Genomic DNA, 144,179 nt, shown 5'->3' with positions numbered 1-144,179 from the left:
CCCTCGCAGGGTCCTAGAGCCAGGACTGCAGCCCAAGCCTGAACATCTATATCAAAACTGCTCCTTAGCCCGAGCCCCAGTAAACTGGCACGGGCTGCGGGTTTTTAATGGTAGTGTAAACAAAACCCTACAAGTTCACTTGGGGTTAGTCCCCTGTAAATGGACACTGCAGAGTTTGCAGATGCTTAAACAGATTTGTAACACACTCGCATTGTTGAATCACCTTATGCAAGTCTGAGAAGCTTTTATTAAAGTTGCTGCTCTCATGGTAGCACCATTAGGTAGCTGGATTTGAAATTTAGTCTATCTTTTTTTTCTTTTTATCTCACTGCACTGTACACACAGAAAGTGATGATGTGATGTTGCCTCGGAGATGGAGAGTGTAAGCCTAAGACTATCTATCATGCTACTGAAATGTTACAGGCAGTGTAACTTCGGATGTTTAAACAAATAATTGAGTAAAGTGAAATGGCAAAAAGTATATGACGCTGTCACAAGGGAATCATGTAAACTGTGGTCAATGTGCAGTTCAAGGCTGTTGCTTGACCTAGAAGCCTTGCAGCTGGTTGACAAAAGGAAATGGGAGGTCAGTCAGCTGGTCTCTGGTTGTTATAACAACAACCTGTTATGTTTTTCAGACAACTGTGATGCCCAGAGCATGTTGGCAGTTGCAACCAGAGGTTTGGTTTTTGGGAGCGGGGGTGTGTGTGTGTGTTTTTTTGCCTTTCTCCTTACAAAACTTACAAAACTTTTTCAGTCAGTTGAAGCATGGACTTCCCTTAGAAGCCATGAATTCCCACCCTCCATTGTTACAATACTGTGCAAATAGCTTCTGGGGAGGGTTAGCAAGATGATTTTTGCTATGCACCCTAGACTTAGCTGACTTATAGCCAAACTGCGTGTGTGTGTTTGTGTGTGTACACCGATACTGCTGCAGCGCGTGTGGTGAAGATGTTCTATGCTGATGGGAGGGGAGAGAACTCACTGACATAGTGCTATGCACCCGAGCACTTATGCTGGCATAATTTATGTCGCTCGGATGGGGTGGTTTATTCACACCCCTGAGGAACATAAAAATGCTGGCATAAACTGTAGTGTAGACATAGCCTCAAAGAGGGAGAACCCTTAGGTTTCCTGCAGTCTCCTGCTGCAGAAGTAGACCCAATTCATTCTTTTCAATCCTCAATATTGGCTTACACTTACACTTTCAAGATAGTTTTGGCAAGTGATCAGTTATAAATAACCTACACATATGGGGAGTTTCTTCCTAGGCCCAAGCAACTAGTGTTTGGCTCGTGGATGGCTGGGTGGTGCTGGCTGTCTAACAAAGATAACCCTTCAGTTTACATTAAAAAATGCTACAATGGAATCGGGAATGGAATACAACATTAACCCTGCATCTACATTGACATCTCTAGGATAGTAAAAATCTGGAGGCAAATTCGTCTCTCTCATCCCTCCCAGTAATTGCACCCATGCATCCTTTATCCAAAATATTCATTTGGCACTGATGTTAAATTGAGGTTAACAAAATCAGACAAAACAGAATTTTTCAAAGTGTGATTTAAAATCCCTTCCCCTCTCCATTGCTCAATTTTCTGTCTCTTGAGCTGTCATCATTTCACTAGTTCTCCTGTTATCATAGGCTTTGTCTAGACTAGTGTTTGTCCTCCTGTTATAATTGATTGCCAATTGCTTGTTAAATGGTTGTAAATGCTAATCTAGACACTCTGCAAATGTTTGTATCAGAACATGGGGGCTCAGCCTCAGGCAAACCACAAAACTTTGTGCTCCAGAACAAACATTTGTGGAAAGCCTCAGTTATCAACATAATTAGCATTTACGATCAATTAGCTCAAATTATAACAGGACCAACAACTCTAGTCTAGACAAAGACAAAGCATAAATCCCTAAGGCTAGACAGAACATGGATTTTTAATATAAAAAGAGGCCACATAAATGTATCTTCCCTCCCCAAAAAAACCCAGACAAACAAACACAAGAACAATAGTCAAGATTTTTGAAATCGTTTGAGTGAGATACAGTCCCACTAAAAAAAAAAAATCACATGTCATCCAAACTTAACACTGATAGCTCTTTTTTTAATATATATATATATATATATATATATATATATATATATATATACACTTGGGGCTCAAACTATGGCTCTGATTCTGATATTAGTCTCTCAGGATCAATCCTGGATAATCTTTGCCACCCCCTTCCCTTTTGGGGAAGCAATAATTCAAAAGCTATTCAGGGGCTGGGGTAGAATGTATGGTGCAAATTTAGGTCATTTGATCAAGAGGTTCCCAATATATGTCCTCCCCCTGCATTATGAGCATCTTTTAATTTTCAAAGTACTCTAAAATCCACATGCATAATGAGATTATCTAGGACATTGGTATGCCACAACAGGGGCAATGGTGCAAGTTTGGAGTAATTTGGTTCAGGCATTGCTCAGATACTGTCCCCCCGCCCCAATAAGAAGAAGATTTTAATATTCCAGTTGCTCTAAAACCAGCGTGCATAGTGAGATTACCTTGAACAATGGTATTCCACAACTGAAACTGAGGTAGAAGGGAACTCCAATTGAGATGATTGGGTCATTTCACACCACTCGGAGCTATTGTGTTAGTCTGTTAATCTCTTTGGGGTATCCGAATTCATCTGAGCACACCCCACTGAGGTGAATGGGCCATTCCACACATCTACAGTACTCCTGTACTGCAGAGGACTGTGTAGAGCCCTTTCCTTGGCAGTAGCTCCCTGAACTGGATAAGACACCTGTGACTCCCTGCTATTCCCCTTGCTGCCTCCAGCTGGTAGATGTACTCCTCACAGCCTATCAGTTACCATCTTCCTTTCTTCCCATGGCCCTTCCAGCCCTACCAGGCATATGTGCCGACTTCCCTGCTTTCCCCTGGGTGCTCAACCCACACTCTGCCCCGGCCCCGCCTGTTCCCACCCCTGCCCCGCCCCCATTCCAACCCCTTCCCCAAAGTCCCTGCCCCAGCCCCGCCTCTTCCCTGCCTCCTTCCCTGAGCTCCATGTTCCCGTTCCTCCTGCTCCCTTCCAGCACCGGCCGGGGGAAAGCGCTGGGAGGTAGGTGGAAGAGCGGGGACGCAGCATGCTTGAGGGTGGAAGAGGAGGAGGAAGAGGTGGGGCGGCGGGTGAGGGGAGCTTGGCTGCCAGTGGGTGCAGAGCACCCACTAATTTTTCCCCATGGGTGCTCGAACCCCGGAGCACCCACGGAGTTGACACCTATGCTACCAGGGGCATGGTGGGGCCAGGAGGAGGGCAGAGCTGGTAGCTAAAGTGGCAGATCATTCTCCTCCCACAGGTGCCCTCCAATCATGCCCCCTCACTAACACCTCTTCCTCAAGAAACAAGGGAAATTAACTGCTCAAAAACATGGTTAACGCAGGCCTTGTTTACACTAAAGCGCCTTTGCCAGAGCCCCCTAGTGAGACATAGGGTAAAGTGACAGGATTTTAGGTGGAAAAACTCCCAAATGTCCCTACAGCCAATTTGCATTTAGAAGGAAGCATTTGAAACCAAAGGACCAAATCCTGACCATACAATAGTCCCTTAATGCTGTATAACTCTGCTCTACATTCAGTTTAGAAAATGACTAAGCATGGTGTAAGCCTCTGGGCCAGAGGTGGGCAAACTACGGCCTGCGGGCCACATCCGTCCTGTGGGCCTGTCCTGCCTAGCCCTTGAGCTCCTGGCCGGGGAGGCTACCCCCAGCCCATCCCCTGCTGTCCCCCCTCCCCCGAAGCCTCAGCACACCGTGCTGCCAGTGTTCTGGCCAGCTGCTCCTCCTGGGCAGCGCAGGCAGCATGGCTGGCTCCAGCCGGGCAACGGGGCTGCGAGCTCCTGCTGCTCTGAGCAGCATGGTACGGGGGCGGGGAGTGGAGGATTGGATAAGGAGCAGGAGGTCCCGGGGGCAGTCAAGAGACAGGGATCAGGGGGCGGTTGGATAAGTGTGGGAGTCCCGGGGGGCTTGTCGGGGGCAGGGGTGTGGCTAGGAGTCAGGGTACAGGGAGGCAGTTAGGGTACAGGGAGCGGTGGGGTTGGATAGGGGGTGGGGTCCTGGGGGGCGGTTAGGGGCGGGGGTTCTGGGAGGGGGCAATCAGGGGACAAGGAGCATGGGGCGTTGGATGGGTCGGGAGTTCTGAGGGGGGCAGTCAGGGGCGGGAAGTGGGAGGGGCAGATAGGGGGCGAGGGCCAGGCTGTTTGGGGAGGCACAGTCTTCCCTATCTGGCCCTCTATATAGTTTCGCAACGCCGATGTGGCCCTCGAGCCAAAAAGTTTGCCCACCCCGCTCTGGTCAGAGGACACCTGCAATTGCTCCATGATCTGGAGCTGCTCAGGGGGCAGAGATCTCAGCCAAATTATAGTGCAGAATTGTTGCACTAGTGAGTACTGACTACACCTTCCTAAAGGTGTAGCAAAGATGGCTTTCACTATGCTCCTCATAGAGCTTCTAGAGACTTTGGCCTCAATCCTCAGCTTCAGGGCTGCTCTCACTTATGCTGGTTTGCAACATACCCCAGGGACCGTTACCACACTGGGGATTGTCTGTGAACTTAAAATACTGCAGCTGTTCCACTCTAATGCTTTAGTGAAGACACTACCTACACCAACATGAGGGGTTCTCCCGTCAGCATAGGTACTCCACCTCCCTGAGTGGTGGTACCTAAGTCAATGGGAGAATTCTTCTATTGACCTAGCGTTGTCTGCACCAGGGGTTAGGTAAGTTTAACTGCATTGCTCAGGGGTATGGATTTTTCACACCCTTGAGCGATGTAGTTATACCAACCAAATTTCCTAGTGTAGACCAGGCCTGAATGCAGCATGCTCCAGTCAAATCTCCTCCTTCCACAGACATGCCCCTATGCTGGGGAGAACAGAAGAAGGTGTAGAGCTGGCTATGCAGGTTCTTTGCTGGCTGGGGATTCCCCCACACCAGGGAAATCCTAACTGCTCATTTAAGGCAGCTTGGTGGCTTATTCCAGCACAGGAATAGCACAAGGAGGGCATAGCATGGCCCAGGATCTGACCTCTTGACATAAGGCAGCGCATCTGCCCTCCCTACAGCTACACCTACTGCTTCTCAGCCATTATGTTTCAAATCAATGCACCGGTAGCATGTCCTCTCTCTCTGGGCATTTCTCAGACATTATGTCTCAGGTGGACATTCAGGCAGTGCGTGCCCTCACACGCCCTAGCTCAGCTCTTCTTAAGTGGGATAAATGAGTCCTTAATATTGCTAAACTAGATATTTAATGTCACTTAGTATAAAGGTTGAGAATTTAAATATTCTGTGACAATTGAGAATTATCTCATGATACTGATATTTCACAAGTTTATGCAGCAAATTTGCTGCACACAAGGTTTGACCTTTGTTATATAATGGGTGTTGAAATGGACATCCTTTGTAATCAATAGCATGAGTGTCTTTCTTGGGAAGATTTGCATTACATGATGAACAGCAACATTAGTCTAAACCAACTTGATGGAAGGGACAGTTAATCCCAAAGAACTAAGCGACTGGCATGTGGTCAGTTCCATGGATGGATCATTTAGCAGCCAGCGTGCAGCTGGATATATCTGTCATATAGTGATTTAGCTGAAGTTGGTACCTAGCCAGATTTTGCTTTAAATAAAGCCAACACAGTTGTTCCATAGAAAAAGAACAAGTAATCTACCCATGTGGAATAAATGTGATCAGCTTTACTTCCTCCTTTGTTGGCTTCACCCTTTATTAATGTAAAGAGAGTAATGGGATTTTCAAAATGCATAACTAGACACTTGTTTGGAGTATAGTTGCCAACCCTCCAGGAGTGTCCTGGAGTCTCCATGAATTAAAGATTAATCTTTAATTAAAGATTATGTCATGTGATGAAACCTCCAGGAATATGTCCAATCAAAATTGCCAACCCTAGTTCTGAGGAGAGGGTAATTACGGCATGTGAAGATTTCTAACAGCGGTGGGCAGTGTTCCCTCTAATTTTTTACGTCCATGTGCGGAATGAATTTTGTTATGTGCACCAATATGGAGGTGATGTATGGTGGGGGTGGGGCTGAGGGGTTTGGAGTGTGGGAGGGGGCTCAGTGCTGGGGTGCGGGGGCTGGGGGTGCGGGCTCTGGGGTGGGGCCGGGGATGAGGGGTGTGGGACGGGGCTCAGGGCTAGAGCATGGAGTGAGGGCTCCGGATGCGGGTGCAGACTCTGTGGTGGGGCTGGGGATAAGGGGTTCAGGGTGCAGGAGGGGGCTCAGGGCTGGGGCAGAGGGTTGGGTGCAGGGGGTGAGGGCTCTGGCTAGGGGTGAAGGCTCTGGGGATGAGGGGTTTGGGGTGTAGGCTGCCCCGGGGCTGCAGCGGGGAGAGAGGACTCTCCCCAACGCTCTCTCGCTGCAGCGGCTTGGGGCCGGTTGAGAGGCACCTCTCCTGGGCCACAGCAGTTCCAGCAGGGCTGGGCTGGGCCTGGTTGGGGGTGGGGCGCCTCTCCCCAGCAGCTCTCATGGGGTGGGGTTGGGCTGGCCCGGGGGAGGGGCACCTCTCCCCAGCCATGACAGCTCCGGTGGGCCTGGGCCGGGCTGTGGGAGGGGCTCCTCTCCCCAGCAGCCCCAGTGGGACGGGGCTGGGACGGGAGAGGGGCACCTCTCCCCGCCTCTGTGGCCCTTGATAGCCTGCTGCACAGCCACACAACTTACAGGGAACTTAGGTGGTGGGTAATGTGTGCATGGGGCAGGGTTCTGATTCCGGTAGGCCTTGCACTATTTTGCAGCAGTAGACTACATTTGCCTGAATAGCCCTATTCCATCATGGTAGGGTAACGAAAAAGGTTTGATCCTCCACTGCACTGTGCTCTGTAGCGTAGTTGTAACCATGTCAGTCCCAGGATATTAGAGAGACGAGGTAGGTGAGGTAATATCCTTTATTGAACCAGCTTCTGCTGGTGAGAGATACAAGCTTTTCAGCTACACAGACCTGAAGAAGAGCTCTGTGTGGCTTGAAAGCTTGTCTCTCACACCAACAGAAGTTGGTCCAATAAAAGATAATACCTCCCCAGCCTTGTGCTATGTGTAGTCATTTATTCCTATGCAGACTGAGAGCAAATAGGAATGGTGCAAGTGAATACAGGTGCAAACAACTACATGAGTTGCAAGGCAGTTAGGAATTGTGGGTGTCCTAGCCATTTTCAGTACAGTGTCACGTAAACTGGCTCAGAGCAGGTTCAAGCAATACAATATCCAAAATGCCTGTAGCAACCCTTCAGCACAAGGGTTCTCCGTGTTGCTGACATTGTGGAACTGAACCAGTGCTAGCAATGGTGAGAATTTTTAGAAAAAGTCCCTAGTATAGACAAACCGCAGCAAAAAGGGGAGATTAGGTGTTCAATTAGAAATTATGTATTTTGTTTGCAAAGGTAGAAAAGGTGCCCATTTTTTCCAAGTGCCACTCAACAGTACACAAAGAAAGTTGCAGCTTTTGGGCACACCATTAGGTCAATCAGGGTATGTCTACACTACGAAATCAGGTCGAATTTATAGAAGTCTTTTTTTTAGAAATCGGTTTTATATATTCGAGTGTGTGTGTCCCCACAGAAAATGCTCTAAGTGCATTAAGTGCATTAACTCGGTGGAGTGCTTCCACAGTACCGGGGCTAGCGTCGACTTCCGGAGTGTCGCACCGTGGGTGGCTATCCCACAGTTCCCACAGTCTCCGCTGCCCATTGGAATTCTGGGTTGAGATCCTAATGCCTGATGGGGCTAAAACATTGTCGCGGGTGGTTCTGGATACATATCGTCAGGCCCCCGTTCCCTCCCTCCCTCCGTGAAAGCAAGGGCAGACAATTGTTTCGCGCTTTTTTTCCTGAGTTACCTGTGCAGACGCCATACCACGGCAAGCATGGAGCCCGCTCAGGGAACCGTCACAGTATGTCTCCTGGGTGCTGGCAGACATGGTACTGCATTGCTACACAGTAGCAGCAACCCATTGCCTTCTGGCAGCAGACGGTGCAATATGACTGGTAGCCGTCATCGTCATGTCCGAGGTGCTCCTGGCCACGTTGGCCAGGAGCGCCTGGACAGACATGGGCGCAGGGACTAAGTTTGGAGTGACTTGACCAGGTCATTCTCTTTAGTCCTGCAGTCAGTCCTATTGAACCGTCTTATGGTGAGTAGGCAGGCAATACGGATTTCTAGCAGTCGTACTGTACCATCTTCTGCCAGGCAGGCAAGAGATGGGGATGGCTAGCAGTCATATTGCACCATCTTCTGCCAGGCAGACAAGGGATGAGGATGGCTAGCAGTCGTATTGCACCGTCTTCTGCCGAGCAGCCATGAGATGTGGATGGCTTGCAGTCCTTCTGCACCGTCTGCTGCCAGCCAAAGATGTAAAAGATAGATGGAGTGGATCAAAACAAGAAATAGACCAGATTTGTTTTGTACTCATTTGCTTCCCCCCTCCCCTGTCTAGGGGACTCATTCCTCTAGGTCACACTGCAGTCACTCATAGAGAAGGTGCAGCAAGGTAAATCTAGCCATGTATCAATCAGAGGCCAGACTAACCTCATTGTTCCAATAAGAACAATAACTTAGATGCACCATTTCGTATTGGAACCCTCCGTGAAGTCCTGCCTGAAATACTCCTTGATGTAAAGCCACCCCCTTTGTTGATTTTAGCTCCCTGAAGCCAACCCTGTAAGCCATGTCGTCAGTCGCCCCTCCCTCCGTCAGAGCAACGGCAGACAATCGTTCCGCGCCTTTTTTCTGTGCGGAGGCCATACCAAAGCAAGCATGGAGGCCGCTCAGCTCACTTTGGCAATTAGGAGCACATTAAACACCACGTGCATTATCCAGCAGTATATGCAGCATCAGAACCTGGCAAAGCGATACCGGGCGAGGAGGCGACGTCAGCGCAGTCACGTGAGTGATCAGGACATGGACACAGATTTCTCTGAAAGCATGGGCCCTGCCAATGCATGCATCATGGTGCTAATGGGGCAGGTACATGCTGTGGAACGCCGATTCTGGGCTCGGGAAACAAGCACAGACTGGTGGGACCGCATAGTGTTGCAGGTCTGGGACGATTCCCAGTGGCTGCGAAACTTTCGCATGCGTAAGGGCACTTTCATGGAACTTTGTGACTTGCTTTCCCCTGCCCTGAAGCGCATGAATACCAAGATGAGAGCAGCCCTCACAGTTGAGAAGCGAGTGGCGATAGCCCTGTGGAAGCTTGCAACGCCAGACAGCTACCGGTCAGCTGGGAATCAATTTGGAGTGGGCAAATCTACTGTTGGAGCTGCTGTGATGCAAGTAGCCCACACAATCAAAGATCTGCTGATATCAAGGGTAGTGACCCTGGGAAATGTGCAGGTCATAGTGGATGGCTTTGCTGCAATGGGATTCCCTAACTGTGGTGGGGCCATAGACGGAACCCATATCCCTATCTTGGCACCGGAGCACCAAGCCGCCGAGTACATAAACCGCAAGGGGTACTTTTCGATAGTGCTGCAAGCTCTGGTGGATCACAAGGGACGTTTCACCAACACCAACGTGGGATGGCCGGGAAAGGTACATGACGCTCGCATCTTCAGGAACTCTGGTCTGTTTCAAAAGCTGCAGGAAGGGACTTTATTCCCAGACCAGAAAATAACTGTTGGGGACGTTGAAATGCCTATATGGATCCTCGGGGACCCAGCCTACCCCTTAATGCCATGGCTCATGAAGCCGTACACAGGCAGCCTGGACAGTAGTCAGGAGCTGTTCAGCTACAGGCTGAGCAAGTGCAGAATGGTGGTAGAATGTGCATTTGGACATTTAAAGGCACGTTGGCGCAGTTTACTGACTCGCTTAGACCTCAGCGAAACCAATATTCCCACTGTTATTACTGCTTGCTGTGTGCTCCACAATATCTGTGAGAGTAAGGGGGAGACGTTTATGGCAGGGTGGGAGGTTGAGGCAAATCGCCTGGCTGCTGGTTACGTGCAGCCAGACACCAGGGCAGTTAGAAGAGCACAGGAGGGCACGGTACGCATCAGAGAAGCTTTGAAAACTACTTTTATGACTGGCCAGGCTACGGTGTGAAAGTTCTCTTTGTTTCTCCTTGATGAAACCCCCTGCCCCTTGGTTCACTCTACTTCCCTGCAAGCTAACCACCCTCCCATCCTCCCTTTAATCATTGCTTGCAGAGGCAATAAAGTCATTGTTGCTTCACATTCATGCATTCTTTATTCATTCATCACACAAATAGGGGGATGACTACCAAGGTAGCCCAGGAGGGGTGGTGGAGGAGGGAAGGAAAATGCCACACAGCACTTTAAAAGTTTACAACTTTAAAATTTATTGAATGCCAGCCTTCTTTTTTTTGGGGAATCCTCTGTGGCGGAGTGGCTGGTTGGCCGGTGGCCCCCACACCGCGTTCTTGGGTGTCTGGGTGTGGAGGCTATGGAACTTGGGGAGGAGGGCAGTTGGTTACCCAGGGGCTGTAGTGGTAGTCTGTGCTCCAGTTGCCTTTGCTGCAGCTCAACCATACACTGGAGCATACTGGTTTGGTCCTCCAGCAGCCTCAGCATTGAATCCTGCCTCCTCTCATCACGCTGCCGCCACATTTGAGCTTCAGCCCTGTCTTCAGCCCGCCACTTACTCTCTTCAGCCCGCCACCTCTCCTCCCGGTCATTTTGTGCTTTCCTGCACTCTGACATTATTTGCCTCCACGCATTCGTCTGTGCTCTGTCAGTGTGGGAGGACAGCATGAGCTCAGAGAACATTTCATCACGAGTGCGTTTTTTTTTCTTTCTAATCTTCACTAGCCTCTGGGAAGGAGAAGATCCTGTGATCTTTGAAACACATGCAGCTGGTGGAGAAAAAAAAAGGGACAGCGGTATTTAAAAAGACACATTTTATAAAACAGTGGCTACACTCTTTCAGGGTAAACCTTGCTGTTAACATTACATACATAGCACATGTGCTTTCGTTACAAGGTCACATTTTGCCTCCCCCCACCACGTGGCTACCCCCTCAACCTTCCCCCCCCCCGTGGCTAACAGCGGGGAACATTTCTGTTCAGCCACAGGCAAACAGCCCAGCAGGAACGGGCTCCTCTGAGTGTCCCCTGAAGAAAAGAATCCTATTTCAACCAGGTGACCATGAATGATATCTCACCCTCCTGAGGATAACACAGAGAGATAAAGAACGGATGTTGTTTGAACGCCAGCAAACATACACTGCAATGCTTTGTTGTACAATGATTCCCGAGTACGTGTTACTGGCCTGGAGTGGTAAAGTGTCCTACCATGAAGGATACAATAAGGCTGCCCTCCCCAGAAACCTTTTGCAAAGGCTTTGGGAGTACACCCAGGAGAGCCGTGAATGCCAGGGCAAAGTAATCCTTTCACATGCTTGCTTTTAAACCATGTATAATATTTTAAAAGGTACACTCACCGGAGGTCCTTTATCCGCCTGCTGGGTCCAGGAAGAAGCCTTGGGTGGGTTCGGGGGTACTGGCTCCAGGTCCAGGGTGAGAAACAGTTCCTGGCTGTCGGGAAAACCGGTTTCTCTGCTTGCTTGCTGTGAGCTATCTACAACCTCATCATCATCATCATCATCTTCTTCGTCCCCAAAACCTGCTTCCGTGTTGCCTCCATCTCCATTGAAGGAGTCAAACAACACGGCTGGGGTAGTGGTGGCTGAACCCCCTAAAATGGCATGCAGCTCATCATAAAAGCGGCATGTTTGGGGCTCTGACCCGGAGCGGCCGTTCGCCTCTCTGGTTTTCTGGTAGGCTTGCCTCAGCTTCTTAAGTTTCACGCGGCACTGCTTCGGGTCCCTGTTATGGCCTCTCTCCTTCATGCCCTGGGAGATTTTGATAAAGGTTTTGGCATTTCAAAAACTGGAACGGAGTTCTGATAGCACGGATTCCTCTCCCCATACAGCTATCAGATCCCGTACCTCCTGTTCAGTCCATGCTGGAGCTCTTTTGCAATTCTGAGACTCCATCATGGTCACCTCTGCTGATGAGCTATGCATGGTCACCTGCAGCTTGCCACGCTGGCCAAACAGGAAATGAGATTCAAAAGTTCACGGTTCTTTTCGTGTCTACCTGGCCAGTGCATCTGAGTTGAGAGTGCTGTCCAGAGCGGTCACAATGGAGCACTCTGGGATAGCTCCTGGAGGCCAATACTGTCGAACTGTGTCCACAGTACCCCAAATTCGACCCGGCAAGGCAGATTTAAGCGCTAATCCACTTGTCAGGGGTGGAGTAAGGAAATCGATTTTAAGAGCCCTTTAAGTCGAAATAAAGGGCTTCATCATGTGGACGGGTGCAGGTTTACATCGATTTAACGCTGCTAAATTCGACCTAAAGTCCTAGTGTAGACCAGGGCTCAGGTTATAATTGCCTCTGCCATAGCACTGTAATGCCTGAAAGAGTTCTAGCCTTCCAACTCATTGCCTTTGAGGTTTTGTTTATTTAAAGGCACAGTCAGCCAAACTCTGAATTTGTTATTTAACTGTTTAGAGACTGACAGAGCTTATGGCTCGGGCCAACTTGCTTCAGGGAGGCAGCTCAAAACTTGCAGACTAAGGCAGGGACCCCTGCAGTACTGAGTGTGGTCCCGGAAGGGTGCTACAGAGCACAGGTGTATTGTTGAGAAATTGTCTCTCCATCCTGACAGGTTTCAGAGTAGCAGCCGTGTTAGTCTGTATCCGCAAAAAGAAAAGGAGTACTTGTGGCACCTTAGAGACTAACAAATTTATTTGAGCATCCTGCAGCACTTGATTAGAAGTACCCTTATCCTGCCAAAACATACAGCTGTCTGCATGCCCTCTGCTACCAGAGTCAGGTCATGGATCCAGCACCGTGGGAAGACCTCCTACTTATAGTTTCACTGCTATTTCTGGATTTCTGGAAGCTGGTTTCCTGAGGCTGCTTCTGGTCTGTGGCAAACCAGTTTGATGTTGGCAAGTCAACTATGGGAGTTGTGGTTGGGGAGATATGCAAAGTGATCAGGATGGTTGTTTAGCCAAAGGTTGTTAGCATAAACTATGTAGCGAAATAATTGCCAGCTTTGAGCAAATGGGCTTCCCAAATGGTGCTGGGGCTATCAATGGGACTCGTGCCCATAATTTGTCCTCCATGAAGAGAAAATGAGTAAATAAACAGCAAGGGCTACTACTCCATCATTACACAGGCCTTGGTGGACCACAGAGGTGGGTTCATGGACACCAACATTGGATGTATTGGCAGGATGCATGATGCCAGGGTTTTCTGGAGATCAGGACTTTACTTTCATGGACAAGCAGGGACCTTATTCCCTCCAAATTACATTATTATAAATGGATTCTCTGTCCCCACATGCATCTGATGAAGTGAGCTGTAGCTCACGAAAGCTCATGCTCAAATAAATTGGTTAGTCTCTAAGGTGCCACAAGTACTCCTTTTCTTTTTGCGAATACAGACTAACACGGCTGTTCCTCTGAAATCTGTCCCCACTGTTATTCTAGGGGACTCTGCACACCTCCTTTTGCCATAGCTGATTAAACTATATCTTGACCTCAGAGGGCCTGGCAAAAGAAAGTTCAGTTACAGACTCAGTGGCTGTAGGATGATAGTGGAATATGCATTTGGCAGGTTGAAATCCAGATGGCACTGCCTTCAGAACCATTTGGATTCCAGTGTTGTCAGTTCTGCCTTCATTATTGTGTTCAGCCCCGCCCCAGTTGATTGCAACCAGAGAACTCAGGAGACATTACATCAACGTTGAAAGAAAAGGAGTACTTGTGGCACCTTAGAGACTAACCAATTTATTTGAGCATGAGCTTTCGTGAGCTACTCATGTTCCACACATTTGGTCAGGAGAAGAATTTTGTTGGAATTGGTCTGGCCCATTCCTTCCCTTCTGATCGTACCATTACAAAGCCCAAGTCACATCCAACTCTTGCAAAATTGCCAAGGAGTATGAATTTATCCTCTTTGGGGATGGCAGAGAGAATTTGGTCAAGGTTGGCATAAAGTCTTCTTTGGTTTCCTCATCAGCATCAAGGTTTTGGAGAATATGCACTGATGAGTGTCTCATGCTGATTCTTGGCAAGTTTAAGGCAGCGGGTCAGGAGTCATTCACTGATGCTAACTGGTAATTCACAGATTGGCTGATGATTTCATTTTTGATAGTGACACCAACACTGTAGATTTGTCGTTCATCGTCACCTGCTCCTTTCCAGAAACAGTGTCACTGCCACCTTGTTCTCTGAGCTGTGTCTTTCTCCAGCACATCGGGTCTCACTCAGTGTAACAACGTTGATGTATTTCAGAGTAACAGCCGTGTTAGTCTGTATTCGCAAAAAGAAAAGGAGTACTTGTGGCACCTTAGAGACTAACCAATTTATTTGAGCATGAGCTTTCGTGAGCTACAGCTCACTTCATCAGATGCATACCGTGGAAACTGCAGCAGACTTTATATACACACAGAGAATATGAAACAATACCTCCTCCCACCCCACTGTCCTGCTGGTAATAGCTTATCTAAAGTGATCATCAAGTTGGGCCATTTCCAGCACAAATCCAGGTTTTCTCACCCTCCACCCCCCCACACGAAACAGCAGACTGGACTTCTACATAGAGTGCTTCCGCCGACGTGCACGGGCTGAAATTGTGGAAAAGCAGCATCACTTGCCCCATAACCTCAGCCATGCGGAACGCAATGCCATCCACAGCCTCAGAAACAACTCTGACATCATAATCAAAAAGGCTGACAAAGGAGGTGCTGTTGTCATCATGAATAGGTCGGAATATGAACAAGAGGCTGCTCGGCAGCTCTCCAACACGAGTTTCTACAAGCCATTACCCTATGATCCCACTGAGAGTTACCAAAAGCAACTACAGCATTTGCTCAAGAAACTTCCTGAAAAAGCACAAGATCAAATCCGCACAGACACACCCCTGGAACCCCGACCTGGGATATTCTATCTACTACCCAAGATCCATAAACTTGGAAATCCTGGGCGCCCCATCATCTCAGGCATTGGCACCCTGACAGCAGGATTGTCTGGCTATGTAGACTCCCTCCTCAGGCCCTACGCTACCAGCACTCCCAGCTACCTTCGAGACACCACTGACTTCCTGAGGAAACTTCAATCCATCGGTGATCTTCCTGATAACACCATCCTGGCCACTATGGATGTAGAAGCCCTCTACACCAACATTCCACACAAAGATGGACTACAAGCCGTCAAGAACACTATCCCCGATAATGTCACGGCTAACCTGGTGGCTGAACTTTGTGACTTTGTCCTTACCCATAACTATTTTACATTTGGGGACAATGTATACCTTCAGATCAGCGGCACTGCTATGGGTACCCGCATGGCCCCACAGTATGCCAACATTTATATGGCTGATTTAGAACAACGCTTCCTCAGCTCTTGTCCCCTAAAGCCCCTACTCTACTTGCGCTATATTGATGACATCTTCCTCATCTGGACCCATGGAAAAGAAGCCCTTGAGGAATTCCACCATGATTTCAACAACTTCCATCCCACCATCAACCTCAGCCTGGTCCAGTCCACACAAGAGATCCACTTCCTGGACACTACAGTGCTAATAAACAATGGTCACATAAACACCACCCTATACCGGAAACCTACTGACCGCTATTCCTACCTGCATGCCTCCAGCTTTCACCCTGACCACACCACACGATCCATCGTCTACAGCCAAGCTCTGCGATACAACCGCATTTGCTCCAACCCCTCAGACAGAGACAAACACCTACAAGATCTCTGTCAAGCTTTCTTACAACTACAATACCCACCTGCGGAAGTAAAGAAACAGATTGATAGAGCCAGAAGAGTTCCCAGAAGTTACCTACTTCAGGACAGGCCTAACAAAGAAAATAACAGAACGCCACTAGCCGTCACCTTCAGCCCCCAACTAAAACCCCTCCAACGCATTATTAAGGATCTACAACCTATCCTAAAGGATGACCCAACACTCTCACAAATCTTGGGAGACAGGTCAGTCCTTGCCTACAGACAGCCCCCCAACCTGAAGCAAATACTCACCAACAACCACATACCACACAACAAAACCACTAACCCAGGAACTTATCCTTGCAACAAAGCCTGTTGCCAACTGTGCCCACATATCTATTCAGGGGACACCATCACAGGGCCTAATAACATCAGCCACACTATCAGAGGCTCGTTCACCTGCACATCCACCAATGTGATATATGCCATCATGTGCCAGCAATGCCCCTTTGCCATGTACATTGGTCAAACTGGACAGTCTCTACGTAAAAGAATAAATGGACACAAATCAGATGTCAAGAATTATAACATTCATAAACCAGTCGGTTTGGTTATGACCAATCTCTCTGGTCACGCAATCACAGACATGAAGGTCGCTATCTTAAAACAAAAAAATTTCAAATCCAGACTCCAGCGAGAAACTGCTGAATTGGAATTCATTTGCAAATTGGATACTATTAATTTAGGCTTAAATAGAGACTGGGAGTGGCTAAGTCATTATGCAAGGTAGCCTATTTCCCCTTGTTTTTTCCTACCCTCCCCCCTCCAGACGTTCTGGTTTAACTTGGATTTAAACTTGGAGAGTGGTCAGTTTGGATGAGCTATTGCCAGCAGGAGAGTGAGTTTGTGTGTGTGTGTGTGTCCCTGGGGAAAAAAAAAGGGGGGGGGGGGAGATGAGAAAGCCTGGATTTGTGCTGGACATGGCCCACCTTGATTACCATGCACATTGTAGGGAGAGTGGTCACTTTGGATGAGCTATTACCAGCAGGAGAGTGAGTTTGTGTGTGTATGGGGGTGGGAGGGTGAGAAAACCTGAATTTGTGCTGGAAATGGCCCACCTTGATTATCATGCACATTGTAGGGAGAGTGGTCACTTTGGATGAGCTATTACCAGCAGGATAGTGAGTTTGTGTGTGTGTTTTTTGGAGGGGTTGAGGGGGTGAGAGAACCTGGATTTGTGCAGGAAATGGCCCAACTTGATTATCATGCACATTGTGTAGAGAGTTGTCACTTTGGATGGGCTATTACCAGCAGGAGAGTGAATTTGTGTGTGGGGGGGGGGGTGGAGGGTGAGAAAACCTGGATTTGTGCTGGAAATGGCCCAACTTGATGATCACTTTAGATAAGCTATTACCAGCAGGACAGTGGGGTGGGAGGAGGTATTGTTTCATATTCTCTGTGTGTATATAAAGTCTGCTGCAGTTTCCACGGTATGCATCCGATGAAGTGAGCTGTAGCTCACGAAAGCTCATGCTCAGATAAATTGGTTAGTCTCTAAGGTGCCACAAGTACTCCTTTTCTTTTCTAGAAGCTAGGAATGGGTGACAGGAGATGGATCACTTGATGATTACCTGTTCTGTTCATTCTCTCTGAAGCACCTAGCATTGGCAACTGTCGGAAGACAGGATACTGGGCTAGATGGATGTTTGGTCTGACCCAGTATGGTTTATGACTCAACAACCCAGATCCTCCCCCTCCATTGGGAAATGTCTGCCCCAATTGTGACAAGATCTGTGGATCCTGGATTGGTCTCATTAGTCACCTGTCGATCCACCAGTGATAACTGGCTATCATTTTATGGAGGACAATCATCCTCAAACTCCAAGGGATCATGACAATTGTGGTCAGACTGCACAATGTTTGCGAAGTGAAAGGAGAGCCATTTCACCAGGAGTAGATGCAAGACACTGCTGGATTACAGGAAAGTTACATGAAACCAGAAAGTGCACCTATCCTTACTGGGGTGGGATCCCCACCCACAATGGAAATCCAGGATCCTTGTGTGTCTGCACGAGGTGTTTACTGGGTGCTGTGGATGAGAAGGAATGAAGTAGTGTAGTATAGTACAGCTTTCTCACACTTAAATTATCCCACAAATGTAGGGGCCAATGCATCTTATGAAATTTAATAAAAATTGTTCATGAAGCTCCATATATACAGCTTATATAGTGCTGTGCTGGTGTTTTACTTTTTATGAAGTGAATAACATTTATTCATGTAACCTTGGGACTTGTTCTTGTTTGCAGACAAAACACTTGATTTTAAACATGTATTTAAATAACAGCTAACAAACTTTATAGGCAGACCAGCTTCAAACAAGGGACAAAAGCCATTAAAACAACAAAAAAAGTGCAGAATGAACCACCTAAGCAACAAAAGTTCAAAATTTCCAAACTATGTACTGGGCAACCACTACAGTCTCACAAGTACTGGAACTGTATGTCCTCTGTTTCCCCTTGCCCCTTCTGGAGAGCTTTGCACTTGTGGGCCTTGGCTGCACAGGGGTGAATTTACAGAGGGTACATTTGACTATTCTATAAATTGTTCATTGCCTGGGTCATGGGTCAGCCAGCCCCATAATTGTCTGTTGGTTGCGTAGACTGCAGGACGTGATAACATGGTGGGGACTGAGCTCACGGAGGTTGGACAGTAGCTGGAATTTGGACCTTTGGAATTTGGAGCTGTTGGTGGTGGACCTTTGATGTGGGAGTAGATCAAAGCACACTAGGGAACTGTTTGTGCTTGTGGACCCAGCTGCTGCACACTCTTACGCCTGGTCTATACTACAAAGTTAGGTTGACATGGGCTGCCTTGCGTCGACCTAGTTCTGCATGTGTCTACACTTAAATTTGTCTCCCACAGATATAAGTGCTCCATTACAGTAATGTAGTAAAATCAGCTGAATAGTGTTGAGACATGGTCGACGTCCTGAGTTTGATGCAGCACAAGTGTAGACACTGCATTACTTTTGTCAACCCTAACAGTTGTCCAGCAGCTGTCCCACAATGCCTGACCCTGACTGCCCTGGTCACAATTGTGAACTCCACTTCCCAGGGATCAAGTACACCGGAAGCCAATTCCCTCCTTTAAAAAGCCCACATATTTTTGAAATGCTTTTTCTTGATTGTCCAGCTTGGCATGCACACCTAGCAGCTCTCCATTGTAATGTACAACTGCCCAGCCGACCATACTAGCTACACAGTCCAGACATGCTCCGTCTTGGAGTAGGCAGGAGATATTGGATCTCTTGGACTTGCGGGGAGAAGAAGCTATGCAAGTACAGATATGGACCAGCGGTAGAAACATGGATATCTCCAAGCAGATTGCACTGGAATTCAGGAGAAGGAGTATGACAGGAATCAGCAGCAGTGCCATGAGAAAGCCAAGGAACTGTGTCAGGCACACTAGAAGGCCAGGGAAGCCGACAGTCAATCTAGTGCCAAGTCGCAGACCTGCCGCTTTTACAAAAAGCTGCATACCATACTTGGCGGAGACCCTACCACCCCCCCCCAGAAAACTGTGGATACCTCTGAGAAGCCCAAGTCCTAGGCCCAGGCACGAACAGTTAGGACAAGGAGGAGGAAGAGGATGGGGGACATGGGACCAGGGGATCCAGCTATGCTGCAAGCCGGGACCTGTTTGAGACTCCTCTGCAGTCCCGTGAGTCCCAGCATTCAAGCACAGGTGAGCCTGATGCAGGGGAAGAAACTCGGGGAAGTGTGAATTGTATTTCCCATTACAATGATGTCCTGAGGGCACTCCCAACTTAACAGGACACAGATGTCGACTTTTCATTAATTTACTTGTACTAGAAGAGGTAGAGGTACAACAGAGAAAGGTAGTGTTGTTATCTGGTTTTCATTGCACTGTACCATTAGGCAGGATGGGCCATGCAGAGAAGTTTGTTTATGGACACTGGGATGTCCCTTGAATCTTCCTGACAGATCTTGATAAAACTTTCATGGAAGTACTCTGCAATCCCCTCCCGAAGGTTTCTAAGGATGACAGCCTCATTTCTTCCTCCACAGTAGGACACTTTTCCATGCCAGTTGGTGATAACTTCGGCAGGGACTATTGAAACACACAGCCTAGCTGCATACAGGCCTGGGTGGCTTTGGGACGCCAACAGCAGCTGTGCTCTGTGCCTTTGTTATCATCAGGAGTGAGATATCAGCTAAAATCACTCTCCCCCCTCCCCCCGTGGAAAATAGTGCAAGTATTCAGTGTCATTGCCCTATGCTCATAGTTCTTGCAACCGAGCAATTCCCTCCTCATTTCCCTCACCCTGATGGGCCCTACTCACCATGGCTGGCACAGACGCCAGCTTCCTCTGGGCCCAAGGTGCTCAAACGCCCGCTCTGCCCCAGGCCCTACCCCCACCCCACCCCACCCCTTTTCCCAAGCCCCTGCCCTGCCTCTTCCCACCCAGTTCTGCCCCCTCCCTCGAGTACGCCGTATCCTCACACCTCTCCCTCCCTCCTCCAGCATCTCCTGCACACTACGGAACAGCTGATCACAGCAGGTGGGAGATTCTGGGAGGGAGGAGGAGGAGTTGATCAGTGAGGCCACCGGCAGACGGGAGGTGCTGGATGGGAGGAGGGAGCTGGCTGCTGGTGGGTGCTCAGCACCCACTAATTTTTTTCTGTGGGTGCTCCAGGGCTTGAGCACCCATGGAGTTGGCACCTATGATTGGTTGGTGCTGTGAGTGGCACCATGCACAAGCACCGTGACACAAAAGGGTCAATAAACATGTCTTGCTTAAATCTGTAGGGGAACAAGGGAAGGGAGTTCTGAACCTTTCCATTGTGACTACACTGACAAGGATACCTCACTGTGTTTTATTTGTAGCTGCTACTGTCATGACCTTGAGGGGTTCCATCTCCACATCCATAGACTGTCTAAACCAGTTATGTAGGAGAAAGAAGAGAACATGAGATGAAATGTTCAATGAGATCCTGCAAGTCAGGGCTGCATCAGACTGTGAGCAAAGGACCTGGAGGGTGAACATAGCAGACATCCTATAGAATAAAAGAGAGGACAGGAGAAAAGCCTAGGAGTCCCAGCAGGAAAAGGAGATGGAGATGCCCCAGGACATCATGGGGCTTCTCTGGCAGCAAACACAGATGCTGCAGGCTCTTGTGGACATACGGGTTCAACAATCACAGACTCGACTCCCTTTGCAGTCCATGGAGAACTCCATTACAGCACCTCTCTACACTTCCACCCTCAACATTTTATGTGGCATCAGGGACCACATCCCTAACCCTACCACTCCACCCCGAGGGACATAAAGGACAATCAGCTTCACATATACTATGAAAGCCACAGTTGCTGTCTGTCTTCCCCCGGTTAAGTTCTATTCCATTAATTTACTAAGTTTTTAATATATTTACTTTTAAATTGTATAGATTTTTCTTTGCACTGATTTTGTTACTGAATGAAATTCTAGTATTTGGAAAATAATTCATATTTATTAGTTTGCAACATATGCTGCAGAGTGCCTAGCAGTTCTGAAAGCAGCCACTTACTTGTTACTGTACAGTGTGATACAACCCATAAGCTCAGTGACAAACAGTGTATCAGTCATAAATGCCCAGCAAGTATCGCAAAATCAATAGGTGCACTGACAGTGTTATATTCATAGATGTGCACCAAGCACCACACAATTCCTAACCAGCCTCAAAACAGCAGGGCCACCCACATAGAACATAGTATACCACAACACATTACTGTGGCTCCCTGTTAAAATGCTCTTTCAAAGTCTCCCTGAGCTGTATAGCTCCACACTGAGCTCTTCTAATACCTCTTGTGTCTGGCCATTCAAAGTCATCAGACAGCTGCTGCACCTCTGCCCTTCACCCCGGCAGCAACTTTCCTCCCCATTTGCTCCTGGGTATTATACAAGACACAGCAGGCAGCTATAACCATTGGGGTATTTTTTTCACTGAGATCCAATCTTGTGAATAAACTATGCCAGCATCCATTCAATCTACCAAAAGTGCATTCAACTCATTCTACATCTGCTGAGCTGAATCTTTCCTTGGTGCTTGGTGTATGGCTCCATGAGCCAGGGAAGCAAGGGGTAGGCTGGGTCCCCCAGGATCATTATTGGGATTTCAACATCACCAATGGCAATCTGCTGGTTATGAAGGAAAGTCCCTGACTTGTGGCATTCTGAACAGTCCTGTGTTCTTTAAGCTGCAAGCATCATGCATCTTCCCTGACCAGCTAACACTGATGTCAGTGAAGCATCCCCAGTGATCCACCAACGCTTGCATAACCACAGAAAAGCCGCCTATTCTGTTGATGTGCTCTGTGGCAAGGTGAGCAGGTGCTAAAATAGGGTTGTGTGTGTGATCTATTGTTCCACCACAGTTCAGGAACCCCATTGCTGCAAATCCATCCACTATGTGCTGCACATTTCCAAGAGTCCACATTTCCTGTGTAGCAGTAGACGATTCTTGGCTCTGTGTACTTGCATGGCAACGGCCCCCGCAGTGGATTTTCCAACTCCAAAATGATTTCCCACTAATTGGTAGCAATCCAGCATTGCAAGTGCTGGGATAATCCTCCTTGCGCCCCAGGCCCCACCCCACTCCGCCCCTTCCCCCCAAGCCCTCACCCCACCTCTTCCCGCCCATGTTCTGTCCCCACCCCCACTCCACCCCTTTCCCCCAAGCCGCCACCCTGCCCTGCCTCTTCCTGCCCCAGCCCCCCGACTCCACTGCTTCCTCCAAGCTCCCACCCTGCCTTTTTCTGGTTTCCGCCTCCTCCCCTGAACAACGCCAGGAGCCAGCGGGGTGGGGCAGAGCGGGGTGGGCTTGGGCCAGGTCACTTGCTGCTACCAGTGCCAGGCCCTCTGCTAAACTCCCAGCGGGGCGCCCCAGAGCGTGGGGCCCAGGGCAGTTGCCAGTTCGTCCTATGGACGGGACGGCTCTGCTTGTTTCTCAGGCTCAGAAACAATGCTCCATCATCTGCATCAGTTCCGTGAACACCAACAACAACCTTAAACTGGTTCTCATTATGTCCCACAGCAATGTGTCCTCCAAGAAATTGTCATGTTCCTTGCTGATTTAGTTCTTCTTACAGCTCTGCGAATGCCATAGGATTGCTTGTAATGTTTATGACAACAGTGCAGAGCTGTGCAGGCTCCATGCTTCTGTCACAGATGGTGGACAGCAAGAAGGGCTGCAGAGGTTCGTGGGATTTTTAAAAAAGGCATGAAAATTATGAGATATAGATGATATTACAGGCTGGAGAAAGTTTCGTGCTGGGAAATTGACCCCTTGTTCCCAGTGACCCCTGAATGACTCGTTTCCACCCCACTATGCATTGCCAAAAACTCCTAAAAGGCAGTGCCCGGGATGGTGGTGGGTTTCACACTGGAATACCTCCCCATGATGCACCACACTGCAGGAGCGGATTTACCATGAAACAATACATGCACGGGGCCCCCAATGACAGGGGACCCCCCAAAATGCAGGACAAATCTCATCTGACAACCTGCCCCCGAGTCCTGGCCTGCGGTGCAGCAGGGCTCAGGCAGACAGGCTCCCTGCATGCCGGGCCAGTGACCCCATGCCCCTCCCAGAAGCGGCTGGCTGCTGGCATGTCTCTGCACGCCCCTGGTGGGGCGGGAGGTGGCTCCACATGCTGCCCCCACCTCGAGCAGCCCACGGAGACCCGCTGCCCCTCTCCTCTCAAGGGGCGCGCAGAAATGTGCCAGCAACAAGGCTAAGGTGGCTCGCTGCCCGCACTGCCTGCCTCCCTCCCTCCGCGCTGCTCCCGGAAGCGACTAGCATGCCACCGCGGCGTGTGTCTCCACCCGCTACCCTTGCCCCGAGTGCGGACTCTGCAGCTCCCATTGGCCAGGAACTGTGGGGGTGGCACCTGCAGGCAGCAGTGTGTGGAGACCCCCTGGCCCTTCCTGGCTAGAAGCCACTGCCAGAGGGGGGAGGGGTGCAGTCACTTTGGGAGTCATGCCACCCGAGATAAGCACCACCCCCTGACCTCCTCCTGTACCCCATCCCCTGCCCCAGCTCAGAGCCCACACCCAGCACCCAAACTCCCTCCCAGAGCCCTACCCCCACACTCTCTCCTGCATCCCAACCCCCTGTCCCAATCAAGGTACCCCACTTTATTTTCATTTACTTCCCATTACTTATAATATAGGAGGAGTATGAAGAAAAAAGAATGAAAAATGGGGGGGCGATAAGCGAGAATGTTCTTTTTCTTGGCTGGGTCCCAAGGGGGGGGCCCGAAAATGAAGCTGCACACAGGGCCCCACTAACTCTACATCTGCTACTGCTACATTGTGCATCAAAACAACTCCTGGTGAGTACGTGCAGTGTCGATGCAAGGAGCCAAGTATGTACATGCACAAGTGATATACTAACTGTGGTGGCTTTCTGCCACTGTGACTTGCGTCAGCCAAACACTGATGCGTCAACCAAAGACTAATAAGCAAACACTGACAGAGGCAGATTTTTCTCAAATGTTTACAGTTCATTCTCAGATTTCAACCGAGGTGGGTTTCAAACTTCAAAGTTGCAGGCTTATATTCCAACATGACCTGCCTCAACCAAACACTGACTGACATATCAATAAAACACTAATAAACAGTGCAGATGTGGCCTTAGTGTGCAGCAGAACATAAGCATGGCCATACTGGGTCAGACCAAAGGTCCATCTAGCCCAGTATCCTGTCTTCTGACAGTGGCCAATGACAGGTGCCCCAGAGGGAATGAACAGAACAGGTAATCATTAAGTGATCCATCGTGTCGCCCATTCCCAGCTTCTGGCAAACAGGCTAGGAACACCATCTGTGTCCATCCTGGCTAATAGTGCAGGGCTAATGAGGGGTAGATTTACACACCAGCTTGCTGTGAACTAAATGTTTGTATAGACAAGCCATAAGGGACTTACCGAAAGTACCACAGGAAGTCTGTGGCAGAGCAAGGAATTGAACCCCAGAGCAGAATATTTACATAACAAAATATTAAACACAGATGATGCTACATGAGATTAGGCTACGTCAAATTGACTAGGTTTCGCTTTCAGTATTCTGAACCAGAGTAAGTGTCTGGTCAGATTTCCCATTTGTTGGTAACGCTGGCCTGGACAGTTTCCCTTGGATGCACACATTGAAGGGACTCTATGCGTGGAAGCTTGTGTTGGAGTTGGAGATAGAGTGCTACATTCATGATACCAGCCTCTCTCACACACCCCAGCGCCTCATGCCCATGAGGGGCTGGGCACAAGCTGGCCCAGAATGTTCTGGGAGAAAGATCAGAACGTTGGGGCCAGAAGGTTCCGCGGAGGTTGGGAATGACAGTTGGAGCTGGCCAGTTGGATGGGGGTGGGAAGTGCAGCGGCAGCAGCAGAACCTTCTAGAGGCATGGAGGAAGGAACAGGCAACAAGGGAGGGGTGGGGATGAATCGGCGCCTGCTCTATATACTCTACACCCTCCCTGTTCCAGGTCTAGGCAGTGACCGAGAGCCACAATGTAATTAATACACAGGCTGACCTGGGAGGCAGGGCAGAGCCACTCCACACTGTGGCAGCTCCAGTCAGAGACGTAACTCCCCATCCCCCCCATAGGAGTAGGAAATAAGGTTCCTAAAGGCTGGTCCAGTGTTGTTGCCCCCTGTCCATGACTGGTGCAGAGTGGGGCTGGAAAGCAGGACTACAGGCCTGCCTCCTCACCAGCCTTCCCCTCCACCACATACACACAACCTCATGTGCAAGGGCCAGGTGTCTGCCTGGCCCTTTCTAGGAGGGGGGAATGATCTTTGTGACTACCACACCCCTCCCTCCCACCTCTCACCCACACAAGGGCCAGGTATGGTTGGTCTCTAGTCTTGACAAGTTTTCAAAAAAAATATTTAAATCACACTATGTCCTGCCCTCAGGGGGATGAAACTGCTCAGTGAAACCCTTTAAAAAATCTGTTTTTAAAGAGAGTTTCTAAGAAGCACAGTGGCATTAGAGACAAAAACCAGTTGAAAAAACCACCAGTGCCCTGGAGAAAATGAGAGCACACTGAAAGAAAGAAAATAAAAGTGAAATCCTCCCGAAAAGATAATGCTATCATCTTTCACTGCAGAGTGGGTAGATGAAGAGAGTGTAAATTGCTGCCTGACCTGTTTTTTGTTTATACAGTATATTGAAATGAAAACCTATTTCTTTTATCACCAATGACTACATCTTGTCTCTGGGACAATAGTTAGTTCTGATGAGGACTAAACATGTTGGATTCAGAAACCACCCAACCCTAATTACAGCTATAAACCACACCTTCCAGCTCTCAGAGCAGTCCCAAAGTATTAAAAATCCAGATTCATTCTCACATAGTTAAGGTTAAAACTTTTTATTTTTATTTTTTTATGTTATATTTATTTATTTACCTTTTCATTTAAAGCTTAACTCTTATAATTGCTCTTAAATCTACATGGCTACTTGTATTGCCTTGAAATTTGTTATGCCTCAGGGGGGGGGTGCATGGTTCTGTTAATGATCCAAATTTGGGGCTATTTGACCAAGTAGTTCCCAAGATACAGCCCCCATCCCACCCCCAACAGCTTTTCTTAAAGTTGACAGATTTTGGCAACCTATTTGCTAACAGAGAGATCAAACCAGGGCTCAAATAATCACACTAGAGTTTCCAAAAAGCAAGGGTTACCCCAACAGAGTGCCTTGCACACACCAGCCCTTTGGGGGAAATGAAATTAAAATGCTCTTTCAAAAAGACAAGAGTTTGCTTCTCTAGATAAGCATTAGAATAAACTCAATAGCCTTTCATGATTGGGGTTCTCAACCTTTTTCTTTCTGAGACCCCCCCCAACATGCTATAAAAACTCTTATGGTCCACCTGTGCCACAACAACTGTTTTTCTGTGTATAAAAGCCAGGACTTTTGTTAGGGGGTAGCAAACTGGGCAATTGCCTGGGGCCCCATGCCACAGAGGGTCCTGTGAAGCTAAGTTGCTCAGGCTTCAGCTTCAGCCCCAGGTGGCAGGCCTCAGAGCCCTGGGCTTCAGCGCCATGTGGTGAGGCTTTGGCTTTCTGCCCTGCGCCTCAGCAAGTCTAATGCCAGCCCTGCTTGGCAGCCCCACTGAAACCTGCTTGCCCCAGACCCCTGGTTGAGAACCACTGTCATAGATTACACTGATCATGCATGGACTGAGGAATTAACATATTGTTATTTGTTTGTTTTTAAAGTTTCACATTTGCTGGTTAGCTCAAGGAGAGACACAGTAGGTCTTTGAACACCAATGTCAACTTGAGTCCCACACAGGGTTAAATAGCATTTTGCTAAAACCTGTCAGTTTTTTGTTATTTTATTGGGTGGAGGAGTAGAAATGCAATTTCTAGACTAGATGACCCTTGTGGTCCCTTCTAACCTCATGATTCTATTATTATATTTTTGTTTAAAAATAGACATGTGAATGCTTCCTGGCAGGGGAGGGGACTATTAGGAGGTGAAGAGAGGACGGGGAATGAGGTGAGAGGGTCTTGGGACTGCTTTGAGATCAGGGGGATGGGTTATAAGTAGGGCCCTACCAAATTCACAGTCCATTTTGGTCAATTTCACAGTCATAGGATTTTAAAAATCGTAATCTCATGATTTCAGATATTTATATCTGAAATTTCATGGTGTTGTAATTGTAGGAGTCCTGACCCAAAAAGGAGTTGTGAAGTGTCACAATGATATTGTAGGGGGTGGTTGTGGTAGAAGTAAGGGTGGCAATACCATACCATGCCATCCTTATTTCTGAGCTGCTGCTGGTGGCAGCGCTGCCTCTAGAGCTGGGCAGCCGAAGGCATCGGCTAGTAGCCGGGAGCCCAGCTCTGAAGGCAGAGCCGCTGCCAGCAGTAGCACAGAAATAAGGATGGCATGGTATGGTATTGCCACCCTTACTTCTGCGCTGCTGCCTTCAGAGCTGGGCCCTCAGTCAGCAGCCACCTCTCTCCGGCCGCCCAGCTCTGAAGACAGAAGTGCAGAAGTAAGGGTGGCATGGTACGGTATTGCCATCCAGAAGTAAGGGTGGCAGTACGGTGACCCCCCTAAAATAACCTTGCAACCCCCCTGAAAATCCCTTTTGGGTCAGGAATCTCAGTTTGAGAAACGCTGGTCTCCCCCATTAAATCTGTATAGGATAGGGTAAAAGCACATAAAAGACCAGTTTTCACGGAGGGAGATCAGATTTCATGGTCTGTGATGCATTTTTCATGGCCAAGAATTTGGTAGACACCTAGTTATAGGAGACATGAGAGGGGCTGTGGAGCTTATGTGAGGGGGAGGAATGTTAAGGGGTAAGGAGCTGAGAATGGGTATGCTTGACACATATCAGAAACTTTTCAGCACTGGGCAGGGTGGGAAGGAACACACAGGGCTGTGAATGGAACAAAGTTGATGTTTCAGGCTGTATTCAGGCTGATGTCCCAGAGCTGATGTTTCAGGTTGTAGTCATCTCCATGAGGTATTCTCTTTCAGCCGAGGACATCTCATTGAGATGAGTGGGCCACTTAACATTTCTCTGAGCTTGCAGCTTTGAAGTTTGAAACCCACTCTGAGCAGAAATCTGAGAATGTACTGTAAACATTTGGGAAATATTTGCCTCTGTCAGCGTTTATTAATTTTGGAGAAGTGTAATTGAGTACAGCAGAATATTTGCTGGTTTAGAGGAGGGATTCAGGGATGGGACGGGGTGGACTTGGGGCATGGCTGGGAGGAGGGGGGAAGGAAGCTGGGCTGAAGCAGGCTACTAAGGGAAGTAGCCCAGGCTCAGTTGGGGTTAGATCAGCAGTCCTCATAGGGAGGACCCAGTTCAGTCAGTGTACAGCTTGGGCTACATAACCAAGGTAGTGTGCGGCCCTCTAGTAACCTGTGATATGTGTTTGCACCATCGTAGGGCAGGAAACAGCAAGCAACACCTTACCTGTTAATATACCAGTTAATGATGTGGGAGCTGAAATTTTGGTGGGAAGGTTATTAAAGTGGGGAATTGTGGGGTGGGGGCTGGGGAAGGAGAGAGACAGATCTTAACTCTGTTTTTCACAAGTTTGAGTTTTGCTGCATTCAGCATTGGCACGAGCCCTCACAGGGAAACCTTAACTCTGCATTAATGAAGTTTTTGCCAGTTAATGTGTATATATTTGCAAGCTTCCCTTTCCAGTCTCCTCTTTCAGGGGCCTAACATTTAGACACCACTTTAGAAGTAAAGGAGTACGTGTGGCACCTTAGAGACTAACCAATTTATTTGAGCATGAGCTGATGAAGTGAGCTGTAGCTCACGAAAGCTCATGCTCAAATAAATTGGTTAGTCTCTAAGGTGCCACACGTACTCCTTTTCTTTTTGCGAATACAGACTAACACGGCTGTTCCTCTGAAACCTGTCACTTTAGAAGTGCTCCTCTCTTGTGTTGGAACCTTTCTGATGGCATACTGTTTTACCTGACCAATGTTATTAGGTTTCTTCAAGAGCACACTCGCCTTCATTTAAATCCCATATGCACTGGGAAACTGACCAGTTGCTGACAACCAATGTCAGCATTGGATCTTTCTGAACATCTGATGAAAAAAATGAAACTGCTAATGTAGATTTAAGCCTTGTGTGGATATAGGAAAGGGATTTCTGTGAAACTTAAGGTATGAATTTTAATCACTATAGTTATACTGGTATAACCCCCATGTGGACACTTATTAAAGTGAGCATCTTTTTTTAAATTTAGCTTAGGAACAGGCTTAAACTAAACTCAAAAAAGTCACTGTGGCAGTGTTGGTACCTGGTTGGCTCAGTCAGTCAAGGGGGCGGGGGGTAACACCACCTCTCGACTCCCAAGTCTGTGTTCTAAACCCCTCTGTAATTAGCACAGTGTGACCCAATGGCCAGAGTCCTTCTACTTCTCTAGTGGGGTAATGCAGCCTAGTGGCCAGGGTCCATACAATGCACCCCTAGGGTGGTACAGCCCAATGGCCAGAGTCCACCCAATTCCCCTCCCCTGATGGGATAATGCAGCCTAGCAGCTGGAGTCCCTACAACATGCCCCTAGGGCAGTACAGCCCAATGGCCAGAGTCCATCTAGTTCCCCTCCCCTGATGGGATAATGTGGCCTAGCGGCCAGAGTCCAACTAACTCACTGGATGGGCCACCCCTTCTCAAAGGTGAGTGGCTGAAGTAGGGGGACCTGGGCCCACCCCCTCCACCTGGTCCCAACCCAGGGCCCTATTGGTGGCAAGTTCTCCTCACCAGTGGTCCGCCGGGAATCCTCCCAAAACACACTGGCCAGAACGGTCTCAACACCTTTCCCCTTTAAGGCCTTCCTGGGTCACTTCCTATCCATTCCTCAGATTCAGCCAGATCTGCAGCATCCTCTGCCTCCCCTCTGCAGCACATCTGGGCATGTCTAGCCTCTGCATCCTGGGGTACCAGTCTCTCTTCTGCTGGACAGAGCAACAAGCCTCCTTCCCCTCCAGTAGTTCCCCCTGACTGAGCAGCTCTTCAGGCTTTTATACCTGACTTCCAGGTGGAGCATGCTCGGCAGAATCCCAGGGGCGGGGATTCCTTTGCTAGGAGGGAAGGATTAACCCCCGCCATACCAGTTCAGGGCTGATCCACCCCATCACAGTCACTTTGTATAGGAATATATACTGGAATAAGAGTGTCCACACAGGGGTTATACTGGTTGGCTGAGAGAAGTGAGTACTTACACTTAATTCAATGTATTTCTCTGTCTGTAATGTAATAACTTTTGAACACCTCATCCAATCAATTCCAAAATTTCAGGAAATGTTATAGGCATCTGTCATAAATATAAAGGGAAAGGTAAACCCCTTTGAAATCCCTCCTGGCCAGGGGAAAGCTCCTCTCACCTGTAAAGGGTTAAGAAGCTAAAGGTAACCTCGCTGGCACCTGACCAAAATGACCAATGAGGAGACAAGATACTTTCAAAAGCTGGGAGGAGAGAGAGAAACAAGGGGTCTGTATGTCTGTCTATATGCTGGTTTTCTGCTGGGGATAGACCAGGAATGGAGTCTTAGAACTTTTAGTAAGTAATCTAGCTAGGTATGTGTTAGATTATGATTTCTTTAAATGGCTGAGAAAAGAATTGTGCTGAATAGAATAACTATTTCTGTCTATCTTTTTTGTAACTTAAGGTTTTGCCTAGAGGGGTTCTCTATGTTTTTGAATCTAATTACCCTGTAAGATATCTACCATCCTGATTTTACAGGGGGGATTTCTTTATTTCTATTTTTATTAAAAGTCTTCTTGTAAGAAAACTGAATGCTTTTTCATTGTTCTCAGATCCAAGGGTTTGGGTCTGTGGTCACCTATGCAAATTGGTGAGGCTTTTTATCCAACATTTCCCAGGAAAGGGGGGTGCAAGTGTTGGGAGGATTGTTCATTGTTCTTAAGATCCAAGGGTCTGGGTCTGTAGTCACCTAGGCAAATTGGTGAGGCTTTTTACCAAACCTTGTCCAGGAAGTGGGGTGCAAGGTTTTGGGAAGTATTTTGGGGGAAAGACGTGTCCAAACAGCTCTTCCCCAATAACCAGTATTAGTTTGGTGGTGGTAGCGGCCAATCCAAGGACAACGGGTGGAATATTTTGTACCTAGGGGAAGTTTTGACCTAAGCTGGTAAAGATAAGCTTGGGAGGTTTTTCATGCAGGTCCCGACATCTGTACCCTAGATTTCAGAGTGGGGGAGGAACCTTGACATGCATCAATTGTCAGAACCTTATTGATTTTGGTGCACTACACTGAAAAAAACAGGAGGGGTAAATGGAGGACACACAAAGCCACTTGCATTTGGCTAGCAGAGCCAGCAGTTTCTACCACCTCCGTAATTAACTATAGATCAAAGAACCAATTGATGGCAGGCAGCCATTATCACATTCCAGCATAATATGGAATTATTAGCTATACTGCTTTAATTTTAGCTATACTGCTGATCTTCCCAGCCCAGTACAGTTTAAAACGTTGACAACCTGAAAGACTTCTTTCCCAGTCAGAAAGAAAGAAAGGAGAAGGTGGTGTAAGGGAATGGGGGCACACACAGAGACACTGGCATGGTGGGGGGAATAAGGGACCCTTGCATGGGGCTTTAGGGAAAGGGAGAGCACACAGGCCCCTGACATGAATGGGAAAATTGAGGACAATGGTAGGGGGTAGGAGGACGTGGGGCATACACAGACCTCTGGCTTGTGGGGGAAATAGGGGGACTCAGAACACCTGGTAAGGGGGGAAGAATGGGGGATCCTGGAGTGGGGAAAGGGAGAATGGAGGGCCACACAGATCCCCTGACATTGGTGAGCATGTGGAGGGGCTGAAGGGAGTCCTTACAGTGGAGGGGGATGGAAGGGCAGCACACAGGGAGCTTGTCGGCGAGGGTGAGGGAGAGAATGGAGAAACATATGGAGCTCCTGGAGTGTGCAATGAGCTTGGCCAACAGAAGCAACAAAGTGTGCAACCCTCTAATATAAGTGGTAAAACTTTCCTATATAGCCAAACCCTAAGACTTAATACCTAGTGTAAATTGGGCTTTAAAAAACACTTTAAATTTCCTATAAATAAAACAACAAGAAGTACTGTGGCAAGGGTTCTCTATTTTCATTTGTAAGCTCTTAAGGGTAAATATTGTGTCTGGTTTGTTTTTACAAAGCATTGTACACACTTGCAGCATTACATAAATGATATTGTAATTCCATTTTCCAAGAAAGAAGGGAAAAACCACTGCTCACCCAACAAACAAGCAAAACTAAATTCACTCCCATTCTTGTCGAGAAGTTGGCCCATCATGAGACCTACATTTACTGAGAAATAACAAATTCCTTAGTTAGGTTTATCAGTACAAAAACTCTGACTATCGTCTTTTCCTTCCTCTCCTAGATTACTGAAACACACAGACAAGTTTCCCCTTTCATAGCCATAAGTGTTAAGATCTTTCTTGTCTTGGAATTTATATTACTTATGGTAGAAGACTGTCCTCACTAGATGTGAAGAATGTAAAAGGATATAAATTACAATTGATTAGCTGACCAACAGAAAAGAAGAGAAAAGAACTGTGCATTCTTCCAAAGATTCTAGCTCCTCTAGCAGAGGAGAGTCTCCACCATTTCCTTAATTGCTTTTTAATTCCTCTCCAGAGCTTTGGATGGGGTGGAGTGGGAACCCCCTGCTCTTGCAGTATTGTTCATGATAAAAGTCATCATTATGATCTGACATTGAAAAAAAATCATTTGGGAGTTAACCCTCTAACCGTCTTATAAACTGCCAAGGTTTAAAAAGAGACTGTCTTTGAAACAGCATTAATTAAATTATGTACAGCAACTTGAGATGTCTGCATAAAATGCTACAAAATCAAGTCCTCATCAAACGCTCAATTCCGCAGGTTGCCAAGTGCCTTCTTAGAGAAGCTCTCAGTTCCCACTGACTTCTGTTTGTACATTATATACTCTCAAGGAGCTTCTGCATCAGTCTTCGGGATGGTGCTGAGCATGTTCCTCTCTCATTGACTTCCTGGGAATTGAAGGTTTGCTATTTCACAGGAGATGATCAGCACCTGGCAGGATTACTAATTAAAGACCTGATCATGCACCCCATGGAAGAACTCCCACTGTCTCTAATGGGAGCAAGATTAGGCCCTAAAAGTGGTATGAAAACTATTGATGAAGAATATGGAACGCTAAGGGTTTGTCTACATGGGGAAATTTTTTTGGAATATGTTTTTGCGTATAAACATTTGTGAATTTACTAATCAGAAATAAGTGAACCTCAATTCCCGTTTTTAACCTACCTCCCTTCAAATAGGGGACTTCAATCACCTTGACATCTGCTGGGAGAGCAATAAAGCAGTGCTCAGACAATCAGGAAGTTTTTGGAGAGTGTTGGGGACAACTTCTTGGTGCAAGTGCTGGAGAAACCAATTAGGGGTTGTGCTCCTGTTGACCTGCTGCTCACGAACATGGAAGAATTGGTAGGGGAAGTAGAAGTGGGTGGCAACCAAGGCAGCAGTGACCATGAGATGGTCAAGTTCAGGATCCTGACAAAAGGAAGAAAGGAGAGCAGCAGAATGTAGACCCTGGACTTCAGAAAAGCAGACTTTGACTCCCTCAGGGAACTGATGGGGAGGATCTCCTGTGACACTAATAGAAGGGGGAAAGGAGTCCAGGAGAGCAGGCTGTATTTTAAAGAAGCCTTATTGAGGGTGCAGGAACAAACTATCCCGATGTGCAGAAAGAATAGCAAATATGTCAGGTGACCAGCTTGGCTTAACAGAGAAATCTTCGGTGAGCTTAAACACAGAAAGGAAGCCTACAGATGACTAAAGAGAAGTATAAAAATATTGCTTGAGCATGCAGGGGTGTAAGCAGAAAGGCCAAAGCAAAATTGAAGTTGCAGCTAGCAAGGGATGTAAAGGGTAACAAGAAGGGTTTCTACAGGTATTTTAGCAACAAAAACCCTAGTTGCAGATTTATTTTTGTTAATCCTTCCGTTCAGTTTGAACGGAATTAGCTCATGACCACTGGAGCCAAGATTATCCCCTACAACCATTTCTTCTATGAGGTCCTCACTACTACCTTGAGGGTGCCATTTAGGGATCTGGGGCAAAAATTGGGGATTGGTCCTTCTTTGAGCAGGGGGTTGGACTAGATGACCTCCTGAGGTCTCTTCCAACCCTAATCTTCTATGATTCTATGAAATACATGCAGGGCTGGCTTTAACCTACCTCCCCTCAAATCAGTGCATCCACACAACACTGATTTTTTTTTTTTTCAAAATAAGCACACCACATATGGGGCAGATATCCATGGTGCAATGTCCTGTTGTTGGGCTCTGTATATTCTGGGATTTTTTTCTTGCTGGTCATTGTGGGATACCTACCAGAAGCCCAGAGTTCTGGGATTTGGGGTCAAACGAGCAGATTCCCATTCATCTGTCTCTTGCAAACCTGTGCCATTTTCAAACTGCTGTCAGACAACAGAGAGAGAACACATTACTGCAAGCCGTGATCTTACCATTGTTAATATATAGACCCTGCTGTACTTATATTTGCAGTCACAGAGCTGGACGGGTTTAGGTGTGGGAGTCAGCTGCCATGCTGATTTGGATGGACGATGAGGATGAAGTTATCCAGCCACTGGTGGATGAATGTTTCCTGGAGCAGCTTCACTTGGTGAAGTGCCATTTCTGGGCTCAGGAAATTAGCAGTAACTGGTGGGAAAAGGAGAGAGATGCAGACCTGGGATGATGAGCAGTGGCAGCTGAATTTCATGATGACAAAGGGCACTTTCCTAGAAATCTGTGCAGAGCTCACCGCAGAGCTGCACACCAACATTCCCCTCCGCGTGGAGAAGCATGTGGTTATCACCATCTGCAAGCTTGCCACCCCAAACTGCTACTGATCAATAGCTAAGCAGATCAAATGTTGGGCTGTTGTCATGTGGGTGCACGCTGCTATCAAGAGAGTGCTGCTGCCTCAGATCACAAAGGTTGGCAATGCACAGCAGGTTACTGATGAATTTGCATGGTTTGGATTCTCAAGTTGTACTGTGGCCACTGATGGGACTCACATACCTATTCTGTGACCCCCCAAACCAGGCCTTGGGGTTCATCGACAGAAAAGGCTATTTCTACATGGAGCTCCAAGGCCTGGTTGATACCATGGCAGGTTCACCAATATTAATATGGAGTGATCTTTAGCAACTTGGGCCTGTTTTCTCCAGTGAAAAAGGGAACTTTTGCTTCCAGGACTATTATGGGCATTAAGGGTGTTGTGATTAACCCAGTCATTCTTGGAGATGCAGTTTATTCTCTGTTTTGGCTTACAAAGCCTTTTACTGGCCACTTAGGCAGGAACTGTTTAACTATATCCTGAGGAGTGGCAGAGTGACAGTAGTAAGTCCATTTGGAAGGCTGAAAAAAGACAGAGGTGCCTGATGGCAAGACTGGGGGCTGTTGAGCAACAGCTGCTTGTTGTATTTTGCACAACAAATATGAGAGTAAGGGAGAGAGCCTCCCTGATGGGTGGGAAGCAGAGGTGCAGTCTTTGGGAATGTTATGAGCAGCCAGCAGAGAGGCTGCCTCAGCAGACTGCAGCAAACCATCAGGAATACCCTGTGCTTCCACTTGGAAGCACGAAGCTAAAATGAAATTTTATTATGCATTATGTAAGGATTTCATTAGTGTGTCTGTAAAATGTGATGAAATGCAATTTTGTTACGCTTTGCACAGTGATTTAATGAAAGGACATTTTGTTATGTGTCTAGCACATGTGATTGGATGAAATTGTATTGAACCTCTGTCAATAATATAGTGAATGTAAAGTCGTGCAGTTAAAACTTTCACTGAACATAACACAAAGTTAGACTAGCGGAATATAAATCACCTCAAAGAATAGTGCAACCTTTATGGAACATAGTGCAGATGTGGCACACATGCCTAAAGTGCTGAGTGCACACATTTGTGCTGTCCTGGTCACAAATGCGTGTAGGTGCAGGGCTTCTGATTGCTGCTTTAGGCTTGGGATGTAGGAGGGTGACAGAACTTCAGTCAGTGGTCGGTGTGCCTCCTCATGGCTGGACATAGTGTAGACCTCCTCTATCTCAATTATGTTCTGCCAACAGCACCTTGGACCAAAGAGTGGTCTGTCCCTTCTTGTGACTCAGCCATCCGGCCAGGTCACTTAGGGTATGTCTACAATGTAATTAAAAATCCATGATTAGCCCATGCCAGCTGGCTCAGGCTCTCAGGGATCAGGCTAAGGGACTGTTTAACTGTAGTGTGGACATTTTGGCTCAGGCTGCCGCCTGAACTCTAGGACCCTGCGAGGTTGTGACCATCCTTCTGCCAGATCTGCAGCCTTTTATGCCAACTGTTGCTAATTGGTCACTTGGTCGCAGCTGGAGAAGTAATAGATCCAGCTATTAAACCTTTCCTGGCAGCTGAAGTGTGGGGGTCTATGCACCCCATTACAAATGGTGAGGGAAGAAACAAGCACTCGTAGTTATAGGAGTGAAGATGGCTCCAGTTTTTTAGGCATTGTTCTCCATGGGCTTCAGGAGATGGCAGGGTTGGGCTTGGAGTGAGAGTGTGATGGTAACATTGTACCAAAATGTTCTCCAGCAGGACTGTCTGCTTCTGTATCAACTTCAGCAGCTGTTACTGCATGTTGCTATCTTTCTTCATACTCTCCCTTGTCAATTTTCTGTGGTCTCTCTCTGCAAAAAGAGCTTCCCCTTCACTCTTCTGTCTTCTTCTGGAATACAGACATGAAAACACTTCCTCCCTTGTCCTCTTTTTCTTCACCCAGAGATTTGTCAAACTTCCAGAGGATGATCATGCACCAATCTTTGATGATCATGCACCAATGCTTCAGGTGCAGGAACTGGGGAAGGAGAGAAACAGAAGTAATTATACCAATCATTGTTGTCATAGAGATAAGGACAAAATGTTGCTTGTGGCACCTTGTTCCTCAACTTCAGAAAGAAAGAAATGAGAAGCTTCTTGCAATTCTTGGGTGAACTTGGAGGTACTTTACTGCTTACCTCCCTTTTGTATAGGACCCATGTGCCAAGCCTGAGTTTGTGGTGGGCTGGAAGGGTTTGGGAAAGCAGGGACAAGTTAATAATCACAAGTGCACCTCTTCAGGCTGCCCTTACTTTGGAGGATGTTACGCTGAGGGGGTCACCAAGAGGCAGAGAAGGCGGCTCTTGTTTGAAATGGCAGTGGACAAACCAACAAGAGGTTCAGTGATATTCACCAGAAGGAGATCCAGGACTGGAAAGGCAGTGCTGCTTGTACAGGCAGCCCCGAGAAAGCTCCACTGCCTTGCAATGTTTGTGCCAAAATAGAGCACTATCTCTGACTTAAATTACCTTTTATAACACCCACAGATCAGCACAAAGTGTCCTTCAAAATAGACACATACAGTAGTTCTGAACCCAAGGGATTAACAATTATGAGAGGCTTATTAATAATAGCCATGACTGCCTTATAATCTCTATGCATTGTTAAATGTCTCATGTTGGAAATATACCTCGTTAAATGCTAAGAAAGCTAAAATCCCAGGGTATTGCTCATACTGGGAAGCAAAGTATTTTTCTATATTGTTTTTTCTCTTTCTGTACATGCTGTTTCCATAAATATGCCTGCATTACAATTTTTTCAACCCCCGTAGCGCTGCTAGTTTGACAGACAGGTTGAACCAGGTGGGACGCAATGCACTGTGGGATAGCAGTGGGAGGACTGCCAGGGGCAGAAAAGTTAATCCAAAGTATACATGTGCCCAAATGAACCTTTTTCTGAAATAACTCATCTTGAAATGAATTCACTTTAAAAATGGATTCTCCAATTCACATTGTCACCAGATAATTTGAAAAAAGAATTTCTGCATGTGAATGCAAGGCAGTTTAATTAAAAAAAAACTTCCCAGTGTAGACAAGCCTAAAGAAGAAATTGGTCTTAAGATACAGAGCCTTTCACCTTCAGTCACTGGTTAGAATCTGTCCCAGTCTGGTAGTGACTGAAAGCCATTGCTAACTGATTGCTCTTTGGCTGTCTTTATGAAGTTGGTGACTGGGCTCCATCCAATGTCTATGAGATGAAGACTAGCACTATGATTGCCTGGCGTCCTTTGTTGGCAATAAGAGAAGGAGTACTTGTGGCACCTTAGCTCACTTCATCGGATGCATCCGATGAAGTGAGCTGTAGCTCACGAAAGCTTATGCTCAAATAAATATGTTAGTCTCTAAGGTGCCACAAGTACTCCTTTTCTTTTTGTGAATACAGACTAACACGGCTGTTACTCTGAAACCTGTCATTATTTGTTGGCAACGTTTGAAAGATCAAGGACTGAATGAGCATAGTGACTGCACTACCCTGTAATTCAGTGAGATACAACTCACAGCTATAAAGCCACACGTGTTTCTTTGAGGCCCTGCATGCGGCTCTCAAGGATTCCCTGGGTAGGATCAGAACCCCTCTACTATACATTTTCTTGTGAGGTTGTAGGGGAAGTGCCAATCACCAGAGTAACCAGGACCCCTCCTATCCCCTCTGAGTAGCAGGAAAAGCAAGAGAGAGAGAGAGAGAGAGATGGTACCCCGGTAGCTGAAAGAGGAGGAATGGGAAGATAGCATCAAATAGATTAAAGATAAATGCAAAATAATTATAGCCTGGCGTGGCATCCTAGCATTACTTTGAATTGTTTTCACCTTGATGTTTTCTCAGTATGTGATGATGCTGAGTCATGCTGACACAAGGACATGAAACAAACATCACAATGCAAAGTAAAAAGGTCGTGTTATGATTACTTTGTGGCACTCTGTAACTCCATTCAATGCTGAAGGGACTCATTTTAGATTTGTGTTACTGCTCTAATTCTAAGTGTCCCCTTGACAGCAAATTTGAGGAACATTGCAGGGGCCAGTGTATAGAAGCTTGCATTGATGCTGCCTCTGCTGACCTGTTTTTATACAAAAGGACTTTTGTTTACAGAGCTGCTTATTTGTTAAATATGCTGATAAACACATTCATTTCAAACAGTAAATTTCAGGAAAATGTTTTTAAAAGGTATTTTTTCTGGCTATAATCAGACTTTAAGCACCCTCAAAGCTTGAAGTCTTGCTTGAAACAGAGGGTAAAAAATATGTATGACTGTTAGAGAGAGAGTTATTTTTCTAGAAAAAGCAATGGTTAGTGACCCTCCCTCTAGAGCAGTGGTTCTCAACTCGCAGGCCACAGGCTGCTTGCAGTCAAATCAGCACAGCTGCAGCCCATGTGTGTATGTATATATTGTGTGGATGTGGCCCACATAACACAGAGAGCTGCATATGTGGCCCCCTATGGTAAATAGGTTGAGAACCACTTCTCTAGAGAATCTGCCCAAGCAGCGTGGAACATGCCTTTGACTTTTCACAGCACAAAGTTTAAAATTAAGACAAAAAACAGAATGAGATGGTCTTGAACTTCTTGTAAAATTTGGTTACATTTTCATAGACTGACAGCTATTGATCACTGTCAGCAGTATCCCCAGATTCAGAAACATGTTGTTCTGTAACATATAATCTATTCTTCCGTATCAAAATCTAAACATACTGAGTGAACAATTTCTTACAGTGGCTATAAATGCATTTTAATAAAGCTCCATATAAATCAACCCCTCCCCTAGACCAGGACACTACATTTTCAGTACAAGATCAACTTGTATTCTGGGAAGGGCAACGCATTAAAGTTCACAGAGGGTGTGGCAATTTTAATTGAAGAGCCTGAAGGAATCCTGCAATATTTAAGGCAAGGCTAGATGAGTTTATAGAAAGAATATTGTAGAACCATTCTCACTTGTCAGAAGGGTTGGACTAAATGAGTGAGATTATGACAGTTTTTCCTTTAAAATTCATAGTTGGTCAATTTTATGAAATTCAGTGATTAGCAGCCAAATTCTTCTGTTACATGGGTATAAATCTGAAGAAACTGAATTGACTTTAGACTAGTGTAAACTCAGAATACACACGTGTCAGAACTGGGTCATGGGCAGTCAGACCTAGTGGTCTGAGCCAGAGTCAACACTCATGACACAGGAGTCAAGAATCAGCTGGGTCAGGATGCTGGGAGATCAGAGGCAGGAGCCAAACTAAAGATTAGAACCATGAACCAGATGCCAGGAATCACACCTGATCAGGATGCCAGGAAATCAAGCTGAAGCTAGAGACAGAAGACACACACGCCAGAACAGGAAGGAGCCCTGTTGTTCAGACAGCTTCCTGTTCCTGCTGCTGGCTTAAGTATGGCCAGTGGGCCAATCAGCTGTTCTGGGTCATCACCAATAGGACCTCAGCGTGCAGAGCCTCAAACTGGGGCTCAGCTTCATGGGTTCTAGATAAGCAGTTGTCAGCAGGCTGCCATATGGAGGATTGGAGTGTGGCTGCTCCTAGGGATCCAGTTTTGAGACTCATGGGTCATGACTAGCACCCTCACTCCCCTACTAGTGCCTTCTGGGTCATGTAGATCCAGGTTTCTCATAGTGGTGAGAGTGTGAACGTTTTCAGCTGGCTCCTAAGTGTGTTCGTCTGGGACCTTCCCCGTCAATTAGGTACTGTAATTTGCCCTGCTTGATCTTAGAATTGAGGACTTTTTGGATAATATATACATCCTGATCTTGTACTTGCTCTGCTAGTGGTGGTGATTGGACTTTATGGGGAAATGTGTTCTCAGCATAGGATTTTAGAAGTGAGACATGGAGTATGGGGTGGACTCTAAGGGATCAAGGGACCTGGAGCTCAAAGGTGACCAGGTTGATTTGTTGCTTAATCTGGTACAAGCCAAGGAAATGGTGGTCTAGTTTCCAAGAAGGTCTGACCATGTGGAGGTGTTCTGTAGAAAGCTATATCTTTTGTCCTGTGGTATAGGTGGGGCCTTATTGTCTATGTTTATCTGCATGCTTTTTGTAGTCCTCTTTTGACTTCTCAGGGTGTCCCTTCACCTCCTCTTGGATGTGATGGATGTATTGTACTAGATCTGAGGCCAATGGGTTGGGGGGAAGGAGGTTGGGTAGTTGTGAGTGAAATCGGGGGGATGGTACCCATAGTTGACAAAGAATGGACTGTGGCCTGTGGATGCATGGTCTGCATTAATATATGAGAACTCAGTGAAGTGAAGACCAGCCATCCTGGTGATGGTTAGTTATCACCATAAAATTTTTTCTAGGATCTGGTTGATTCTTTCCATTTGGCCATTTGACTGAGGATGGTAGGCAGAAGACAGGTGTACATGGAACCCTAATAGATGTAGGGTGTCATACCAGAAGTGGGCAGCAAACTGCGGCCCCTAGTCAGAGGTTGCATGATCTAGAAAGCCATGAAGATGGATCACATTATTTACCCAGACCTGGGCAGTTTTCCCTGTGGGGATTCTGGTAGGTCCACCATAAAGACTAGGGAAATGGCCTTCTAGGGCTGAGATGGGGTTTCTAGAGATTGGCATAATTCTGATGGGCAAGTGGCCTTCTGTTCTTCTCAGTGAATGAGGGGATCATGAAGGGCTAGCCAGGAGATGCCAAGGATCCAGAGAAAATGCAGGGAACAGATCACACCAAACTGTATTATTTCTGTGTCCCTGAATAATGACCACCAGGGAGACAGTCTCCTCCATAACCAGACCCAAAGACAATGAGGAGCCATCAATAGTTTCAACCATGTCAATCTTGGCTTTGTGTTGCAGGGGAATCTGTAGGGCCTGAGCTGTAGCTGCATCCATAAAATTGTCCATTGTTCCCGAATTGATGTGGGTTTGTTGGTGGGGAATCTGTCAGGGGCCCCCCCGAGATGCACTGCTGGATAGACACCAGCTCCTAGGTGGGGCTCAGGGTGTGTCTCAATGAGGACTACAGTACAGGGAAATTCTATTTTCTCAAGCACCAGGTTGGTTCCCCCCCCACCATGCCTGGACCAGATTGTTTTTCCAAGGTCTTTGGTGTTCATATTAGGTAGGCCAAAACAGCCTGGCCAGGTTCGCTGCAGTAGAAGCACAAGGGTGCTGATGGCACTGTTCTTTTTCTTCAGGAGTGAGCCACTGATAAACCAGATTGGCTTGCATAGGAGCAGGTGATACAGAAGGTGAGGTCATGGTAGAAGGACTGCATGGAACCTATTTTCTCCTCTCTTTGTTCTCGCAGCCGATCACAGCAGCAAGATCCACAAGTGTGTCTAGGCCCGTAGGAATCTCTACATGGGCCAGCAGCAGAAGTGTGCCTATAGGAGGCCACTGTGCCTGTCTCCTCAGGGTGGCATTGGCCATTCAGGCTCAGTGTGGGTTATCAAAGATGGTTAATATTGACTGGAGAAAGGCATCTCAGTTCTACAGTACTGGGCTATAGCCTTCCAGCTGGGGTGAGACATAGTCTAATGTATTGACCGTCAGCAGGCTAACTACCAAGGCCACCTTGAACTGATCAGAGGCACAGATTTTGAGACACATCAGAAACTGAAGGCGGTATTGGTTCATGAAGCCCCAGAACTGCCTGCAGTTCCTGTCAAACTCTTCAGGCAAGGATATTGCAGACCCCTGTTTGGGGCAAGGCACTGTAGTCTGTGTTCACAGGATTGTAGTCTCAGCACTGAGCTGCCTCACTTGTTCCTGCAGCTGCTGGTTTTCCCAATCAGCTGTGCAACTTGGATCTACAGCACTTGATTATCTGCCTGGAGGAAGATGGCCCATTTGAGTGAATCCAATGGTTATGGTGGGTGTAGTGATGCTGCTGGGTCCATCCTTCTTACACTGGGCTCTGTCTTGCAGGGTTATGTAGTCCAAATGAGCAGTCATGACCAGGTCATGGGCAGCCAGACTTAGTAGTGAGAGCCAGAATCCACACTCATAAGACAGGAGTCAAGAGTCAGCGGGGTCAGCACAGCCCACACCACTAAGTGAAACCCCTGTCACCCTCCCAATCCACTGGGATCTGCCATCCAAACCCCTTACTTAGCGAGTGCAGTTCAGTTGAGAGTGACCAGTGCTTAATTTGTAATGAAAGATGTGTCGGGGCTCAAGAAAATTTTTTACTTTCATAAGTGATGTGGCAAGCCCAGAGGTCCCAGGGCTATGAACTGCCAAGTCTAGAGGTGCCGGGGCTCAGCCCTGGCAAAAATTAAGCACTGAGGGTGACCGCCTCAATCAGGTAGGCTAAGTATAGTTCTGCTGCCCTTTACTCATACAATAAGGATAACATTTCATGACCGCCACATTCAATACGAAAGTGATTTATAACCCAACACCAGCCAAAATTGATCATTTGGGCAGCACAGCTCTGTCTGCTGGATACCTAGACAGAGTAGGTAAGTTGATGTAAATACAGCCTGGTCCTAAAGCGTTCCTCCAACCCCTGGCTCATCACTAGCTGGCAGCAGAGAGCTCATTCAGACCTTGCTTAAAAATCATTATTTGAAATTATAAGGTTGGCCAACATTGCCGAAACGAATGCGTCAACATTGTCAGAAAAAACAATATCTGTGTGAAGAAGCTAGTCTTTGTTCATACTTTTCAAACCTATTATACTTTTTCAGGTACAAGTATTTTATCATACACTGTATCTGCTTCTAAGGTGTGTATTAATGTTTCAATTTCAATTCAAATTTCCAACCAATGACTAAATTGGCAACACTGCATGTAACTAGTTAACCACTGGGGGGGGGGGGTGTTGGGGAAATTCAGGGGGGGGTATACACCCCCACTAGAGGGTGGGGGGTGTAGGGAGATACACTTGAGATGAGAACCATGAGTCAGGAACAGGAGTCAAGCCGGGTCAGGATACCAGGGGGTCAGAGGCAGGAGACAAGCTGGAAATCAGAACCACAAATCAGATACCAAAAGTCACACTGGGTCAAAATACCAGGAAATCAAGCCATGGGAGTGGGATGCACAAGGCACGCAGTCCAGAACAGGGAGAGGCCCAGTGATTCGGACAGCTTCCTTCCTGCTACTGGCTTAAGTAGGGCTAATGGGACTCTCCCAATAGGACTGAGCCTCAAACTGGAGCTGGGCATCATGGGTCCTAGGCAAACCCATGTTAGCAGACTGTTGCATGAGGGGTTGGAGTGTAGGTGCACCCATGAATCTTACAGAACCAAGTTCAAATCCTATGTGTCATGCCCTCAAGGGCAGAATTTGGCCCAAGGCATTTTGAATTCTTAACTAGATTTTGTGTCTGATTCTCCATTATCTTGAATCTTGTGTAGTAATTTACACCTGTAAAAAGTGGTTATGAAATGCTATCATTCTGATTTGGTACCATTTTGCACACTCCTTGCATACACAAGGTGCAAGACAGTGGAGAAGCAGACCCTCTGTATTTTTGAGAACTATGAACCTGATCCTGAAAGTTGCTGAGCTCCATGAATTCCTATTCACCTCAAAGGGAATTGAAGCATCTCAAACTCACTGGATAAGATTCTCTATGATTTTCTGTACAAAGTAAGAAGACATAAGAGCATTATGATTATTAAGCTGACTTTTCTTAATTTTAAAAAAGCAACCCAAAGTGTTGTTGATAAACTTCTGTGTAAGAACATTTTCTAGCTTTGCAGAAAGGAAGGAGTAGGTATTACTGAATGAACAAACTGCACTAAACCCTTTGAATACCTGAGGACAACAACATACAGTCATCAAAAGAGCACTTGCATAGACTTGTGGTTGTACTTTGTACATTATGTCCTGATTAGAAAGGATGTAACCTTAACAGAGAATGAAATTCAGACAAACAATCCTTTAGTTTTACCTGGAAGAGCTGCAAACTCACTGGAGTTCACTCCTTAGGATAAAAAGCAAGCTTGAAAATTGCCACTGTTTATGTCAGTGATTTAACTCTTTTAGCAGAATGAAACCAGTCTAGCTGAGAGATAGAAGTCAGTGCGGTCTGGAGGAATGAGAACAAGTCTTGGAATCAGGGAATCCAGAATTCTAATCTTGGCTTTGTCAATTACCTGTGTCCTTTATCTATCTAATTTATGTTAGGATTTTATATTGCCTCCCGTCACCATAGTATCTGAGCATCTTCTGTGCAAAACCAATAGCAATAGCAAAACTCCTACTGGACTTCATGGCGTGTTTGACACTTCTGCCTTTTCTGGGGCCTGGTCTACACTGGGAACTTACTTACATCACCATAGCTTTGCCTCTCCGGAGCATGAAAAATCAGCACCCCTGAGAGACATAGTTGTGCTGACCTATCCCCGCATGTATACAGTGCTAGGACAATAGGAAGAGTTTTTCCATCAACCTAGCTACCGCTTCTAGGAGAGGTGGATTACTTATGCTGATGGTAGAACCACTCCTGTCGGAGTACGTAGCGTCCACACGGAAGCGCTACAGCAGCAGCTTTGCTACTGTAGCATTTTCAGTGCAGACATACTCCGGGTAAAAATTATGCTTGGAGTAGGGTTTTGGGATCTTTTATTAATTTTTTAAAAGGTTGATTTGTTCCATGTTTTTTCTTGAACAGTGACTTAACCTTTTGTCTCCACTTCCCCATCTATAAAATAGGGATAATACTTATTGATCTACCTCCCAGAGGCTTTGAACTTTCTTTCTGGATACCTATGTAGCCTCTACATCCAGTAGCATTTTATAGTGTCTTCATAATGTTAAATGTATACCGCACTATATAAATGCTAAGTTATTATTACTAGATCCTGAACCTGCCCTGGACCCCGATGGCCCAACCATCTACCCATTTTAGGTATTTCTAACAATCCCATCACATTAGAATCTAAAGTATTAAAAAAATTATTAACTTGCATTAAATTTATGCTAAAAGACCCTGCCCACGACAAGTTGTTTACTTGTTTTTTATCTTTTGTTTGTATTTCCCCCAAGATGATACATCTGACTACTATCCTATCATCTTTCAAATCTCTTTTCAAGACTGACTTCTGTTGTGATAGCTACAAGAAATTAGCCACCTAATAGTTGTTAGGTAACAGAGTAGTGGGGGAATAATTTATGAAAAACAAAAACTAAACTAAACCCTCCACAAAAATGCTGATTTTTTAATTTGTGCCAACCATCACCTTGGACACTATGCTTGTATATTGTATCCCTTTCCCCCATCGTTTCCATCCATTGTTTCAGACAACAAGCTCGTTGGGGCAAAAACAGGGTCTTTATAAGTTGGGACGTTTCAGAGTAGCAGCCGTGTTAGTCTGTATTCGCAAAAAGAAAAGGAAATAAATTGGTTAGTAGCTAAGGTGCCACAAGTACTCCTTTTCTTTTTATAAGTTGGGAAAGCACTTAGCACATTGGGTGCATTATAGCAATATAAATAATACATTTATTTTCATTCAGTTCTCTCACATTCTTTCTTCAGCTTTTGTAATTGCAGGAAGATTTTTTATTAAGCAGTTTTGTTTTGTGTTCTAAACACATTAGGGCTTGTGCTCAAGTAATTTCCCCTTGTAATGAGTTGCATAGTCATGAAAAATACCTGAGCCTTTACAAGTATGAAGCTTGACTCTGTCAGCTTTAGTGTTTCTTTGTAGTACTGTTGTTTTGGGGGGAGCTGTAGATAATTAAGAACCTTAAAAATCACGACCAGGACCTTGAACTGTATCCCTTAACAAATGTGGTGGAGCCAGCGGACTGTGTGAGGCACTGGTGGCCTCTTAGAGCCAAATTGGTCCCTGGCTTAATGAGTATTACTAGTTACCCCAGAGATAAATGTGGTGCTTTTTCTTGCTTAAGAGATGAGCTGTTGCGCATTGCAAGAACTGTAGTTTCTGTGGCCTTCAGCTTCATTCCTAGATAAAGTGAGTTATATTTGTTGAAGCAGAAGGCAACAACTGCATTCGCCTTTAGCACTAGAGTTTTTCTCTGGCAGAATATAGCATCATTACAATCATTTCTTAAAGTTCAGAAACTAATGGGCCTGATTCTCCTGTCACTTGTGCCAGTTTTACAACATTGTAAAGCCACTGAATTCAACTGAGTCATTCTTGACTTAAATCCAGTGAGGGGAGAATCGGGCCCAACGTTTCAGAAATCCAGTTTTCTCTGCTTGTAGTTAAAGAACATCTCTCAGGGGCAGGTGAAGTATGAAAACCCAGGTTATAACATCTTCCCACTTTATATGATGGTCTTAAAAAACCCATTTTGACCCACCTCCCTTCCCAACAACCTCCTCATCTCCCTTCATCTTTAAACCCATTAAAAGTCCTATACGCAAGCATTGCCTCAAGTTCTTCTCCTACAACTGTGTTCTTGATTTCCTCCAATCTGGTTCCCACCCCTCTCAAACACCAAGATCTTCAATAACCTCGTGGCCAAATCTCAGGGCCTTTACTCTATTTGCTGCCTTAGACACCATTGGTCATACTCCCCTTGAGATCTTGTCCTTTGTGCTTTCATGATCCTGTCCTCTTTTAATTCTCCTTCTGACTCTCTACTAATTTATTCAAACCTCCCTCCTCACACTTTCTGGGAGTATCCCACACTTGGCACACTTCTGTCCTCTCTTTACATCCTTTATTTAGGTGACTCCATCTGCTAACATTCCTCCAACCACCATTTCTATGCCAATAACTCTCAGAGCTACCTTTCCTATGTGTATTAGTTACCTATATGGTCTGCATTACCATAGTATCTGACTGCCTCATAATCTTAATCCTCATAGCACCCCTTTGAAGTAGGGAAGTACTATTATCTCCATTTTACAGATAGGGAATGGAGGCACAGAGAAGATAAAGGTGGAATTCACAAAAGTATTTAGGCACCTAACTACCATTGAAATCAGTGGGAGTTAGGTGCCTAAACATCTTTGTGAATCCCACCCTAAACGACTTGCTTAAGGTTAATGGCACAGCAGCAGGGCCATCCCTAGCGGGGTGCAGGGCCCAGGACAACTCCCGCTCCGCCACAGGCCCTGCCCCCACTCCATCCCTTCTCACAAGCCTCTGCCCCACCTCTTCGCACCTTGCTCTGACCTTGCCCCCACTCCAACCCCTCACCCAACCCCCCGCCTCTGCTCTGCCCCCTCCCCGCCCCCATTCTACCCCTTTCCCCAAACCCCAGCCCCGCCTCTTTCTGGATTCTGTCCCCTCCCCTGAGTGATGCCGGGAGCCAGCGGGGCAGGGTGGGGCCAGGTTGCTTGCTGCTGCCGGTGGCAGACCCCCTGCTAACTCTTCAGGCAGCCCTGGACCCCGTGTCCCGAAGCGCAGGGCCCCCCGAAGCGCAGGGCGGTTGCTCCAGTCTGTCCTATGGATGGGACAGCTCTGCACAGCAGAGACTCAAACCCAGGTCTCTCAAGTCCTAGGCTACTTACTAGATCAGCCGCCCTGGCTGGCCTATTTCCAACTATACCTACATCTTGGTCCATTTAGCTGACATCTTTTGACTTTTACAACATCAGCTTGAAATGGCAAAAATTGACCTCCTGGTCTGCCCTCTCCACTTCCTCCTTTCTCCATCAGTGTCAATAACACCACTAGGAACCATCCCTGTCACTAAAGCCCAGAATGCAGATGTCATCTTTGATTTGCTCTCCCTATCTCAAAACATCTATGCTGTTGATCTAAATCCTTTTCTTGCTGGTGTCATTTTATAATATTTTGTATTTATGTGTAGGGCCCGACCAAATTCATGGGCATGAAAAACACATCATGGATCGTGAAGTCTGGTCTCCCCCCATGAAATCTGTTCTTCTGTGTGCTTTTACCCAATGCTATACAGATTTCACGGTGGAGACCAACATTTCTTAAACTGGGGATCCTGACCCAAAAGGGAGTTGCAGAGGGGTCACAAGGTTAGTTTACTGGGGGTATTGCCATTCTTACTTCTGCGCTGCCTTCAGAGCTGGGCGGCCAGAAAGTGGTGACTGCTGACTGAGGGCCCAGCTCTCCAGGCAGCATCATACAGGTAAGGGTGGCAATATCTTGCCATACCATCCTTACGTCTGCACTGCTGCTGGTGGTGGCTCTGCCTTCAGAACTGGGTTCCTGGCCAGCAGCTGCCACCCTCCAGCTGCCCAGCTCTGAAGGCAGCACCGCCACCAGCAGCGGCACAGAAATAAGGGTACCAGTATCGCAACCCCCCCCCCCCAGTAACCTTGTGACCCTCGCACAACTCCTTTTGGGGTCAGGACCCCTACAGTTACACCATGACATTTCAGATTTAAATAGCTGAAATAATGAAATTTACAATTTTTAAAATCCTATGACCATGAAATTGACCAAAATGGACCGTGAATTTGGTAGGACCCTATTTATGTTTATCGCTTTTCAGTGCAGGAGTCTGGTGCACTTTATTAATGTGGATATGTATTATTAGCTCTCTCTTACGGATGAGGCTACTGAGACACCAAGAAATTAAAGGGATGCCATTAATCTGTAATCTAATTTTTTTAAAAGTAGTTTCTATCCCCTGGTACCTGTTGTCATTTAACAACCAAATTGTCTTTCTTTTGAGAAAAAAAAAAGGGGGGGGGAGGTTCTCTCCACTGTTGCTCTGCAAAACACCCCCCTCCACCCAAAATAAATGAATAGCTAGACAAACAAACAAGAGGGGGAACTATGTACATGAGAAACCATAGTGTAATTGACTATTCAGAAAGTGTTGTCAAATGCACAAACAATTTTGCTAACCTTTCCATTATAGTAACATTAGGTCTTATAACTATAGTAAGTAAATAATTTTCAGACAAAAGTGTGAACTAAAGCTCAGTTTCCCTTTAAGTGACTTGTCCAAGGCCATTCAGTAGATCAGTGGCAGAATTTGGGACTACAAGTTGTGTTCTACTATGTACCAGACATACCACTTCTTATGTTTGTACAGCACTGAGCACATGGCTGCTATTAGATAAATAACTGCAGTTCATTTAGCAGACAGCAGCGCAAAGCACAGAGGAGTGGGGAGGGGGAACTGAGATCAGAACATAATTTTGTAAAATGTGGGTGCTTGGTTCCAAGGTTTTGGTTTGGCCTCAGCTCCAACTGGGCTTGGGAGAGAGAGCAAAGGGGTGTCTACTCATGTCCTGGCAGGGCTGCTTAAAGTGACTGAGGGCAAAATCCACCGCATCTGCCCTAATACAAACAAATCACGGCCTTTAGGTGGCTGACGAACTAAAACCACCCCTCAGGAGGGGTGTCACAGCCCCACCCCCAACGCTGCAGCAGTGCTGAGCTGGCCCGCACTCCCCCTCCTCTGCGGCCCCGCCCCGGCCGCGCTAGCTGGCTGGAAGTGGCGTACGTGCAAAGCGGGCAGAGATAGTGGCGCCTCCTCCTTGTCCCTGCAACCCCCCCCCCCCCCCCCCTCCGACTCAGGCAGCGGCGAGGCGAAGGGAGGAGACGCCGACCCGCACCGGGAAGAGGAGGAGACCCTAGTTCCCGGCGCAGAGGGGAGAGGCCGCGGCCCCGGCACTCCCAGCTGCTTCCCTCGCCGGGGCAGCGATGAGGCGGTGGCGAGCCTGAGCCCCCCGGGGAGATCAGAGCGGCCTCGGCTCCCGCGGGTGCCCGCTCCCCACCCAGGAGGAGGCCCGGGCTTCGTCGCGGGAGGGAGGGAGGCAGGCAGGCGAGCGGAGGCCGCCGCGAAGCAGGGACGGCCATGATGCAGTAAGACCTACCCGCCCTCCCAGGCTCCCTCCCAGCGCGGTCCGCCTGAGCGCTGCTGCCCGCCACGAGCCCCCGGAGCACCAGGGGCGGGCGGCGCCATGGCCAATGACAGCGGCGTGGGCAGCGGGGCCGGCCAGGGCGGCGGCGGCGGCGGCGGCAGCAGCGAGCGGGACCGGCAGTACTGCGAGCTGTGCGGGAAGATGGAGAACCTGCTGCGGTGCGGCCGCTGCCGCAGCTCCTTCTACTGCAGCAAGGAGCACCAGCGCCAGGACTGGAAGAAGCACAAGCTCATCTGCCGCAGCGGTGGCGGCGCGGCGGCGACAGGGGGCGCTGCCGAGCACCACGCTGGGGCTGCCGCGGGAGCAGGCGGCGGTGGCGGCGGCGGCGGCTGCAGGGAGGAGGGAGCCGGGGCTAAGAAGGTGCCGCTGGGCGCGGGCCCCGGCGCTGAGGAGGAAGCTGCGGCGCCTCTGACCAACAACCATGTTCCCGCTGCCGCTGCTGCGCTATCTGAGGCGGCGGCCCCCGCCGAGGAGGAGGCGGCGGCTCCGGCCGGGGAGGCGGGGCTCGTCTACCGGGACAAATCCAACCTGTACCCGGGCGGGGGCCAGGCCGGGGCCGGCGGGGGCGCGCTGCGGCCGAACGGGCAGACCAAATCGCTGGTGCCGCAGCGGCTGGCCTTGGAGTACATCGTGCCCTGCATGAACAAGCACGGCATTTGCGTGGTGGACGAGTTCCTGGGCAAGGAGGTGGGTGGGCGCATCGCCCGGGAGGTGCGGGCCCTGCACCACACCGGCCGCTTCACCGACGGGCAGCTGGTCAGCCAGAAGAGCGACTCCTCCAAGGACATCCGCGGGGACAAGATCACCTGGGTGGAGGGCAAGGAGCCCGGCTGCCAGACTATCGGACGCCTCATGAACAGCATGGACGATCTCATCCGCCACTGCAATGGCAAGCTGGGCAACTACAAAATCAACGGCAGGACGAAAGTGAGTGACCCTCCTTCCCCCCACCCCGTCTCGCGCGCACACACTTGCGGCTCGGCCTCGACCCCCAGCTCCTCAGTACCTGTGGCTTCTCTCCTCGCCCATTTCCTCCTCTTGCGCGCATCCCCCTTTCTAGCAGCTCCTCTGAGGCCAAGCAGCTCCCTGGTTAATGCGTTAGATCATCGCCTCTCGCGGCCCTTCTGTCACACGCTGAAGGGGCAATTCAAGTGAGAGCTGAAAAATAAAATAGTGTAGTCCTGTTTCCTCTTGTCAGAAACGCCACTGACAGGGGAGCTCCCCTGATGCCAATATTGAGAATCTTAGTCAATTTTGTCCCTGTGCAGCACCAAAGAAACTGTGCTGGAAATAGCAACAGTAGGATTGCATGGACAGCGTTTTAACTGCTGTGTTGTCTAACCCTGTTTAAAACTCTCTCAAATTTTCATTTTAAGTGTAAGCATAGGCTTGGCAGGGGCCAAGGATTGGGTAGTCCTGGAAACCAAATAGCTTCTCATTCCTAGAGGGTTGTCCCTAAAGTCAGGGTGGAGTAATGTGTATTGCTGGTGAGTGAGGTAATATTTTTTATTGGACCAACTTCTGTTGGTTAGAGAGAGAAGCTTTTGAGCCACACAGAGCTCTGGGAAAAATCAGACCTGAAGAAGAGCTTTGTGTGGCTTGAAATGTAGGGGAAAAAAAAAAAAGATACCTCACCCAACTTGTGAGTCTAATATCCTGGGACCCACATGGCTAAAACTATGCTGCATACAACAGTGATTGCTGCTGTCAGTGCTGTGCCTGTTCTGTGGCTGACTTCCATTTCTAGGACAGTCAGTGGGCATGCTTTCATGAATGCTACCTCCCGTTGCAAAACTAATATGGTATTAAATGTCTAAACTCATGCAGCACAATCCTTGTTTGTGAAACACCGCTTCAGAAACACAGCTTCAAATAGAGCTCTCTCTTTGCATGAGAGAGATGAGGCAGGTCTGTAACTATACATGAATGTCAAGGTTGCTACAGGACTTGTTAGTTCTAATTTTCCTCTTCTCTATCCTCTTATATGCAGGGCAGTTTTTTGTTCTGAATGTGGCAGAAAACTCATATAGTACAGGTGGGAAAATAGTTTTGAAAATGATGCAGTTTTAATTTGACTGACTTGAGTTTTTTCCTTTTCTTCATGAGTAAAAGACAAGTCTGAAGTTATACTGTATCTGCTGCACACTCTACACAAGGGTGAAAATGATCCTCCTTTAAATTCTGTTTGAACTGGTGGCCCCTGAAAATTTGGAATGTGATGGTCACTGTCTGTAGTGCTCCCCTTAGATATTAAGTAATTTGATCACTTTGGAGATCTCATGCTACAACAGTGTTTGATCAGTTTCTCATAAACTGAAGCAGTTATAAATTCTAAAATAGTAATTCTTGTTATGAATACTTCTAGCATTACTTACTGGGTATTTGCTTATGAATATGCTCTTGGCAGTGGAGGTTTTAGCATGTATGTAAATTAGTTATTAAATTACCATGAGTTGGATTGGTGTAGTAATACAAAAAGTGCTGTAGATAAGTGTTTGCATAAAACTGCCAGATATGAGACTATGGCTTAGAGTGACTATAATATGTCAGGTTACAATATTTGGCACACTTACGAATACAACAAAATAGAAATTTTTGGGTAAGTATTCAGGTTTTTTTTTAAAAAGTTTGTAACTTGTTCACCTGTAGTGGAGTCATCATGAAGTGCTGTTTTTATAATCTACTGTAAAATGTAAGTGGTAAGGAGAGGAAAGGTGTGATTGTTTGTGAGACGTTTTCCTTGCCAGTTTTGCCAAAAATGAGTACATTCATATCTTCCTTAGTGTTTTTTTTTTTGATTTGGTTGAGACACTAGCCCTCTTAACATGGAATTCAAAGTTTCTTGTCATAGTCATCCTGACTTGCAACTGTTTTCTTTGGGTTCTTAAAGGAAAAAAAATCACAGCCTTTACAGAATACTGTATAAGACATCTCTAAGTTTAATAAAGGACTAGTAATAAGAAAAAATATCAAACATTTTAAACATTTGCAAAAAAGTTGAAACATCATTTTCACCTAAATCTCTGACAACTTGCTACTTCTGTTGCAACATAAGAATGTTAGTGTGAACTGCTAAAAAGCAATGACAGGTTTCAGAGTAACAGCCGTGTTAGTCTGTATTCGCAAAAAGAAAAGGAGTACTTGTGGCACCTTAGAGACTAACCAATTTATTTGAGCATGAGCTTTCGTGAGCTACGATGAAGTGAGCTGTAGCTCACGAAAGCTCATGCTCAAATAAATTGGTTAGTCGCTAAGGTGCCACAAGTACTCCTTTTCTTTTTGCTAAAAAGCAGTGTGTGTCTTGTTGCACTGTGACAGACTCTTGTTGCTGCAGAGCATCAGCTAGTAGGAAGCTATGGGGGAGAGGGAGAAACTGGAAGTGGGGTAGCCCCAGACTTCTTTTGGATTTAGTAAATTAAATAATTTCCTGGCTGATGGACAGTATGTGTGGAATTTTGTTTGTGTACCTTGGTGTCCTCACACTTAATTTGAAAGGTTATTACGTTGGAAACTGCTGGCTGACATACTGTGATTATGTGGGTTTCTTGTGTAACTCCGTAGCGTGGGATTTGTTAGCCAATTCATCCTTCAAGTAAGTATTCCCCTCAAACAATCCTCAAAGTTAAAATATTACAAAACAGCCTCCTAAAATCTGTCGCAGTTAGATTTGAAATTGGAGTAATACTATTTGAATGGTAATCCTGCATTATCCATAGCCTCTGCCTTTTTGTAATTCAGACCCCAGCCCTAAAAAGAAAAGGAGTACTTGTGGCACCTTAGAGACTAACTAATTTATTTGAGCATGAGCTTTCGTGAGCTACAGCTCACTTCATCGGATGCATACTGTGGAAACTGCAGCAGACATTATATACACACAGAGAATATGAAACAATACCTCCTCCCACCCCACTGTCCTGCTGGTAATAGCTTATCTAAAGTGATCATCAAGTTGGGCCATTTCCAGCACAAATCCAGGTTTTCTTACTCTCCACACACCCCCTCCCCCCACACAAACTCACTCTCCTGCTGGTAATAGCCCATCCAAAGTGACAACTCTCTTCACCCCAGTCCTGCAATTTACGGTAGATGGGTAGTGTGTTGTAAATAGCAAGACTGGGGCTTAGAGGAAGGGCTATTGGAGTTGCCATGCAGCATCAAACTATTGGTTCATTTAGTCTGGTATCCTACCAGCTTCTGGCAGTGGCCAATACCTGTTGCTTCAGAGGTGGTTACACCTCCACAGCAGAAACTACCTGGCTCATTGTGAAATGATGTACATGGGCAGGAGAGAATTCCTTCCTGCAGTTAGTTCTAAATGGAGTAAGAATAAGGCTGATGGAATGTGGTTAGTCCTACTTGGATGCAATCTATACCTTCTGAAATCTCTGGGGATGTATTATGGACAAGATCCCTCCAAGAGATATAGGGGTTAGAGAGAGGTTGCTTTTCTCTCCCCTCTTTTTCCCTTGCTCTCCTTATAGTAGAGGCTAATGCTTGTGCTGCTGGGGGTAAACTTACTTCCTCAGCAACTTCAGCAGGGACAAAGTGGAAGTCAGTGAATTGACAAGAATCGTTCTCTTGAGTGGGTTAAGGATAGACGAGAGGAGAGAACAGGTATATTTCTGAACCAAGTTTATTCACTTACTCCCACAGCTAACAGGGACTAGGAGTGCTATGAAAACTAATATTTATTTCTTCGTACCTCAGCCTCCATCAACTGTACAGAATTGCACTTGTGCCACTCCTTCAGAGTGCTTTCTCTGTCTGGCAAGAGTAGTTTCACTGTGCTAATCAGGATCACCTGATTGAGTAGTACAGTTCTGGGGAGGAAAATAGTAGAGATGGAACACACACAAGGTGGATAGGACAGAGACAAAGAGGAGAAGATGTGAGGATGATTGAGACCCATGAACAGCAGGGGGACTGGCTGTGCGCCAGCAGCAATGTAATAAATACAGAGCCAGCAGCAGTGTAATAAATGCAGAGGAGAACCCAAAAAGTAGAGCATGGGGGAGGGGTAGAGTAGTGTAGACTTCTTACACAATTCCAACCACTGGCTGCTTGATAGGAGGAGGGAAAGAAGGCTCCACATTTATTATACAACTGTTACATAAAACTGTTATGAAAAATGAGTCTCTTCCTTCCTCCCCCCTTCTTTTTGTCCCAGGGTTGAGGGAATTGCAATATGTTAAGAATCTGAGCATCCACATTCCTGGCAGATCAGAGAGCTAAGGGAACTGCCATTTGGCCTTGCTGGTGGGGCACCTTTCATTTTGACCTCTGGTTACCAGGCTTAGTTCTGGGTACTCTGTAGTCTAGTAAATTTTCAAGCCCTGTTCTGAACAGTCCTTACACCAAATGTGTGCTTTTTTTGGTAGCAAAAACTGCTTTTCTTTTTTTAAACAAACAATGGCACACTAGAAGTGTGGTTATGCTTGATTCCCAGCTATACCTACTGATCCAGCTTTGTGTAAGCCCCAACATACATGGGTATCTGGTATAATGCACTTTGCCACGCTATAGCTTGCATATTTTTTTACTGTATTAAGTACAATTCGCTTGTTATAGGGACAGTTGCAGTCTTGCCTTCCAAACATTCTGTTTTTTATATTTATGTCTGTAATATTTTGGATTGCTTAGTATGGGTGTATGGAGAACATAAAAGAAGCCTTATAATGTGTATCATAACAAAGTACTTTAACAGCATAGTAGGTAAATCAGCATAAAATACCCTGGGCTACAGGGATCATTTTAGAGTTGGGCTTTGCTCTGGCAGGACAAGAATGCCCTGCTTTACTAGCAAGGTCTGGTGCAGTATACTCCCGTAGCACAAGTACTCTAAGTAGTTCTATTAAGTGATGTCCCTAAATAGGATTTTTGTAAAAAATTTTGAAATACAAAACTAAAAGTTGGCCTTCAGAATTGTCTCTTCAATAGTGAAGGTATTTTCTTATGTTGGTAAAAAAAAAAAAAAAAAAGCATGCGTGTACTTGTCTTTCAGCAGTTTTCTCTACATTTTTCTGACTCTAACCTTGATGTTTAGACACCTAGTCAAAACAGTCCTTATAACCTGATTCAATAAAATCTCGTCTGGCCTTTTGTACTTGCGTCTAGAAAACCGATGATTTTTGTTGTTGTTGAGGGTGAATATTGGCACAGAAGTTACCACAGCATTTTTATTGAATCTTTGACCAGCACTGGTCCAAGCCCTGTAAACAAACTTGTTCTGTTAGGAGAAGAAATGAATCATAAATGACTCCAGTCCATAGCCTGCTGTAATAAAAGGGTAGGAATTATGTTGAGTTTCATAAATGTTTCATTGGTTGAAAACATCTGTAATATTTTACACCTTTCTCAATCTTCTACCTTCTTTTTTCTAGAGATGCAAAAGCAAAAACTCTCTGCTTTAGCTAATAGCTGGGTACCTTTACAGAAGTGAGTGGATTGCTGATGAAAGGACAAAATGCCATTTTAATGGCTTATACTATTGAAAAACATCCAAACATTTAAGTAATTGATTTCCGTACTGAAAGCAGTTGCTTTCCATACTCACTAAGCAGTTGAGACATGACCATTCACAAGATCATCAGTTCAGATTCAATCAAGGCTTATATAGTGGTTGGGGGGGGGGGGGGGTCATTACCACTAGGAGGCTATTTAGTAAGGGCTAGTCTACACTGGCAATGCTAAAGCGCTGCTGTGGCAGCGCTTTAACATGCCTTGTGTGGTCATGGCACAGTGCTGGGAGAGAGCTCTCGCAGTGCTCTTAAAAAATCCATCTCCATGAGAGGCGTAGCTACCAGCAGTGGGAGCATGGCTTCTAGCACTGGTGCTCTGTCTACGCTGGTGCTTTACAGCACTGAAACTTGCGCTCAGGGGGGTGTTTTTCACATCCCTGAGCGAGAAAGTTGCAGCGCTGTAAATTGCTAGTGTAGACAAGCCTTAAGTGTAAGAAAAGAAGTAGTAGCTGGGCCTTGAAATGTTTACCCAACATCTACTAGCCTGAGGAATGAGAGGTCGGGTCTGTTAGGGAGGGTAGACTGATATTTTGGGAGAGGGAGGAGAAGAAAGGAAATATAGAGGTGGTAGAGAACATAAGCAAGTGGAGGGACAGAGAAAAAGAGACGGACATTGATGACGCAGGAAGAGAGAGATTTATGATCTATTACAGGGAAAATAAAAAAAGGGAAGTGCAGCCCAGGAAGGGAAAAGACTATAGAACAAAATCAAGAGGTGTAGTAAGTTAAAGTTTTATTTAATATAAGTGATAATGTGTTACAATTAAATGCAATACTCATCTGTTGTACTTTTTTTTACATTGCAGGGAGTGTGGCTTTGTGGACATCACCTAAAAATATTTCTTACACTACTTAGTAGGCTTAGTTTAATTAAGTCAGTTTAAATTTATTTTTAAAATCTACTTTAAACCAGTGCAGATGCCTAACGGATGCACTTGTTTGCCTTAATTTGATAGTTAGCTGTGCAAACTAAAATGACTTAAACTTAAACAAGAGTTTATTTACATTAGGGGCTTGGCTGGTTTAAGTAGATCAATTGAAAATCAACTTCCTCAAACCACAGTGACTTTAAAATCTGCTGTATTTGCATTCCTGATCACATTTAACATCACGGTGTGAAAGTTTCAGGTTTCTCAGATGACCTTCAGGTAGTCAGAACTTCACAGTATACTCTTTTGCAAAGATAAGGTACAAATGTGACTATTCTTTTCAAAAAGAAAAGGAGTACTTGTGGCACCTTAGAGACTGACCAATTTATTTGAGCATAAGCTTTCGCGAGCTACAGCTCACTTCATCGTTGCATTCGATGAAGTGAGCTGTAGCTCGCAAAAGCTTATGCTCAAATAAATTGGTTAGTCTCTAAGGTGCCACAAGTACTCCTTTTCTTTTTGCAAATACAGACTAACACGGCTGTTACTCTGAAATCATTCTTTTCAAAGCATGCCCTTTTTAAAATCAGAAAGAATGTATTCCTAGAGCAGTGACTAAAAAGTGGGTAGCACATTTGAAACAAATTGTACTTGATTCTCCACTGCACTTGAGTTCTGCTTAGAAGCAATGGGGAGGGGAGACTGGGAGGGAGTCATCTGTAGCTTCCTGGTTGCCTATTATTACTTAATATTTGTATTTCTGCTGCACTTAGGGCCCTACTCAGAGAGCAGGACCACGTTATGCTAAGCCCTATACAAACACAGAACGAAAAGGTGGGTTCTCAGCTATTTTGTCCTGGTTTACGTTAAAGCTGCAAGGTGAGCAAGTTTAATTTACACAGTTGATGTAAGGTCTCTCAGGGTCCTTAGTCCAGTGGAGAATTGGGTGTGTTAGAGCCCCACTCTGACATGCCCCTTACCTGCCCAAGTGCCTCCTCCTTCTCTTTACACTAGGGTAAAACTCCAACACATGGTGCAGTAGAATTGGCATAGAAGGCTTCTAAGATGATGGTGGAGATTCCCCTTACACAGGGGGCATTCTCTAGAGACAATCTCCTGGGTGCTTCGCACTATATAAATTCTCTTTTCACCACAAAAATAGTGGAAAGTGAACTTTGTGGACTGGAGATTCTGGACTATTGGTTATGAACCCTTAAGTGTAACAATATACTGATTTCTAAAATTACCATTATCTTGCTAAATTGTTAAGTATTATGGGGAATTAAATCCAGTGATACAGCACGTACCACTGGATTTAATTCTGAGTCTGTAGCCAAGTTGCATTCTGGACAAAATGCTGTTTTGGACTCCTCCTCATATTTTTTCTCTCTAAATTACACCATATGAGAATCTAATTATGTGTCAGAGTACTATCCTCACTGTTTTTCCTGGTATTGGTATTCCTGGCAAGTTGGGGATTTTCTTTTTTTGGCAGTATAATTTCGGCTGTGATTCTGATCTTTTCCAACCATTACACAGAGCAGGCTTTGCATAAAAGGTCTTTTCTGTTCCCAGTCTGTAGAACTTGCTTACATTAGTAGGATTACATCATATTACTACTTTTGGAAAGTTAGTTTCTACGAAGTCAAAATTATTTCTAGAAAGTTAGTAAATCCAATCTAATCTTACGAAAGCTCCAGCATCTATATCCTAACTTTTACAGTACATATGCCCCCAAAATCTATCCCTACTAAACTACTCTTTTATATTGTCTACTCAGTCATAATTTATTCTCCTGCTGTCAGTCTGCTAGTGGTCCTTTCTGGTAAAATTCTACTTATCCAAAGCTATGGAGAAATCTTTTTCCTTGTGTGGTAGTTCATTGAAAGCACATTTCATATTCCAGTATGTGATGTGGCTGGACTAGCTGGATCTTCACTCTCTTCTGCCTTTTGGTAGGGCAAGGGGTTGGACACAACCACCACAGTTATTTCATCCCATCACAGATGGCTAAATCTTGGTTTACACACAAAATTTAGGTTGACATAGTTCTGATGCTCAAGGGTAAGAAAAATCCACATCCCTGAGTGATGTAGCTATGCCAATCTAAACTCCTGCTATAGGTGTAGCTAGGTTGATGGGAGACTGCTTCTGTCAACCTAGCTACCATTGCTTGGGAAGGTGGTGTTCTTACAGAGAATGAAAAACCCCTTTCATTACTATAGGCTGTGTATGCACAGGGTTATGCTAGCATAGCTACAGCACCGTAGCTGTGTTAGTGTAGTCCCCGAGGCATAGATGTGGCCTAAACTTATAGGTTCTCATAGTGTCTACTTCCACCTTCAGTGGTTGAATTACAGTGGGTGAGGAGGCTGGTTTATATGTTAAGCACAAAAACTGTGCTAATTCAGCATTAAAGTGAATGTTTTAGTCCATCTTTCACTCACTTTTTATTCACCCTGATCCTCGCTTTTACGAAAGGTGATTATAGAGGTAAAGAACCTTTTTATTTTTAAAAATAGGGTCCTCAAGTGACCCTCTCTCCATTGCATGTGTGCTTGCTGCCCAGTTCTTTAGAAAAAGAATGTTTGGCCATGTGCTTGTCCTCATTTTTGTGAACAATGGTTTAGCAATTAAAAACTGCATTTTACTGTGTAAACTGAGTACTGACATAACCACATTGTATATCTGTGTAATATTTTTGTAAGTAGTTGAATTGATAATGTGTACTTTAACATACAATAGGGGCAATGTGGGTTAGTTATAAGAACATATACTTTTGGATAGCCTTACTTCATTGTTTTTTAACTTTTGTAACCTTAATGGAGAATGAACAGAAACACTACGTCTCAGTCCCATTGTATCCTTTCTCAGCCTCTCCTTGCCCTCTTCTTTTTCTTGGCATCTTGTCCCCTCTTCTCAGTCCATGTTTTGTTTAACGTTCGAAGTACAACCTACTTTCTGCTGATCTTTGCCTGCTCCTTCAGAAAGAACCCTGCTCCTTCTCACAAAGGTTGTGATGTGCAGCCCCCTTCCGGCGTCTAGTTCATGTTTGAATTATTGGTGGAGAAAAATGTTATAAACTTCTTTTAGATGAAAACTTATTTTTCATCTCTTAAAGATGGCATATTGACAAGGTCTTTGCTCATGGCTTGAGTCAGGCCAGAATTCCTCTAGGTCTGAAAAGATTCTTGTTCCTTTCGCTTTGAGACACAAATGGGCCCGCCTCCTTTTGAGACCAACTGCCAGTGTCTCAGCTTGTCTTTAAAACAGCTTGTTTTACATTGGTACTGATGCTGAGGGGGACCAATGAGGTTCATGGTTCTGAAGGACTGCGAGGGTTATGACCAACCACTGCTTCCTCGGCAGCTTCTCCTTTGGTGATGGGAATATCTTTCTTACTTCAGACTCCCAACAGTGAAGGTGAGTCGCCCACCTATTTTCCTAGAGGCCCCCTCCAGATTTTGACTCAGAGAGTGATTCCAGAGTGTCGTCCTATTCTACACATCGTAAGAGTCTACTTCCCTCATGTGCCTTGGTATCCATCCCACTGAGGTCCTATCTCATTCCTTTATAATGCCCTTTCATAGCCATACTGGAGCCCCGGGGTTCCTTATTGGAAACACAATTCACATACACCATCCCAGAGAGAGAGTGTTTATTTGGAGGCAGAAAACTGCTCAGCCTTAAGAAACCCGTCTTGAGATTCAGCATCCTGAAGAACCCTCTGAGGAGGAACAACGTCAAGAGGAGGAGGACATCAGTCTGTGCCAGGATCGGTTACTGTCCCAATAAATGAGGTCCCTTTAGAACCTGAAAAAACTGGCAGATGCCAGCTACTACAGCCCCAACAGCCAAGAAAGCTGACAAAAGGTATTTTGTGTCTTCTGGGGGAGCTGTATATCTGTATTCTGATCTTGTAGTAAGGCTTTCGTGTAGTAGCAGCTGCAAACAAAAAGAGCAGACAGCATCACTCTAAAATAGCCCTAACTGAAAGAGGTCCAAACATTTTGGATCCATTTGCTCATAAAAATTATTTATCTCCAAGTTTGCAGTTGAGAATCTGTAATTATCGAGCACTCGTAGAATGGTATGTTTTTTTTTCTCAACTACATTGGATTTGCAGACTTTATTGAGAAATTGCCACAAGATCATAGAGAACAGTTTCTGTAATTACTGAAGGTCAGTTAATAGCGAGTGTCTTTATGCGCATCTGTGGCTGCTGCAGATGCTACTTCATTCTCTATGGCAGTACCAGTGGTGATGCAGCGCTCATCCTGGCTCCAGACATCAGTAATCCCAAGAGAGGTCCAGTCCATGGTAGAGGATCTTCTGCTTGAGGGCCCCAGTTTATTCAGTAGGAAGACAGATGATGCCCTCCATGCTCTTTAAGAATTTCTGCACTACCTTTGGGTGCATACACAGCATGCTTCCTTTTCACTGTAGATATGTCCCAGACTTACTCAAGGCAGAGAACAACCCCCCAAGCTCCTTCTGTTACCAAAAACTCTCAGAGCTTCTTAGGAAGTGGCACAGATCTAGAGGGGTAGGGGGAAAAGATCAACCGCAACTACTATCACTCCACAGTCAAAATTTTCCAGTAAACAGTCCTTCTGATTTGTTGGGTAAGAGCTACAAACTGACCATGACTCTGACTCCTCTTCCTCCTTCTCTAAAATTCTTGGAAACCTCCTCTTCCTATTTTGGGGGTTATGGAACACTATACCTAAGGCTACATTTTAATCATGGCAGTCACGGATTCAGTGACTGTACCAGACCTCTGTGACTTCTTCAGCTATCAGCAGCTGGGGCTGGGGCTGGAGCCGAGGCTATGCTCCCCACATAGCCACGCGGCAGGGGCCGCTGCCGGGGCCATGTGCTCCTGCCCTGCAGCTTGTATGGTTATTTTTAGTAAAAGTCACAGTCTCCGTGAATTTTTGTTTGTTGCCCATAACCTGTCAGTGACTTTTACTAAAAATAATCATGACAAAATCTTAGCCTTACTTATATCAGACCAGGGTCTGAGAGATCATTCCTTCTGATTATACAGTTCAGTTCTGTACTACACCTACCCACAACCCACCTTCCCAGTCCTTATTCAGGCACCCCTCTCACATGAGACTAGTCATCTCTTGGCTGAGCTCTCTCTCCTCTCTGAGCTGAAGAGGTTCCTCCACAACACAGAAGAAAATATTTCTGTTTCAAATACTACTTCATATCTAAGAAGAATGGCAGTTGGGGAACTATTCTGGACCTCAGAATGCTCAGCATGAATGTTCAGTGGGAGGGTCCGAGATTGAAAGTCTGCACCACAGTTAAACAGGTTGTTAGCCTGAGTCAGCTGGCATGGATCAGCCACAGGTGTTTAATTGCAGTGTAGACAGAGCTTGCCTGCCTCAGGGGAAATTGGAGACCATGTCCATGCTCATCACTCGACTTCAGACGGTTCCTCAAACAACGGGAAGGACTCGTCACAGTGTACTGAACCACATGGTTTATTGCATTTCTGTTATGTTGCATGCCAGACTATGCCTATGTTGCATGCAGGGTTGGATGAAGTCCATATTCACCTTGTTAGATTGGGTCGTGGCTTCCGAATCACTAAGAGTGGACTATATATAGCACCTGAAGAAAAAGCAATAGCTTACCTGTATAGGAACGCAGGAGTGGAAGCAAGAGTAGTCAATAGGTGGACCGTGGGCCAAATCTGGACTGCCAGAAGCTTTTGAACGGACCATGAAATCTTTTTATTTACTTATTATTATTATTATCATCATTATTATTATTCTTTGTATTATTTTTCTCTGGAGTCTGGACCTTGACTATACTTGAACAAGAAATTTGGACCTTGACAAAAAAGAATTGATAACTCCTGATCTGGAAGGGACCTCCTGGATCAGAAAGTCCAGCCTCCTGCTATTGCAGGCAACCTAGTCATGTAATCCTGTCTTTAAATTTATTAAGCTCCATCTTAAAACTAGTTAGGTTGGTTGCCCCCACTACTCATAATGGAAGGCTGTTCTAGAACATCACTCCTCTTTTTGATAATTAGAAACCCTAATTTCCAGCCTAAACTTTTGTAAATGTTTGTAACTGGAGTTTTTAGCTATTTGTTCTCCATATAAATATATATTCCAGGACCCACCCTCGATCCCTTCAGTTATGGAGTTCTGTAGCATCTGGATTTTGCAGTGGAGAAGGAACTGAGGGGTGGTTGGGCCAGACCTACCTTTATGCCTTCAGTACAAAGCACAAAGACACTCAGTGCATGCTTGGCCCTACCGGACACTGCTGGCCAAAAGATTCCAATCTATCCAAGCATGGTGTGTGTGTACAACACATCTCAAACTTGGGTTACTGTGCAGATAAGTAATTTCTCTTTGGCTGTGCCTCAAAGGGCCAGAAATTTTGAGCACTAAAGTTGTTCCTATTGTTATGAAGGCCAGGAGTCCATATCCAAGAGTAGGAATCTAAGCAAACATACCTTTTAGAGAAGCAACATTTCAGGTGAATAGTTATTTCTTTTCTCACTAATAATTCAAAAACCAGCTAAATAAGCTGTCCTAAAACTATTTGGAAAATAAACTATTTGGAGATTTGGAAAATCTCTCCTTAGGGTGAAGGCCAAACATATTTTATCCACAAAGAATAACACTTCAGAAAACTCTGACTGAAAAGAAGGCTTTAAGTAGGTTTTGTAACCTAACCCCGTGGCTCTCAACCTCTCCAGACTACTGTACCCCTTTCAGGAGTCTGATTTGTCTTGTGTACCCCCAAGTTTCACCTCAGATAAAAACTACTTGCTTAAAATATCAGACATACAAATACCAAAGTGTCACAACACGCTATTACTGAAAAATTGCTGACTTTCTCATTTTTACCGTATAATTATAAAATAAATCAACTGGAATATAAATGTTGTACTTACATTTCAGTGTATAGTAGATAAAGCAGTCTAAACAAGTCATTGTTTGTATGGAATTTTAGTTTGTACTAACTTCGCTAGTGCTTTTTATGTAGCCTGTTGTAAAACTAGGCAAATATCTAGATGAGCTGTTGTATCCTCTGTAAAATCTGTGTGTACCCTCAGGGGTACATGTACCCCTGGTTAAGAACCACTGATCTAACCCATGTCCCTCAATACTCTAATCAAGGCTCCTCTACCTCTTGTGCTGTTTGGGAAATAACTAATATGTAAGCAGATGAACGGTTCTTGGAGTTTCTGAAACCATGATTGGAAGCGCTTGGTAATACCAGAAAGAGACTTACAGATTAGACCATATATTAATGCTAATAAAGTAATATATTAAATGAACAGACAAGCAAAGGAACAGACCTTTTCAATGAACGGACAAGAAAGTTATGTGAATTCCCCAGCTTCTGCTACTTATATGAATATACTGGATATTCTATTATAATAATTATCCATAATAATTCTGGATGCCTCTTGTTAATGTTGTTTCTTTGGCTACTATTGTTCATTTGCATGTGAACAAACTAGAGGATGAAATAAGGTCCATTTTGGAAGTGGGGGAGAGATGTAGAGAATATTTATTCCTATAATCGGATGGGTTTTGGTAATGCAGAATGCCAAATTATTAGAATATAGATTTCCTTTTGATGGTATAAATAGTATATGAATTAACAGCCTTCCCCCTCCTTTTCAGGGACTCCAGATTCACTTTCAATGGACCTTTTCAAATCCCATTCCTTTTTGCATAGTTTTTCATAGCTCTTTAAAGGAGGCACTGTAGTGCTTATTGCTTAGTCATTTAAGATACCCCTCCTGGATTCTGAGGATGACTGGTTGCATTTTACTGAGCAAATCCTCAGTAGAAGATCAGAATTAGTTGGCCCATGACCCTGCAAAAACTGCTGGCAAATTGGGGTCATAATCTCAGGTTGAAAGCTCCTGAACAGGACACTAAGTGCAGTGACTGCAGACGAACTCGGTAGCCATTATGTGCTTAACAGTGTTGTTTTAATTTAGGATTTCATTACTTTTCGTTGTTTGCATTGGGAGTAAATACTTGAGCAATTTTAACTCAAAATTAATATTTCTATAGGAATTTAACTATAAATAGTACAAAATCCCTTTATTACAAAACTCTACAGCCTAACATCTCAAATTTCTAGTGGGCACTAACAACAACTCTTTAAGACTGGCAGTTATTTTTATAGTTCAGTTAATATAGTCCAAACACAAATAGGGCATGATTGAGCTAAAAGCTACTTTTTATGGTGACTGACCTACAAAAGTTCTGATCTCTACAGTAGAGGCTATTCAGACTTTTGAGGACCCATAGAATGTCTGCACCATTTCTTTCCCAAGACCAGAGACTGATGCTATCCTGCATTTCAGTAAATGTCAGTCAGGATTTTGAAAACAATTTCAGATGAGTTCAATGCCCGTTTTAGGGACCCCTACTATGTTTTACAGGGAGTGGGTGGTTAGCTGGAGTAGAGTTTCTAATGGGCAATACATGGACCGAAGATTTCAATTTAAATATATTTTAAACCCAGTTACTGAGGGATCCCACCCCACAGCCCTCCACTTGTCATTTTCAATTGTCCGGTTAATAGTTTGGGGTTCTTAGCAAGGGGATGGAGATTTCTGTATTGACGTGCCTTTCCTGTGACTACTAGGTTGACCTGTTGTGGAGCCAAGATCTGTGACCTTGCAGTACTTCTGCAGTTCAGGAGGCTGCAGATATTTTTGGCTAGATCAGCTTTTTAATTGGTATAACGATGAGTAATTCAAGTTGATAGTATTCAGGAGTTGAATGTGCTTGGAAGTTATGTAATGTAGAACTTTAATTTCTGTAGGTCTTAAAACTCTCCGTACCCCCATACTGACAAGTATCCTCCACTAAAATTCCAATAGACGTCTCTGCATTCTTAAAGATCCTGTAGATGTGGAAAGAGGAGAAGATGTAGTGGCAAGAAAAGTTTTCAGAGCTGTTCCTGGTCAGTTTTGCTAAATCCTGAGTTAATTTTTTACGGTCTCATTTTAAACATCCATTCAGCTAACATTCACCACAATAGTGAAACTCAGCAAACAGCTTGTGCTTCATTAGAACATTTGATCTGTTTTTAGTAAAGGGTATCGGACTCTTATTCATTTAGGTTGAAGTTGTTCCATTGCTGTTAAGATAGCTGGCACATAGCCATGGCATTGTGAGAAAGGAAACTGTGGCCAGTTGATAAGGGAATCTTGAGCTAATTAAATTTCAGCTGGCATGTTATATTATGCCCAGTGAAATAAATGGTCAGTCATACTGTTGGATGGCTTAACCTTATTTATGGTCTGAAGGGGGGGTGGAGCCTGAGCCAGTTTTGAAACCCTCTTATTCATAAAAGTAAATCCATCCTTTTTTTTTAAGTACTGTTGTTTTGATTGATGGAAACAGAAGAAGCAAATCTTATGGCAAGTCAGTATGCATCTTTTCAGTAAAGGTACAGTGAGTATTTGTTGCTGTACTACAATGCTGCCAGAGTAAGTTGGCCGGAAGTCTGATTACTACTTGCCTTTTAAAGGTGTGCTGTCAACTTGAAATCTGATTAATTTAAAAAGAGTTAGTCTCCAGTATTAAACCTGCCATGAGTACTTTTGCCAGTTTTTGTGGTTGTAAAGCTGTATTTTTTTTCCTATTTTTTAAAAAAATATTCCTTTTCTATTGATGTGTGAAAGACCCACTGAACAGGGAAAGGTGACTACAGTGAAATGATACAAAACCTCCCAAACTTTCAAATACACAAAACAAAATGTGGGGGGAGGATGGCCCAATCTCCCCAAATCTCTAGTTTATTTTTTTTACAGTAAACTTAGGTATTACTTATAAGAGTAGGTAAAATATCTTCACATAGGAGTGTTTTCCCCCCCAATCTCTCTCCCTCTCCCCCCAAAGACTTATACCTTATAATTTACAAAATCAAGCTCTTGCAAAGCCCACAATAAACTGAAGTGTTTCAATTAATATTTAAGTAAAAAATGGTTCTTGTTAAACATTTATCTGCATTATTTGCACCTCAAACACTGCAGCATTGAGAGCTTGAAACTGATTATAAACAAGACTAAAACTGACTTCATTTATCTTGCTTGAGCTGAGAGAAATTTAAAAAATAGACTAGTATCAGTCTAAAAAAAGAATTTATTTAAAATATTTTTAAATTTTGGGTATAGGCAACATAGGGAAATACAGTTAATAACTTGATAGTGTACCCCTATATAAGGAAAGGTGGCACTCTGTACATTAATTCACTGTCACTTTTGGATCCTTGGTTTACATTCCATGCGAGTGAGCATCATTGAATCACTTTAAACTTCAGTAGACATTTGTCCTCATTACATAGCTATCATTTGGCAGCCTTACTTTGAGAGAAGCCAGGAATGGAACCAGAGGAATGTTTCAGGTTAGGATTGAATAATGTGGGGAAGTTTTCACATTACTTTCCCAAAGCATGCCGGTTTCTAATCACTCCTGTTTATTGAAATTCAAAGCAAAAGGATAGGGATGAGAAGGAACTTAAGTAAAAACTGATATGTTCAAATAGGCTTAAATGGAGAAAATACAATGAAAGTGGATAGGTCTCTTATGTGCTCCATGATACCAATGGGATGAGCAAACTCTACAGTGGAGGACTCTGTACAAAACTGGTGGTTTAGGAAGGCGGGGGTGAGTATCCCAGCTGTTCTAAGTTGTCTGTGTACAGCAGGAAGGAAGTGGAATTTCCCAGAGGAACTGTCTGGTTGGAGAGCAGACCCTGCCTCTGATGGGATGATGCATGGGAATCTGAAGAGATTCTCTCAGAAATTCCTTCTCAACAAGTCTCCTCTTGTGGCTTTTACCCCTGGAATGGATAATCTGGCCATTAGAGCTGTTTCAGTTCGTATGTCTACAGACTGATGAAGGCTATGTTGCATTCAGAAGGCTTTCTTAGTAATCAAACGCTAGAAAATTACTCTTTTTATAATGTTGGAGCCTGATACCAGGCCTCAGTCCACTTGGTGGGCTTGCTGTTTACTATTATAGGAAATAAAGTAATTATGAACTTATGGGAATGAAATATTGTTAGCCTGGTACTTGAAAAATATAAATCTAATTTTATGCCTATTTTTAGCAAATGCACACTCAAATTGTTTCTGCACTTATCTTTGAGCAGCAGATCACCATTTGGTCATAATATTGCCATTCTGTCAAAGTGAGCCAGTATTGTAACAGTCTGCTATAACAACTTATACAAGCACAAATGGTAACTGTTTCTGGAGGTAGAACAACATGTTAGCTTTCCACTCCATTTAGTGTACTTGGGGAAAAATAGAAGAACCTATCATAACTGAGTAATTTTACCAATTAGTTACAGTAGTTTTTGATTTAGAATTAGCTGCATACGATATGCTTAGTTTTATTCATAATACTTTTTTATTTTAACGTAAGTATTAGTATCTAAATATGGGATGATTCGGCAATTCAAAGCTCTTGTGTTAAAAGGATACAAAGTTAAAACACATTTTTCTGACTAAAGTTTGACCTACTGTTGTAATGCATAAGATTAGTTATGCTTAAGATAAGAGAAAATACATACTTTTCTTTTCAGTTTTCTTTGTGCATTTGACAGCTCTCTGTGTATCAACAGTTTCCTCAATTGTGTTATCTAATCATTCAATCTCCTGTTTTGAATCTTTCACACATCAGCAAGGAAGAGATCTAGTTAATACTTAATATAGGAAAAAGTGAAGTAAAACTACAAAATTGGCAGAGGGAACTTGGGAGTAGGGGTAGTACTTGAAGATACATTTAACTTGCTTTATAAATTGACCATGTTTTAAGTTGATGGTATCCCTTTGAAAATGACCAGCCAAAGCATTACTGGGTCTTGTCCCCACTAATAAGCTTTTTCTGTACTGTTGCAGAAAACCACAAATTTTTGCAGTGTAGGTACACTCTAGAGTCTGGAGATTAGGTCCAAAGGAAAAGTTGAATCAGGGCTTCTTTAAATAGGATACAAAAGGGACTGTTTCTTCTCCAAAAATGTTTTTATTTCACTTAAATTTAGGCAACTTCATTTTTTTTTTTCCCCTGCACTGCATGAAACAATGTGTAACTCCTCTTCGATCCTGTAGTGGAAGGAACAGGGTCAAGTACTCTGTTCTCACTTCTCTTTAACATTTCATTTTTTTAAATACCCTTTCAAAAGCTTGTCAATGACTCTTTAAGGCAAATGGTTTGCTTTGTTTCAAATCTGTGAATTTAACTGGAAAGCATTATATTTTTGAGACCATTGTTATTTACATTGTGGTACTGTCTAGAGGTCCAAGGCCGTTTTGCTAGGCATGTACAAACATAACAAAAACAGTCTCTGGTCTGAAAAGCTTACAGTCTAGGTAAGTAATGTAAGTGAGGTCCTAACTTAAAATAGTTCTGGAGATAGCTTTCTGTTCTTTGTTGTTGCTGTTAAATTAGAAAAAGGTCAGTGTAAATTAAAGAGGTGTGTGTGGTAAATTTAAATTTGTGCTTCTAAGAGGTTCCAGACCAGGGATGGGTAAACTTTTTGGCCCGAGGGCCACATTGGAGAGGCACAACCTTCCCTACCCGGCCCTCCATACAGTTTTGCAACCCCAAACAGCTTGGCCCCATCCCCTATCCAACCCCTCCCACTTCCCACCCCCTGACTGCTCCCGTCAGAACCCCCACCCCTATCCAACCCTCCCTGTCCCCTGACAGGCCCCCTGGGACTTTCACGCCTTTCCAACCCCCCCCCCCGTTCCCCATCCCCTGACCCCCCCCCCCCCCCCCCCGAAACCTCTGCCCCATCCAACCATCCCCTGACAGGCCCCCCAGCAGTCCCACACCTATCCAACCGCCCCCTGTCCTGTAACTGCCCCCTGGGACTCCCTGGCCCCCTTACCATGCCACTCAGAGCAGCATGTCTAGCAGCCGTGCCGCCTGGCCGGAGCCAGACACGCTGCCGCGCTGTCCTGCAGGAGCACGCAGCCCTGCCGCCTAGAGTGCTGCCCACGTGGCGGCATGGCTGCAGGGGAGGAGGGACAGCAGGGGACAGAAGGGGCTAGCCTCCCTGGCGGGGAGCTCAAGGGCCAGGCAGGACGGTCCCGCAGGCTGGATGTGGCACGCAGGCCACAGTTTGTCCACCTCTGTACTAGACTTACAGCACAGAAACTGAAGCAATCCTTTTAGCCATAGAATAGAGCCTTTTCAAGCAGTACCAATGTGCGCTTCCCCTGCTCTTCTGACATGTGTGTTTCAGCTGTGTTTAGGGGGAGCGTGTTTTGGAGGAGCATTGTCCATGCCCATTCTGTCATTGTTATATTATCCGGAGACTGCTAACAAAAGTGCTAATTATGGTGAGCTTTCTACTTGGAGCTGATCTGTGGATACCCCATTCATCTAGGCCATTGAATGATGATCAGATAGTACCTGCTCTTAAGTGCTGCTCACCTTGGCCAGATTTGAACTGGTGACCTACAGGTGAAGAAATTGATGTCCCATTATTTTATCTATGTTTAGCAGTCTAATCTCACCTAATGGACTTGAAAAATAAAATATGAAAAATTTAAGTAAATATTGAAAATAAGCCGGTTACACAGCCTTAAAGAGAAGCTATTATTTAACAAGGGATTCTGCATTTTTTAGATTATTAAATTTAAATTTTCAAAATTTTAAAGCAACTAGTGGGATACTGAGATAAAACTAAAGCTTCACTAGGAAGTAGATGCTGCTTCTCTTAATAGAACTTGGAATTTGTGCCTTTGGTTATTGAAGATGAACCTGGATAGGAACCAACTAGCTGTGACAAATGCTGTATAAGATGGAAATAATGCTGGTGGGTTACAGGATTCATTTAGAGGGAAACTGTCATCAGCTTCAATTGAAGGTATAGGGTTGCCCTTTTCTAGTGTGGTTTGCAAACTTAGGATGCTTTTGGATCCTTGGCTGTATCTTAATATGGAGTTACCAGCAGTAGCTCATAGTACTTTTTCCATCTGTAACAGACTGTAACTTCTTGATTATTCTTTGATCTGGATCTGACCAGAGTTATCCATGCTTTTGTCACTTCCAGACTGGATTATTGTCCAGTGCTCTATGTGGTGTGGCCTTTGAGAAATCTCTGTAGACATTAGCTGGTGCAGAACTCCATGGCCTGCCTTTTGAGTGTTTTGGATAGGCATGAGCACTCAATGCTTCAGCTGTATGCTCTCTACTGGTTTCCTGTTTAGTTTCAGGAGCATTTCTAGGTGCTACTGATACACTCCCAAATCTGAGATGTTTTATAATTCATTTGTTTAAAAGATTGCCTTCTTTCCTATGTCATGCAATTATAGTTAAGGCACAGTGGAGTGCTTCAGTTGTTTAATGCTTGGCACTTGGTTTCATGGGGTCAGTAGCAGGGCATTCACCATTAAAAAACATGCTTTTGGAATTTGTTCCCTCAATCGTCAAAGCCTGTGTTTGGCAAGCTTTGGATCATGGTGTAAGTCTTCTATTTTTTTTCCCCCCATCTCCCTTCAGTCAGATTCTTGTTTCAACATTTTTTGTCTTGTTTGTTGGATATCTTAAATCAGTGAAGGCTTATGAATGGTGCTAGAGTTTAAGTTTTGAGATCAGTATGTTCTTAATTGTAATAGTCTAAAAGACCCATCAATTAAAAAATACTACTTCAGTGTATCAATTTGCTGACCAACAGGGGTAGTGTTTCTGAAGTGTCATCTGCCATTAAGAGACAAGCATTCACAGTGTGGGGGATGACACATCAGTGACATGTACTTCTTAAAGGCATGTGAAAGACTGTGTGTGGCCATTCTCTGTAGAGGGCAAATTTCCATTTTTAAATTATAGTCCTTGAGTTGCAGTAAAAATTTGGGACTACTCTCCTCAATCCATAGCATATCTTCTATTAATTTCAATGGAAGGTTTGCCCAGAGATCAAGCGTGGTATGTAGTAACTAAACTGATCTATTATTTAATTTGTTCAATGCTTTATCGTTGCATTCATTATTATTACTGAATGGGGAAAATTTGCTAACCTTTAGAAACTTCTATTTCTGGCCTTTGTTTCTCTTCCTTTCCCCATCCTCCTTTCCCCTTCTTTTTTGCTTCCCTGTGTCTTGTCCTTTTTGAATTTCCTTCCTTGCAGCAACTCCCAACTCTTCCTCATTCACTTTTTAAACTAAGTAGTGAGATAGATAGATAGTTTACACTTTGAAATATCATTAGGTTTTAGAATGAACACCCTAGTGAAATTAGTGGAGTGGGGAGTTCACACCTTTTGAGCCATTGTTTCAAGGTTTCTGCAGACTTGGGCTGACACTGCATTGATTTATAGCCTGACATTTGGAATACTTGTTTTACAGCCACTGGAAACGCTTTTTTAAATGAAGACTTAGATTCTGCAAATTCTGAATCTCCCATGTTGTTCACAAATATATTGTATGGGCCAGATCCTATCCATGGGGTGTGAGTATGACACCTTTGATCTAAAGTATTATAACTAGTCCTTTGTAGTCTTTCTCTAGGAAGTATGGTATATTGAAAAGCCTGTCTATCCTCCAGTTTGCTGAGAAGGTTGCTGCTAATTGGACTTGTGGTGTCATGTATGTAAGAACTCTCATCTTGAAGGAATACATCTGAGAGGATGGAGGTGCATATTTGCTGTCTTGAAATCATTCTTGGGTCCAGATCATTGTGTTGCTCTTTCTTCCAAATGTAAGACGGCTTAAGAATGAGCATTTACTGTTTTGTAAGGCTGCCAAGTACTCGGCCTCCTTGTTCTTTGTCTGGTGCGGGATTCCCCTTTCTATTCTTTCAAACGGGTGGAAGAGGAGAAAAACTGTTTTTAGTCACGTTTTATTTCAGCGGAATCTTTTAACTTTCAGTTCCTGCTAACTAGTCTTTCTCCTTGGTTCATTCTGTTCTTGAATGGTGTCTATTTGGCTCCCTTTCCTTGACTTGTTTTCTCACTTTTGTCCCTCAGATGGTAGCAGTTACCCAGTGTTGTCCACAGCAATTATGATTGACTCTTGTGACCTAACTCTAGTCAACAAATTTAATGATTACTTGCTGTGAAAGATTAAGTCAGTCTTGTGGAATCCTATCCCCCATTGGTATAGGAAGAACAAATCTTTTTGAGGGGTATATTCTTTCTCTTTTCATTAGTCACTTTAATGGTAAAGGGCAGCCTAGTAGACTTTGTGTCTGGTTTTGGTAACCTTTCATGATGGTTTTTCAAAGTTTGGTATAAACAAATTTGGAACAGATCTAGCCAAGTCCCTTATTAGATTGCTGACATCTGGTGGTACAACTGATTGACTTTTTGTGGTGTGTGTATGTGGCAGGGGGAAGTAGGTGTTTCTTCCAGAATTCCTTTGTTCTCTTCCTGTTGACATCCCTGATTGCAAGTGACCCTCCCAAGGAGAAATGGATGCTGCTCCCTCTTAACTAGTCAGTACTTATCTCTTGGCCAGAGTGCATTACTTGAGCTTCTGCACTCTGAAGTGGTGTCTACACTAGGGAATCCTAACGAATAAAAATTCTTACAAACTGATTCAGTTGAATCTGTGGTAGAACTGATCGTTTTTCATTTTTCGTTTTTTTTAATCTAGTATAGACCAGGCCTGAAGGTGCTGTCATTGAAGCACTCCCATTTTCCATTGCCTGAGAGAGGAACAAGGGATTCTAAATCTGATTTCCCCACCACAGCTACATGAACATGTGCTTTGTAAAATGCACAATGTTCTTAAAATGGTAAACATTCTGAGCTGGCCTTGGCACAAAGCCATTCTATGGTTATTTATTATTTTCCCTCAGACTCTCACTCTTGTTAATGTTGATCTGTCAGTAAACAGAACTACAAAAGAAAAGCCTCACTCTTCTGCATGTGTGGCTGTGGCACATGGGTCAGATGTGGGTGCTGAAGTTGTGGGGAACAAAGGTGTAAGGTGCCCCTTATGCAGTCTCTTGCCCACTGGGCTTATGCTGTTGCTTGGATTGATGGTTTCCAGGCAATGATACATGCTGTTCTTTGTTCCTTTTAAACCAGGATTTGAATTGTTGTGAAGTGTTCAGTGGTAAATGTTTGAACTGGTTAAAATGTTTACCTTAGAACCTCTGGTTTTAAGAAGCAAAAAATAATTTCAGAGGGAAGCTACTTTTGAATGGTAATATCAAGACTTATGGTAACAGCATGTGCAGTGACCAACATTTTGGCTCGTCTTTGCTCTGAGTAGGTTGAGATGATGTAGTAGAAAAAACACTTATCTATTCTCGAAACTCCCATTGTCTCTACCATTAGTGGGGTTGCACATGTAATGATAAGAAAGTAAAGAAAAGTTGTGTAGACACATTTTATAGGTTAAAACTTATAAAGCCGAATGTCATCACCATTAGGCTGTATGTTTCTCTTTGGTCACAAATATTATTTTATCAGATTTAAGTACAGTTGAAAAGTATTTTAAAGCAGTAGTTTCTCTTTTTCGGTATTACCGTCCTCAGGGTGGATTAATGTAAATTACTGATTTTAATCATGATATAAATCAGCAAGCAGGAAACTTTGATTTAAATAATTTCCATTAATCTTGTCTTGCATTTGTACTTTTAATTTTTCTAAAGAGCAGTTGATTCTCATTGTCTCGTAACCATTTAAATGGGTGTGTATAATATAGCCTTTACACTAAATGTGATGCTTTTTTTTGCTGCCCAGGAAGATACACTGTCTTGCACATTTATTTAAGCAATTATAAAGATTATCTACATCTATTCAGTTTCTTAATTTTTGCATTTTTTATTATGTTATAAATGGAGAATGATACTTTTTTTATTTACTGGATGTTTGGGGTTTTTTTTACTTGTGATTTGTGACGAAGCTCAGTTTGGATGGAAGTTCAAATTCAATTTGAAATACATAAAAACAGCATTTTAAAAATGTTTATTTGTTAAATAAAATTACCTTAAATAAGCAAGATGTATAAGAAAGTTTATAAAAATGTGTTGCATTGAACTAATTGAATTATTAAAGGCAATGTTATCAGTAGTTTGTGAATTGAGCTGATTGTTTCTAGTCGTCATATCCTTCAAAATTTTAGAACCAGTAGACCCACAGGTGCCGACTTTCCAAAGTGACGAGGGGTGCTTAACCCCTGGCTCTGCCCCAGGCCCTGCCCTCACTCCACCCCATCCTCCCAGCGCACTGCATCTTCGCTCTCCCTCCCAGCCTCCTGCACACCACGAAACAGCTGATTGCAGCGGGAGGGAAGCGTGGGGAGGGAGGGGGAGGCGCTGATCTGTTGGGTCTGCTGGCAGGTGAGAGGCACTAGGGGAGTGGGGGGGAGCTAATAGGGGAGCTACAGGTGAGTGCTCAGTACCCACCATTTTTCCCCCGTGCCACAGTGTTGATGCCTATGAGTAGGCCACCTCTCTCACGTAGCTTTTATTAATCGATCGGAAGAGGGAAAACCAAACTAAACTAGAAGAAAAAACTGAAATGAAGAAGATACTCTCTGCTTTTGCAGAAGAGGCTACTGCTATCATAAGCTGGTTTAGCCCTTCAGCAAATACTGATTCCAGGTGCTTAGTCGGTGAGTTCCACCAGTTCAGTGGCTGACTTTCTTTAAAACTTGGCAGCAACTTGTACTGCTTAATATTACATTATTTAATCTAAATTATTTTAATAATTATAATAAGTTTAGGCCTTAACATAGGTGTCATAATTTCAAATAGGCTCATTTAAAAAAAACAACTTGTATTTCATTTAAATATTTTTTTAAATGATTTTTTGAGATTTTTTAACAAACATTGGTTTTTACATTGACCTTTCCACATAATCAGCTACTGTTTACATTTTTATCAAGTTTTCATTCAAAAATTGTATAAGTATCAAGATGCTACCCAAATAATCAGAATAAATATTGGGTAGTATGTCATGCCTAGACTGGAGCACAATTGGCAGCATTAAATGATATACAATATATACAAATTGCCCACTTTCAAATGTGCTTTTTACACATTTGTGCTGAATATCTGTTTTAAAGAGGTGTGATTATAGCAGCAAGCCTTTCTGTTCATTAAGACTTTTAGTTAGTCTCTGAGACTTTGACCTGGGCACTAAACATAGATTGTGTAATCTTAATCTGTTTTCAGACATATACTGTGTACCTCAACGGTGTTAAAACAAACATATACTAATATGTTAACCTTCTTATTAAAGTGGGTCCCATTCTACTAACTCTCCTTGCACAGAACTTTTATTTGGGTCAAGAAAGCTTACTTGTAAGCTAAATTCCAGTATTAGAGTTCCTGTTGTGCCTTTAATTAGAAATAAGTTTTAAACAAAAAATGAAGCAGCTGGCTAAATAGGGTTGCCAACCCTCCAGGACTGGAAATCTCCAGGAATACATTCAACAAAAATTGGCAATCCCATGGCTAAAGCAAGTATTAGTGATTCCTTTTATTCATGAAGTGTCTCCCGGTACTAGGAAATAGTGAATTATCCTGCTAATCTTTTATAACATTGAGTGGGGAGGGGGAAATCATTAATCTTACACACAACTCCCTATATTAAACTTGTAATATCTTATTCAAGGATGGTACTCATAAGGGGTCTAGTATAGATTTGAAATGCATGACTTGACACTGCTAGTATGTCAGCCACACACTGTTAATTATTGCAGAGAGGCTAAATTTGATTAAATTTTAAACATCTACTCTGTATTATCAAAGATTGTTTGTCAGGAAAAGGCCTTGCAGTTCTAAATTACAGGGAAGGAAACACGCTTATTTGGACATAAAGGGGACATTGGTACCAGATGTGGGTTTTGAGGGAAGTGGAACACTTTTATACGCTTTGAATTTATACAAAGTACTTAACTTAGTCTCCAGAAATCTATACTGTAAATTCTGTTTCAAAATCTTAGGTGGGGAAAAGCTGTAAATTAATTAATGCAAGAATAGGTTTAGGAGAGGGGTCTATTTTTTTGTGGAAAATGTTTCCAATTTTTCTAGTACAAAGTGAAACACTAAAATGTTAGTTACAGATTATAGGCGAACATTTAACAAGTGCCCTATGCTCATGTTATTTATTGTGGGGTTTTTTTTTAAGGTTACTGGTGTTGCTGTTCATACAAACTACGTTTGTGACTGTTATGGTACCTTATTTCTGGTAATTACGAATTTTTGAGGTACTGTAAATAAGTAAATAGAAATTTGTGTCTGTATCCTAGCTGTATGGGGAAGGAGAGGGAAAGTACAAAGTAAGAAATAGACATAAACTTCCTACATCAACAATATAAATAAATAATAAAAACATAGGGACACACTGATAGTCATTCGCTTTCAAAAGCTTTTAACATCCACCAATTTTGACAAAGGTGGTGTACCCGCAGAAGGCTTGGAGATTTGCTTGGAGTGAGTGAGCACCCAAACATAGATAGATAAATAGATAGATATATCAGTGTTTGGGTGCTCACTCACTCCAAGCAGTAGGTAAAGAGAGAAGCAATAAAACATGGTATACTAGTAAGTAGTTGGAGACTGGGTCCAGGGCTATAGACCAAAAACAATGAGATCAAACTCCTCTTACTAACTTCTAAGCAAAGTAAAAGTTGGATTACTTTAGGAAATCAAAGATGGATGAACCAGTTTCGATAAAGAGAACATACTTGACCAATATTTAAACTAAACCCAAGCCTCTGTTTTTTGAACTCAAGTTAAAAAATATCTGGCTAACATAATTAGACTTTTAAATGTGTGCATCTACACTTCCTGGTTCCATCAAGGTCTGAAAACAAGAATGTCAAAATACTGTGAAAAGGCCTGTTCCTTTTCATGATACTTTGACATTCTTGTTTTCAGCCCTTGTGGGAACCAGGTTTTGTTCGTGTGTAATATAATATGTATGTATATAATGTATTAGGACTAGATTTCCTGGATCTCATTTAAAAGCCCATCAAGATTTCTGTGTATGTGTATATGCATATAATATGGAAGAGATTACTGTGTAGATCACCTATCATTATCATATGCACCACCTGGAGCTCCCTATTGCATAACCGTGTACTGTTGAATACAAGAGAATTCCATTTTAAAAAGAAAAGGAGTACTTGTGGCACCTTAGAGACTAACCAATTTATTTGAGCATGAGCTTTCGTGAGCTACAGCTCACTTGATGAAGTGAGCTGTAGCTCACGAAAGCTCATGCTCAAATAAATTGGTTAGTCTCTAAGGTGCCACAAGTACTCCTTTTCTTTTTGCAAATACAGACTAACACGGCTGTTACTCTGAAACCTTCCATTTTAAAGAGGCAGTTCGGAGAGCTTTGTGGAGACACAATGACAGTGTCTGAACTCTTCTCTGCTAAATGATACACCAGTTATGTATAGTGTGTGCCCGGATGGTTTAAGGCTTGGTAATGTGATATGGAATTTCAGCTCTTGGTTGCTGGGTCATATTTAGACTATTTTAGTAACCTTAAATTTTCCACTTTCTGACCGAGCAGTTATGAAATGCATTGATTTTTAATCTATCTCAATGGACATGTCTATTTTCTTTAAACTGCCGTTACGATTGGAATTAATTGGTGGCCCAGAAGGGAAGTGAAAGAAATTCAGAAATCCTCACACTGCTAATTGGGCTTGTGTGCAGTATGTCAAATCTTGCACTGTCTATGCTTTACCTGCTTTTGGATAGATTAAAACATGTTAATCTCTTGGATTAAATTAATTAGAATCAAAATCCCATGCATCATTTAGGGGGAAAGGAGAGTGGAAAAGCAGATCCTGAGCTGTCAAACTTTCTAGGGTACATATGTTACTTCACTTATTTTGCTAGGTATCCTATGGTAGACTAGTATTAAAAAATAGCTCTCAGAAGAAATCTTGTTTTGACTGACACAATGTGGGACAGTCATTCATTCATTCATGGACTGCATGAAAGCTCCCTAAGAGAATATAAACTACTGCTCATATATAGGCATCCATTGGTCATTCCACCACTGTAGAGGCTGTTTCCGCTTTTGGTTTTTTCCCTTCCTTCCTCAGAGGTCAGACTACCACATCATACCATTTGACACCAGTTTATTTTGCTTCCACCTGAGAGGGCGGCTTTAGGATCTCTGTTTTCCATCTTGCAGATTGCAGAGAACATCAAATAGAATTCTGTTTTCAGTAATTGAAATTTGTTGACCTTCATTTAAGGGCAAGCTGTGTTATACCAATAAAATAAAAAATAGCAGGATCTTATTAAAGGGAAAAAGGCAAAATACCACACTTATTGTGAATACAGAAGGAATCATAGTAAGCAGTTAGTTATAGCTATAACATTCCATTCAATCTCATATTTATTCACACATTCATTCATACAAACACACACACACAGGTTCTGCAAGGTTGTTATCATAGTTACCAGCCTTAGAGTTGCTCATGCCAAGCCACTGGCCAGGTGGCCTGGACATGAGGAGGGAGCAGGGCCTTGTCAGATGCTCATCTGATGCTCCTGGAAGTTGGTTTGCAGAATCAGACCCCAAAGTTCTCACTTTTTAGAGTCTATTTTTATAGGAATTTCTTCCTATGCCAGTCTATGGGAATTGCTTCATCATGCTGTTGCTGAATCAATCAGCAGATAGCACTTCCTGGCGGCTCCGTGCTGCTAGATGTTATCTTGTTCTTTGGTTCTCCCATTCTTGAGGCTGTTGGGTGGATTCCAGTCTGCCCTCTGGGTGTCCTCTGGTTATTTCCACTTGACGCCTTCTTCAGCCAATGGACACTGGATTCTTAGGCTGGCACCTCCCTGATCATTCAGTTATTATCCACACCAAGCATCCATCCACATACATCCTCTATCTCTATTTGAATCACAATTGTTAATACAACAAAAGGGTGGGGAGTCTCTGGGTGCTGTTTCTGTTGTTAGAGTATTGCTTTGAGTCTCTCTCTCTGTGAATTGCTTTGAGAACAGACTCTGTCTTAGAATGTACTAACACAATTAGCAGCTTGCAAGTTTCACACATAGAGGGAGAGAAACAGTACCAAAAACCAAGAGACCTCTTAATTAGTAATGCCCTGGAATTTAGACTATGGGGAATCAAACTCATTTGTGATTTTAATACAGAATTTCTTTAATATGATCCAACAGCTGCAGTGGAGATCCTCTGTGCTGAATCCTCATTCCTTCTTGCTCCCTCACTGTGTGTTTCAGTGCAGCCCAGCCTAGCCTAGCCCACTATCTCACCACACTCTTTTTCAGTGGCCATCTTCAGAAACACAGTGGAGCAGTCTGTCCCATTACACCAACCTGCCTGATCCAGGAGATCAATTCCCACAATGTATATGTATATGCACACGTGTGTGTGTGTGTGTGTGTGAGACGGTGGCCAAGTTCAACCTAGCCCCCACTTCCTGGTGGCTTTCATCAGCAGAGCAATCTAACCCATACCTACTTCAACTAGCAGATAATCCAAATAGCTGGAATCTTCAGGGAAAGGTAAGCCTAGGCTTCGTCCTTCCTCATTCCTCCATCCGTGTTCACTCCAGACCTGCCAACCAACACCTCCATCTTGTTCGGCCTGCCAGCAGTTGTCTGCAGAGCAGTGCAGTGGATAGTGGTTTAGTAGCTCATTCTGTCTTGCCTCTGGACAAATCAAATGGCTGTAATCCTGTAAAGAGAGATTGCTCTTTGAGGAGAAAAGGGCCACAAATGCAGTGTAATTGTAAAGCCACTGAATCAGCACCAGTCTGCACATTGCATTTTAGAATAAGAGAAGCTTCCCAGATATCAGTGCTCCTGTCCAGCCTTTCTAGACACCTACAACTTCAATCTCTACCTTGGCAATGGACACTTCTCTGTCCCTTCAAGGTAATCATGTACTCGGTCAATAGAGAATACCTGTAGAAGTGACTGTCTTTCTACCCACCTAAAACATTCTGAATCTTGAAGTAATCTCATTGAAATGTTTAATCTGGCCAGAGACCTGGAGGATCATTACTATCTTTTCTCTTGCAGCTTTTTTCAGTCTTGGGGCAGGACTAGTAGGAGTTTTTTTCCCAGTTTCTGATGTTTCTTATTGGAGACTTCTGTCTCCTGTTACCAAAAACATCCAGTAAAAGGGGCATCAATTCAGGCTAAGTCTTTGGACACAACTTCTAACCAAATGGAAAATATTCTGTTAAATGGTACGTCTTTCGGCTACAAGTTTACTTCTGCATTATTTTCAGTATTGCCTTCCAAAGGGTTAGATAGAAATAAAAATAAAGGTATTACACCTTAATTTTATATATGTATACATACACACACACCTATATCATATAAACACAGTGTGATTTCATTGTACATATATATAACTGCTGTATCCTTAAGTAGCAAAATGAAAACTCTCTTAAATATGAATAACTTTGAAGTACGTGAGAACATATTTATATTGTTTGGGCAAAGAAAAAAATACATTTCACGGACACTATGGAAACTGTAATCTTTCTAGTTTTCCTTTAGAGTAATTCAGTTGGGGGGAGGAGCAGGAGAATGAATAATAAGGCAATATATGTAAATATAGTATGTGATATCAGTTTATTGCAGTTTGCTTTCCATTTTGCTCCTAAATGCTGAGTTACTGATATGACCAATATATATTAGCTAGATAAAGTGTCACAGCAAAACTATTTTCTTTTAGTATTTGCTTCTGCTACTAATAGACTGTACAGTAAAAATAAAGTTGGTTTCTAAGCATTGAGAGTATTTTAGATTCATATGAATCATAGAAAACACACTCAAGCATTACTGACAACTGACTTTAAACATAGTTATTGGAAATCCTACATTAAAGGATTGAATGGTGATAATTGGGTCTTCATTATACTATCTTAAAAAGGGCTCGTAGGTCTGCGTCTTCAGATGGCTTTGAAGGCTCTCCTTTAAATTCAATAGGCAGAATTGAAACTGTACAATCCAGTCTCCTGGATCACGTCAAGAAACAGTAAATGAAGAGAATCTTCCTGTAACTTACTCATTTGGTTTCCTTCCAGAGTTACAAATTTGTGGAAGCTATGTTATTCTGAGTAACTTGTCTTCCCTGGATGCACTTAAGGGTCTTAAAAGGAGTATTTTCTGGTGGTTAGAAGGGACTGGTATGGGAAGCAGGATTTGTAGGTTTTACTCTTGATTCTCACTGATTCAATGAATGATCGTCAAGTCATTAGGAGAAAACTGAGACAGAGGTTCTGTTACATGCGTTTAGTAGTACTGTTTCATCTGGGTGTTGAGGCTTAATATCTGTAATGGAATTATGTGGCACTTCTCATCCAAATATCTCAAATAACTTACCATTTTATATATTGTAATGTTCCTTAACATTTGGATGAAGGTGCAGATGAAATTATAACAGCTGGGGATAGGTGTGGCTGAGGCTGGATCCAGCAAAAACTTTACTCAGCTTTTAAAGCTGTGCAAGTTCTAGAGGACCAGATACTGGTTCTGTGGTAGACTGACATTTTTCAAAAGAGAGGTTGGCTTTCTACGGAAGCCAAATGTCTTCCTTTTCAAAACTAGCTTCATTTTTCATTCGTTAATTCCTGTTTATAAAAAACAGGAAGTTACAGAACACTAATATGACATTGTTTGGTACCATAAACCCACAAAATCTAAACAATAATGAATTAATCTTCCTGTGGCAACAGTGATAAATGTTGACCTTGCCAGATATTAGGTCACATTACTCTGTGTAATATGTTTACATAATGTGAGGCCCTGTAACAGTGAATGCATTTAAGGGATTAAGCAAACTCTGAATTTTGTGGGTTTTGTGGCTTTGAGACTTCTGCTGTAATGTCAAATTAACTTAGCTTTTTGCATTAACGTGACTATATATCCATACTTTATGTTAAGGTTCACCAAATTTTAAACTTGTATTTACTGACACCATCGTTAACAAAGAGTATATTCTAATTTCTCTACATAGGACTAGATTTGTGTTTAAATGTTAAAATACGTAGGTTGGATTTTGCTCTTGTAGCAAGATCTTCTTTTCCATTTATAATTAACACATGGAAACTTCAGACTGTAATAAGTTTTTACTGAATGAACCTTAAGTGCTTTTAAAATATGCTATTAAAATACCCTCCGATCTGTGTGTCAAACAGCAATTTCTTGCATTTGGAATAAACTCTATAATACCCTATGTTGGTCTATATTATAGAAAGAAACATTTTTAAAAAAGCTTTGCCTCGAGAAATCCTCTCCCAACCACAGTATCAAAACATAGTGCCAGCAAAGCATGCATTGAAAGGCTTCAAATTGTGAGGGGCATGTTTTTAATGTGTTAAGCAAGGCATAAGCTATACAATTCTTGTTGATTATAATAAGATTAATATGACTGAAACTTTGCTCATCCATTTGAAAATTTAGGGTTAGGGTTTGAAATTCTGAGCTAAATTTGTTAGTCTAACTTTAACTCAGTTAGTGATGCCTTGGCTTAGAAAGGATCTCTAGACAATGGACCTTCATTAAGTCTAGTTTGTCAGGGTGGGGAAGAAGCCATCATACCCTTTCCATAAATGCAAAAGTCATAATTGTCGTTTAAAAGAAACAAAAAATATGGTGTATGATTATAGGTACCAAGGTATTATGATGATGGGTGGCAGTATAAAATCCTTAAATTTTTCATGTGAAATTGCTTAGCATGGGAAATAATTCAGATAGATCTAATTCACCAAATAAATGGAATCTGCCACTTGTCCATACCCATCTTAACGAACTATCAATTAGAAAGCATAGTAGGGGTTCTTCTATGGCAGGTTTGTTTTATATATAAAAATATTTTGAAGGAATGATTTTTATAATATAGGCTTTAAGTTTTCATTTTCAGATCTGCCTTTCATTGTGGAGTCATTCAAACAGGTAGGGAGTAAGAAGTTCTACTTGATATTTCCTGTTGCTAGGATTTTTGTTCAGAGTCTTTCAGTGAGTCAGGTCTTGTGGAGCTGAAAGTAAAGAGAATGTTTTTCATTTTTGTAAATTGTTTCCATAGCTACACCAGTTCAGGGAGCTTTCAATGGATGCTGATGCCTATTAACAGGTGTGAGTTGGAGTAAAAGCTTTAAGTGTGAACTGACATAGATGAAGTGAAGAAATCCATTTTAACAGGTAGGAGAAATGTCCCTTTGGTTCATATGGTGATTCTTTGATTGCAGGCAATGGTGGCTTGTTATCCAGGCAATGGAACAGGATATGTGCGTCATGTTGATAATCCAAATGGAGACGGAAGATGTGTCACATGTATATATTATCTTAATAAAGACTGGGATGCCAAGGTATGTAGTTTCTCTTCTATATAGGAGAATTTATTAACAAATTTTTTCCACTGTGTGTGTGTGTATTTAGGATTCTTGCTCCTGGTCCTGAAGCTTTTCGTTGAGCTCCATGTCACTTACTTTATATTTTAATTTAAATAAAATAGGAGAATTCCTTGTAAACCTTGGTGAGGTGTACCAAATATTAAGCATTATTGCTTCGGGGTTTTGAAGGATATTGATAGAACCTCCTGGAGTGGGAGGCTGGAAGGGACTAATAAGCTTAATATGGTATACTTTTTGTATGTCGTCTTTGATTTAAAAATAAGCCAATTACACTAGTATCTGTGCACCCCAGATATCTAAAAATTATGTTAAGCTTATGTATAAATACACATTAATGTAATATAAACAGAACAAACCTCTCTTTTCCAATTGATATTAAACAAAAAGTAACTGAAGAGGGAATGTATTAATGAGATTCAGTATGAAAGTATAAATGAAGGATACTGTATTTGCTTCAACTTTGTAGTGCATGTGGGTTTTTAAATTTTTATTTTTTAAATTTTTTTTTAGTCAAGCTGGCATTAAACAGTAGCCAACACCTATTCTGTCTGAAGGGAGAAGCTGGAGATTAAGGATTTGTTTTAAAAACACCAGTTGTACCATTTTAACTATATCAGTATAGTTCAAAGCAATACAACCCCCTCTAGTGTGGACACACATTATACCAGCATTAAGATGCCATATATATAGCTTGTACTCATACAGGAAGCGGAATAAGCTATACTGGTATAAAGCACCTTTATAGCGGCATAACTGCAACCATCCTAGGGGTTGTACCGGTGTAACTATTGTGTTGGGTTGTTTTAAATCTCCGTCAATCAAAATAGTCATACCAGTACAAAAACAGCTTATAGACCAGGTCTAAGACTTAGAAAAGGTCTTTTATGAGCTCCCAAAAAGTCTAATGTACTTTATGGCAGAATTAATAAATTCAGGTTCTGAAGGATATCTGCCTTGCTTGGAATCTTGTTGATGGTATAAGATAATGTCTTCACTATATTGTTGATATACTGGCAAAGCCTTTGTGATATAATCTAGCTCATAGACTACTAGATGGGTACCATGGCTGTAGCTATCACTGTTCTGATCATTCTGTGTGCAGGATCTAATAGAAATCTCCATTTGGCTTTAGCCAGTAGTTTTCTAGTTACTCTCTAGGATTTGGGGCTTGACCAACATGTCTAAATGCAGTTAACACTTTGGAAATGTTGGTAGCTAATCCTGGTTCAGTACAGCCGAACAAGAGATGCAGAACTATAACATGAATTCAGACCCTGACAAAGATTGCATTGCCAAGGGACTAAGGAGCAATAAATTATGTAGAGATTATTCCCTATTGTTAAGTACAGAAGAAAAGCTCACTCATGATTGTCGGAAAAGTCATGTGATTTATCAATACATTTCTGTTGCGTAGCCTTAAAAGTGAGAGAACTGATAGGAGGAGGAATATTAACCAATCTGATCTGATATGCAAATCCCTGTGCTTAACTGGCCACAGCTGAGTTCAGTGATGATAATTTTCATGTTCAAAGGTTTTCATGACACACACTATTTCACTCTGCAGCCCTGTGGGGGAGATAGTATATTTGTGTACAATTTGAAGATTTTAAATCCGAGTTGGAGTGAGTGTAAGTAGCCAGGTCAGGGGGAGCCCACAAAGCCTGCACCTCTGACCACCCTATGCAAAATGGTAAACCTCTTTCATTTAAAAAGTAAGTTACTAGCCCATTTTGGCATGGTTGCATCCTTCAGACTGTAAAGAGATTGGTAGGGTTATACATTTTGGTGATTTTCCTTAAAAAATTACTCAAGGGTCTTAGCAACAGCCGCCCAGACTGGCATTTGGAGCACTAATTACTTTGATTTTATTGGGGGAGTTTTATGCCACAGAAAAGGTGCAAAGATCAGTTCATGGCTTTGAGGAGGCTTTCACTAGGTGTAGTGAGTTCTTTCCTGTTCACTGATTAAACTATCTGTAGCTGACCTGCCTCGCCTGAACTACCAGTATGATTTCTGGCCCCAAGGAGAAGCACAAATTGGTGGAGGAGCAGAATAGAGCCAGTCCACTCCATATCCTCGACAGTAGCAGCAGCCTTCCTAGGAGAAAGATGAAGGAATTACAGGGATGAAGAATAGGCAGGCTCTGGTGAGGTAGAAGGGAGGCATCATTGGGTGGAGAAGGGACAGAAGGAGGGGGGGGGGAAAGAACCATAGCCTCCGCATAATCACCAAACTACTGTCTTCCTCTGGAGAAAATGAAGGCCCATTGAAAACAATGTCAGAGTTGCTCTAGAGATGCCACAATAGCATATATACTAAAGTACTAGAATGGTTATGTATTGCTAAAAAACTAGGGATATGATACCCTCAGAGCAACCGGCTGGAGGGAGGCGTGATGTGACCAAAGACAACCAGGATCTTTAGAAAAATATTCATTGTGAGTAACTCTCTCCTTTTTCTGGTGTTGGTATTCTGTAGCTATGCATACTCACCCACCTATTTAAGAGCTCCAAGCTTGGAAGAGCTTGAAATAAGTGGACAGTGACATGGCACCCAAAGAACAATGATTCACAAAAGCTTAAAAAAAGAGTTGTCAACTTTTTTCTTATTTTAAATTACAGCTTCTTGAGTTTTAAAATGTATCATTAGCAAATCAATAATTGCCCTTGGAGAGAGCGAAACCTAGTGGGGCTCAGAATTAGAACTCTGCTATTCTGGGCTGTGTTGATTTTGCTTTGTGGTTTCGGTCATCACTTTAACATCTGTCTCGCTTCCTCAAATGGGTAATGGTTAAAAAACAAAAAACCTTTTTAGTGTAAAACAGGTGTTGAGAGTTGCTATTTGTAAAGCACCTTGAAATCACTGGATGAAGAGTAAATATTTATTTACGACTGTTTTTTTTGTTTGTTTGTTTGTTTGTTTTAAATCACTTAGGTAAGTGGAGGTATTCTTCGAATATTCCCAGAAGGCAAAGCTCAGTTTGCTGATATTGAACCCAAATTTGATAGACTGCTGTTTTTCTGGTCTGACCGCCGCAACCCTCATGAAGTGCAACCAGCATTTGCTACAAGGTAAGATGAATGAGATGTAAGAATCTACTTCACAAAGCTTCTGTTAGAGGAAGAAGAACATATAATGACAAACTAAGAGCAAGGAGGAAATTTTAATATAGTATGGCCTGAAACAGAGCCCATTTCTTGTACAATTTGAGGCTCCTTTGCAAACATACAGAGTGCCATCGTGCTGTTGTCTTTCTATGCATTTTCTCCTCTTTCTAGAAAATCTAGTTCTGGGTAAAATTTTGAGTATTCAGAAAATCGTTTTCCTTTTTTGTACATAAATGCTCAAAACAGGACACCACTGGTAGCTTTGTGAAATCAAAATTATATCAGTCTCATAAATGGGCTGATACAGAGCACATTGTTAGGGCTACTAAATTCACTGTCCATTTTAGTCAGTTTCATGGTCATGAGATTTAAAAAAGTCAATTTCATGGTTTCAGGTGTTTACATCTGAACTTTCATGTGTTGTAACTGTGTGGGTCCGACCCAAAATGCGGTGTCGTGGGGAGGTGTTGCAAGGCTATTGTAGAGGGTCGTGGGATTGCCACCCTTACTTCTGTGCTGCTGCTAGCAGGAGTGCTCCCTTGAGAGCTGGGCAACTGGAGAGCAGCAGCTGCTGGCTGGGCACCCAGCTCAAAAGCCAGCAGAAGTGAGGGTCACAGAGTATGGGGGGTGGGTTACCATATGTCTGGGTTTTCCTGGCAATCTTGTGCCCAGGGCAGGCAGCTGGAGCTGCAGCCTCCTGCTTGGGTCAGGGGTTGACAGCCAACCTCACTTCTGCGCTGCTTTCAGAGCTGGGCACCCAGCCAGCAGCCACAGAGGTTCCTGCAGCTGGAAGAGGTTCCTGGAGGTGGGTCTGACTCAGCTCCAGGAGCAGCCCCTGCAGGGGAAGAGGAAGTCCCCTCTCTCTCTCTAGCCCAGGCCAGGACTAGCAGCTGGCGGCTGGTGCACAATAGGAGTCCCTAGCTGGGGTGCCCCCAGCCCTGCCCCTCCCCTACAATAACCAGATTTCACAGTCCGTGATGTGTTTTTCACGGCCGTTAATTTGGTAGGGTCCTACTCATAGTCAGTGATGTCTTCTCACTGATTACAATTGACTTTTTTTATTAGGCCTGTATTGTATTAATTTTCCTTCTTGCTCCTAGTTAGACACCATGTGTCTGAGATTGGCTAGTCACAGCAATTTTCTTTGCCATTCTTTTAATTTGGGGAGGTTACTGTCTTTTTTTGTTTTAAAATTTCCTTCGTTCTCCCCTGCCAGCTTTACACCACAAAAGTGGCCATGGCTGGGGAAAGGATGGGATGCTCCTCTGTACTCAACTCTCTCTATGACATGGAGTACTATGTTGCTCCTTGTCTGAATCGCAAACAGGACTTAACTAATGTTCTACTAATTCTACAGCAGAGTGGTAATGGTGGTGAACATATCTGCGGTCACTGCCAAACCTGTGTCTCCAGTGTGGCATGACCAGATGTTATCTGCCAATCCACAGGGGGGACTTTACTAAATCATTGTAATTATTAATTTTGTAGACTCCACATTTCATGTTGCACATAACATTTTGATAGGTCAAGATGTAAAAGCTGGGATGCTAGTAGTGAAACCCATACTAAATGTTGCCCAGAATTTTAATTCCTTGCTCTTTGCATAAAGGATAACTAATTTGAGCAAAAATGTTTCAGGCTTTTTTGAGGACAAGGATCATAGGTAGAAAATGTGTTTTCCTGTTTTTAAATTCTTGCTATCTTTTTAGGAGTGGCTACAGTCAAAACTGCTGGGAGTAGAAAGTTGAAATTAGGTAGGGGGGAAAAACAGATGAAATAGCTCTCATTGAGCCTGTTGACTGTTCTGATTACATTGATTTGGTGAGGCAGTGTGGCCTAAGGGATACGATAGTGGGCTGGGAATCAGGAGATGTCAGTTCTATTCCTGGCTCTGCCCTGGCCTGCTAGGTGACCTTGGGCAGATCACTTCCTTGCTCTGTGCATCAGTGTCCTCATCTGCAAAATGGGGTAATGATATTGGCCTTTGTAAAGTGCTTTGAGATTCTACTGATGAAAAGCCCCTTATAAAAGCTAGATGATGATGATTACGTACTGTTTAGCAGTGTTTCCTGCACATCCAAAGTAGGATAATCCTAATCAGAACAAAAGCACTTTTTAAAGCAACACCACAAAGGAATATAGGTATGTGTGTGTCAGACTAACTTGGGTGCACAGTGTATGTGTTTGATCTTGTAGGAAGTGAGTACATTGGATGAATTGCATCGTAAGACCAACGTCTCACTCAGTATGCACCTTCTTAAGGTGTGCACTCGCGCAAGATGCACATTAGGTGAAGTGCGTGAGGAGGAAGAGGAGCCCTTGGCAGATTTACTGAGCACCTTGCACAGAACAGGGCATTCTGGTGGTAACTAGCCAAATAGAAATTTCATAGTCTGAAATTTTCCTTTTATTTGAGGGGTGGGGGATGGGGACGGGGACGGGGGAGAGAGAATTCCATTAAAAAAAAAAGTCTAAACCTTTTAAGAGAGTGAATATTCTGATTGAAAGTTTAAGTACTCAAAAGTTAAGATATATCAAGGTCGATGTTGCCCATAATTACTTGTGGCAGCAAAGGTTACTGTATTTCAACACTAGAACAAGAATGATGAAAGTCTAATGACGTTGCTGCTACTGCCTAAAAATCTGTTTTGTGGAGAATTTCACATCCAGAACCAAGTATCTGGATCATATGGAAAATTTAAGTTATGTAATCAGATATGTCTATTTTTATGTGAAGAGTGGAGTAGAAAAAAATTCTAACAAAAAAATTAGCTCATAATTTATCTGGACTGGATTTTAACTTTGATTTTCCACTATACTAAACTGTGGTGCATAGTAAAGGGGAATTCTGCTTAACATCATTTTGAGACTTTGGACTTCAAGCTATTTGCTACTTCTAATGCTTTAAATAAATCAATGTATATTTAAACATTAAATTTTCAAGTCAAAGCAGAAATACTCTGGCAGTATTTTGTTTGTCTAAAAGAAAACCTTACTAACTAATGCAAGCAACAGGAATTAGAGAATTCATGTTTCTCTACATGTTAAGAATGTAAACTAGAAGCATAAATAGCTTCCATTTATGGAACACTTTTAATCTGAGTCATAAAGCAATCTACATATTTCAATTTACAGAAATCAGCTGCTCCTGGGTTGAAGCATGTTATTGTTTAACAGTGTACAGCAACACTACATGACCGCGAAGGACAGGCAGCTTGTTGAAAATTTGTGGGTTTTTGATTAGGCAGAATGTAATAACCTTTATGCTCTAGCCTATTTAGTTCAACACCCCACCTCCTTTGCAAAAAGTACCATAGGATTTTTAAATACATGTGTGCGGGACCTCCTCTTTATTCTGTCGTGTTTGAAAGATTGTATTTGCAAAGGCACAATACCCCTGGAAGCTATGTTGGGGCATTGGTTCAGTACTAATTCAGATGAAAGGGTGCCACTTACTGGAACTACTAAAATATTTCTGAAGTGCCTATCGTGCACTATACGGGGGCTATAGAATGCTGGTTGATCTGTCTGGAAGGGATAATTACTTCTCCCTCCCAGTGAATGATCAGCATGACACTACCTTGAACCTGCTTAATGTATGAAATATGAGACCACAACCTAAGATGGTCTGGCTGCAGACTATACAATACAATTTCTGAATGTGATTTGGTTAATAATTGTATAGCATTTACTGGAAAAATGCAGATTCATAACATCAATGGCAAACCCACTTTGTCTTTTCAAATGACAATTTCCTCATATAAATGATATTAAAACAGTAGAAATTAACAGAAAATCTTCTCCCCCTATTCCCCATAATCCTACTCTATCAAATGTACTGAAAAAAACTAACAATTAAACGGGTTGTATTATGTAAATAAACATCACTGTTTGTTTTCCAGGGTTTAGGAATTCATTTGTTGTATTTTCATCCATTTTATAGGTACGCAATAACAGTGTGGTATTTTGATGCAGATGAAAGAGCACGAGCTAAAGTAAAATATCTAACTGGTAATGAATCACTTTTGTATATTATATATATTCTTGGCTTTCTGGAAAAGATGTCTAAATATTCTTAACACCAGTCACCAAGAGAGGGTTAACATGACTTGTGTAGTAATGTTTTAGAAGAACGGTGGTCCAGGGGTTAGGGCTCTAGCCCAGTGGTTCTCAAACTTCTTTACTCATGACCCCTTTCACATAGCAAGCCTCTGAGTGCGATTCCCCCCCCCCATAAATTAAAAACACATTTATTTATATATATATATATATTAACACCATTATAAAAGTTGGAGGCAAAGCAGGGTTTGGGGTGGAGGTTGCCAGCTCGCGACCGCCCCCATGTAATAACCTCGCAACCCTCTTGAGGGGTCCTGAGCCCCAGTTTGAGAACCTCTACTCTAGCCTGTAACTTGGGAGACGCAGATTCAGTTCCCTGCTCTGCCAAATGCTTTCTGCATGACTTTGGGCAAGTCACGTAGCCTCTGTGTATCTGTTCCTGGTCTGTAAAACTGGGATATTACTTCTCCCCATCCCTAATACCTAGGATAAATACATTAGAGAGTAATGGGGGCCTTCCAAGTACCTAAAATATAAGTTAATTTTAACAGTTAGACAGGACTTGATAAATCCGCTTGAATGGAGTGTGTGTATTGAAAAGCAAAGAAAGCTAAAACTGAATATCTGGAATAAAAGAATTGAGAATGTATTCATTTACAATTGTTGATTTTTGTGATAGTCGCTGCTTCTGCAAGGCTGCCCTAAGCCCACTTAGCTAAAATCTGCCTTCCTCTTGTGGTTTGCCCTTCAAGAGGAAGTTGATTTAATTTTCCTGTGCAAATAAGCAGGCTTTATCAGAATGAGCGGCTTAGCTCTGCTGCCATCCATGAAATTGATGTGAAGTAGTTGATGGCATTGGCAGTAAAGGTCAATTTAAATATTTTTGCATATATAGTTATAGGGCCAGATTCCCAGCTGGTGGGAATTAGAATACCACTACTGAAGTCAGTGGCTCTATGGTGACTTTCACCACCTTGAGAATCTAGTTCTAATCTGACTTCCTCTGAGTCAATGAGAATTTTGACTCTGATTTAAATGGGAGCCAAATGTGGGAGCAGATGCACACGCTGCTTACGATTCCTGTTTATCTTGGTACAGTTGATGACATCACAGACTCCTAAAGCAGTATGAGGAATGTAGCTCCTTCTCTGCTTTTGGTGTCAGTTTTCCAGGGAATGCAGAAATCTGAGCACTTCAACTGTGGCCTTGGTAGATGATAGGTCTTTCTTTTGGTTTACCATTAATATGTATAGATTTAAAAATTATAAAACTAAATACTTGATTTCTGTTAATGATTTGGAGACTTAAACAGTTCGATTTTACTTTAAAGTATTTCTGTTCACTTCTAATGAAAAGGGCAGGAGAGGTGGCAATTTAGGGTATACCTCAAATAGGATGTTGTATATTAAAAAGGATAAAGATGTAACAAACTTCTCTTCAGTAATTCTCTTCACAAAAGTAAAATGATGATGGACCAAATGCTGAGGTTCCCTTGACTTCTTTGCAAGTTTACCTGTGTAAGGACTGAGCCCTACGCTTTTGAAATGGACTGTCTGAAGTTAGGCTCTTAACTCCATATTTGAACAGTTAAGTAAATGACTCCGTTTTCAGCCATAATTCAGTCAATTGACACCTACGATCCAAACTTTAAGCACCAAGGTTTGAAAAAATTTCTCCTGAATATAAAAGTAGTTGCTCAGAATTTGGCTCATCAGGAGGTAATAAGTATATGAATTTGTATTTTATTTTCTGAAGCGTGTTAAACACCTTTTGAAAATACCTATTTTGTATGGTACCAAACTTTCAACAGGAAGGCATAGAAGTGGCACAGTAGTTTTATTATAGCACACTCTTTAGCACATGCTTAAACATTATGCTGATGTATTTTTTTTATTTTTCTGCAGGTGAAAAAGGTGTGAGGGTTGAACTCAATAAACCTTCTGACTCAATTGGGAAAGACGTTTTATAAAGCATTTCATCTAGCCAACTCTCCTTGCTACTTTCCCCCAGTAAACTATTAACTTTTGAATGTGAATAATGGGATAAAGAAAAATTGACAAGAAATCAACGTTTTAATAAGGAAACAAACACAGCGTTTCAATGTTGCATCGAACAGAAGATTTTGACTGCTGAAGCATTGTGCTATGTGATTGTGACTCCAGACCTGTGACTGCTTATGTAAAGAAGATAAGCAATCAGTAAGAAATAGCGTACACATATGGACATGAAATAAGTGCCCTACATAGAATTTTTCCATTCTTATATTTTGCCAGACCTGTCATCCAATTCATCTCTCCCTTTTTTTATACGGTAAAGTTTGGATTTGGGGTAATTTTTGTATGACCAGGTACAATTTATCAAAATTGAGTAAAAATACAGTATTCTCCAAAATATCATTGATCTATTTTTGTAAAACTGTTCATACTGTTCTCTGCCATGAAATACCTAATTTAATATAAGAATTGCCAGTAACTGATGATCACTTTAATTTTCTTTACATCTAAAGTCAGAAAAGGAGCACTTTAATTACCAGCTAAAAACCTGATTGTTTTACGTTCATATCTCACACTAATTTGAACTTTTAAAGATTGCTGCTGTATTGTTTTTGACTGTCCTTTATGAAACTTGTTAACAGAAACAAATCACTATCTTACTATCAGCAACTTCTAATTCATGGTATTGTATGTTGAATCCACAGAGGGGAAGGATTCTGTTTTTTTGTTTTTTTTTTTGTTTTTTTTTAAGTGACTGGCACTAAGTGAACTTGACACTATCTATGCTGTAGGTGGCTTTGGGGACCTGGTAAATACCGTCAAGTTCCTAGGATACGTAAGGGCTTTCCTAGGCTTTTAGAGGTACCCAGAACCTCCTCCCTATGTATTTGACAGGAGAATTCCACCTTTTTCTTCCTTTCTGAAAGTTGTTCTTTTACTGTATATAAGTTAATAGAACGTTGAAATTCACAAACTTTGTGTTCTTGCTGAATATTGGTGTCCCATCTGGTCTGCAGGCTGGCACCTTGGTCTGTTATATAGTATCAAGGGAACATTCAGTACATTGAGGCTGAAGTGCATCACTACAAGCTTCATGTGTAATACATTTTCAGATTGTCACTCTGCTGAAGGATTTCCCCAAAAAGGCACTGGCCTTTGATCAGTCCTGAGTATTTAGCAGGAAAAAATTACTTTATTTTTACATTTTCATTTTTTGTAAAGGAAAAACGGACTTTACAGAATAAAGATGAGACATCCGAAAGCTTTGAAATTCTGTTACTTAAGAGATGGATGCTCTAGTCTTGAGCTTTAAAGTTTGAGAGAACAAAGAAAATCCTAAAAGGCAGCATCCAAATGTCTTTGGTATTTGAGCTCACCTCCTTCAATTTTTCTATCTGTCCTTGATTTCCTTACATAGCCAAAACAATGTGAGTGTACAGAAATATTTCTGTATATAATATTACAGCTTACGACAATTTTAGCATCTGTATAGTTTGTATTCAATCAGAGACCTTTTCTATGGAAAGCTCAGTAATTTTTATTAAAAAGATTACTATTCATGTAAAACATGAAAAAAAGACCCAACAACCCTAGTTTTATTTAGTGACAAACTGACTGGTGTGTGTGTGGAGGGTGGGATGGGGCGTGGGGGAAATTCAGTATTGTGATACACTGGAGGAGACCTTACGGAAAAATTCTCATTTTGTTCAGACCTTAATTAGTCCTCACCTTTTACAGTTTAGTTTCTCTTTCCTCCATTCCCAGAAAATCAGACAAGACACCTCTCTACTGTAAGTGCCTCTGCCAGCCTGACCAAGGAGTGCAGATCTTCATTACTGTCTGGTCTACAGTGTAGTGCATTGCATTAGGCCAGCTTTAACAAAACAAACAAACACACACAAAAAAGCCACCACTTTTCATTTTATCTGCTTTTGTATTATTTTGATGGAGATTTGATTGGTTTTGTTTCAGAAATGTACAGCATAAACCTTTCAATTCTGTTCCAGTCCCTCTGTAATTCAAATGTCTATTGCTGCAGGTATGCAAAGTATCAAATTCTAATCACTGTATAGGTTTCTGCTTGCCAGAGAGGTTAAAAAAAAAAAGTGCTTAATTTTTTGCTTCATCGTTTCTTGTCAATCATTACAAAAGGGTGAACAAATCAGAGCAGCCATTTCTTTAACAGTATCCTTTTAGAAACTGTTCATTTCATGTCAGTTGAAATCTTCAATCTTAGCGTCACAAAGCAGGTCCCTGTTTAAAACTATTTTTTAAACTGTCTTATGACCTGTATGTGTTTAGTCCTGGTTAAATAAAGATAAAGCTTCATAATACTATTTTTATTCATGACATTAGCCAGCTGTAACACATGAGACCTTTTTCTATAACAGGCAAAGAAATTCAGGATTCATTTACAGATTGCTTATAAAGTCATGTAATTTGAAAAGCAGTGTTCGTTATAAAGAGCTCTCAAGTTGCTTGTAAAGCTAATCTAATTAAAAAGATGTATAAAGGTTCTTGGAAACAACGTGGTGGTTATTTGTAATTATGTAACTTTTTAAAGCCTACTCCGCAGCAGCTAATTTATAATCTGATAAAATAGGGGTGTGTGTGTCTGTTTTTAGCATTCAGTGATACTACAGCTACAGTCAAGGGTCTGCCATTTGTTTCCTTGATAAACTCTGTTTTTAATTATCCGGATGTGTGGTTGTTTGTTTGTTTTTAATTGAGAGGAGGTTAAGAAAAAATTGGTGTCAGTTTTTAGACTTCGTGGATGAGCTGTATTGATGCAAATCGTGTTTTACACCAGTGCAATGAGTCTACATAGGGTGGGTGGTTTGTATTAGTGTAGCTACACTGGTGCAAAAAGCCCAACCCTTTACAGACAGGATTTTAGCACCTTAATGGGAGTTCCGTTGGTTTTGCAGAGTCTTCATGAATTTTGACCCTTGAGGACAGCAGTATCATGGTACAGTGTGAGCCAGGCTTCCTGCTGCATGTCGTTCACGAATCCATGCAGATTATAAATGCTGTTCTCCAAGCCTTCTAGTCAGTCCTTTCCTGGCCACTGTTTGGTGAACAGGTTTCTGTTTTGCTGTGCTTCTGCATCACTCCATCTCTTATAAAGTCTCTTAAATGTACTAGTCTTCCTTGCAGTTGGTTCAGTAACAGGCCTAGAAAATTAGGGAACTATCAGCCTGTGTTCAGTTTGTACTGCTTCAGTGCCTGGGGTTTTTGGTACTTTGGCACATCCATGGCATTTCTGGCACTTGGACTCAATCTTGCCCTGTTCCATTTTCTTTTATCAGTTTGTTGATGGCTACTTTAAAGCACTTTTTCAGCAGACCACCTCAGTGCTTTGAGGTCTGCTCAGTAGTTCAGTGCCAGGTAACTCGCTCTTCGTATGATCTTTCTATCAGATATGTCTAATTAGGAAAAAGGCCTCTTGGCAGCTTCAGATCATGTCTGTGGTGGACTGATATATTTATTGTACAGTAGACCATGATGTGCAGTGGGTATCAGATTTGCCATCAGTGTCACACAGTGGAGTAAAGAATGGTGAGAAGTGTCTCTGGACGCTTGGAAGGAAGACACCTGTAAGCCTGGTAGCAGGCTGGCACAGAGTGCTTTCAAGCAGAAATACTAGAAACAGAAGCCTGAGGCAGTCAAGACTTCAGGTTACCATAATTTAGTCCAGGGACTGGGAAGTGAAATGACCATGTTTGCATGCACACACATCTCTTGAGAGTCACATTAGAGTTTTGAAACCAGGCTAAAAAAAAAAATTGCATTTTAACAATCTATTCAAACAAACAATTGCAAAAAAACAGCAAAGATTGCTAATGGACTATAATACTAAATTTGCATAGTTTTTGCTGGTATTAAAATTTCTATTTTTATATCATGGTAATATAGGTTACTTCCTACCACTCTTGCTTAACCCAAAAGACATATAATGAAAACAACTTCTATACAAAGAATCCATGTGAGGGAAAAGCAGTTCAGCGCTATAAAGTGGTAACAGTTAGAAAAACAGCTGTTAGAAATGAGGTAGCCATTTATCTGATTAAGTTAATTAAGACATTATTGGGACTTTCACCTACCATCTGCACTTGGTCCTGTGTGTTGGTCATGAACCTCCGAGGGTGAAGAGCCCAGATAACCTAACAGTGTGTCTTGCTTACATTGACATGGCTTTCCTTCTAAAGCAGTGGCGGGCAACCTGTGGCAAATGGGCCACGTGCCCCATCAGGGTAATCCACTGGCGGGCCATGAGACAATTTGTTTACATTGACCTCCGTAGGCGTGGCCGTGGTTCGCTGTTCCCAGCCAATGGGAGCTGCGGGAAGCAGCGTGGGCTGTAGGGGTGTGCTGGCCGCCACTTCCCACAGCTCCTATTGGCCAGGAACGGCAAACCGCGGCCACTGGGAGCTGTAGGCGGCCGTGCCTACAGACAGTCAATGTAAACAAATTGTCTTGCGGCCCACCAGCGGATTACCCTGACGGGCTGCAGGTTGCCTACCACTGTTCTAAAGTGTATCTTATAGTAAAGTCTTCATTTCTTTATAGATCAGCCTTGCAAAACTCCAGTCTCCCAGCTTAGTAGGAGATTTTCAAGAGACTTATTAGTGCCATCAACTACTGCGGAATCTCAGCTTTGATTACAAATTTTTTTTTTTCCTAGTCCTTGTGGTTGTGAAGAAAACTTTAAATGTGAACTGCTACTGCACCAACATAGTCAGTCACTGTAAAGGGAGTTCTGCTCACTCTGCAGTGGGTTCTGCTGAACCTTCTGTGACCTTGGCTTCCCTAGGCCCATGCAATGGGAAAGTGAGTATTGTTACTACCATTAAGATTAGTGTCATCTGGTATGCAATATTATCATGGTTAATAGCAATGTTGCATTGGAAGGGTTACAAAGCATTTACCAATATCCATGTACACTTGCAGTCACTATAAACCAATCTTCAAAAATCCTGAAGTAGGAGTAAAAGCAAGTATCTGATCCAAATAATTTCATGTGTACAAGAAAGCCAAGTTAAAGGGACTTATAGCTGCTTTCCACCTATCCTAAAAAAAATAAAAAATAAAAAATCTACTTGCACACCCTTACCATAAAGAGCAATCTCCTTTTCCCCATTCAAACACACATTCATGGACAAATAGACTGGTTGTCTCTGTAACACATTCACACTTTCTCTTGCACACATGCGCAGTGCAGACAGATGGACTCACACAAGTGTACATCTGGACTCTCATACGTGCATGCCCTTCTCCCTGTGTATTCTCACCCCTTGTGGAGAGACCTGTTTTTACTCACATTTCATACTAAACTCATTCACACACATTTCATGCCAGTCTTTCTCACACCTGTCTTGTGCACCAACCCCCGACTCAGATTCAGTACTCAATCCCACTTGTCCCTGCACATTGTTCACACCCCAACTCAGCCATCCCTCCATTCACTTACTCTTCGCCCTGACATGAGTTCTCTTATGCCCCCAAATTCATCAACTCTTTTCCCCAAATTAGGCAACTATCTTCTGATTTGATTCTTCTCTCTCTTCACCCAGTAAATGTATCAGTCCTTCCTTCCCCCCACCCTCCAACCTGTTATCTCTCAGGAGTGTGTCTTCAGAGCTGCAGCAGGTGCCCGTAGGTCTAGCTGGGCTTCAGCTCTACCTCTGATGGCTGGTAACTAACCTCTCCTAGCTGCTCTGCTTAGAGCCATCTTTTAGTCCCCGATCGCTGGGCTGGGAGTTCCGGAGTCTCTTGCTTAGGGAGGGGCCAGTGGAGCTCCTGGGATCTTTGTCCACTACCTAGAATAAGGTGCTGGGTAAATTCGGCTGGGCTAGGTTTGGAGATGGCTGCAAAGATCAGCAGGAGTGCTCTGGCACTAGCTTCATCTGACTGGAATGAGGGAGAGGAGGCAATGGACTGTTACAGTCATGCTTTTAGCGGGGCCCCATTATACTAGGTACTGTACAAATACCTAAAGAGAGACTGTAATCTAAATAGGTGACAGAACGGGAGAAAGGAAGTCGGTAGTAACCCCATTTTACAGATGGACTAAATAAGTGACTTGCCCAGCATGTCACAGGAAATGTGCAGTGGAGCTGATACTTGTACCCATTTCTCCAGTCCAATACCTTAACCCAAGACCATCCTTCCTTTCAAGTAGCATCCGTCCCCTCAAAGTTCAGGATTTGGATCCAGTGTTCCCTTTTGGACCTGTCTATAAATGTCACTGCTGTTGGTTAGGGTCAGGTGTGATTTCATTTCTGTGCCAGTTTTCGATGTAGTGTGGGCAGCAAGCGGTCTGCTTGCTTTTAAATAGAAATACATCCAACATCATTAAAATACAAAGTTCTGACTTCCATCCACAAAAGCAAGAAAATGCACCAGTTGCAAGCTGATACCCTGTGTGTTGGTATTTCAGTACGTGTAAGGAAGAACACCTTCTGTTCAGCATAACCTACAAGTCCTAGAGCTGGTAGGGCAGGTTACTTGGGTTGTCATTTCACCTGTGAATTAGTTTACTTGTGTTAATGTATTGAATATGTTGAACACATTAAAAGATTGTTACAATACTGTGACACTGGTGTCACTATAACATGGGGCATGACGGGAACTAGTGAGGTCAAATTAGAATATAGGAATCTTAGCTCTGATGCAGCTCCATTGCAGTCATGAGGAGTCCTCAGTGGGAGTTGGCTTGAGCCCATCAAGGGCACTGTCCGCTTACATGGCATTTCTATCAGGTGGTTTTTGGTTTGTTTGTTTGTTTTGCCTACTCCTACCAGCAGCATCTACGATTATGGTAACTGAAAGGCAATACTGAAAAATTCTCTATCAGTTGTATCTACTTTTAATTTTACTTTGTGTATTTGGCAGCACTTGCATGTCAAAGAGAAGAGAAATATTTTCAAAGGGACAATGTGATTGTAAAAACCCTCAAAATTGATTGGGGGCGGGCCTCAGGAGCAGGTATAATAGCTGAACGTGCTTTTAACTTTTTCCAGTGGACTAGATTTCAAGGTGACTGTGTACCTTTTAACTAGGGAAGTTTGAGACTTCAAATGTTGTTTATTTCTTGACTTCCTGTGAGTAACAGACCGCTAGATACTAATACTGAGTCAGGTAGGTTTCCCTTTTAGAAAGGTTGATTAAAATCACACGGAGTTGAGCAAACCACAATGCATAATGTTTAGGGAAAGAGCAATAGAAAAGCATTTGTATAACAGGGTTGAAGAATAGTTTTGTGAATTTAACACTGTGTAACTTTTGGCTGTTTTCCATTCTTTGCAAGTAGCCTGGGCTTAAGGATTTGATGCTTTTTGTATGCCACACGTATTTAACAGAGCTTTGGGCATGTATTCAGTAAAAATGTAATTGTTGCACTGTGGGGATGTTTTGGGGAGATACTGCAGTAAAGGTACCCAGAAATGTCACAAAGCTCTTGGCTATATATTTAGTGGGAATAAACAAAAGAATCTCATAATAAAGACAGGTTTCAGAGTAGCAGCCATGTTAGTCTGTATCCACAAAAAGAAAAGGAGGACACCTTAGAGACTAAGCATAAAATCTTCTTCAGTTTCAATTTTTTAGGCCCCTAAACCACTTAAGTACTGTTGAAACTTCTACCCTAGGACAATGTTTAAAAAAAATTCACAACATAAAAATGAAAAAGAGGGGTCAATGATACTTTAGGTGGCTGGATATACATCTTTTTCTTCACCGAACATTTCATCTAATGTTAAGATCAAGAGTTTTCCTGTGACTTTAGTGTATGATACATATCCTAACTGGTACAAATAAGGAAGCTCATACAAGTTCAGGAGAGAAACAAGGATGTTTTTCTTTATCATATTCACTTATGCTTCAGCAAAGGCTGCCCAAACTGTCTATTGTATGTAGAATACTTGGCAAAAAAAGAAAAATTTACTAAGTCCTACAGGGGAAACAAGCCAGCAGCAGTGAGACGAGGGAACTGGGTCCCTCTGGTGGTTGTTTAAAATAAATATACCCTTTTTAAAAAAAAAAAACTCTTCTACATTTCCTACTGTTTTCTGCTAAAAATGTCTTGGGGTAATGAAAAGGAGGGAAAAAGTCAAATTCTTCTATGTATTTTAGGCCATGAAGTGTGGTCTAAGGCATATTGAACGTGAAAACACTTAGACTCAAGGTAGATTAAAAACTAAGTTCTTCAAAATTCAAAATACCATTGAAGCAGCAATAAACTATCTTCATTCATTCTCTGTCCCCCCCTCCCCCCCAGTGGATTTACTTTTTTTCTTTTCTCTAGTGGGCCATGTTCTCACTCTTCAGTTTAACAAAATAAATAAAGCCTCTCTTAGCTGCAGCTCAGGACTGGGTGCATACCCACAGGTAGGACAGAATGTTGTACATGGGATGATGGGAGAAATTGGGTCAGGAGCAGAGGATGGTTATGCAGGCACGGGAGGGAGATTAGTTGCATCAGCCTGCAGCCTACTCAACCTGCTTGCAGTGGCCCCAGGGGTTAGCACAATTCGTCATTCAAAAGACTAATGCTGAGGCCAGATCTCAGCCCTTTATTCCATGGCTGGCAGAGCCTGTTTCCGCTAGATGGCAACATGCTCAGTCCCTGAAGGAAGGGAAAACCTTGCGTTGGCCTGATCATGAGAAGGACGGAGTAGCTGAAACTCCCAGTGAACTCCCTAGGAGTTATAGGTGTTGGGTTCCTCCTCAGTGTGGCTCTACAGCACCCACCCATTCAGGACCCTACATACGGGTTTATAAACAACAAAGAATGCTCACAAGATGGTTCATTTCTGGATTTTTCTTTGCGCATGAGGTAAGATGAAGAGCTTGGTCTCTGAAAAGTTGTCTAAATTTTCTTCCAAGCCCCCTTGAACTTGTTTCTCCCTTCTGAGGAATTAGACTAACCATTATGGTCTGTAGACAAGGAAAAGGGTCTAGCCACAATTGTGTTAAAAGCCAGAGACCTAATGAGTGTAGGAATTCTGCTTTCTGAATGCCCTAGGAAAAATTTAATTTTAAACACCTGTTTCTCCGGTCTCTTTGCTGTCTCAGGCATCCTCAGGAAGAGCTACTGCCTGGGATGAGTTTCTCCACTGGCCCATTGTGAGAGTTGTGTCCTTGATGGGCCATCAATACATAGCTGTCTAACCCTGAAGTAAATCCACCTGGTGATGAGTCACCCAGGGATACAACACAGGTTTATGATACAAGTACACAGTCAATATTCATAACTTCAAATACAAAGATACCAGATTTAACCAGGATAATCATACCTGCTGGATTGTAATGTTTCTATTGACACCTTACATGATACACTTTGTACAAGATTGATGGCAATTATATAACAGTGGTAATATAAATGGTCATCTTTAATCATCCAGCATCATAGGAGGTACTATATTCTTCATACATAAAGTTGAATCATTGATAGAAGTGTAAAACTTAACCTTCTACAAGAAGCACCCACAGCAATACGCTGGAAAGAGAGCTTAGAGGCATGCTAATACCTTCCAGTATACAATAACTATGGAGTCTGCTGCTTAAAGAGCTTTGAAACTATCTTCTACAACTATTGTACAAGAAATGCCTGGCTACCATTATACTTAATCATACAGCTTTTAACAGGCAGAAAGCCAGATTTTTTTTCAAAATGCTGTCGATGATTGCCAAATTCTTTAGGCAATCCAGTTTTGATTGATTGATTTTTGAAGGTGTGACAGGCCAACCCAAAAGACTTCTCAGAATGCTTTTACACTGTCAAAGATAGAATTTAGAAAAACTCTCACTATCCCCAAAACATCCCCCAAATAACTGACATGGTAGTTTTTGATTCTGTAAAGAAAGTGGACACGGGTAGTATGTAAAATAACACTTGTTAAATTTGTTGTTACTGACAACTGAACAGGTAACACCTAAAATTACTTAACAGCTTAGAAAAAAAATCTGTGTTCAATTTGTTTACTTTGACCCTATCCAAAAAATGTTGTCAAATGCAGTTTCACTGTCTCTGGTTTCTGTAGGTCTTTCATGCTGTACTAGGTGGAAAAAAATAGTGAGGGGGAAGATTGTGTAATTGATAGGGTTACACAAACAGACAGAACTTGAAGTGGATAAGTGCATACTTGAAACTACTATTAAGTTATTTTTTTAAGCCAACTAATAACCTGTAAGTCAGGAAACTTGCTTTCTTTCACTATATATTAAGTTTTGTGGAGGCATTTGTACAACTAAAATACATATATGTCTATCTAAACAAAACTGATGATAAAGAAACAGGTCACATCAAGTCCTAAGATCAGTAGTTGTGTGATCATTTTAAACTTACTATTTCTGGCAAAGCATCGAAAACATCCCCTATAACTCTATGTTAAGTAAAAGATGGAGACCGTGGAAGTTAGTGCAGCCTGTTTTTAACCAAATCTACACTATTTACTCCTGGGGGAATTCTGTACCAAAAAAAACTAAAAATACTGCAGAAAGTATTTTAAAATTCTGCATATTTTATTTGTCAAAATAACACAATATAATCACTCCAGTTTCAATTATTCTGGTAATTTATTTAAACTACAATGCAGAAAAAAGGCACAACACGTAAACTAGATCCTGAGCTGTAATTGAGCCCCACTGTGCCACTCTGGCACAGAAAAAAAGCCAGAAAGCACATAGCTCTTCCCAGCTGAGGGTTCCCTTGGTATGAAAAGAGTCCTGACTCCTGTTCACTGCCTGTCCCTACACAAGAAAGAGGGAGGGGTGGGGAAAGGAGCCCAGTCAGAACATATTACACTCATGCACTCTCTAGGGGGGGAGGGATAGCTCAGTTGTTTGAACACTGGCCTGCTAAACCCAGGGTTGTGAGTTCAATCCTTGAGGGGGTCTTTTAGGGATCTGGGGGAAAAATTGGGGATTGGTCCTGCTTTGAGCAGGGGGTTGGACTAGATGACCTCCTGAGGTCCCTTCCAACCCTGATATTCTATGATTTCAAAATTCCTGAAGATCACCCACTGGGGACCCATCACCTGGCATATTTTGGAATAACAGCCCCCTTCCCTGTACTCCCTACCAATCATAAATAATGTATTGATGAGTTTAAATCAAGCATGTGCTTGCCCAAGAAGATGGCCGTATCACTCAGGGGACAATAAGATTAAGCTATATGCAAAAGTGCCTTCTGCTGTTCTTTGATAGTGCACAGGGAAAAAGAAACCAAGTCCTAACCATGTAATGCTTTGCACTGTAGATCAAAAATAAACCTTGGAATTGCACCCAAAAACAAATGGGAAGACCATGCAATGAGAAAATGACAGAAAAGCAGCTAGGATTAAGGGCTGCTTATAATCTACTTTGCAGCATCAGTGGACTCTGGGCCATGTTCAAGAATTCATGGTGCCTGCAGCAGATGACTGACAGCCTTTTGGAAGAAGAAATGACTCAGGCAGGGATTCAGGTTAACTGCTGAGATGGATGGAGAATGGGAGTGGGGAGCATTGGAGACAAAATCCCTTTGTCTAATAGTAATGTGCTAGGTTTGACCCTTTATTTCTAGTTATTAGTCAACAAATACATGCAGCCATATGCTCAGTATTAAATCATAGACAACTGAAGACCAAGTGAGAGCAGGAAAAATCAAACTCACAATTTATGTTGCCTACTGACCATCTCCAGAAAGGTCAGTAGTAAACAGTTCATGGAGCATATTTAATAGAAGATTTTTCAGTCCAAAAATTTAGACCAGTTCTAATCATTTAGATTATGTCTACACTACAAAGAGAAGTCAACCTATGTTAGGCCAACTTAGAGCAACCACAGTAATTACTGTGGTGGCTCGTGTCCACAATACCTTCCTTAGGTCAGTGGGGCACATCCTCACCAGGAGTGCTTCCACCAACCTAAGAGGGGCAGTGTTGAGAGCTCTGCTGGTAGCTCCCTGTCAGGAGCTTGGATACCCCACAGGCTCCTACTGGGCCACCCAGGGCTTCTCAGCTCCCTGTTCCCCACCAGGAATGGGGTCCAGCCACCTGGCTCACCAGGGGAGTGGGGGCAGCTGGGCTCTAGCTGCCTGGTTTTCTTGTCAATTTCAAATTGGCCACTTACACCACTCTGGCAATGTAAGGGAGCCTTTAAACTTTTACACCTGTTTTATACTCTTGGGGGAATTCACTAACAATGGGAACAATTCACTAAGCAGGTAGTGTTAACATTCTGCTCTGTCTGAGAGGACAGGGCCAGCCCACACCTACCTCCTCAGAAACACACTGAAGCCTAGCCCCTCCATACCAGGACCATTGTGATAGCGAGTGACAGAGTCGCTTGCTCGCACAGTCCCAATCCCCCTCCTCTGGCAGTGATTTACATCTCCCCTAACTACTCCTGATGCCCAAATTGACACACCTATGCTGCCCTGGAGGGGTGCATCAGCGCTCTTATGGCTTCTCTTTACTTCCTCTTCAGAAATCTTTTTTCTGCAGGGAAGCAGAGAAAGCTGCAGGGGACATGAACTCTCCATACATGTGCAATGGCACAGAATCCCCCCCCAAGAATAACTATCACTCCACAGCAAGGTTTGGGTTTGTGGGGTAGTTAAGAAGGGAAGGTTGTGCAGATGTTGGAGTGAACTGTTAAAAGTGACTACTGTTGTACGAAATGTGTTTAAAGAGCAAATAAAAGTAGTCATTGACGGTCACGTGAAAACCAGATTTAACAACCCAAGGTTCAGCATCATGATTTATTCAGAATATGCAAGACATTTTTGTTAAGGTCATTAAAACATTTCAGTAATGTCAGTATTTTAAAATTCAGTTTCTTGAAAAAAAGTACATTCTATGCAATCTTAGGGTTTTTTTTTCCCCTATACTTTGAAACTAGATATTAGTTAGCACGGGTCAAATTCCGTAACTGTCTGATCTGTTTATTTCTCATCTCAGAGGAAGTCAATTGTAAGCCACGTTACATTTATAACAAGACAACCTGTATTTACACTTTTGTCTGCATCATAGCCACCATATATACCTACCAGCAGTTCAAAAAGCAACCTAGTGTATAATAAATTCATTGGGAAAGCTAGTTCAAACTGTGACAGTATTGCCCAAACCAGTCAGTTAAATACCTTTAGTGCACCAACAGAACTGTAAACATTTTAGTAGGCTTTATACATCTTACTTGGTATTCATAACATGTAATAGAATGCTGTTAGCATATACTGACTGAACTATTAATTAGGCTGATAAGGAAGCAAAGCAAAGCTCTGCCAATGATTGCAATGGGAATCCAATTGGAAATCTGCATTTAAATTCAGGCCTTCAGTTAGAATTCTGTAGCAGGACTAGTGATATGACATGGTCTTCTAGTTTTGCTACTTGTACTCAGCCCTATTTTTACTCTTGGTGGTTTTAGCCTTTAGCGGTCAAATATACAGAAACGCACACTACACATTCTTGGAGTTAAAGAGTGAAAGCCACTGACGCGTCAATATATGCAGCAAGGCCAATGTGAGGGACAGAAGGAAAAAAAGTGGAGATTGTTGGACCATGAATTAGCTGTCACTGCCTGCATACCATCCATGCACATTAAAAACCAACCAAAGTGGCTAAACAAAAATTATCCTATTCCTGTCCCTCTTAACCAATGCTTCAAAACCCAGTATGTATCTCTAATAGGGCCTTAAGTCTACAGCCTAATGCTTCATCAAATGCATCAAGCAGTGTAAGTATCTAGAATCCCTCCCATATCACTAATTTTCTACCCATGCTCTCCACTTACAAGATTATGCTAAAATAGACTTACTATATTTTTTTTTTAACTTCTAAGCTGCTCCCCATTTTTGCTGAAGACTTAAACTATGTCTACACTGCAAGCAAGAGGTGTGATTCCCCTGGTTGTTTATACATACTTGCACTCTCATCCAGCTAGTGCAAATATAAATAGCAATGTAGCAGCAGCAGAGATATGGCTGAGCTGAGTGCATACATTTCTACTGGTTTCAGGTGGGTATTGAAAAGAGCTAGAGTGAGTATGTGTACATGACCAGGGGAATCACACCCCTCGCTGGCAGTGTGGATACAACCATAATTTAAATCTAATTCCATCCTCATTCCTACCTGCCCTTTAAAAAGTTTTGGGCAAAACGGATATCTGGAGAGTCGGCAGCTGTGGCCAAAACACAATATTTGGTGTTATAAGAATATAAAAAAATGCCCACTATTTAACACATTTTCATTGTGGTAAACTGATAAGTTGGTATCAGTTTATGTGGAAGGGGACAATTTAGAAGTTAAATTTAAAAGGTGGCGAGGGATGAGTTAAAGAACATTTTGGGGACTGAGGAAAAGTACAAAAAGACAAAACATGGTTAAAAACGTTAAGTTGCTTTTAGAAATCATCTAAGATTTCAGAATCTAGTAAGTGTTACTATGGGAAGAGACCTTCTTAGGTTCTGCAGTAAAAATGTAACCCAACCACAATTGCATTTACTAAAATCAGGAGTGTATTTGGCCTGGTCTACACTTCAAAATTTATACCGACAGAGCTATGTTGGTCGGGGTGTAGAAAAACCAATCCTCATAGCGACACACTTATTCCAACTATACCACCAGCACAGACCACAGCTATACGGACAGAAGAGGGCTTCTGCTGGCACAGCTAAAATCGTTCAGGGAGGTGCTGTTCCCACACCAACAGAATTCCTCCTCCTGTCACCTGTGCTGGCATAATTTGCTGATGTAGGCTTGGTAGCGTACATATACCCTTAGGCTCTTTGGGACACAAGCACCGGGAGAGTCTATACATCTGATTTTTTTTTTTTTTTTTGAGTTGCATGTTAGGATCAGAACTGCCCTCCCTTCATGCTGAAATTCAGACTCCACTTTACACATATAGGAAAGTTACCAGCTTGGACAATACAGGCCAGTGTACAGGCACACAATAACAATCATAATTGGATAAATCCTGAGCAATGTAATTTGAAGATTTCAAACAATTCTTAGTACTTAGCTGTGATATTGCATTTCAAAGGTTATGTCAGACAAGAGTCTAGGTGTTCATTTATTTTGGTCTCCAAAACCTCGGTCTGGCAAACGGGACAACTAACTTTTTTATTCTGACTAACAGCAGAACTACAACTTTCAGAGGACACTGTTGGTTCAGCATTGTTTTTTATAGGAGTGTTAGTTCTAGAAGTGCCATCAGTACTCTCTCTCTTTGTAAAGTAGTTTACAAAGGCAGATTTGTCTTCCGTTTTTGGCCGTTTCTGTGGTATACCACCACTTTCAAAGCTGCTATTTTCCTGGGATGAAACCCAGGATCTTAGAGTTGTCTCAGCTTGTTCAAAGGAAGTTTGTTTCGGTGTCTCATTAGAAGATGGAAAAACCGACTTGGCATTTGTAGGACTTTGGTTCAAATTTCCTCCATTAACAGAAGAAATTTTAACAGGCGACCCATCAACATTCCTGTAAGCTTTTGTATTAGCGACAGATATTTTAGGAAACTTGTGGTTCAAAGCAAAGCTGTTTTTATGATTGGAGCGATCAGTAAAAACTGGATGGGAAATGCTGGTACTGAATGTGTTTGGTTCAAATTTTAGTTCATTTTTAGGAACTGATCTTGCGGTTCCAGCTGCTGAATAACATTGTGGACTGGGTATTTCTCTGCCCTTAATACTGTTGGAACTTTTGTGTCTCTCAGAGGACCAAAGGCCTGCTCCTCCAAGCTGATATCCTTTTCCACTAAAAGGAATTAGGCTTCGTATATCACCTCCATGTATCCTTCCTGCAAAAGATGAGTGATTAGTAACTTTGTTCGAATCTACTACATTTGCTCAGTATCAAGTCTGTTAACTCAACAACTTGCTATTTGATTTTTAAGAAGTCAAATAGGACTTGAATACCAGCCTGTTATTCCACAGCAGGATGGAGCTAAGTTCTGTGGTAAGATCCCCCAAATTCTGACACACTCGTGTGGCAGACAAAAACTTTTTCAGCAGCTTGATTTAAATAAAAAGGAGCTTTTTAATTAATATAAGCAGGACATATATATGATTAATACAGTACCCTTCCTGTTTTTTATATTCAATTTTATGCTGTCACCATATTTCAGTCTAATATATTGTATATTTTCATATTGATAATGAAGTAATGCATCAGTAGATGTCAAGTGTGGGACTGGTGAGAAAAATGTTGATTTTGGAAGCTGGGTAGAGGACAGTTGTACCACTTGGCAGGTGGGGGAGAGGTGGGCATTGTGGGTTAACCATCTTAGCTGAAGCTTTCTGCTAAAGTCATCACCTGTGAAACAGTGAATATTGAAATTTTACACTCGTTTTCAGGAGTTAGCAAGCCACTGCGATAAATAAGGTGGTTAATTCATATTATTTCTGGCTAGTTAGATTCAGAAAGATAACACTGCTTAGCAGGTTCTCCTCACAATGATAAGGACAAGAAATGTCTAATAGTATTGTAGAACCTAAGCCTTTGACTCTGCTATGCAGGGTAAAGATTTTGCTGCAAGTTCTGTGGCCCTGAAATACACAGGGCCATGCCTGCATAACAACTAGTTTTCTGCTTAAAATTCTGGGATGAAAGTTAATACGGATGGAATGACATTTTCATAAGCTGTGTCCCTTTGAATGGCCAGGTGCTGTGATTCTAATTATGATTCGCTAATAGTAAGATAGATCACAAGTAAATCCAGAAATCTGAGTTATTTATTTAGTCCAATATTTTTGCTCTAAAAATATGAAGATGACTACATAGTGCTGCACAGACCTTTAACTATGCTATAACTTTAATGCAACACAAGCATTTAAAAAAAAACAAAACAAAAAACCCAAAAACCATGTGAACCAAATCCAACATTACAGAAAATCTGAATACTAAATTTCTCCAGTATTTGATCTATTTTCATTTGTTGGAGTACTGTATAGGGCAGGAGTGGGCCTGAAGGGAAGAAAAGTGAAAACAGAGTTACATACCTTTGGTATCAGATGGCTCAGAGTTTGAAAGCTTTCCTAGCTGGGTTTTCTCCTTGCCTTTTTTAGAATAGTTCTCTGGCTCCTTTACTTTTGAGAACGTTCCTCCACAGGTCTGTTGGTGGTCAGACCACCAGAAGTCTCGCGCAGAGGGTGCCCTATTCATTGCGCGTTTCACATATCCATAATAAGGTTTTCTACTCTGACATGGGCCATTACATCGCCACCAGTGTTGGCGATATGAATCCACTTCATCATGAAAGTCGTGATAGATCTAAGCATAAAACAAAAACACAACAGTCATTTCCATTTCATATTAATCATTCATCTTTACATGTTTGAAATGTGCTAGCATTCTTTAACTACTTACTACTACCTCTCATGGGGAAAACCCTCAGAGAGCCAGGAGGAAAACAGCACATTATTTACCTGCTAGCAGAGACCCTACCGTATGCATAACAACCACTTTCAAGTAAATAGCATTTTTCCTTCCCTACAAAAATTAAAACGCCTGATATATGGACAGCACAATCTTGCATACTAATAACCATTAAATATTAACTAGCACTCTGTGCACTAAGAGATATTAAGCAATAATGGATCAATGCTTGTTTCCCTTTCATGAAGCTTTATTCTGCACCTAGACAGAGGAATAAATCAACTCCCCTCCCTGCATCTTTAAGTTAGTAACATTAAAATTCAAGAAGATTCTGTACTTCAGTTATCTATTCTTCTTCTTCTTCAACTAAAGGAAAATGGTTGGGTCAAATTTGGCCCAAAATTTAGATACTGTAAAAACAAGGCTTTTATAAAACTTAAGACAAATAGAAACTTTCGCTGGATATTCTGTTTGAATTCATTAAAAAGCCCTATCTGCAACTGCTTTTTGCTCCCAATCAGTGCACTATAGTAAGAATCTGTGAAAACCAGGAAGTAAAATACCAAGTTTTGACTATGAACAAAAGAAACTGATGATTCTGTTTTCATTTTCTAAAAAGAAAAAAATATGGAGGAGGAAACACCATAATAAAATGTAAATTGGAGTTTTATTCAAAACTTAAGATATTTATCTAAGGCATTAGTAGTAACATAGATGTGAGCTTTAAAATACAAAATGTATGGTTAACGCAACAATCTCTCTTTTATTAAATCTTAAAAGCAAACTGGATTTTTAGTTCCCAAATTGTACCCTGAAGTTGAAGTCTTTTTCCTTTAAGAGTTCATAACACTAAAAATTTAAAAACAAATATTGAGCCAAAATGGCTCCAGAGATCTTTTTCTAAAAAAATGTATAATATAATACAATATACGTTTACAAGTTACATATTCCCAAACAGGTTTTACTGCACTCTCCTCAACCTGCTTGCTCCTCCCCTCCCCATAACTAGTACAAAGCTCTCTCTACCCAAAGCTGTTCATACCACCTATGGACTGGCTAACAATAAGTGCCAACATATTATCATACTATATTTGAAATATCCAGTTACATAGTACCTGAATAGAAAATATAGTTTAAATTTTCTAGATTGTATTTTGTTAAGTAAAAACGACTTACTGTAACATTGGCTCCAGTCATGCGATTGATACGACGCATGTGTTTGCAAAACTCTGGCCCATGGGATTCATGGTCTTTGTCATTGTTAGTGACAAATAATAGGGCATGAATCATTTCATGTAAGAGTGTCTGAAACAAAAGTCATTAAATTGCTAGATGTTTTCTGAAAAACATATGATATATTATTTTAAAATAATTTAGCTAATAGCCCATTTTGTCTTTACTACTTTCTATTTATCTTGATACAGATTTTATTTCCGTGCATTTGCAATCTAAGTATGGGTCATAAGAATACAATAACAACTCTCTGCTAAAAATCATCCTCTCTCTCCATATATCCTAAAGGGCATTCAAAGGGACATTACTATGAAAAATGACATTCAAAATCTGATCTCCCCTGACTTAGGCTCTTTTAAAAAAATTACTTCCCCAGGAGAAAAGCGATGCTTGCGAGCCTGCAGTAGGATGCAGATTTTGCAAGACTGCAGATCACTGAGCACTTTAGAATAGGACTCTTGTCTAACCTTAATTTCCAACCAGCTCACAACAACAGAACTGGGAGAGAACTGAGGAACAGCATGAAACTTACATGCAGGATCAAATCCTCCTTTTTGTGTTACTGGGCTGCTCAGCCAGGAGATTGAATTGAAATAGTTTCATTTTGCATTCTGAAGCCAACTTTATAGTTTTAACATTAAGGAAGGGGATATTTTAAATCCCTCAAAAATATTTTTCCTATTTCTGGGAGTAAAATGGGTGAATGACTTTGGGTCTTACCCATAAGGGTGTCAGTTCAGAAAAATTGTGACTGAGATTACCATAATTTTGCATACTTAGACAACCACCACTAAGCAATTAATACAAGTTTCCTATCAAAGCAAAGACTATTTTATAATCTAGATAACATGGTGCATTAAGACCTCCAGTGCACAATTTAAGATAGGATACACTTCAGGAGATTTACAGTAAGTTTACACATAGATGAAATGTCTTAAAATACCTCTACAAGATCCTTTCTTGGTCTTAGCTTTAAGAGTGGCTCACTAAGGCGGATGGAACACATCCCACCTCTTCCTTCATAGCTGCACACTCCAGCACATCTAAAAAAGAAAAACAGGCAGACGGTAGACTTCTATTTGTTTTTGTAGCTGGTGGAGCAGAACTGAGAATTAAATACACAAATACTGGTCCACTTAACACTGCCAAGTAAACCAAGATTTTTTTTTAACAACTCTCCAAAGAGCACAACATTGCTAAAGTCCAAGACTTATCCAGAGTTTAACCAATAATTTTACAGTACAAACTAGGAAATGGCAAAAAAAAAACAAAAAAACCCTACTTCCAAAATAGTCCTAAAACATATGAATCTATTGCTACTGCTTCGACCTGAGTTTCCCTTTTCTAAAGCCTTTCAAAACAAATAATTGGTGAAAACGAAAACGGAGGCGCTACATCTTACAGTAAGTGTAATATGCAGTCACACACACCTTGAGTTTACCACACACAGACTAACAGCACTGACTGTGCAGCCAGTTCTAATCCCCCGCCAGGTTTACCTACTCGAGGGGGAAACACGCTCCTGGCGTGTGAAGCCCAGGGGGGATTCGCAGTTTGTGAAAGTGTCCAGGCGGGACAGCGTGACACATGTCACTGAACAGGTCACGTCCCGAGCGGAGGTGGCAGGAATTAACTATTCCAAGTGAGCTAGAGAGACACCCGCCCCTGGCCTCGCACCCCATCATTACACACCACCTCGTGGGGCGCCGCGGACAGGAGGAGTCTGTCCGAAAGGCCCAGGCCCGTCTTCTGGGGGGTCTCCCTCTGCGGACTCAGTGGCCGGTCTGTAGGCCCGCGAGGCGCCCCCTGCCTTTGCAGGCGCGCGGCGGGTTTCTCCCCACATCGCCCCCTCCGGGAGCGGGTCGGCATCCGAGTTACGGTTTGAACCAGCTCCCCAGAGAGGCTCCCGAGGTTGCGACCCCCGGGGCCCCCTCCCGTCTGGCGGCCGCGGCGATCGCGCTTTAACTGGAGCCGCGAGTTCCTGGGATCAGCGCGGCCGCTCGATGCAGCTCCCCGGGGCCGTTCACTGGGGCCGGCTGCTCCTGCTCCCGCAGCGCCCCGAGCCCCGCCGCCGGCCCGTTCCAACAGCCGCCCGCAGCCGTTACCGTACAGCGTCATGCGCGGGCTCCACGTCACCGCCACGGCCGCCAGCTTCCCCCAGAAGAGCGTCTCGTTGAACTGCACGAAGAGGCCGCGGACGTCGGGGCTCGGGTCCAGCAGCTCCCAGGCCTCGTCCACCACGGAGAGCGGCCGCGGCGGCGCTGAGGAGCCGCGCGGGAACTCGCTACAGGCCGCTACCGCCGCCGCTTCCTCCTCTTCCTCCCACTGCGCCTGTAACCGCAGCGCCAGCAGGAAGTCTCCGTCCATCCCGATGGAGCGCCGTCGGCCCGGGCCCGGGCCCAGGCGGGAAGCGCACTGTGCGAGCCCCTCAGCCTCCCGACCGGCAACCGCTGACTCGGATTCTGGCGCACGCGCAATACAGCTGGGTACCCTCCTGTTGCCCCCTTCTCAGCACATGCGTATTCTACCACTTTCCTCTTGCGCGTGCGCCAAATAGCGTCCCACACTCAACTTCCGCTCTGTCCGACGCATACGTACTACCCGGCGAGTACAGCCCCCTCAATCAGCGCTTGCGCAGTGCAGCCTCTGACGTAGGATTATTACGCCATTCAAAGGAGGTCGCTGTCTAGGCGCACGCGCAATATGCCGCAGTAGCTGGTGCGTAATCCTGGCGCATGCGCCCTTTCCCAGCGCCGCCGTACCTGCTGTCACCCGTCTTCCGCTCTCGGTGTGTCGGGGCTGGCGGCCTCCCTGCCGGCGGTACCGATGGCGCTGCCGCTGGGTGAGGGCGGGGGCGGGAGCCGGCTGCGGCGGCAGCTGGAGTCGGGGGGCTTCGCGGCGGGCGAGTACGTGAAGCAGCTGTCGCAGCAGTCGGACGGGGACCGGGACCTGCAGGAGCACCGGCAGCGCATCCAGGCGCTGAGCGAGGAGACGGCGCAGAGCCTCAAGCGCAACGTCTACCAGAACTACCGCCAGTTCATCGAGACGGCGCGCGAGATCAGCTACCTGGAGAGCGAGATGTACCAGCTCAGCCACATCCTCACCGAGCAGAAGGGCATCATGGAGGCCGTCACCCAGGCCCTGCTGCTGCAGGCCGACCGCGACGACCCCGCCCTGGGCGCCCGCCGCGCCGCCGCCGACCCCCACAGCAACCCCTTCCTCCCCCTCTCGGCCAAGGAGGCCGCCAGCGAGGAGGGGCGGCAGCGCACGCTCACCACCCTGCTGGAGAAGGTGGAGGGCTGCCGGGACCTGCTTCCCGAGAGCCCCGGCAAGTACCTCGTCTACAACGGCGACCTGGTGGAGTACGACGCCGATCACATGGCGCAGATCCAGCGGGTGCATGCCTTCCTCATGAACGACTGCCTGCTGGTGGCCACCTGGCTGCCCAACCGGCGTGGTGCCTACCGCTACAATGCCCTCTATCCCCTGGAAGGGTTGGCTGTGATCAATGTCAAGGACAACCCGCCCATGAAGGACATGTTCAAGCTGCTCATGTTTCCCGAGAGCCGCATCTTCCAGGCCGAGAATGCCAAGATCAAGAAGGAGTGGCTGGAGGTGCTGGAGGAGACCAAGCGGAACCGCGCCCTCAGTGAGAAGCTGAGGCTGGAGCAGGAGGCCCTGCCACATACTGCTCCGCCACCTCCTGAGGCCACTAATCCCTTTGACAGAGAAGATGAAAAGGAACCCGCACCTGAGGAAGAGACAGTAGATCTGTCCCTGGAGTGGGTCCAGGAGTTGCCTGAAGACCTAGATGTCTGCATTGCCCAGAGAGATTTTGAGGGGGCAGTGGACCTGTTGGATAAGCTGAATGAGTATTTGGGAGAGAAGGCTATGAGCCAGCCAGTGAGGGAGCTAAGAGCCAAGGTAGATGAGCGAGTCAGGCAGCTCACCGATGTGCTGGTGTTTGAGCTATCTCCGGATCGGTCATTACGAGGTGGTCCTAGGGCCACTCGCCGGGCTGTGTCCCAGCTCATTCGCTTGGGGCAGTCCACCAAGGCATGTGAGCTTTTCTTGAAGAACAGGGCAGCTGCTGTACACACAGCCATCCGTCAACTGCGCATTGAGGGTGCCACTCTGCTCTACATCCACAAGCTTTGCCATGTCTTTTTTACCAGTTTGTTAGAGACGGCCAGGGAGTTTGAGACAGACTTTGCTGGCAACAGTGGCTGCTACTCTGCCTTCATTGTGTGGGCCCGCTCGGCAATGAGGATGTTTGTAGATGCCTTTAGCAAGCAAGTATTCGACAGTAAAGAGAGCTTGTCCACTGCTGCTGAGTGTGTGAAGGTAAGTGTGTAAGGAAGGTAGTATGGTCTGGTGAATTGACCCCATTCCTGGAAGAAACCAGTAACTTCTGATTTCTAATCCTTGTTCGCTTACTGATTACCTCTGTGACTTTGGTCTGAAAGGTGTCCTGCTTCTTTAGGATGTATGAAAGGCTTTTTTGTTGTGGGTTTTTTCTGCTTGTCTTTTGTTCTGTGAATATCAGCAATGCCAGGTTTGGTTTTCCCATGTTTTGCCCAAAGACTGATTGGAGATTGCAAAAGTTTGTCAGCTCTTTCACATCTTAATTAAAGGGATAAGATTTATTTGTTAAAGTTTGAATATGCCTTTCTCCAAAGAGTTTATTGGATTGGATTCGACTATGGATTAACAAAAGTTTTTAAAAAAAATACTAAAAATCCTTTATTCCTTAATTCCCCAGTTTTCAGGCTCTTATGACATGATCCTATTACTGCTCTAGTTGTCCGTAGTGTTCTGTGGCAGAAAAGATCTGCATTTCTAATATATATAAAATCAGTCTATTTCTTTTTTTTGAAGGTACATTTAATCTCTGCCTTATTTTTCATATCTATAAAATAGGGCTGATACTTTTAAGGGTAACATGGTGATTAACTAGATTAGTCTGTAAAAAAAAATTAGTGTATAAGATATCCAGATATATATTAATAAATGTTGTTATTGAAGGTAGCGAAGGAGCACTGCAAGCAGCTCAGCGAGATTGGGCTGGACCTCACTTTCATCATTCATGCCCTGTTAGTGAAAGATATCAAAGGAGCTTTGCAGAGCTACAAGGATATCATAATTGAGGCCACCAAGCATCGCAACTCTGAAGAGATGTGGAGAAGGATGAACCTGATGACCCCAGGTGCTCTGGGAAAACTCAGAGAGGAGATGAGGAGCTGTGGAATGAGCACTTTTGACCAATACACCGGTGATGACTGCTGGGTGAACCTTAGCTACACTGTGGTGGCTTTTACCAAGCAGACTATGGCCTTCTTGGAGGAAGCACTCAAGCTGTATTTCCCAGAGCTGCACATGGTTCTGCTGGAAAGCCTAGTGGAGATTATCCTTGTGGCTGTCCAGCATGTCGATTACAGTTTACGGTGTGAACAGGACCCTGAGAAAAAAGCATTCATCAGGCAGAATGCGTCATTTCTTTATGAAACTGTCCTTCCTGTTGTGGAGAAAAGGTTTGAGGAAGGGGTCGGAAAGCCAGCGAAGCAACTACAGGATCTGAGAAATGCTTCAAGACTAATGCGTGTAAATCCTGAAAGTACAACTTCTGTAGTATAAATGAAACCCGTGTGTTCTGTTCAGAAGTCTACAGCGTACTTTCAATAGTGTTGTCTATGAAGATATATTTTGTAAATCTTTTCCAAATCCCTGAAAGCTGTAAAATTCCATCTGCAACCTTGTTTTAACTAAAGATTCATGAACCAAATCTGAAAACAAGGAAGGGAAAGAAAAATCAAATAATTAAGGAGAAAAAGCATTGGGGTCATATAATCTTGTATTGCATGTCTCCTTTCCCCATTAATAGCCTCTGTTGTGATGTTTTATATTCTGCTTTGGGCTGAATAAAATGTTAGTGAAATATCTACATACTTGTACTACATATAGCAGTAGAATATAACCTCTAATCACATTTTGAATTGTGTGATTTAAAAAAAAAATTAACATATTCCTGAAGGAGTACAATTGCTAGGTTTACTGAAGAATTCTGAGTGTGGTTCTTTGTGAAGCTCATCCACCTTTCAAACATGAGTAAATTCAATGGATTTGCAGAATTCACCCTCTGGTAGTTTTTAAGCAGAGATTTGCTTGACAACAAGACAGGCAATCAGCACTACAAAGAGCGCATAGTCACTTCAAAAAAAGATTCTCACGTCAAAGATGTTATTAAAAAAGAAAACATTTCCCTACCTAGTTTAGCAAAAGGACATTGTCAACTTAAAAATCCTACCTCCCTGACGAAATGCTCTACTTACTGTTAGAAAGATTTTTTGTGGGTTTTTTCTGCTTGTAGAAAGAACACCTAAGATTATTTATTATAACTAAGAGAATTTTTTAAAGTTATGTATTTACTTTGTTTTTCTGTTGACTTCAATGGGAGCAGGAGCGGGTCCATTACACACACACAGTGTAGTTTATTGAGGTGTGGGTATAACTACTTTTCCATCCCCTATCTACCTGTAGAAACCATAGCAAAGAGGGCTTCTTGTTTCAAAACATAAATGAGACTGAGTTGTGTGGGTTGGAGGAAGGTTGTCATTAAAGTACGATTTCATGTTTAGGAGACCTACATTCCAGCTTCACTTGTGCAAGGGCATGGATGGTAGAGACAGGAAGAAACATTTTTCCTAAAGAGAATGACACTTATGTAATTCTTTTTAAAAACATATACAACATGGCTGTTACTGCAAATTTGTTAGTGTTGCTTTCTACAGTATAGTAATTCATTATAAAAATTACCTGTTTCAGTCTTTTTACAACCTTCCCCCTCTTCAAACACCAAACCATACTATATGTGTTTGATTACACTGAAAATTTGAAATGCTTTATCCACACCACAGATACACTACCCTGCCAATGTCCTTTATCCCTGTTTGTAGAAGGGACCACAACCAGAAATAAGATTTTTTGATCTACTTGGTTTCACTGGTGTGACTGCCAACTAGAGTGCCAGTTTATGGTATTTTATGTAGATGCCTGTTCTCTGGAATCTGAACAGTGACTACTATCTCATTCTAGATAGGTCTCTGAAAATAACTGGTAATTTTCTATTGACTCAAACCATTGCCCAGTCTTTTGAATTCTCCCTTCCTCTTCTTGTAACCATACATCATCTTAATCTTGAGAAAACAATATTGTTACAAATGATTTTGTGTTAGAATCTTAATAGGCTCTTAATGGGCATAAATGAGAATCATACCCCTGCACTTTTAAACTTGTCTCTTTTAAATGAAACTTTAGCAACTTGTGGTGATCAGCACCTTATAAAAGCATGTGTTGCAAAACATTTAACTAGTAAAAGCAATTGAATAGCTGATTATATAGAGCCAGCCCATTGCCGCATTTTCCTAGATTTTTCATCTCTTTATTTAATGGCTCGTTCTCACGCTGGTGACTCTTGGACAGCACTGGAGCTTACAGACTCTGCAAGGCACCCTCCCACTCCATTCATTCACTCTCAAGATTATTTCTGGGTTCACTATACAATTATTTTGCTGGTCAAGTTGCATGAAAAACAAGAGTGCATTTTTACAGTGTAAGAACCAGTTCCATGGTCTAAGTTAGTTGAATGCAATTGAAGGCCACTAAAATAATTGTATTTCTTTTATGCCAAATTAGGACAATGAGAGTTACTGCTCAGGCAAATATTCCTCTTAAATCCATGTTCTGGGGTTATTTCATTGCACTACCCTGAAAAGCAGAATCCAACAGTCCAGGGTAGTTTGTTGGGGGGGGGTTTATAGCTAATATGTCCTTTGAAACACACACCAGTGCATGGTAGATGCATCAGCCTTAATGAGTTTGGGAAACATTTTCAGATTGGTTATAAAAGAGAACCAAAGAGCATCATTTATGGTTATTATTTTTAATGCTATATATTCTGTATCTTTTTTCCCCCCACTCCTGAAGATAGGATTTTCATTTAGGAGTACAGAATAATCGACTTAAAGCTCATTTGAATTTGTTGCAGTTCAAGAAAGGTAACCTGCGAGACTAAATATTAAGGCTCTGGTTCTTCACTGTATCTGAGGGCTTGCTGAAAGGAGCTGGGTTGCAGCACCCTGATTCAGAGCTTCCCAATAAGATACAGTAGGAGAGGTGTCCTCTTCTAATTGATGCTGTTGTTGCTGCTGATGTAACATTCCTTACTGCCAGCAGAGGATTGAGCGTAGTGGATCTCAGCTCTGCCATATCTTCTTCTGCCCCTGATGTGATCCCTCTTTATACCAGAGGTTGGGAAGCACCCGATATAAGAGGCAGAATCTGTCCAGTAACTTTAGCAGACCAGAAAGTCCAGGCTTTCCTTCGATTTTGTTGACCAAATCTTGTATTTGCTTAGACTGCTACAAATTCACACTAATTTTTGCATATGGAGTTTGGGCTGTCTAGACCACTGTAGGTAGCATTGATATTTTATGCCTTGTGGTTCTGTTTAAGTCACGACTGAGAATTTATATAGGGCAAAATAAATTATGGCTGAGACAAGTGATGTATAAATTAAATTGAACACACACTTTGTATGCTAACTGAAATAGCTATGATTAAAATAAAAATATTTTGAAAGTCCCTTTTTAATAAATAAAATTTCAGATTTGCTTACTCTAATGTTAGGTAGCACTTTTCTTTTCCTAAAACAAAATGCAGGTAGGGAGAGCATTGTTCAGCTTTTAGTTTAGTATTTGGATTAACTATTAAGATGTTACACTAATTTTGCAATTTTGGTGGTTTGGAGTGGAATAATCAGTTCTGTTGTTAGAATTTTTTCATTTTGAGAGGGTATTGTGTGTAAAATTCGATAATTCCTTTAGCTGCTTTGATGAAATTGAATGTCTGAATACAGTCAAGACACTGTTACTCATGGGAGTTGATGTGTTTCGTATAATTTAATGCAGTAACATTTCTTAGTGGAGAGGACCATACCGTAGACTTTGTATGGATACAAATTCATAGTCATATGAATAGAAATGTTGTAGTAGGGGAGTAGAAATGTTGTACCAGTCTCCTTATCAGGAAAAAGCTATTGAGGACTTGATCCAAAGCTTATTGAAGGCCATAGCAAGACTACCAGTGATTTCAGCAGGCTTTGGATCACACTTTTGAGATAGATGAAAGAGGTAACTAAGTAATGTATCAGTTCAGTTACTTGCATACAGACTAGGCAATTGACACAACAGGATACAGTTTAGAGGAACAATTTCTCAGCATCTTAAACGATGGTTTCTTGGAACAGCTAGTTCTAGAATTGAGTAGAGGCTATTCTCAACATAGTTCTAAGTTACGCACAAGCATGGATTCAAGAAGTAGCTGTAGTTGAGTCACTAAATAATAGTGACCACAAAGTAAGTACGTTTGACATCCTGTGGGAAGAAAATGTAGACTGTGATACTAAATGTTGGAAAGGGAGATTTAAAAAAAAAATGTGGAAGTTGCTGTAATGGGCTCAAAACTCAATATTAAGGAAAGTAAAATTGTTATTCTTAACCATTCCATAACAGAGTCATTGAAGGCAAACACAACCCTTAAACCAAAAAAGAAGCCGGGAAATAAAACCCAGTATGATTAAGGGATAAGTTTCAAGAGGTTATTTGAATAGGCATTTTTCAGGAAATGGTAATCCAACAACCCCAGTGAAGCCAATAGAAAACATAAACGGTAGAGGGTAACATGGAAATGAGGAAGGCAAAGAGAAACAGATGAAAACGAAAAAGACACATTTTTAATGTATGCCAGAAAATTGGTGAATCCATAGGAGTGCTAGGGTGGAGAGAGCCATTGAGGAAGATAACATCTTTACTGAGAAGCTAAATAATTTGTTTGTATCAGTCTTCACTACAGAGGATATTGGAGAGATGCCTACCACCCCAGTGCTATGCTTTAGATGAAATAAAAGCAAAGCACTGTTACAAACTGAATTGTCAGAAGAGGAGAGGAACAAGTCACCAGGGCTACCAACCAAGAGTTCTGAAGGAACTTAAGGAACTTGGGCCAGGTGATGAACAGTACGATTGCACTGTTTAGGACAGTAGTTCTCCAACCATTTCATTCTGTGAACTATTTAATAGGACGAAAGATCTCATGGGGTGACATCCTGGTCCCACTGAAATCAAGGGCAAAACGCCTATTGACTTCAACAAAACAAGGATTTCATCCATGGAATAATAATACTTAACTACATCCCAGGGGGTGTACACCTAAATTCACCAGTGTTTTTTATACAAGTGTTTTCAGATCCTTAGATGAAAGTCTCTTCAAAAATGTCCATAACTATTAACTATTGACTGTTCAGGGTTTGGCCATGTGCCCCCAGAAGTGCACACCCTATAAGGATACTGTTCTCCCTCCTCAAAAAACCTGTTAAAATCTGCTCCTATTTAAATCAATGGCAAAACTCCAATGGGGCTCACTAGGGAGTTCGGTTGGGCCTATAGTGAAGTCAGATATGCATACCAACACCTCCAAACTTCGGCAAAGTCTAGATCCAAACTTCCTAACTGGCTCCTAGCTTTATAATGGGCCAAACCAAAACCTTGCTTCAAACACAGCCAAACTCAGGCAAAGTTCAGATCCAGTTCTGAACTTTGCAGTGGCTCATCTCTATTATATCCAAGATGGTTACCAGTTTGCAGCCATATCTGCCAAGTTTTAGTTTAGGCTTCATTTTTATTTCAGTTTAAAACCTTTAATACGCTTTAAGAAGGCAGAACAAGGGCTTCTCTTGTTACATTTATTGCCAGTTTTGACATCAGACTGGCTAGAAAAGAGGTTATTACACTTGGTAAAAAGTAACTGGAGAGCTGGACCCATAATAATTGTTTGAGCCTTGGAACAGATGGTGGTGGGGGGATGGGAAAGGGAATTTTAATTGTCCTGATCCCACAAAATGAGTTTCTTAGGAGAGTATTTGAATAACTGTTTCCAGACACATCCCTCCTGTTTCAAGGATTTGATTTCTTTCCCTCACAAAATGTGCCTACTATAAGTAAACTGTGTCTGTATTTTGTTACCTCACATCCCCTTTTGGCAGGGCTGTTTATCTTCCCATTCCATGCGGTAGCAGGGTTTACAGCAGGGGTGTTAAACTCATTCTGTGAAGAGGGACAAATGAAATGTTGAATTTACAGTCTGTGAATCAGGCCTAAAAAAGTTTGGGCCCTACACTACTCTCTATATTCAGGGGAACCTTCACTGATGACAATAGGAGTTTGCATAAGGATCAAAGATAGAAGACAGCCCCTTTTGTAATAATTAATCTTTCAGGCCTCCATCCAGCAAAGCACTTAAGTGTGTGCTTAAATTTAAGTACATAAATAATCCCACTGAAGTCTATAGGACTACTTGTGGCCTCAGAGTTAATTGTGTTGAAGTGCTTGGCTGGATTGGGGGTTTAGTTAGTAAATATCTGTTGCATTCAGCAAACCTCACTGGGAAGAAATGATGGAGAGGCACTTCCAGAACCACTGCTTTTCTGCCTTTTTTAAATGAACTCTTTGCAATTATCTGATTTGTGTGCAAAACTGCAGCAACTTAAGCAAAATGAGCAAATTAAGAGTACCTTTGTTTGGCACCTCTAGTTTAGTGTGACACAGGGTATGTCTATACTATACTGCTATGCTGGCTTAGTTTACAGCCATAGCTATGTTAGCGTAGTCACATAGGGCTTGTCTTGACTTATCAGGAGATCGATGCGTGGCGATCGATCCACCAGGGGTCGGTTTAGTGGGTCTTAGACCCACTAAATTGACCACCGATCACCCTCCCATCGACTCTGATACTCCACCAGAATGAGAAGCATAAGGTAAGTCGACAGGAGAGTTTCTCCCATCGACCCAGCATGGTGTAGACACTGCAATAAGTCAGCTTAAGGTACATTGACTCCAGCTATGTTATTCATGTAGCGGGAGTTGCGTAACTGAGGTCGACTTAGTCCCATAGTGTAGACCGGCCTATAGTGTCACCGCAGCCTATGCCAGTGGAAGGGGATGGGGTTTCTCCGTGGGTAGGGTCACCACTACCTCCCCGAAATACCGTATCGAGGCTAGCAGAAGCATTCTTTTGACCTAGCTGCATCTACACTGGGGATCAGGATGCATAGCCACAGTGCTCAGGAGTGTGGATTGTTCATGTAACTGAGTGGCATAGCTCTATTGACCTACATTTTAAGTGTAAACCAGGCCTCACCCCCGTGTCAGCAAAATCTTTCCTCCAGGCTTCATCTATGATAGGAAAACTAGGACCCATAATTCATCACCAGTGCAACTTCACAGGAAGTAACAACCACCATGGTGTTTGGAGGGTGAACAGGATTCAGGCATTTGTATAACCCATCTCTGAAAGAGGTTAGACAATACCATGGGCAAAATGCTGAGGGTTTGTCTAGGGGGAGACAAGTGAAAATTCAGAAAAGTGAAAATGAAATGAAAGTGCATTAGATTAAAGTGTATTGAATCCCTGTGTGGATGGTCTCATTCAGAAGTAAAGGCGGATTGTGATTCAACAACTGCTAATGGAAAGAAATCTATTTCAGCTGTGCTAATTGAATAAGACTATTTGGTTAGAAGACTGATATTGTGTCTAAATGATCATGAGGATGTGTAACACCTGATCTTCACTAATCAGAGAATAAATAAGGGTCATGACCCCCCCCCCCAAAAAAAAGTGGAAGGAACAATAGGGGTATGTTTACATTTCTCCAGTATCAGAGGGGTCACCGTGTTAGTCTGTATCCACAAAAACAACGAGGACTCTGGTGGCACCTTAAAGACTAACAGATTTATGCCCAAATAAATCTGTTAGTCTTTAAGGTGCCACCAAACTCCTTGTTATTTCTCCACTAGTGGAGGCTGCAGACAATACTCAGGGTGTGACTACATGGGGCTGCTCAGGAAAGTCAAGATGAAATAACTTAAGTTGTGAAGTAAAAGTGCCTTAATTAAAGTGCATTAAACCTCTGTATGGACACTCTCATTAAGAAGTAAAGTGTCCTTAGTTTGCTGTAGTTTATTTGCTCATATCTAAATGGTGTAAGTGAATAGACAATCAGCACCTAGATGCTGTCTAGTATATTCTCACCCAGTGGCCACTCTCCTGCTGTGCTGTGAACAACCACTCCTTTTTGCTTAAAGTCTGTTACCATTTAAATAACCATTCACCCTGAATATCCCGAATCACCCCAGAATATCCTATGTTTCCCTGGCTATGTTGTTACACAACCTGAGACAAACTTTAATTCTCCTAAGGTCTTGTCTACGTGAGAAAACTGTATTAATTTAACAAAACTAATTTAGAAACTAAGGGATAGATCTACAAAGGGATTTAGATGCCTAAGTTCAAAATTTAGATCCTCCAAACCCCAGTTTAGCTGCCACCTAACCCTTTAGGGACCTAAATTGCTACCAGATGGCTTCATAAAGCCTTCTAAGTCCTGATGCCTCCAAGCTTTTCAGTATTTAAACCCTGATGGGGTCCTCAAGATGTTCCATCACCTATCTGTGGAGACTGATCCGGTAGGTATCCTCAGAGGCCCCCTGGGAGCACACCTATGGGATGGGGCCCTGCACAAAACGGAGAAGCAGTACCTTGTGTTCAGAAGTGTAGTGGTTAGTGAACTTTCCTAATGAACCAGCTGGATCATTTGGTAAACTGGGCGCAAGCAAATCATATGTTTTAATACGGCTAAATGTAAATGCATGTATACACCTAGGAACAAAGAACATAGGCCATACTTAGATGATGGGGGACTCTGGAAATTGGTGACTGAAAAAGATTTGGGGTGTCTGATGGATAATCAGCTAACATGAGCTGCCAATATAATCCTTGGATGCATAAAAGGGAATCTCAAATATAAGTAGAGAGGTTATTTTACCTCTGTATTTGACACTGGTGCAGCCATTGCTGGAATCCTGTGTCTAGTTCTGGTGTCCACAATACAAGGAGGATGTTGAGAAATTGCAGCGGGTATAGAGAAGAGCCACGAGAATGATTAAAGGATTAAAAAATAAGAGTTACAGTGCTAAACTCAAGGAGCTTAATCTACCAGTACTTATTTTAACAAAGAGAAGGTTAAGGGGTGACTTGATTACAATCTATCAGCACTTACCTAAGGAACAAATATTTAATAATGGGCTCTTCAATCTAGCAGAGAAAGTTTAGCATGATCCAATGGCTGGAAGTTGAAGCGAGACAAATTCAGACTGGAAATAAGGGGTAATTTTTACCAGTGCGAGTAATTAACCGTTGGAGCAATTTATCAAGAGTCATGGTGAATTCTGCTTCACTGATAATTTTTAAATCAAGATGGGCTGTTTTTCTAGCAGATCTTCTCTAGGATTCATTTTGGGGAAGTTCTGTGGCCTGGGGTAAATATGAGGTCAAAATAGATGATCACAGTGGTCCCTTTGGGATTTAAAGGGTGCTGCACACTCCCTCCTGCATGAGGCCTGCTAGCTCTTCTAGCCAGTGCATATGGAACAGATCCATAGGTCTACTCCCCATCGCCTTTTGGGAGAATTGCTCCCAAGCAAGGAGCAGCTTCTTTGCATCCCATGTACTCCTCAGAGCTCAGGGACCTCAATTCTAAGCATCCATTACTTTGGTCATGTAAGGTGGAAAGGCTCCTTACTCCCCTCCTCCCCACCTCTGTGGTCTTGTAAGGGCTAGGGATAATCTAGCCCACAGCTGGAGTTAAAATCAAACATATGAAAGTCAGCTTGTTAGAATGCTGTGCTTCCACAAACCCTAAATGTCAGAAAGTCTGGAATTACCCTGTAAGGTAACTGTCCTCAGAACTGACCCAAAACACCATTTCTCTGTCTCACTTCCCAAGCTAGGCCACACATCTACCCTGTCCTACATACTGGCCTGTAAAATACAAACTCACTAACTAGACCTCTATTACTATAATTTACAATCTGAAAGCAAGGTCCCAAGAAACTTTTCTCTCCACACACAACTCCTCCTTGTTTGATTATTCAAGTTGTATTTATTTGTCACACTACAGTTCTAAATAAGACATTAGCCTACTGTAAGTGTTTATTGAAGTAGAACCATAATCTCTGGATGAATTAAATTAGCTCTCTCTAGAATTTACATTCCTTTCACTTATTCACTTATTTGATCAACATAATGGCTTAGAGGAAGAGTTAATTGGAAAATGACATGCATTTACCCTCTCTACAGAGGAGAAGATGCTTATCAGGTATTTTACTACAGGCCAGTTTCATTAATTCCAATACTTCTGACAATGTTGGAAAACCCAGCAAGAATTTTAAACAAATTATAAATGAAAAAAGGGCTCCTAATTTCTACTCTGTCTCTTTCCTGGCCTCTCTACAACTTTAGCATTATAATATTAATTGTATAAAAGACAGGGATTTAGATACAGTAATGATCTTCACCATTCTGTCAAAAGCATCTGATATTGAAGATCAATTAGTTTTGCTTCATAATCTTTACCTAATGCAGTGGAGACAGAGTTGTTAAATTGATCTGGATCATGATGGCCAGAATGGAAGGATGTTTTTAAAGGAATTCTTTCCTCATTCCTGGTGAAATTCACCCCTGTGAACAGAGCCAGGGCAAGGCCTGCTGGCTTAAATGAGACATAAGTGATGCATAGACATGTGGTAGCTCTCTGCACACAAATGAATTTCACCTTTCCGTCCTAAAGCAGTGGGATAGAGTGGGAAGGGTGTGTCTGGTTCATCCAAGATTAAGCAATGATAATGAATGAAGAAAAAGATTATTACCTTGTATGCCTTTAAAGTGTGATGCAGTAGCTAAGAGAGTTCACACAGTCTTTGGCTGTATGAGCAGGGGAATATCAAGGAGGAGTGGGGAAGTGGTATTACCTTTGTATACAACCTGAGTTAAACCATTACTGAAATACTATGTTCTGTTCTGGTGTCCCGCTTTTAAAAAGATGTTGACAAACTGGAAAGGGGTCCCCTGGCTGGCACCTGTAGTACTCAATGGGCCCAAGTTCCCCTACCAGTCACTGGGGAAGTTGCACAGTCAGGACAGTGGATTTGAAGACTGCCTGAGAAGGTTCGTCCAGTGGGACTTTGATACCCTAAAATGGGAAAACTACATGACCTGGCCAGAAGCCCAAGCCAGAAACAGGGAGTAACCAGAGTCCAGAGAGAGCATGGGGTGAGCAACTGAAGGAAGGGGTGTCAGACTGGTTGAGTGCTAATCCCCACATAAGCCCCAAGGAGGTGTCTGACCAGTGAGTAGCACAACCTGTTACAGGGCTCTTTAATCTAGCAGATAAAGACGTAACAAGATTGAATGGGTGAAAGCTGAAGCTAGACAATTTCAGGCAGGAACTAAAGGGCAATTTTTTTTTACAGGGAGGGTAATTAACCAATGGAATTACCTAGGGATGTGTTAGATCCTTTGTTAACTCAACCAGAAGGTAGAGGTCTGATGGAAAAACTACTGGGTGGAATTCTATGCCCTGTATTACGCAAGAGATCAGACCAGATGATCATAATAATCCCTTCTGGCCTTAAAATCTATTAGTCTATGAATAGGTCATGGAATAAAAACTATAATCCATCCACACCCTGCTGGAAAGCATACAGTATACTTGCTAATGTGTACTGCTGCCCCCTTTTGGAAGGACTGTCAGAGCTCCTGAAATAGTTGTATATATTGTATATAAGATATTTCTCCTGCTAACGAAGATAATTGCTTGTTCAAGTAGTAGGAACACATGGTTTGGAGCTTAAGGCTCTGAGTGGTACATGCTGTTCCCACTGACAATTCCATGTCCCTGTAACCACTTTGGGCTGACAACTGTGAAGTTCAGACTGCTAGGACATTGTTACCAGCATTCATAATAAGAACAGGAGGACTTGTGGAACCATAGTTCCTGTTCTTTTTGCGGATACAGACTAACACGGCTACTACTCTGAAACCTAGCATTCATAATAATGCTGTAGATATCGACGGGTGTTACTGCCTTACATAGATTCCACCTGCTGTATCTGCGTGACTTCTGTTGCTCAGATTGAAGTCAATGGCAAAAATCCCATTAAAGTAAATGGAAATACGAGTAGCTCCTTAATGTCATGTGGTAGTGTGATCTCTGAGATGTGACTGGTGCTGTGCGTGAGCAGCCTGATATAGGGACAGAGGATGGCATGCAGGGAAACTGTAAACTCCTTTATTGACTGATCTATTAGCAACAGATAAAATAGCTCTGAAGGTAGAATTGAAGTGACAATTTGCATTTGTCTCCTGTTTTACTATTGGAATAGCAAACTATCAGAAACTCTCTTGTGAGGTTACTTTGTGGCATTTGTTTCTGTCTGTGGTCCCACGGCGGTCAAGCACTCAGACATATACCTCATCTTCAGCCCATGCTTAATTCCCATTGAAGTCAGTGAGACTTAAGCACATGCTTTGCTGAATTAAGGCCTAAGAAAATGCTATGAGATTTATCAGTGAGGGCCACATCGCCTTTGGAGATTGTTTATACTCATTTATGTACAAATGAGTTTCTAACACAGTTTGCCTGGTGATTGTGACCAAGGGCCAAACTGTGTCAGAACAGTGATTGAAAAATGATGCTCCAGCTTTTTAGGCTTTGTCTACACTAGATTATCGCCCCCCAAATTTCCCACTGTTGCTAATGCCGGTGCAGCTCCATACCTTAATAGAGACTGTCTCATGGACACGTCCATACCATCTGCAATCACCTAACTACCCGGTGGCAACTACAGCAGTTGCTTACACTGAAAATGAAAGGATTGATGTATTTTTATCTGCACAATGTGTGAGAAGTGTTTTGTCCTTCGTGAAAAAACGTTAATCAGACTGTGCGCTGTTGATCTTCATTTCATCTTCTTCTACCCAAGATTTTTTCTCTTTTAGCTGGAAGGGAGGAAAACCACCGCTGCATGACCAGTCCGCTCTCCCTGGACTAGCAGAAAGGGCTTCACAAACCACCAGTGTTCACAGATGCCGGTTTGGGGACCACTGGACGAATTGAAACTGAAGCACTTCTCTAGTCCATGCAGCAGAGGGCAGCCTTGTCTGTCTGAAATCATGAGCAAGCACATCATACATAGTGGTCACTTTCCAGGCCGGGTCTATGCTAGAAGCTTTTGCTGGTACTGTACCGTCACTATTTTTTTTTTCAGAGTAGCAGCTGTGTTAGTCTGTATTCACAAAGAGAACAGGAGGACTTGTGGCACCTTAGAGACTAACCAATTTATTTGAGCATAAGTTTTGTGAGCTGCAGCTCACTTCATCGAATGCATGCTTCCAACAGAAGCCCCGGTATAGATGCAGTTATGCTGGCATAAAAGTGCTTTTGCCAGTGTAGTTTATTTTGCTCTAGCAACTGGTATATGCTCTACTAGAAAAAACAGTTTTTGCTGGTATATGCTGTGTCTACCTGAGGAGGTTTTGTCAGTTTGGCCTTATCGGGGACCAACCTTTTCTAGTGTATACCTGGCCCTAGGCTGAGAAAACCGTCTATGTGGTATGAAAAATCTCAAGTTAACAGGGCTCTATTGATCACACTTCAGTACACAGTTTTGCTTCATAATCTTTACCTAATGCAGTGGAGACAGAGTTGTTAAATTGATCTGGATCATGATGGCCAGAATGGAAGGATGTTTTTAAAGGAATTCTTTCCTCATTCCTGGTGAAATTCACCCCTGTGAGAAGAGCCAGGGCAAGGCCTGCTGGCTTAAATGGGACATAAGTGATACATAGACATGTGGTAGCTCTCTGCACACAAATGAATTTGTGAAAGGTAAGTATTGTAACCTTGGCCACTATAAGTACAAGTATCAGTAGCTTTACCGACTGCAATGCTGCGATCTGATTCTAAGCTGTCAGTGTGTCCGAGTAGAGCACAGTCCTTCCCTGATTATATTAACAGATTTTCTTCCTTGTTTTATAACTGGAAATGGATACCAGTAACTTGATGCTTTCAGTGTAGTGAGATATTCTTTCTACTTACTATGAAATTAAATTAGGACTTGAACAAGAATTACTCCTTCTTTTTCTTCTAGTGTCTAATTTTTATTTGTAGTGTACTGTGAAAGTTTACCAAGCTGTCTCTACAAGAAAGCTATTCACACACTATGACACATTAGATTTTGCTGACTCACTCACTTTCTCCTTGACTAATAAGGCAACCCCTGCTATACACATACAACTATGAAACAGGTGCCCTGCTTAATGGGAATTAATGTAATGTTCATATCTGGACTCTCTATACTGTGGCTTCATTCTGATTCTTCCATCCTTTCTCATTCAGTCAGATAAAAACTGCTTACTGTTTGGTGGTGGTGGTGGTTGTGGGTTTTTGTTTGTTTTGGTTTGGTTTTTTTGAGGTTGTGTGTTCTAGGCACTTTTCTTAGCTAGGGCCTGATCCTGTTCTCACTGAAGTCTATGAGAGTTCTCCCATTGACTTCAATGGCCTCAGGACTGGGGTCATGTTGATTTAGGTCTTGTCTAAACTTAGAAGTTGCACCAGTTTAGCTAAAGGTATGATATTAATTAGGTTTCGTAACCTGGTGCAGCTTTGTGTGTGGACAGTGTTATATGGATTTAAACCTGGCTGTATTGGTGTAGCTTGCCCCTGTAAAATAATCCTGCTCAGGAAGCAGGCAGTCTGTCACCAATTACACGTCATCACATGAAATAACTTCCTTCCAAAAGGCAGGCTAGATGTAGAGCTGGGTGGGGAACATTTTTCCTGTAGTGAGAAAATATTCAAATTTCAAAAAAGCTTCTTGTCTCAAAATGGGACAAAAATCAAAATCTCAAATTTTTGCAAACTGACAAACCAAAGAAAAGTTGGCTCAGGTCAATAATTTTTTTTGTATTTTGACTATTCCCCCCCCCCCCTTTTTTTTTTTTTTTACTATATAATTAGTTCAAATTTAAAAACAAGGTTATTTTGAAGTGGGAAATCTCAAGAAATCCTGGCTTGACAATTTCAAAACTTTTTCTGAGTTGAGAAATCCTTCAAAAATCAATCATTTCTCATAATGCTTTTGATTCATTGACATTTTTATGGGAAACCCATGTTACCCCTTTTTGAGTGTTCCTCCTAGAAGCAGAAATTGGTGGAGTCTGGTATTTTCTTTGCAATCTTGTTTACTGTATGTACAAAGTCCTGCTTCTCCAAAGGTAGGAGGAACCCAGAACAAAAGGGCCAGTTTCTTAGCTTACTGTCCCAAGCTTTCTTAGTGAACATAATAACCCAAAGCTCTCTCTCTAGCTTTTCCCAGGGTCATGCTGTCCTTATAGGCTGTTGCTTAGCTCTCTTTCCGCCTCTCGCTCTTGCTGTTTCCAGCTTGTCTTTTTTACACGCCCATCTCCTACACACCTGCTCACAAAACCAGTGGAGCCCCTTCTGTCCATGGGGTGCTAGTTTCTGGGTAGATTTTAAGAGTACGTCTACACAGCAAATTAAAACCTGAGGCTGGCCCATCCCAGCGGACTCAGGCTCCTGGGGCTGGGGCTGTTTCATCGCTATGTAAACTTTCAGGCTCAGGCTGGAGCCAGAGCTCTGGGACCCTCCCACCTCTCAGGGTCCTAGAACCTGGCCTCCAGCCCAAGCCCAGACATCTACACATCAATGAAATGGCCTCACAGCCGGAGCCCTGCGAGCCTGAGTTGGCTGGCACAGGCCAGCCACAGGTGTCTAGTTGCTGTGTAGACATACCTATTAAGCCTTGTTTTAGGTGTGGCTCCTCAACTGTCTCACAAGTATCTTAGGTGAAAGGTGTGTTTAGATATGAATTTGAAGGAGGTTTTAGCGCAATCCATAACAAGGTTTCACCCAGCTCATAACGGTTTGCTGAAAAATTTCCTAACTAGGACAAGCTAGAAATTCTCTGCACACTTGAAATGTCTTGTGACAAGGTTTGAATCCACAGCTTTTATTCTGTCCCCATTCACAAGGCAATTTCAAAAGAGCCCAGGTTGTGTAAATACATGTACATTCTCTTATATTTGTGCTTATCAGTATAGCTGCCATTTGCAAAGTATGTGTCAAGGCTTGCTTCCGTGGAAGTTAGCCATCAAACTCCCAGTGTCTTCCATGAAAGAGTCAGACTCTAGAAGAATATTGGGTGTTTTTTTACAATTCATGCTTCTAATCACATTAACAAGGCAGCAGGGCACCTAGGAAATACTTATGTCCTGTAAATATAGTTCCCTCTCTACATTCCTTTGAGTCAGTGTCCACTCCTTAAGTCAGAGGGGAAGGATGCTCTTGTGACTAATGGCTGCGCTGAGAGTCAGGAGACTTTATATTTTGAAATCTATTCCTTCCTTTTGTTAGCTGATGTCTATAAAGAGGCAAAGTGAATCCCCGTTGGCATATTCCAGCTGCAGGCATTTTTAAGCTGCTGAAGAAAATGTACCTGACATTTGATATTGTTGCTGCAGCAACATTGAACTCTGGGGTTGTTATTAATCAGTTACTTTAAAAAAAAAAGTGTGTGTGGGAGGGAGTGTGGGGGGGTGCAACTATCACAATATGCTCCTGGGGAATATGGGAGAAATCAGGCCATCCTGACTCAGGCTTTATGCAGGCAAACATCCATTGACTTAATTGGGAATTTTGATTAAGGACTGCAAGCTTCGACCTACTATGATCCGGAATGACATTACTCCAGTCCATTACCAGTTAAATTGTGAGGAGTTAAATCAGAATGTAGGATACAGCTACTGACCGTTTATCAGCTCTGACTCCTCTGAGCAGCATGTTTATGGGCAGATAACCTACAAGCTTGTCCTTGTTTGGGCTCTAATTCTTAAGGGGGATTCAGTAGGTTGTATGTGTAATGGTGGTACATAGATATAAAGCCATCTGAAAATACATAGCATTAAATAGAAATCCTTTAGAAATCAGTCATTCATTACATGTCGTTTAGGGTCAGTTTGTGGGTTGCTAGCCACGCAGGAAGCTAAGAATGACTAAAACTCTTAAAAAAAAAAAGTCACTGACAGTTCAATGGCTGTAGTCAAAGGAATATTTTCATGTTCTGGTAGTTGTTACTTTTCTGTACGGGCTCCCATAGCTGTTGAGGACTGATATTTTAGCCAATCTCACTGATGGCTCCATTGCAACAAATCCACAACCCCCGTCACTTATTGGACTTTGGTGCATGGAATATACTTCAGCAAGTCTTTTGATTTTTAAGCACCTTTCATGTTACTCCTATTTGTCTTAGTGTAGCGCAGAGGAAAAAGTATGACTAAACCTTGCTCAGACAGCTCCATTTATTATTGTCATCTAGCTTTTGAGGCACCAGAAGTACAGATGTGTATTTTGTATCAGAGGGCTTGCTGTGTTAGTCTGTATCCACAAAAACAACGAAGAGTCCGGTGGCACCTTAAAGATTAACAGATTTATTTGGGCATAAGGTTTCACGAAAGCTTATGCCCAGATAAATCTGTTAGTCTTTAAGGTGTCACCGGACTCTTAGACGTGTATTTTGTTTAAAGTGTAGTTGTCGTCAGAGAAGTTAGGCCTGGATCCTGCAAACGTTGTGTGCTTACAGTGAAGCATGGCCTTAAGTGTTTGCAGAATTGGCTCCTTAGGGCATAAAGAAATTGTGTCACCTGATTTGCATATCTGCATTCAAGTTATGTCTGCTCAATTTACTGACAAAAGAGGCTTTAACTGTTATTAGCGCTGCAGAGCCCGTGCAGCTAGGGCAAAGGCAGGGAGATTCCAACCGGAATTGGTCTTAGGCTTTGTTTACACCGGCACTTCATTGGCAAAACTTTTGCTGTTCAGGATGGGGTGTTAAAGAAACACTCCCCACAAACAACAAGTTTTACCGACAAAAAGTGCTGGTATGATTATGAACAGTGCTTCCTCGGCAGGAGAGCACTCCTGCTGACAAAACCACTGCCACTCATGGGGGGGTTGAAGTTTTTTGTTGGCAGGAGAGCTCTCCTCTGCCGACAAACAGACACTACATTGCGTGCCTTTTAGCAGCACGGCTGTAGCGGCACAGCTGTGTGGCTAAAAGCCTCGTAGTGTAGCCATAGCCTTAGATACAGAAGCACTGTCTCCTATTAGACTAGATGAAATGCTTTGGACTTCTGACTTAGGTACTTATATGACCTTTATTACATAGTACCTGATCACATCACAGTCTTTAATGGGAGGTAGGAAAATACTATTTTCCCCCTTCTACAGGTTGGAAAATGAGCCAAAGAGAGGCTAAGTGACTTGCCCATGGCCATACAGGAAGTCTGTAGCAGAGCGGATAAATGAACTGGGTCTCCGAAGGCCTAGACTAGTGCCCTAACCACTAGACAATATTTCCTTTGGACTTCAGTGCCCAAAACAATCCAAAATTCAGGTATTTGTGTACAACTTGTACACAGGAGACTGTCCAAAGTCACCGGCAACTGAAGGCACTCAGCACTTGGGACTGTGTATTGCTTTAGGTTTTTATGGTGAGATAATAGACAGCAGTTCCGCATCATAAACATTCCATCATCCATGTTCATGTCTTCTGTGTCTAGGGGAAGTGGCTGATCAGTGTTCCAGCTGCAAGTCGATCTTTCTAGGCTTTTATACCATTCTCATCACCATGGTGTCCATGGCATTATATACAATAACTCTGCAGTTTTAATTTAGATTGTATTACAAGTTCTTTATAAAAATTAAGTTATGCATTTGTATTTGGAGTGGTTTTTTATAAAGAATATCACACTGCAGGTATCTGAGAAACATGATTTAATCTCTTACAGAAAGTCTTTGTCTTTTCCAAGTAAAATTCCTAGATGCCTCTTTTAAGTCCAGGGAGTGGTGATTTAGGCCCTGACCCTGCAATTAACTCTGCTCAGGTGGATCTCTGGGTGTGCACAGAGCCCCACAGACATCGGTGGGGCTCTAAGTGAACACAGGGTACACTCAATGGATCCAATCTGTGGGCCATAGGCTTACACTAGCCTTCTTTCTCTTAACATTTTCCCGCTGTTGCTACCACCTGGCACTAGCAATGGTGGGAGTGTTGAGATACAGTCTGAACCTTCCTCGAGTTCATGGCATGCATGTCTCATGAACAGATCTGGCCCATTAGAAAAAGAGGCTTGAGTTGCAAACTTGGATCCTAATAAGGATGTGGAATTTGGTTTTGGCCCATTTCTGTCCTTGCTAGCCTTGCTGAGGCTGTTCCTTGCCCTGTGCGGACTGATAAGAGAGCTGTTTCTCTTCTGTTATACAAACTGTTGAAAACAATAATGAAATCTAGGCATTATCCTCTTTAGCTATGTTAATTAGCAGTAATGAAAACAGTAAAAACAAAAGCAAAGTGAAAGCTTGTTATGGAAGCAATTTAGGCAGGCTGCTTTTTAAGAAGCAGGAGTTTAGGGAGTCTGAGAAACCACTAAAGAGAACATCAGCCTCCCATAATGCCCTAAATCTTGAGTTCTAGCTTTCCCCGGAGTCCTACTTCATACCAAATCAGACTTGAAGGTGTAATTAACACATCTGTGTTCCATACTATTTTAATAGGCCATATCTTCACTGATGACAGTAGAATGGAACAAACCAGGCAGTATTCCTGCAAGCACAGCACAATTGAATAAAATGAAACAAACAAACCGCCTTTTGAAGTCCTTGCTCTGCATTTCAAATGAGCCTTTTCTATGAAAAAGATCAGCACTTTAAAAAGGCAAAAAAACCGTTTCCTCCTTCCCTCTAATGAAAACTCCTCTGCCTCTTTCCCAATGACACTTCCATTTACGCAAGCTTGTGATAAGAAACTTCTTTCCCTGATAGCTTTTCCTTAGCTCAATTTTCCATGATGTGGCTTCTCTGCTGATTTGCCATGTGCCTTGGCTGAGGACTCAATTTACTCATGCCTCAGAGTGTCTGGATACTTGCTCAGTTATCATTCTAGCACAACCAACTGCTTATCCTCTGTTCCTGATGACTATACTTTTACTAGGGGAAGCAGCTGTAATGCATTTTAATGAATCTATGTTTATATTCAACAGATTCTGTGCTTTTGAACCTTCAGATGACTGGCCTGGGAAAACTTCTTTAGTTAGCTGTTGCATTTTTTTTTTATCCTGCATTTTTTATTACATTCTTGCCCACGATTGTCTCTGCTACGGAGAGCTGGTGGGAGGGAAGAGTGGTGGAAAATAATTTGAAAGCAATATTAAATGAGGATTTCCAACTTTCTAATCACACAAAACTGAACACCCTTGTCCCGCCCTTCCCCAAGGCCCCGCCCTCGTTCGCTCCATCCCCCCTCCCTCCGTCGCTTGCTCTCCCCCACCCTCACTCACTTTCACTGGGCTGGGGCAGGGGGCTAGAGTGCACGAGGGGGTGAGGGCTCCAGCTGGGGGTGCAGGCTCTGGGGTGGGGCCAGAAATGAGTGGCTTGGGGTGTGGGAGGGGGCTCCGGGCTGGGGCCAAGGGGTTTGGAGTGCTGGAGGGGGTTCAGAGCTGGAACAGGGGGTTGGGGTGCAGGAGCGGGTGTTGAGTGCGGGCTCTGGGAGGAAGTTTGGGCATGGGAGGGGGCTCCGGGCTGGGACAGGGGGTTGGGGTGTGGGAGGGAGTGCGGAGTCAGGGAGGGAGTTTGGGCATGGGAGGGGGCTCAGGGCTGGGACCTAACTACTGCCTCTTGGAGATGGATTTACTCCAGCGATTGGAGAACCCCTCCCCTTGTTGCAGTGAGTGTCTACACTGACGCACTACAAGCTGCAGCACTGCAGGGGTGCCGCCGTAGCATTTTAAGTGCAGACATACCCTGAGCGATCAATGAGATTAAAACCATCAAACTTTAGGGCACAGTTGTCACCGGTGTCTAGATAAAGGTGCCGTGTGCTTAACTTGTTTAATCCTTTGCAAAAGAATTCTTAAGTGATGCTGTCTCCAGCTATCCAAACCAGAGGTGGGCCTGAATCTCAGCTCTGAATCCAGACACCTTTGAATTTTGGGAAGTGTGTCTCTGAATCCAGACCATCTCTCCTGCAAGCAGAAAGCCTGATCTGACATTGCTTGTGCAACCAAAATGTCGTTTTTTGTTTAGTGCCAACAATGCATTCAGCTCTGTGCAATACACAAAAAATTAAGGCAGCACCAGCCAGGAAGAGCTTACATTGTAATGGACAGATACATGGGCCAGCCGTGCCACTTGTCCGTTTTTCACCCAAACGGTCCGGGTTTCAGCTTGTGTGTCTGGGTGCCATTTAACAAACCCTGATGTCTGTTTTTTTTTTTTTTTTTTTCTCATCTGGGCAGGGAAGAGGAGGAGCAAGAGGCGGAGCTTGGGGAAGAGGTGGAGAAGGGGACAGGCCTTGGGGGAAGAGGCAGAGGGGGATGGGGCCCTGGAGGGAAGAGGTGGAGCAGGAGGCTAGGCATTGGGGGATCCAGTTACCAGCCATTAGAAAGGTGGCAACCCTAACATGGGGTCTGATTCTCATTTACACTGAGGCCCCTTTACACTGCTGTGGCAGCATAAAGAGGGTTTGAAGTGGGTATAAAGTATTGTTACATCACTTGAAGGTTCCTTCAGAGCAATGAAAAGGGGCCTTAGTGTAAACAAGAATCAGGCCCATCAAACACAAGACACACCGGGAAACCCGGAGGGAGGAATAACTTGTATGTTTAATTGTATTACATTTGCATGTACTTCTTGGGGGCGATGTAGACAAAATGACACTTCAGGAGGGGTCTGAATCAGGAAAGGAGGGTGATCTGGTGCAGAGCTTTTGAGAGAGAATTCCAAGCAACAGGGCAGCAAGGAAAAAAGACATGAGTTTTTCTAAGAACTGATATGACTTGAAATGTATGGCAGGTATTTACAGGGTGCTACTCACCATCATGTCTAGGTATGAAATACAGGTTTAAGTTACGTATATTGAAAAGGAGGTGTGACCTGGGGTTGCCTGGGGCAGCCCTCACTGGAAATGCCAAGGACAGGGCAGGCTGCCAAAGGTAGAGCAGATCTCCCAAGACTGGTGGGTAACGCTGAAGTTATTCTCCTCAACCAGTCACAAACAGTGCTTCTGATCCCCCATACTGGTTATCAAGAAGCAAAAAAGAAATCACACAGCCCCCTTTATTGCATTCCAGTTCTCTGGCTCCCAATCAACACCTAGGTCCAGTACAGTGAGAAGTTATTTTAAACTCTGCTCACATATACAAAAATGTTATTCTGACCCCAAAGGGTCAGCCACGTTACCAGGTCAGTATAGGTTTGGACTTTACGCAAAATACCATGCTTCCAGCCAATCCTTTAGTGTCTAAAACTAAAGGTTTATTATAGAAAAAGGAAAGAACAAGAAGAGAGATGTTAAATGGTAAAACAGCCACATATAAAGACTTCAAAGTCCATATATCAGGTTCCTAGCAGTATTGGTGAGTTTGCTGGCTTGAAAGTCCCTCTGGAACACATCCATCGCTTGGATGGGTCATTCAGTCCTTTGTTCAGAGCTTCACTTTGTAGCAAAGTTCCTCCAGAGGTAAGAAGCAGGATTGAAGACAAAATGGAGAAGATGCAGCTGTCTTTTATAGTCTTTTGCCATGTGACCTGGGCTTCCTTTGTTTCAAATACAAGCTGCCCAGCACAGGGCTTGGAGGCCTTTTCTGTCCATAGACATGCCCATGCATGCCTTGCTGAGTCATAAAGTGTATCCTCTGCCTTCTCTCAATGGGTCAGTTGTATGGCCCTTAATGGGCCATCAAGCAGGCTAGGCAGTGCTGATGCCAAACTGTCTGGGGGTGTCACCTAGAAGTATAGCACAAGTTTGAAATACAGACATACCTATCTATAACTAATAGTACAAAGGTGATACAAACATAAATAAGATCATCATATTAGGCAAATCATAACATTCTCGCAGATACCTTACATGGCCTATCTGGCACAACTCATTGCAGTTTTACAATATTAATATTCATCTTATCCTCAAGTGTCCCCCAGATTCCATACAGCATCTCAGGAGGGTACAGTTGGGTTTAAGCTATTTGTTTTCAACGGAAGACTTTTTTTTCCTCCAAAATGAATCACAGTCTTTGCTTTCCTGCCTTTGTTTCAATGTACAGAAAAGAATCAATCTTGACTTTATTATCTCTGGTAAGCTTCCATAAAACTGGATGCAGAAGCAGTGCAGTTGTATATCTGTGTGCTGTAAGCAGAACTGCTATTGGGGAACCACCACCTGTTCACTTTCAATACAATGGACACTTGTGCCAGCTTGTTCCAATACCTTTAATCCACATAAAGAAAAGCCTCGAGGTTACTTTTAGAAATGATTTTAAAATGTGGAAATGGAAATATTTTTCAGAAGATGCCAGGGGATTCTTCCATGTCTGTTACCAACATGCTCCAATAGAGAAAAGCCTGTAAGAGACCATAATTTTTTAGTGTTAATAATCAACAAAAATTGCAAGAACTAAATCTTTAGTTGTTGCAAATCAACATAGTTCCATTGAAGTCCATGGAGTTATGTCTATTTATACTAGCTAAGGATCTGGCTCTTTCCATGCCAAAACTTTAGTCATTCAGGGGTGTGAAAACATCCCCACCCCTCATTCAGGGTGTGTATTTTTAATTGCCTGGAGAGCTTTCCCCTGGTGCTGCTGGGTCTGTGCTGTAACATGGACAGTGTAGACATACCTTAAGTCTTTAACTCTTGTCAGCTCATTTTAGAGATAGGCTTAAGTGACAAAGTTAGGCTCTGGATCTGAACTTCTCCAAAATTCTGGTTCTAGTTCAGGAGCTTTTCATCTTCAGATGTGTTCATAATCATGAAATGAAATTCCACCCTTATGAATAATATAGTCTTTTATGGATGAGGATACTAATTTGAGGTGCCTCAGTTTTTGGTTGCCCAGTATAAGATACTTTGGTATCCATGACCTAGCCATTCCCACTTACTCCCGCTTCCCTTCTGTTCCTGCTGGTAAAAATGCTCCTCCCACCTTGAGCCTGGGAGGCATTCATGGAGCCATCTCTGGAAGGTATGCAAGTCCTCCCAATGTATCTGATTACTCCCCCTTCCCTCCTATTCCTTCTTTTTTTCCCCCAGCACCTACCTAACACAGTTAAGGCACCCAAACAGCCTCAGCGCTGCCCTTTAGTGACACCATACAATTGTAATTAATATGTTTGTGATCCCAGTTTAAATTAAACTGATTTTTTTAAAAACATTAATTTTGTTTTTTAATTCTCTCATGATGTCACTACAGGGCAGAATTAAGGTTCAGTGGGTGACTTAACTGTGCATTTCCAACTTGTTCGGATTTCATTTAAGTTTAACCTTAACTCTGAATTTCTAAAGTTTATTATATTTGTTTTGAGGATAATGTATTTAACCTAAATTATGTAATGTATTTAACTTAAATTACTGATATGTTCTCTCAGTTTTAACTCTATCTTAACAAAGATTTGTCTGGGAATTTCTTTTTGATTTAAATATTAAAAATTTCATACATGAACACTAAACAAGAAATCCAAAGAGGGTTGTAACTATATGATGTTTCTAATGAGGTAAGATATGTAGTATCAACTTTAAAACATTAAAATGAAATGTTTAGGACCATAGTCACTAGTATACTTTGACTGCTTCCTGCCACTATAGGAGAAGTGCAAAGCAGCCAGAGTATAGTGACCAGTTAAACTGGGTTTACAGTTGCTATGAATCACCAGAACAGCACTTGTTGTTTGGTTTAACTATCAAGGACATGGGGGGCTTTTTAAATGTTAAAAATATATATAGGCAAATCTACCAAGTAAACTTCCTGGATATGAAAGTGTGAGATTTAACTGTTGTAATGAAAAGGAAATAGATATTCAAATTTTTTAAAAGGTGAATAATATCTATGAAGCCTGGAGGCAAACTGGACAGCAGGGAGTATGAGGTGAGTGAGTGGGGTGTGTAGGAAGCAGGGATGCGGTGTCTTGGTAAGCTAGGGGAAAAGGAGGAAGAAGGTTCTGTGAGGGGAAGATTCAGTGACAATGTGAAAGTGCGGGGCTGGGGGAAGGGAGGGCTGTGTGCAGATTGTCTTATGTTGAGGAGATTATGGCTCTGCACCAGGTGTGTTGCCCACTCATTCTGTGACAGGGAGTTAGTGCTGTCCCTGGCACTCCTGACCTGGCTTCATGGTGCCTTGGGGAAGCTATGCCAGGAGTGCAGGGGCAGTCCTTGAAGTGCAGAGGCTGGTCTATTTCCCTTCCTTTCCTTTGGTCCTACCTTTACAAGGATTCCCATTAAGTCCACTTGATCATTTTCAAACTGTTGTTGCAACATGGAGCCCAAGCAGAACACCTAGCTCGTGCTTCTTGCCCAAAAAGAAAGGTTGTTAGAACTCTTGAGAAGCCACCACAAGGCACCCAAGGCAGCAGCAGAAAGGCATTATTGGTTAATCCAGATGCTTCTAATGTCATATTCACACTGGCATTTGAACATTTCAGAGTTAGCTGTTTTATGTATGGACGTGAAGATTTTTATAAGTGTTCATAGGCCCAGTGTGGTGAGGCTGTCCAAGGTGGCTGCTGCTGTTAGAGTGAGAGAGTGTGTGTGTGTGTGACATACATTGCTCACTCCCTCTCTGTGGCAAACTTTATATTTGTTCTTTTGTGTTTCCCCTTCATCTAAAAATAGCCAAGTGGACAGAAAGTTCAGGTTTG

The 144,179-nt window shown here is 43.1% G+C and overlaps 3 protein-coding genes across 3 annotated transcripts; 2 read left to right on the top strand and 1 right to left on the bottom strand.

The window, feature by feature from the left end:
• Positions 1–50,528: 50,528 nt before the first annotated feature.
• Positions 50,529–97,565, top strand: EGLN1 (egl-9 family hypoxia inducible factor 1). The gene is made up of 5 exons (XM_048843887.2): positions 50,529–51,902; positions 85,547–85,666; positions 88,646–88,782; positions 92,762–92,829; positions 94,782–97,565. The coding sequence occupies exons 1-5, from the start codon at positions 51,015–51,017 to the stop codon at positions 94,844–94,846; spliced, it is 1,278 nt and encodes a 425-aa protein (XP_048699844.1). The 5' UTR covers positions 50,529–51,014; the 3' UTR covers positions 94,847–97,565.
• Positions 97,566–107,602: 10,037 nt separating this feature from the next.
• Positions 107,603–115,981, bottom strand: SPRTN (SprT-like N-terminal domain). Its single transcript, XM_048843879.2, has 5 exons — positions 115,575–115,981; positions 114,408–114,507; positions 113,408–113,536; positions 111,856–112,126; positions 107,603–110,654 (listed from the first exon to the last, which is right to left on the bottom strand). The coding sequence occupies exons 1-5, from the start codon at positions 115,829–115,831 to the stop codon at positions 109,903–109,905; spliced, it is 1,509 nt and encodes a 502-aa protein (XP_048699836.2). The 5' UTR covers positions 115,832–115,981; the 3' UTR covers positions 107,603–109,902.
• A 205-nt stretch (positions 115,982–116,186) lies between these two features.
• On the top strand, positions 116,187–119,405 carry EXOC8 (exocyst complex component 8). The gene is made up of 2 exons (XM_048843878.2): positions 116,187–117,808; positions 118,490–119,405. The coding sequence occupies exons 1-2, from the start codon at positions 116,291–116,293 to the stop codon at positions 119,096–119,098; spliced, it is 2,127 nt and encodes a 708-aa protein (XP_048699835.2). The 5' UTR covers positions 116,187–116,290; the 3' UTR covers positions 119,099–119,405.
• Positions 119,406–144,179: the final 24,774 nt, after the last annotated feature.

The sequence above is a fragment of the Caretta caretta genome, chromosome 3, assembly GCF_965140235.1.
Source record: "Caretta caretta isolate rCarCar2 chromosome 3, rCarCar1.hap1, whole genome shotgun sequence".
Classification (NCBI taxonomy): domain Eukaryota; kingdom Metazoa; phylum Chordata; order Testudines; family Cheloniidae; genus Caretta; species Caretta caretta.
Note: the sequence above shows the minus strand (reverse complement) of the source record. Positions and strands in the feature narration are given on the sequence as shown.

Excerpts from the sequence above, each read along its gene's own strand:
- EGLN1 (XM_048843887.2), top strand. The coding sequence starts at position 51,015 with ATGGCCAATGACAGCGGCGTGGGCAGCGGGGCCGGCCAGGGCGGCGGC. Across the intron at positions 51,903-85,546 it reads AAATCAACGGCAGGACGAAA|GCAATGGTGGCTTGTTATCC; the intron begins GTGAGTGACCCT and ends CTTTGATTGCAG. Across the intron at positions 88,783-92,761 it reads CAACCAGCATTTGCTACAAG|GTACGCAATAACAGTGTGGT; the intron begins GTAAGATGAATG and ends TCCATTTTATAG.
- SPRTN (XM_048843879.2), bottom strand. The coding sequence starts at position 115,831 with ATGGACGGAGACTTCCTGCTGGCGCTGCGGTTACAGGCGCAGTGGGAG. Across the intron at positions 113,537-114,407 it reads CAAGAAAGGATCTTGTAGAG|ACACTCTTACATGAAATGAT; the intron begins GTATTTTAAGAC and ends CTTTTGTTTCAG. Across the intron at positions 110,655-111,855 it reads TGAGCCATCTGATACCAAAG|GAAGGATACATGGAGGTGAT; the intron begins GTATGTAACTCT and ends CATCTTTTGCAG.
- EXOC8 (XM_048843878.2), top strand. The coding sequence starts at position 116,291 with ATGGCGCTGCCGCTGGGTGAGGGCGGGGGCGGGAGCCGGCTGCGGCGG. Across the intron at positions 117,809-118,489 it reads CTGCTGCTGAGTGTGTGAAG|GTAGCGAAGGAGCACTGCAA; the intron begins GTAAGTGTGTAA and ends TTGTTATTGAAG.